Here is a 144179-nt window from a genome sequence, read left to right as displayed (position 1 = left end):
TGCAGATGCCAGCTATGGAGGTGCCGTTGGCCATTGCCCATGAGGACGCCACACTTCTTGTCAAGTGTGCTCAAACCTGAAAGGGGGTGGGCATGGCCTGGGTCTCTCCACTGTCAGCTGCTCAGAATATCTAAAGCTCTGTGTGCGGTCCACATAGGTGCTGGGTCTGCCTCCTCCCGGGGCAGCGCTTGCAGGTCCACTACCTAGTCCTTGAAGGAGGTCATAGGAACCTTTGGCACGTAGCCCAATCGAGGTCTTAGGACGACATAGGCGTCTACCGGACCGAACTCCAGGCAAGTGCCGCTGACAGAGAACGCTTGCAGGTCCCCAACCTTCTTGTTGGAAGCGAGCGTGATCAGGAGGGCCATCATCAAGGAGAGGGCTCTAAGCTCGACTGATTCTAGTGGCTCAAAGGGGGGGACTCTGGAGGCCTGAAAGGACCATGGAGAGATCCCATCAGGGGAAAAGGCATGGTCTGGGAGGGTTCAGCCTCCGGGCACCTCTAAGGAACCTGATTATCAGGTCGTGCTTCCCTAAGGACTTACCATCCACCTTCAAGGTGGAGGGGGACAGCCGCCCCACCACCCTCTCCTGCAGGAAAGAAAGCACTGACCCGACTGCTCATCTCTGCAGTTCTTCAGATCAGGAAGAACACCAATTTGACTTGTTCCTCGTCTTACCTGACCTTGCACAGCACCCGTGCAAGTAGTCTCACTGGGGGAAATGCATACTTGCGCAGCCCCCAGAGCCAGCTGTGTCCTGTCGCAACAGCGCTTCTGCTGCTGTGTTGAGGCTGCTCCCGATATGAGTGGCATGCAGTGACCTGAGTCGCTGCAGACTCCAATGGAGGAGATGTAGTAGCGACATGTGATGAGGGCGCATGGCGCCTTGGTGATTCATGTATGCTATCGTGGTGGTGCTGTCTGAATAGACATGCTTGCACCGAAGTAGTGGAGGTGTCTGTGGTGACCACAACGTATCAGGACACCTGCTTTAGGGGGACTCTAAACAAAACAGAGGTCTGTCCAGGCGTAGGATGTGGTGATGAACACACGGTATGTGCCGCGGCGCCACGCCCATCTCGGGACTCGAGTCTGAAGGCAGTGCTGAAGCAGTCTCATGCCATATGTCTGTGTTGTATTGTACTGATACGCCTGACCGTTGAACGCGAACCGTAGAAAGGGTCAATGTCGAGGCAAGATAGAGACGTGGAAGTACGCGTCCTTCAGGTCTACCTCTGCGATCTAATCCTGATGCCGGACGCATGTTAGAATGTGTTTCCGCGTGAGCATCTTGAACGGGAGTTTGTGCAAGGCCTGGTTGAGAACTCGCAGGTCCAGGATCGGTCGCAAGCCACAAGGGATGTTGTGTGGCTGGAGTGGCATTCCTTTTTATTCCTTTTAATTTGGCACTTTTTTTTAAGGCATGTCAAAATGTCTCATCAACCTTCACTCAAACTTTGGAAAGTGTCTTGAGCATTTAATTGCTGCACGTAGTTTTACTGGATCATTTGCTATGTTAATTAAAATGTCTAAAATACAAAGTTCTGAAAATTTTAATTGTGAGTGAAAAAGCAACTTGAAATATTGATGTACAGTTGATAGCAACTTGATATATTGATATATAATTGCAGTTCTCTATAGAGTTATTATGTGTCTAGGTAGACATTAAAATATATTTGACAATTCAATTATCTAAATTACAACAAATGCAATGACATCTTATGTCAAAAAGCTACAAAAATCAAAGTGATTTAAATTAAAATTGTAAATACAATACCTGTATGTTGTATAAAACAGGGAGAGCTTTTAATTTTCTAGTTATTGCATGTATTGTTTTGCCATGTTGTTGTTTTATCATTTTCACCGTCTTCTCTTCAAGTGTGACTTTAAACATTCTCACTCTGTTTTCACAGCTTTTCTGTTTGTTTCCAGGAACTCAGAACATGTTGTGTTAGCAGATCTGGTGCAGCAGTTTCACACTGTTGTCTTGATGGGTCAGACATTCAGCATCTTCTTTAAAGGAATAGTTCATCCAAAAATGCACATTTTCTGATAATTTACTCACCCTCAAGCAAATTTCTTTCTTCATCAAAACAAAATGTACGATTTTTAGGATTTCATTTAAGGCCTCCTCTTTTAAGCAATGCAAGTGAATGTACTCCATTTTTTGATAGTCCAAAATGCATATTTATGGTGCATCAAAATAATCCACATGACTCCATTCTCAACACAAACAATTGAATATTGTTAGAAACAAAACATTACTTATATACTTTTTAACTACAAATGTTCACTTCTGTACATCTCTGTGACGCACGCTCATAAGAGGGATGATGTAAGCTCGTTGGTAAGGTCATGCGTCATGTGGAGGAGGAGGCAGGAATCACGTCATTGTTTACAAGAGAAGGAGCGCAACCTTCAGAAACCCCAAATAAACTGCACACCGGGAAAATGTTTACGTTTTCATCGATTGCCTATACATGATAATTTGTGATTGAAGCTCTGACTTATCGTGCTGAAACTGTATATCAGTACACCCCTACAATCTCTAAAATATTAGAGGGTGTGCAGTGAACATTTTACCCCATTTAACTCAGATATGTGTGAAAACGTTGTCATTGTCACGCCTCCGTTGGGCTCTGCACCACCCTCAGTGCTCCGCTCCTCATCACCCAATTTCTAATTCACCACCCCTGCACTCAATTCACTCGCTCATCACTGCCTGCGTAAATAACTCACTGTCAGTCTCACACAAAGGACTCGCAGTGTTTATTTACCTGCTTACTCTGCTGTTCCCTTTACAAAAAGCTTCACTACGATGCTGCGCTGCTAAGCGCTATGGGGAACAACTCTAATTGTGACCGAGCTGAAATAGTGTGTGTAACACGTCAATGAACATTGACCAGAATTTATAGTCTCGGCTGATGTAATCATTAGATGCACCTGCGGCAAGGCTATAAATGGATACGTCACAAGGTGTCGTCAGAAACACTTTTTTCAGAGCGATTCTGTTTCTGTGTGTTTCACAAACCCTGTCAAAACTTTCTTTCCTCTGTTAGGAGTTAGAATCAGTTTATTTTAGAAAATATTATATATATATATATATTTCAAAAAAAGAAAAAAAAAGAAAAAAAGAGAGAATGACTGAAAGCCGCAAACGGTGCGTGTTCCCCTCTTCTCGCTGTATAGCTGAAGACGACACACGTCAGTTTTTGCTCTGTTTGTTTGGGGGTAAGAGCACGCTGCTCTCGCGTTGCAGTAGGGCGGGTGCGAGCACCGCGATTTGCTTTAACAGGCAGAGAGCGTCGTGCTCGCCTCGCTTGCTTCCGGGAGTCAGCACTCACGAAAAAAAAAAAAAAAAGATAGTTCGTGGGGCTCTTGCATGGATTTGGCTGAGGAGCAAGAGACGGGTTGATCCCTTTCTCTCGCTCTCTCCCCAAACCCAGCTGGTCCTTCACATAATCTCGAAGCGCGTTCCGACGCTTCTTTGGATCATGAGGTGGATCGAGATTCTCTTCCCGCCTCCGAGCTTTCCGTCTGCGATAAAAAAATCTACGGAGGAATTGCTCGATGTTGTTACTCGTGCGGTTGCCAGATTGGACTGGCCACGCGAAAAAGAGACCCCCAAAAGCTCCAAATTAGGGGATAGATTTTATCTTCCAGTCTAAGAAAGGGAATGCCTCATGGGTCCCTTTCCTTCTTTGATAACCTCCATGAAGAGTTTTTTTCGCTCATGGAGAACCCCTAAAAAAAAAATATATATATATATTTTCTTCCCGTGTTCACATACCCTCGACGTCATTATATTCGACTATCGTGGGTGCTGAGGCATGGGGGTATTCAGTGATGCCGCCGATCGAAGAGACGCTTGCGGGCTATTTCTCGCCGGGCTCGGCATCGTCACTTAAGAAGCCCTCTCTCCCCTCAAAGCCTTGTAGAACAACCTCCACTTTAGTGGGAAGGGCTTATCAAGCAGCAGGTCAGGCTGGTGCTGCTCTGCACACTATGCTGTTTTACAGGCGTACCAGGCTGACCTCCTGGACGACCTGAGTGTGGGTTCTGCGCTTGACGAGCAAGCCTCAGACCTGCCTCGGTCCTGACTGAAGGGAGGCTCAAAAGCGAAGCGTGGCGAGTCGTGCTCCTCCTCCCAGAGATTGGGGACAGTCTCGCTGCCCTTGCCAGCCCCCGAAGCAAGACCTCAGGACTATAATTTCTAGTAAGAGAAAACCCTGATGGTCTTGCGCCTAGATTAGGGGGTAGCTCCCCTCGGGACGGGGCGCGTGCTTCACTTCACCCCTCCCGGTACCCCCTCGAAGCCCCTCCATTCCCGCCACCTCTTGGTGTTTCGGGTTGCAGAGGCTTCCGTCAAAATTGGGTGTTTTCGCTGTTCCTGCATTTTATTCAGGACGCGAAACACTCGACAACCCCTCAACAGGAAGTGTTAAAATATAATACCCATCTCAGCGTGGAAACTTCTGCCGCATATATTCTTTTCTGTGGGTCTTATAAGGGCGTCAGGATTTAATTCTCTCGCCGCTTTTCCGTGTTTCAATGGCGTGTTCTAACTACCGTAAACCGGATTTCTTTTTATGTAAAAACAAAAAGCTCAATCTCCTGGTTAAAGGGGCCATGGTATGTGTTCCCCTTCCAGAGATAGTTAGGTTATTACACTAAATACTTCCCATTTCCCATGGAGGGTGAGGGGTGGCGTCTGGCTTAGATCTTAAAGCTTGAACTACCTGTGGGTGTTCAAGTCCAAGATGATGCCTGTCAAGACGGTCGTGTCTCAAGCCCTACAACTCGTTTGGCTGGTCACCATCGATCTTATGACGCACTTCTATACTTTATTTAGAAGTTCTGCCACAACATGGAAAGTTCCTGAGGTTCGCTTCCGGGGCGAAGTCTTCCAGGGTCAGGTTCTTTCACTCAGCCTAGCCCTTTTTTATTTTCACAATGCATGATGTAGCGCTGGCTCCTTGCAACTCCGGGGCATCTGCATTCTGAATTATGTAGACGACTGGCTGATCCTAGCGCAGTTCCAGGAACTGGCAGTTCAGCACAGGGACATCATCTTAGCTCATCTGTTTCTCTGGGGTTGAGGCTCAACGCCAAGAAAAGCGCCCTCTCTCCCACTCGGAACACTGTCTATCGGGGCATCATATGGAGTTCAATCACAATGCGGGCACAACAGTCTCCCGCTAGGATTGAGTCCATTCAGATCACCCTGAGCAAAGTCAGGCTAGGTCAAGGTTGCACTGTTATCAGTATCAATGATTTCCAGGTCTCAAGGCGAACGCGTCCATGATGATACCTCTGGACCTTCTGCTCATGAGACCATTTTTGTTGTGGCCAAAAGCCAGGGGATTTCTTCCAAGGGCCAAAACCCCTAGGCTAAATAGGGTTACGCGCCTCAGGCTTCGTTCCCTTTCTAAGTGGTTCAGACCCCGATTTTCTGCCTTGGGTCCCACTCTAGGTGCGTCTTGTTGTCGCAGGCTGCTAACGACAGACGCCTCCCTGACGGGCGGGGTAGCGGCCTTAAGTGGTCGTCCAGCTTAAGGGGATAGGAGGGTCATCAGCTCGGTTGTCACAGTCACTGTCTCGGGTTGATGGCTGTATTTCTGGCCCTGAAATACCTTCTCCTGAGGCTGCCATGTCTTGGTGCGGGTGGACAATACAGCGGTAGCCTCTTACATAAATCTTCAAGGAGACCCACGTTCTTGTCTGTATTTCTGACATGTCGGATTCTCCTTAGGGCCCAGGGTAAGCTCCTGTCACTCAGGTCAGTTATATCCCTGGATGCCCGTATATGGGAGCAGATTTACGGTCCAGACAGAAAATACCAACGGGGGAGTTAAGAACTCCACCCTAAGGTAGTAGTTGCCCAGAGTTCGCCATCAAGGGTTTTTGCCTCTTACTGATAGCAGCGCGCTGGCCGAACAGGGCTTGGTTCTCGGAGCTAATCTCTTCCCTCGACGGCTCGCCTTGGGCGATTCAGAACAGGAAGGATCTTCTATCTTAGGCACAGGGCAATATTTCATCCCTGCCCCAAATTGTGGAATCTTTCATGTTTGGCCCCTAAGGGTACCAACTGAGGGACACAGGGCTCTCTCCTGAGGTTATCGAGACCTTTTTAAATGCCGGGCTTTTTCCACTTGGAACAAGTTTGGGTGAGATCTTAGGGCAGAAGAGGACCTCTTCGCCTCTATGAATAGCGCAATGTCTCCTCTACTTCTCCCTGAAATCACCCAGCCCCTTGGGTCTGGACATTAAGACACATACATGACCCAGAATGCATCTGTATGCATTTCTTTCCCCGGTTTCTCTGCTCCCGGGTGTCTTTATGTTCACCAGCAAGGGTCTTGCCTCCTATTAATGGCGCTGCGCTGGCTGAACAGGATATGTTTCTCAGAGTTAATTCCTCTCCTCGACGGCTCGCCTTGGGCGATTCCGAACAGGGAGGACCTTCTCATCCTTGGCCCGAATTGTGAAACCTTTCATGTCTGGCCCCTAAGGGAACCGAATGAGGTTCACAGGGTTTTCTCTTGAGGTTTCCGAGACCATTTGAAGTGCTAGGGTTTCCCTGTTGATAGCGCAATGTCTCCTCTACTTCACCCCGAGTCGCCCAGCAACCCCCCCCCCCTCAGGAGGGGCTGATTGTAGTAACGCATTCATAGCACAAATGCGCCTGCATGCATTTCCTTCTACTAAAGTTCTTATTACAGAACCAGCTAACTGCCAGTTTGCTTCAGTTCTGGATTTTCTGTAGAAAGAACTGTCAGCGGGCACTTGCCTCGCCACTGCCAGGTTCTATGTGGCCACTGCGGTTTGCCACGGCTTGGTGGGCACGGTGCCCTCAAAGAGGCATCCTCATTATTGCCCGGGCCTACGAGGCGCGCGGTCAAGCTTCGCCAGTAGGTTTTAGGGCACACTCTACCAGAGGGCTCTCCTCCTCTAAAACCTTGGCTAGAGGTCTCCCTCTGCAGCAAGTTTGTGATGCGGCAGGTTGTCCTCTCCGCACACATTCATTAGATTTTTATAGTTTGAATGTTCTGCACTCCGGGCTCTTATGCCCTTGAGTCGACATCTCAGCTCATGCCTGAACAATTTTGTGATGTGGCAGGCTGGTCCTTTCCGCTCACATTCATCAGTTTTTATGACAAGTTTGTGTTGCGATCGGGTTCTCTTCGCACACATTCATCAAACTTTATGGGTTAGATGCTTTGCTACTCCGGGCTCTTATGCCCTTGAGTCGACATCTCAGCCCATGCCTAAACAAGTTTGTGATGTGGCAGGCTGGTCCTCTCTGCACACATTCATCAAAATGTAACGGTTTAGATGTTTATGCTACTCCGGGCTCTTATGCCCTTGAGTCGACATCTCAAGCTCATGTCTGAGACCTCTCGCGTTTTTGTGAGTACACTGCACAACCGTAGGTGTCCGGACAGCCCCAAGTGCGGCGGCGTGGGTATTGCGTTCCCCATGGCGCTTAGCAGCGCAGCATCGTAGTGAAGCTTTTTGTAAAGGGAACGTCTCGGGTTACATGTGTAACCCTTGTTCCCTGAAAAAAGCGGAACGAGATGCTGCGCTGCTAAGCGCCATGGGGAACAACTCTAATTGTGACCGAGCTGAAATAGTGTGTTTAACACGTCAATGAACATTGAACGGAATTTATAGCCTCGGCTGATGTAATCATTAGATGCACCTGCGGCCAGGCTATAAATGGATACGTCACCAGGTGTCGTCAGATACTTCTTTTTGAAGAGCAGTCCTGGGACGTCCCAGTGTGGCAAAGCAGCGCAGCATCTCGTTCCGCTTTTTTCAGGGAACAAGGGTTACACATGTAACCCGAGACGTTTCGCCTGTTAACTCTTATTCAGTTTGTGAAGCCTCTCTTCTGTGTGATATCACCTGTACCGTTGATCTCACTGTGTAAACCCTGTAAATCCTGTGAATCTCAGTAAATGCTCTTGCACTTGGTTTCACTATCTACAACTTGTGTGGCTTGCATTTTTGACATTATCTTGTTTTGAAATTGTTTTGGACTGTGTTGGTTTTTGAACGGCACTTGGTCTGTGCAAGTTTCTCTAGTAAACAATGACACACTTCTGTGCCTCCTCCACATGACGCGTGACATTACCAATGTGTCATCCTTCTCAAAAGCAAACGTCACAGAGATGTACGGAAGCTAACATTTGTAGTTAAAAAGTACATAAGTATTGTTTTTATTCAAAAAATAATCAATCGTTTGGGTTCAGAAGAACATTATTTGTTGACTGGAGTTGTGTGGAGTATTTTGATGCACTCTAAATATGCATATTGGACCATCAAAAAATAGAGTACATTCACTTGCATTGTGTAATGGAGGAGGCCTGAAATGAAATCCTAAAAATCTTATATTTTGTTTTGATGAAGAAAGAAACTCAGGTACATCTTGGATAGTCCGAGGGTGAGTAAATTATCAGCTAATTTTTTTTTTTAGGTGAACTATTCCTTTAACAGCCTGATACTGAGAGAGTTTAAGAGTTTTTTTTAAGAGATCTTTAAGTGATCATTGTGATAAAACACACTCAGAACTCGCAGTCTAAAAGAGTTCAGAGCTCTGTGGGTTTCATGTTTAGGTGTGTGTAAATAAAAGTTGAATCATAATTGATCAAGCATTGTGCAGTTCAGTCAGTTGTGTTCAATGTATTGCAGGACTCAATAATAAGGATTTGTTTTGTTTGTTTGTTTCTGCAGTTGTTCAGATTTCTATTTTTCTGCTGATATTTTTTGTACTGATCACAAATGAGCTATGTTTAAAAAAATATGTTTATGCTAGAATTATATATATTTTTTTCATTACATGTTGAGTTTTCTTTACAAAAGGCACAATATATCAATTATTTGGATTGTAATTTGCAACTAGATAGGTACATTTCCTGAAGAAAATGTGAGTGGTGCTTGCCGTGGCAAAACTCGTCAAACAGCATGTTATAACTTGAAAAGAACAAAAATCATGGTGATAAATAAATCAACCCAGAAGTCTCTACGTTTTTGTGATGCAGAGATATTTGATTTGTTACTCGGTTGCTAGGGTAACCCCATCTGGTTGCTAGGCAGTTACCATAGTGATACTAATGAAGTCTCTTTGCCATCCTGATTGAAATAAGTCAACCCGGAAGTCTCTACGTTTTTGTGATGCAGAGATATGTGATTTGTTAGTCGGTTGCTAGGGTAACCCCATCTGGTTGCTAGGCAGTTACCATAGTGATACTAATGAAGTGTCTTTGCCATCCTGATTGAAATAAGTCAACCCGGAAGTCTCTACGTTTTTGTGATGCAGATATGTGATTTGTTAGTCGGTTGCTAGGGTAACCCCATCTGGTTGCTAGTCAGTTACCATAGTGATACTAATGAAGTCTCCGTGCCATCCTGATTGAAATAAGTCAACCCGGAAGTCTCTATGTTTTTGTGATGCAGAGATATGTTATTTGTTACTCGGTTGCTAGGGTAACCCCATCTGGTTGCTAGGCAGTTACCATAGTGATACTAATCAAGTGTCCTTGCCATCCTGATTGAAATAAGTCAACCCGGAAGTCTCTACGTTTTTCTGATGCAGAGATATGTGATTTGTTACTTGGTTGCTAGGGTAACCCCATATGGTTGCTAGGCAGTTACCATAGTGATACTAATGAAGTCTCCTTGCCATCCTGAGTAAAATAAGTCAACCCGGAAATCTCTACTGTTTTCTGGTGGAAAGATATGTGATTTGTTACTCTGTTGCTAGGGTAACCCCATCTGGTTGCTAGGCAGTTACCATAGTGATACTAATCAAGTGTCCTTGCCATCCTGATTGAAATAAGTCAACCCGGAAGTCTGTACTATTTCCTGGGGCAGAGATATGTTATTTGATAGTCGGTTGCTAGGGTAACCCCATATGGTTGCTAGGCAGTTACCATAGTGATACTAATCAAGTCTCCTTGCCATCGTGATTGAAATAAGTCAACCCGGAAGTCTCTACGTTTTTCTGATGCAGAGATATGTGATTTGTTACTCTGTTGCTAGGGTAACCGTATCTGGTTGCTAGGTTGTTACCATAGTGATACTTATGAAGTCTCCTTGCCATCCTGATTGAAATAAATCAAGCCAGAAGTCTGTCTGATTTTCTGGTGCAGAGATATAGTTACTGCTAAACGGTTGCTAGGGTACTCTGTTTAGTTGCTAGGGAGTGGCTTGGCAGCTGCCAATCATGAATCTCCAAAGGCTGCTTGTCAGTATGAATGATATAAACCAACTCCCATGCCTCTGTGACATTCAGAATGGAAGATATCCCTCTATGGATTTTGGTTGCTAAGGTGCTCGACAATGGTTGCTAGAGAGGGGCTAGGAAGTGTTGAAGTGATGCATGATTGGCTGTTTGCTGTCCCGAGTCAAACGAGACCACCCTTGTGTTTCTATGACACTTCTATCCGGAGATATCCCTTTGATCTTTTTCAATAGAAGTCTATGGGACTTGTTGCTAAGGTGCTCTTAATGGTTGCTAGGGCGTGGCTTGATAGCTTCACAATGATCCAGAGAGACTGATTGGTTGTCTGAGTAAAATGAGCCCACCCCTCGTCTCTATGACACTGTGATCCAGAGCTATGTTCAATACAAATCCCTATGCCTTTTCATTTCATGGGCCGTCCTACACCATTATAAGTCAATTGGGGCATTTTTGGGCAGCTCCTGCCCCCAGGGGTGCAACTTTTACCCCATATTGAGGTATGCTCTTACAGAGCCTGCCAGCCTCTTCAAATGTGGCAAATCACACGTTTCTACTGAAATCCTCGCTTGGAGCTGTGACGCCATCAAAGTTTGTCTCAATGTTAAGTCTATGGGATTTTTCGGCCGCTTTTTTGCCCCTGGGGCAAATACCGTACTCCGATCGCTTATAAAAGTCATAGCACATGTGTCCTCAATAGGCCGTTCGATTTGACACCTCATTCGTGGGTCTACGCCAAACGGTGCGGGACGAGTTAGGTGCCGAAGTTTTGTTAAGAGATATAAAAATAAAAACTAGATAGGTACATTTCCTGAAGAAAATGTGAGTGGTGCTTGCCGTGGCAAAACTCGTCAAATAGCCTGCTTGAAAAGAACAGAAATTGTGGTCATAAATAAATCAACCCAGAAGTCTGTATAATTTTCTGGTGCCGAGATATGTGATTTGTTACTCGGTTGCTAGGGTAACCCCATCTGGTTGCTAGGCAGTTACCATAGTGATAGTAATCAAGTGTCCTTGCCATCCTGATTGAAATAAGTCAACCCAGAAGTATCTACGTTTTTCTGATGCAGAGATATGTGATTTGTTACTCGGTTGCTAGGGTAACCCCATGTGGTTGCTAGGCATTTACCATATTGATACTAATGAAGTGTCCTTGCCATCCTGGTTGAAATAAATCAACCTGGAAGTCTGTACTCTTTTCTGGTGCCGAGATATGTGATTTGTTTCTCGGTTGCTAGGGTAACCCCATCTGGTTGCTAGGCAGTTACCATAGTGATAGTAATCAAGTGTCCTTGCCATCCTGATTGAAATAAGTCAACCCGGAAGTCAGTACTATTTTCTGGTGCAGAGATATGTGATTTGTTACTCGGTTGCTAGGGTAACCCCATCTGGTTGCTAGGCAGTTACCATAGTGATAGTAATCAAGTGTCCTTGCCATCCTGATTGAAATAAGTCAACCCAGAAGTATCTACGTTTTTCTGATGCAGAGATATGTGATTTGTTACTCGGTTGCTAGGGTAACCCCATCTGGTTGCTAGGCAGTTACCATAGTGATACTAATCAAGTGTCCTTGCCATCCTGATTGAAATAAGTCAACCCGGAAGTCTCTATGTTTTTGTGATGCAGAGAGATGTGATTTGTTACTTGGTTGCTAGGGTAAGCCCATCTGGTTGCTAGGCAGTTACCATAGTGATACTAATGAAGTCTCCTTTCCATCCTGATTGAAATAAGTCAACCCGGAAGTCTCTATGTTTTTGTGATGCAGAGATATGTGATTTGTTACTCGGTTGCTAGGGTAAGCCCATCTGGTTGCTAGGCAGTAACCATAGTGATACTAATCAAGTGTCCTTGCCATCCTGATTGAAATAAGTCAACCCGGAAGTCTCTATGTTTTTGTGATGCAGAGATATGTGATTTGTTACTCGGTTGCTAGGGTAAGCCCATCTGGTTGCTAGGCAGTTACCATAGTGATACTAATGAAGTCTCCTTTCCATCCTGATTGAAATAAGTCAACCCGGAAGTCTGTAGTGTTTTCTGGTGCAGAGATATGTGAGTTGTTACTCGGTTGCTAGGGTAACCCCATCTGGTTGCTAGGCAGTTACCATAGTGATACTAATGAAGTCTCCTTTCCATCCTGATTGAAATAAGTCAACCCGGAAGTCTCTATGTTTTTGTGATGCAGAGATATGTGATTTGTTACTCGGTTGCTAGGGTAAGCCCATCTGGTTGCTAGGCAGTTACCATAGTGATACTAATCAAGTGTCCTTGCCATCCTGATTGAAATAAGTCAACCCGGAAGTCTCTATGTTTTTGTGATGCAGAGATATGTGATTTGTTACTCGGTTGCTAGGGTAAGCCCATCTGGTTGCTAGGCAGTTACCATAGCGATACTAATCAAGTCTCCTTGCCATCCTGATTGAAATAAATCAACCCAGAAGTCTCTCTGATTTTCTGGTGCAGAGATATAGTTACTGCTAAACGGTTGCTAGGGTACTCTGTTTAGTTGCTAGGGAGTGGCTTGGCAGCTGCCAATCATGAATCTCCAAAGGCTGCTTGTCAGTATGAATGATATAAACCAACTCCCATGCCTCTGTGACATTCAGAATGGAAGATATCCCTCTATGGATTTTGGTTGTTAAGGTGCTCGACAATGGTTGCTAGGGAGGGGCTAGGAAGTGTTGATTTGATGCATGATTGGCTGTTTGCTGTCCCGAGTCAAACGAGACCACCCTTGTGTTTCTATGACACTTCTATCCGGAGATATCCCTTTGATCTGTTTCAATGGAAGTCTATGGGACTTGTTGCTAAGGTGCTCTTAATGGTTGCTAGGGCGTGGCTTGATAGCTTCACAATGATCCTGAGAGACTGATTGGTCGTCTGAGTAAAATGAGCCCACCCCCTCGTCTCTATGACACTGTGATCCAGAGCTATGTTCAATACAAATCCCTATGCCTTTTCATTTCATGGGCCGTCCTACACCATTATAAGTCAATTGGGGCATTTTTGGGCAGCTCCTGCCCCCCAGGGGTGCAACTTTTACCCCATATTGAGGTATGCTCTTACAGAGCCTGCCAGCCTCTTCAAATGTGGCAAATCACACGTTTCTACGAAATCCTCGCTTGGAGCTGTGACGCGTCAAAGTTTGTCTCAATGTTAAGTCTATGGGATTTTTCGGCCGCTTTTTTGCCCCTGGGGCAAATACCGTACCCCCGATCGCTTATAAAAGTCATAGCACACGTGTCCTCAATAGGCCGTTCGATTTGACACCTCATTCGTGGGTCTACGCCAAACGGTGCGGGAGGAGTTAGGTGCCGAAGTTTTGTTAAGAGATATAATAATAATAAAACTAGATAGGTACATTTCCTGAAGAAAATGTGAGTGGTGCTTGCCGTGGCAAAACTCGTCAAACAGCATGTTGTAACTTGAAAAGAACAAAAATTATGGTCATAAATAAATCAACCCAGAAGTCTGTAAATAAATCAACCCAGAAGTCTGTACGATTTTCTGGTGCAGAAATATGTGATTTGTAACTTGGTTGCTAGGGTAACCCCATCTGGTTGCTAGGCAGTTACCATAGTGATACTAATTAAGTCTCCTTGCCATCCTGATTGAAATAAGTCAACCCGGAAGTCTCTAAGTTTTTCTGATGCAGAGATATGCGATTTGTTACTCGGTTGCTAGGGTAACCCCATCTGGTTGCTAGGCAGATACCATAGTGATACTAATGAAGTCTCCTTGCCATCCTGATTGAAATAAATCAACCCGGAAGTCTCTACGTTTTTGTGATGCAGAGATATGTGATTTGTTATTTGGTTGCTAGGGTAACCCGTCCTTGTTGCTAGGCAGTTACCATAGTGATACTAATGAAGTCTCCTTGCCATCCTGAGTGAAATAAGTCAACCCGGAAGTCACTACTCTTTTCTGGTGCAGAGATATGTGATTTGTTACTCGGTTGCTAGGGTAACCCCATCTGGTTGCTAGGCAGTTACCATATTGATACTAATGAAGTGTCCTTGCCATCCTGGTTGAAATAAATCAACCCGGAAGTCTGTACTCTTTTCTGGTGCCGAGATATGTGATTTGTTTCTCGGTTGCTAGGGTAACCCCATCTGGTTGCTAGGCAGTTACCATAGTGATAGTAATCAAGTGTCCTTGCGATCCTGAGTGAAATAAATCAACCCGGAAGTCAGTACTATTTTCTGGTGCAGAGATATGTGATTTGTTACTCGGTTGCTAGGGTAACCCCATCTGGTTGCTAGGCAGTTACCATAGTGATAGTAATCAAGTGTCCTTGCCATCCTGATTGAAATAAGTCAACCCAGAAGTATCTACGTTTTTCTGATGCAGAGATATGTGATTTGTTACTCGGTTGCTAGGGTAACCCCATCTGGTTGCTAGGCAGTTACCATAGTGATACTAATCAAGTCTCCTTGCCATCCTGATTGAAATAAGTCAACCCGGAAGTCTCTACGTTTTTCTGATGCAGATATATGTGATTTGTTACTTGGTTGCTAGGGTAACCCCATCTGGTTGCTAGGCAGTTACCATAGTGATAGTAATCAAGTGTCCTTGCCATCCTTGTTGAAATAAATCAACCCGGAAGTCTGTACTCTTTTCTGGTGCCGAGATATGTGATTTGTTTCTCGGTTGCTAGGGTAACCCCATCTGGTTGCTAGGCAGTTACCATAGTGATAGTAATGAAGTGTCCTTGCGATCCTGAGTGAAATAAATCAACCCGGAAGTCAGTACTATTTTCTGGTGCAGAGATATGTGATTTGTTACTCGGTTGCTAGGGTAACCCCATCTGGTTGCTAGGCAGTTACCATAGTGATACTAATCAAGTGTCCTTGCCATCCTGATTGAAATAAGTCAACCCGGAAGTCTCTATGTTTTTGTGATGCAGAGATATGTGATTTGTTACTCGGTTGCTAGGGTAAGCCCATCTGGTTGCTAGGCAGTTACCATAGTGATACTAATGAAGTCTCCTTTCCATCCTGATTGAAATAAGTCAACCCGGAAGTCTCTACGTTTTTCTGATGCAGAGATATGTGATTTGTTACTCGGTTGCTAGGGTAACCCCATCTGGTTGCTAGGCAGTTACCATAGTGATACTAATCAAGTGTCCTTGCCATCCTGATTGAAATAAGTCAACCCGGAAGTCTCTATGTTTTTGTGATGCAGAGATATGTGATTTGTTACTCGGTTGCTAGGGTAAGCCCATCTGGTTGCTAGGCAGTTACCATAGTGATACTAATGAAGTCTCCTTTCCATCCTGATTGAAATAAGTCAACCCGAAGTCTCTACGTTTTTCTGATGCAGAGATATGTGATTTGTTACTCGGTTGCTAGGGTAACCCCATCTGGTTGCTAGGCAGTTACCATAGTGATACTAATCAAGTCTCCTTGCCATCCTGATTGAAATAAGTCAACCCGGAAGTCTCTACGCTTTTCTGATGCAGATATATGTGATTTGTTACTTGGTTGCTAGGGTAACCCCATCTGGTTGCTAGGCAGTTACCATAGTGATAGTAATCAAGTGTCCTTGCCATCCTGGTTGAAATAAATCAACCCGAAGTCTGTACTCTTTTCTGGTGCCGAGATATGTGATTTGTTTCTCGGTTGCTAGGGTAACCCCATCTGGTTGCTAGGCAGTTACCATAGTGATAGTAATCAAGTGTCCTTGCGATCCTGAGTGAAATAAATCAACCCGGAAGTCAGTACTATTTTCTGGTGCAGAGATATGTGATTTGTTACTCGGTTGCTAGGGTAACCCCATCTGGTTGCTAGGCAGTTACCATAGTGATACTAATCAAGTGTCCTTGCCATCCTGATTGAAATAAGTCAACCCGGAAGTCTCTATGTTTGTGTGATGCAGAGATATGTGATTTGTTACTCGGTTGCTAGGGTAAGCCCATCTGGTTGCTAGGCAGTTACCATAGTGATACTAATGAAGTCTCCTTTCCATCCTGATTGAAATAAGTCAACCCGGAAGTCTCTACGTTTTTCTGATGCAGAGATATGTGATTTGTTACTCGGTTGCTAGGGTAACCCCATCTGGTTGCTAGGCAGTTACCATAGTGATACTAATGAAGTGTCCTTGCCATCCTGATTGAAATAAGTCAACCCGGAAGTCTCTATGTTTTTGTGATGCAGAGATATGTGATTTGTTACTCGGTTGCTAGGGTAAGCCCATCTGGTTGCTAGGCAGTTACCATAGTGATAGTAATGAAGTCTCCTTTTCATCCTGATTGAAATAAGTCAACCCGGAAGTCTCTACGTTTTTCTGATGCAGAGATATGTGATTTGTTACTCGGTTGCTAGGGTAACCCCATGTGGTTGCTAGGCAGTTACCATAGTGATACTAATCAAGTCTCCTTGCCATCCTGATTGAAATAAATCAACCCAGAAGTCTCTCTGATTTTCTGGTGCAGAGATATAGTTACTGCTAAACGGTTGCTAGGGTACTCTGTTTAGTTGCTAGGGAGTGGCTTGCCAGCTGCCAATCATGAATCTCCAAAGGCTGCTTGTCAGTATGAATGATATAAACAAACTCCCATGCCTCTGTGACATTCAGAATGGAAGATATCCCTCTATGGATTTTGGTTGTTAAGGTGCTCGACAATGGTTGCTAGGGAGGGGCTAGGAAGTGTTGATTTGATGCATGATTGGCTGTTTGCTGTCCCGAGTCAAACGAGACCACCCTTGTGTTTCTATGACACTTCTATCCGGAGATATCCCTTTGATCTGTTTCAATAGAAGTCTATGGGACTTGTTGCTAAGGTGCTCTTAATGGTTGCTAGGGCGTGGCTTGATAGCTTCACAATGATCCTGAGAGACTGATTGGTCGTCTGAGTAAAATGAGCCCACCCCTCGTCTCTATGACACTGTGATCCAGAGCTATGTTCAATACAAATCCCTATGCCTTTTCATTTCATGGGCCGTCCTACACCATTATAAGTCAATTGGGGCATTTTTGGGCAGCTCCTGCCCCCAGGGGTGCAACTTTTACCCCATATTGAGGTATGCTCTTACAGAGCCTGCCAGCCTCTTCAAATGTGGCAAATCACACGTTTCTGCGAAATCCTCGCTCGGAGCTGTGACGCCTCAAAGTTTGTCACAATGTTAAGTCTATGGGATTTTTCGGCCGCTTTTTTGCCCCTGGGGCAATTACCGTACCCCGATCCGCTTATAAAAGTCATAGCACACGTGTCCTCAATAGGCCGTTCGATTTGATACCTCATTCGTGGGTCTACGCCAAACGGTGCGGGACGAGTTAGGTGCCGAAGTTTTGTTAAGAGATATAATAAGTAAGAAAAATAAAAATAAAAATAAAAATAATAAGTATGTGAGATTACAATAGTGATGCTTTGCAAGCACCACTAACTAGATAGGTACATTTCCTGAAGAAAATGTGAGTGGTGCTTGCCGTGGCAAAACTCGTCAAATAGCCTGCTTGAAAAGAACAGAAATTGTGGTCATAAATAAATCAACCCAGAAGTCTGTATAATTTTCTGGTGCAGAAATATGTGATTTGTTACTAGGTTGCTAGGGTAAGCCCATGTGGTTGCTATGCAGTTAGCAAGGTAATACAATACATGGCTCCTTTCCATCCTGAGTGAAATAAGTCAACCCGGAAGTCTGTAGTGTTTTCTGGTGCAGAGATATGTGATTTGTTATTCGGTTGCTAGGGTAACCCCATCTGGTTGCTAGGCAGTTACCATAGTGATACTAATCAAGTGTCCTTGCCATCCTGATTGAAATAAGTCAACCCGGAAGTCTCTATGTTTTTGTGATGCAGAGATATGTGATTTGTTACTCGGTTGCTAGGGTAACCCCATCTGGTTGCTAGGCAGTTACCATAGTGATACTAATCAAGTGTCCTTGCCATCCTGATTGAAATAAGTCAACCCGGAAGTCTGTATGTTTTTGTGATGCAGAGATATGTGATTTGTTACTCGGTTGCTAGGGTAAGCCCATCTGGTTGCTAGGCAGTTACCAAGGTAATACAATACATGGCTCCTTTCCATCCTGAGTGAAATAAGTCAACCCGGAAGTCTGTAGTGTTTTCTGGTACAGAGATATGTGATTTGTTACTCGGTTGCTAGGGTAACCCCATCTGGTTGCTAGGCAGTTACCATAGTGATACTAATCAAGTGTCCTTGCCATCCTGATTGAAATAAGTCAACCCGGAAGTCTCTACGTTTTTGTGATGCAGAGATATGTGATTTGTTACTCGGTTGCTAGGGTAACCCCATCTGGTTGCTAGGCAGTTACCATAGTGATAGTAATCAAGTCTCCTTGCCATCCTGATTGAAATAAGTCAACCCGGAAGTCTCTATGTTTTTCTGATGCAGAGATATGTGATTTGTTACTCGGTTGCTAGGGTAACCCCATCTGGTTGCTAGGCAGTTACCATAGTGATACTAGTCAAGTGTCCTTGCCATCCTGATTGAAATAAGTCAACCCGGAAGTCTCTACGTTTTTGTGATGCAGAGATATGTGATTTGTTACTCGGTTGCTAGGGTAACCCCATCTGGTTGCTAGGCAGTTACCATAGTGATAGTAATCAAGTGTCCTTGCCATCCTGATTGAAATAAGTCAACCCGGAAGTCTGTATGTTTTTGTGATGCAGAGATATGTGATTTGTTACTCGGTTGCTAGGGTAAGCCCATCTGGTTGCTAGGCAGTTACCAAGGTAATACAATACATGGCTCCTTTCCATCCTGAGTGAAATAAGTCAACCCGGAAGTCTGTAGTGTTTTCTGGTGCAGAGATATGTGATTTGTTACTCGGTTGCTAGGGTAACCCCATCTGGTTGCTAGGCAGTTACCATAGTGATACTAATCAAGTCTCCTTGCCATCCTGATTGAAATAAGTCAACCCGGAAGTCTCTATGTTTTTCTGATGCAGAGATATGTGATTTGTTACTCGGTTGCTAGGGTAACCCCATGTGGTTGCTAGGCAGTTACCATAGTGATACTAATGAAGTGTCCTTGCCATCCTGATTGAAATAAGTCAACCCGGAAGTGTCTACTTTTTTCTGATGCAGAGATATGTGATTTGTTACTCGGTTGCTAGGGTAACCCCATCTGGTTGCTAGGCAGTTACCATAGTGATACTAATCAAGTCTCCTTGCCATCCTGATTGAAATAAGTCAACCCGGAAGTCTCTACGTTTTTCTGATGCAGATATATGTGATTTGTTACTCGGTTGCTAGGGTAACCCCATCTGGTTGCTAGGCAGTTACCATAGTGATAGTAATCAAGTGTCCTTGCCATCCTGGTTGAAATAAATCAACCCGGAAGTCTGTACTCTTTTCTGGTGCCGAGATATGTGATTTGTTTCTCGGTTGCTAGGGTAACCCCATGTGGTTGCTAGGCAGTTACCATAGTGATAGTAATCAAGTGTCCTTGCGATCCTGAGTGAAATAAATCAACCCGGAAGTCAGTACTATTTTCTGGTGCAGAGATATGTGATTTGTTACTCGGTTGCTAGGGTAACCCCATCTGGTTGCTAGGCAGTTACCATAGTGATAGTAATCAAGTGTCCTTGCCATCCTGATTGAAATAAGTCAACCCAGAAGTATCTACGTTTTTCTGATGCAGAGATATGTGATTTGTTACTTGGTTGCTAGGGTAACCCCATGTGGTTGCTAGGCAGTTACCATATTGATACTAATGAAGTGTCCTTGCCATCCTGGTTGAAATAAGTCAACCCGGAAGTCTCTATGTTTTTGTGATGCAGAGATATGTGATTTGTTACTCGGTTGCTAGGGTAAGCCCATCTGGTTGCTAGGCAGTTACCATAGTGATACTAATCAAGTGTCCTTGCCATCCTGATTGAAATAAGTCAACCCGGAAGTCTCTATGTTTTTGTGATGCAGAGATATGTGATTTGTTACTCGGTTGCTAGGGTAAGCCCATCTGGTTGCTAGGCAGTTACCATAGTGATACTAATGAAGTGTCCTTTCCATCCTGATTGAAATAAGTCAACCCGGAAGTCTGTACGTTTTTCTGATGCAGAGATATGTGATTTGTTACTCGGTTGCTAGGGTAACCCCATGTGGTTGCTAGGCAGTTACCATAGTGATACTAATCAAGTCTCCTTGCCATCCTGATTTAAATAAATCAACCCAGAAGTCTCTCTGATTTTCTGGTGCAGAGATATAGTTACTGCTAAACGGTTGCTAGGGTACTCTGTGTAGTTGCTAGGGAGTGGCTTGGCAGCTGCCAATCATGAATCTCCAAAGGCTGCTTGTCAGTATGAATGATATAAACCAACTCCCATGCCTCTGTGACATTCAGAATGGAAGATATCCCTCTATGGATTTTGGTTGTTAAGGTGCTCGACAATGGTTGCTAGGGAGGGGCTAGGAAGTGTTGATTTGATGCATGATTGGCTGTTTGCTGTCCCGAGTGAAACGAGACCACCCTTGTGTTTCTATGACACTTCTATCCGGAGATATCCCTTTGATCTGTTTCAATAGAAGTCTATGGGACTTGTTGCTAAGGTGCTCTTAATGGTTGCTAGGGCGTGGCTTGATAGCTTCACAATGATCCTGAGAGACTGATTGGTCGTCTGAGTAAAATGAGCCCACCCCCTCGTCTCTATGACACTGTGATCCAGAGCTATGTTCAATACAAATCCCTATGCCTTTTCATTTCATGGGCCGTCCTACACCATTATAAGTCAATTGGGGCATTTTTGGGCAGCTCCTGCCCCCCAGGGTGCAACTTTTACCCCATATTGAGGTATGCTCTTACAGAGCCTGCCAGCCTCTTCAAATGTGGCAAATCACTGCGTTTCTGCGAAATCCTCGCTCGGAGCTGTGACGCCTCAAAGTTTGTCACAATGTTAAGTCTATGGGATTTTTCGGCCGCTTTTTTGCCCCTGGGGCAATTACCGTACCTCGATCAGCTTATAAAAGTCATAGCACACGTGTCCTCAATAGGCCGTTCGATTTGATACCTCATTCGTGGGTCTACGCCAAGCGGTCGTGGGACGAGTTAGGTGCCGAAGTTTTGTTAAGAGATATAATAAGAAGTAAGAAAAATAAAAATAAAAATAAAAATAATAAGTATGTGAGATTACAATAGTGATGCTTTGCAAGCACCACTAACTAGATGGGTACATTTCCTGAAGAAAATGTGAGTGGTGCTTGCCGTGGCAAAACTCGTCAAACAGCATGCTATAACTTGAAAAGAACAAAAATTGTGGTCATAAATAAATCAAACCAGAAGTCTGTACGATTTTCTGGTGCAGAAATATGTGATTTGTTACTCGGTTGCTAGGGTAAGCCCAAGTGGTTGCTATGCAGTTACCAAGGTAATACAACACATGGCTCCTTTCCATCCTGAGTGAAATAAGTCAACCCGGAAGTCTGTAGTGTTTTCTGGTGCAGAGATATGCGATTTCTTACTCGGTTGCTAGGGTAACCCCATCTGGTTGCTAGGCAGTTACCATAGTGATACTAATCAAGTGTCCTTGCCATCCTGATTGAAATAAATCAACCCAGAAGTCTCTCTGATTTTCTGGTGCAGAGATATAGTTACTGCTAAACGGTTGCTAGGGTACTCTGTTTAGTTGCTAGGGAGTGGTTTGGCAGCTGCCAATCATGAATCTCCAAAGGCTGCTTGTCAGTATGAATGATATAAACCAACTCCCATGCCTCTGTGACATTCAGAATGGAAGATATCCCTCTATGGATTTTGGTTGTTAAGGTGCTCGACAATGGTTGCTAGGGAGGGGCTAGGAAGTGTTGATTTGATGCATGATTGGCTGTTTGCTGTCCCGAGTCAAACGAGACCACCCTTGTGTTTCTATGACACTTCTATCCGGAGATATCCCTTTGATGTCTTTCAATGGAAGTCTATGGGACTTGTTGCTAAGGTGCTCTTAATGGTTGCTAGGGCGTGGCTTGATAGATTCAAAATGATCCTGAGATACTGATTGGTCGTCTGAGTAAAATGAGCCCGCCCCATTGTCTCTATGACACTGTGATCCAGAGCTATGTTGAATACAAATCCCAATGCCATTTCATTTCATGGGCCGTCCTACACCATTGTAAGTCAATTGGGGCATTTTTGGGCAGCTCCTGCCCCCCAGGGGTGCAACTTTTACCCCATTTTGAGGTATGCTCTTACAGAGCCTGCCAGCCTCTTCAAATATGGCAAATCACTGCGTTTCTGCGAAATCCTCGCTCGGAGCTGTGACGCGTCAAAGTTTGTCGCAATGTTAAGTCTATGGGATTTTTCGACGCTTTTTTGCCCCTGGGGCAATTACTGTACCCCGATCAGCTTATAAAAGTCATAGCACACGTGTCCTCAATAGGCCGTTCGATTTGACACCTCATTCGTGGGTCTACGCCAAACGGTGCGGGACGAGTTAGGTGCCGAAGTTTTGTACGGAGATAGAATAATAAAAAGTATAAAAATAAAAATAAGTATGTGAGATTACAATAGTGATGCTTTGCAAGCACCACTAATAAAAATAAAAATAAGTATGTGAGATTACAATAGTGATGCTTTGCAAGCACCACTAATAAAAAGTATAATAAGTATGTGAGATTACAATAGTGATGCTTTGCAAGCACCACTAATAATAGTGGGGAATTATTCGGCTTTAATTTAAACCTATAACAACACACACACACGAAAAAATAGAGTCATTGATAGCTGCTTTTGGAACTTTTGGTTATTGTCAAATATTAACACAGATACTTCAATAGTTTGCGCTTGAGGGTTCAAAAGTATGACCGCAGCCTCTGGAGGTGAAATATAAACAATCACTGACACATCGTTTCTAAATATGCTATTATTGACCATATTTGTCCAGATTTGTATCCTCACTTCAATACATATTTTATTATTTGATTAAATGATTTTGTAAAGAATAAATTATATTTATTGAAATGTGCAGTGGAGGAATTTCCACCAAACAAGCAAGTACAACCCCCCCATTATTTATGGAAACATGTAAATGTGTCATGCTGCAACCCCCCCAATGTTCAAGCCAAATCTACGCCCTTGGTTACAGAGTGTGACCAACCGCTTGTATTTAATGAAGGTTGGAAGAATGAATTAATTTCTGTTTCCAATACAGAGTCTATGCAGCTGTCACGAGACAAATGAATGAAAGACTCATACACGAAGACTACGGAGCCCCTAAAGGGTCAAGGTGGTGGAGTAAAAATAAGTATATGCTTTTACGTTCTCTCACAAAACGTTGCGTTCCCCAGAGAAACTTTTTGTTCTCTCGCATATTATTTTGCATTCTCTCGCAAAATGTGCATCATAATGACAGTCTTCTGCTACTGTCTCATAGCGACTGGTAGGGTTCTCCTCCCACCCCTGGAAGAGGGCCTGACCACTCGAGGCGGTTGGTTAGGAGCCCCTTCTCCCGTCCTCCGGCGGATGGCCGCGGCTGCTCCGTTGGGTTGGATGGCAGTGATGTAGACTCTAAAAGACAAACACACAAAGGTGTCGGACAGCTGTCCGTAAATCTCTCTCTCTGTCGCACTGCATCTTCCAGGCAACCTTTATCTCTCTCTGATGCTTGATTAGCCTGATTAGGGGCCGGGAGTGCAGAATCACGACCCGGCCCCGCCCTGCCACACACTCCATCAGTGAATTCACCTGTGAGTCCTGCAGATGTGTGTTTGATGAGGTCACACACTGAATCTCCAACATCAGTCGACTGATGAATCCAAATAGAAATGAGTGGAAAACTATCTTAAGAAGAAGAAAACGAAACACTCATTTGAACTACAATAAACTTTAGACATAAACACGTTTTAAATTTGTATTGAATTGTGTTGAATTAATGGAAATGCTTTATTTTTTTCTTTCAGTGCTGATGTCTAACAGCTACTCTGAACAAACTCCAGGTAATTCACAATTCAGAAATAAATTGTTGATTTCTATTTTTTTTTCTTGACTTATTTTAGTATTATTTATAATATTTGTGCTGTCACAGAAATATATTTTTAAATAATTTAATACAAATTATTTCCTTTATCTGTGCAGTACGAGACTTGGGGACTTTTTCTCTATTTTCCATATGAACATATAACAATATTTGGGCTTGTTGCAATAAGTCTAAATGGTCGTATAAATAATACAAAAATAAATAAATAAATACAACGCATTTGGTATCCGAGGACAAAATTGTTTGACCATTGAAAATGAATGGGAAAGAAAAACAGAAATGTTTTTATCCGTTAAATGCAATCAATAAATCAGCCACAATGCAGTAAAGAACACACAGAAATTACATGGTGAGACTCTAAAACATCCTCAGTGCAAAACACTCCAACTCACACACTTACACACACACACGCACGCACGCACGCACGCACGCACACACACACACACACACACACACACACACACACACACACACAAGACTGAACTAGTGAGACTTTAACACAACACTATTTATTTATATATATTTTTTTTACATTTATAAAATAAAACAAATAATTTTTGGCTAAACACACACACTCAGACATAAAGGGTTAAGACGATAACACACTCACAATGCAGAACACACACACACACAACCAGGGCATCAATAATGGCACTTTACGCAAGACTCCACGCAACTCTACTCGCTTTACTTTTCTGAGATTTCTTTTCTATTGCAGTTTAGTGCCGCCTCAACGTGAGTGGGATTATAGGCTGAACGTCATAGTTGTGCCACCTCTACTGCCGTGACATCATCTTAAACATGACAAAAACTGACCAAAACAATAACACAACTGCTAGCTGTTAGCTACTAGCTCATTGTCAAAGCAGTTGTTGCATGGTGATTTTACACAAGTGTAACAGTTAAATTGCCCTGGTTGTTTTAGAAGCAAGGTGTGGTTTTGCGCACAGCCATTTCTTTTTACAATTCGAAAGTTGCGTGAACAAATGATACTGCTATCCCTGTAGCTAATTTAAAACTAGCAGGTTGATGTGCCATGTCGCAAATCCAGTGATGCTGGTAGTGACGATTCTCTCGATCTGCAGGGTTTTGATGTAACATTTAGTATCGGCTCACTTGAACCTCAACTGAGGTGGTACTAAAAAAAGTACCAGGTTCCAGATACCAGGTACTATCCATAGTGGAAAACTCCCAAAAAAGCGAGCAGAGTAGAGTCGAGCTGTACTGTGCAGTGGAGAAGACCCATAAGTGGAGCTCTACAACCATCTTTTGGTAACTGTTAGCAATACAGGTCATCTGTTGTCATCCAGCTGATGACATAAATCTGAAACATACACAAACGCACACATTCATATTTGCAATTATTTATTTAATACTATATAAACTTGAAATTGCAATTGTTTAGAATTTTTTTACTCTGATTCTTCTGTTGTATATTTATTTCCAGTTAATTTCTGTTCATTAATGTTTATTGATGTTATTTTATTTACATTCTTATGAATTTTTTTAAGTTATTACATTTTTTATGTTTGAAATAATTTATTGGTAGAAAAATGCTTATTCTATGTCTTCTCTTTGTAACATCATGGTCAGGTTTGATTGCAGCATAATGACATAACCTGCAAAAACTGACACTTCAAATACATTTAAATGCTAAACTTTGACAAATACTAGTTTGATAATGTCTATACATATACAGTGGGGCAAAAAAGTATTTAGTCAGCCACTGATTTTGCAAGTTCTCCCACTTAAAAAGATAAGAGAGGCCTGTAATTTTCATCATAGGTACACTTCAACTATGAGAGACAAAATGAGAAAAAAAATCCAGAAAATCACATTGTAGGATTTTGAATGAATTTATTTGCAAATTATGGGGGAAAATAAGTATATGGTCACCTACAAACAAGCAAGATTTCTGGCTGTCACAGACCTGTAACTTCTTCTTTAAGAGGCTCCTCTGTCCTCCACTCATTACCTGTATTAATGGCACCTGTTTGAACTTGTTATCAGTATAAAAGACACCTGTCCACAACCTCAAACAGTCACACTCTAAACTCCACTATGGCCAAAGAGCTGTCAAAGGACACAGAAACAAAACTGTAGACCTGCACCAGGCTGGGAAGATTGAATCTGCAATAGGTAAGCAGCTTGGTGTGAAGAAATCAACTGTCGGAACAATTATTAGGAAATGGAAGACATACAAGATCACTGATAATCTCCCTTGATCTGGGGCTCCATGCAAGATCTCACCACGTGGGGTCAAAATGATCACAAGAACGGTGAGCAAAAATCCCAGAACCACACGGGGGGATCTAGTGAATGACCTGCAGAGAGCTGGGACCAAAGTAACAAAGGCTACCATCAGTAACACACTACGCCGCCAGGGACTCAAATCCTGCAGTGCCAGACGTGTCCCCGTGCGCATGTCCATCCATTCCTGCTCAGGCCAGAGTGCAAATCCAATTTCCTTAAACATTTAGTGAACTCAAATTTCAGAAGTTCCCAATTTGAACAAAATGCATCTCCTTATTGGCTTTATCCCAAAAGCTACATATCAACCCAGTGATTACTTCTTTTACTTCCTCATATAGCAGCAGTGAATTGTTAAGTTTCCAATACGATTCATTAGTAAAACAACTTGTATTAGAGAATTTAATATTAACACTGATAGCTTTATGATCTGTTAGTGGAGTAGAAATAATATCAACTTCCACATCATCTTTGTTAAAGCTCTCAGACAATAACCAGATGTCAATTCTAGATTGACTAGACCCTGTTTTATTACTCCAGGTAAATTACTTTTTATGTGGGAATTTGGTTCTCCAAATATCTATAAGATTGAATTTATCCATGAAGTTTTTAAGATTTTTATTTACGTTAGGTCGACCTGGTGGCCATTTATCTATTGTTCCATTTAATATAATATTAAAATCTCCTCCAACTAATAAAATTTTATTTGGATATTTATTTAACCATCCAACAAATAAACTTTCTATGGATTCGAAAAACTTTTAATATTTTAATTTCCCAAGATTAATATATTATCAACATATTTAATTACTTGGCAAATAAAATGTCCTGCAGGATCCATTAAATCTATTCTTTAAAGTAATTACTCCAGCTGAGTGTTCAGACCCATGAGCAAATAAAACTAAAAATTGTAAAAGTTAGTAAATACAATTAATATTAAGAATATATAAATATAAAATAAATGTGTCCTACACAATCAGTCCAAAAGGACACTGACTAAATTTGTTTCTCATAATCTTAAAACTTTATGGTCAAACGCTTGAGATTATTTCTGTACTCAAAAATAAATTGTGCCTAATTATAGATACAAACCTTTTATTTATTTTACATAATTTATTTATTTATTTTACAGTATTTATTTATTTATTTAACAGTACTAATTAATTAATTTATTTATTTAACAGTATTTATTTATCAGCATTTATTTATTTATTTAACAGTATTTATTTATTTATTTTAAGAAAAGTCTCCAGCAAGTGTGCAGCACATGAACTCAATAGTTTAAAAATTATCCCAGGACGCACCTGAAGTTGATTGAGGAAATGAACTGTGTGCAGATCTGGAATAGATGAAACACTGAAGAAGTTCAAATAGAAGATTTCATTTGTTATCATCATGGCAGAATTTAAACACTTTTGTGTTTCTTCTTAGTTTTGATGATGTTATACTCTAAAATCTAAAATGTGCCGCAACAAATAATAAAGAATCGACAAGTGTGATCAAACTTTTCTATGGAGTTTTAGTCTTACACTGAGGGGCCGTTCACATTGAGCACGTTTATGTGTTCCTCTGCTCTGTTTCATAATTGATTTCAATGTAAACGTGCGCTACATAGATGTCTTTGACGGCGTCAAAGTGCGTGTAATTTTAGTGCAATAATAACTAGGTCTGTCGATTTAACACGTTAATTGAGTGCGATTCATTTTATAAAAAATAACACGTTAAAAAAATTAACACAATTAAATCGCAATGCCCCCGTATAAGGAAGATTCCTGAGAAATGCTTGTAGTACCACCTGTTTACTCCAGGGGGCAGTAAGTGAAACTTCAGCTGTATGAGCAACACACAGTTTATACAGTGAAGAAAACGTCTAGGTTACGTATGTAACCTCCGTTCCCCGATGGAGGGAACGAGACGTTGTGTCGGAGAAACGACACCAGGGGTCTCTCGAGCGCCGAAATATGCCTCTGACTTACGAAAAAAGGCCAATGAGAATTTGGCAGACAGTATTTGCATACCCCGCCCCCGGACATACGGGTATTTAGGCGGGGCGAATACGGGAGTTCATTCAGGATTTTTCTGAGGAGCCGGAAACGGTCCGGCCACAACAGTGGCTCGATTCAGCGTCATGGCGGGGAGGACACAACGTCTTGTTCCCTCCATCGGGGAATGGAGGTTACATACTTAACCTAGACGTTCCCCTTCTGTCGCTCTCTCCACGTTGTGTCGGAGAAGCGACACTAGGGGTCCCACTTTAATCATGCCATGCGCTGAGCCGTGTACGTGAACTGCTGATACAGAAGCGGGCAGGTGTTCTTCCGTGCAAACGTGACCAACTGTATCAGGCAGCACGTACCCTTCCCCAATGCCCTATTAAGACATCAGGATCCTTCTGGTTACCCTAGAGAGGGGAACAAGGTGATGCTTGCCAACCTGGGAACGGGCCAAGCCTGGCTGGGCCTCTTTTCTCTCTATGTTTCTCGCATAGAGCAATCACGGCCGGGGCCCTTACATGCATTTATGGAAGGGGGTCTTACCCAGTTTCCTATTCTTTCAGGGGGAGAAGACCCTGCGGAGACAACACCTACCCTGCAGGGGAGGTAAAGGTGGCGAACACATCACATGGCCGTCATAGGGCCTATATGGGAAGTTTGGCGCGGTGGTAGATCCAGCCTCGAGAGAGGGGGTAGTTGCTACAGCACGGTGACCGAGGCAGCTGGGACTGCCAAAGGGAGACATGGGAGTCCGCTCGTGAGGGGACAGTACCGTGGAAATACACACAGGGGGAGTCCACATAGGAGGCCTAACACCTGTGGAGCACCTATTCCAGTACAGGGTAGATTAAGTACCCGTAGTGGACTGGGTCGGAGAGTTCCTCCGCTGAACTGCGGACCCAGAGGGCTGGGGAGGAATCAACCAGGGATCCGAAAAGTGGGACCCCCTGGGAAACAAGGCGCACTATTTTACCTCGGCTGAGGGAAAGGGCACTAGGCGCAAGCGATTCACCCGGCCAGTTCGTCAGTGTGTTACCGAGTTCTACGGGCTCGGACCTGAGAAAACCCGAGACGAAACCGACTGAACCCGGAGATTGTAAAATCTCGAAGGTATTAGGTGTTGCCCACCCTGCTGCTCTACAGATGTCTGCTAGGGAGGTGCCCCTGGCCAGTGCCCATGAGGACGCGACACTTCTTGGTTGAGTGCGCTTGGACCCGCAAGGGGGGGCATGGCCTGGGTGTGATAAGCCAATGCAATGGCGTCGACAACCCAGTGGGTGAGCCTCTGTTTGGAGACAGCGTTCCCTTTCTGCTGTCCCCCAAAGCAGACAAAGAGCTGCTCAGAACGTACTGGACACAGCAACAAAAGGGCTGGGTCCTCCCGGGGCAGCGCTTGCAGGTTCACCACCTGATCCTGAAGGGTGTGGTAGGAACCTTGGGCATGTAGCCCGGTCACGGTCTTAGGATCATGTACGTGTCTGCCAGACCGAACTCCAGGCAAGTGTCGCTGACAGAGAACGCTTGCAGGTCCCAGACCCTCTTGATGGAGGCGAGCGCGATCAGCAGGGCAGTCTTGAGAGAGAGGGCCCTGAGTCCAACTGATTCTAGCGCCTCGAAGGGAGGTCTTTGGAGGCCCGTAAGGACCATTGAGAGATCCCAGGAGGGAACTAGTCCTGGACGGGAGGGATTTAACCTCCAGGCACCTCTCAGGAACCTGATTGTTCCGTGTTCTCCCCACGGAAAGGGCAACCCAGTGTACAAAAGGATATTACTCAGGTTTTTCTTGGTTCACTTTTGTTTGTTTATTTTTTCTCACCAATAAATAACCAGGTAATAAACCTGAGAAGATAAAAAGAATACAACATTTCTATTTTCATGTGTATTAGTACAAACACAATTCAATAGCCCAATAATAATAATAATAATATGCAACAATAAATAACATTAATCAAAATACTAATTATATATACTAATTATATATGTTATATATAACAATATTAATATGCTATAATAATAATTTCACAATTATCATGTACACATTTCACACTTTACATTATACACCATACTCAAATCCTACCAAACCTCTGCAAGCAAGAAACTACATTTCCCAGAATGCTCCGCGGCAAACCAGGAAGAATAACATTACTCACATTAAATACCGTTCCGCGATTCATACTTCAAACATTTATAAATTCAAATAAAGTAAACAACTGGACACGTCTAGTATAGCGATGTTGTAAGTAAGTCTAATGTTAGCTTTGTCTCACGGTTACCTCGTCAACTAGGAGCAGTGGTGGCTCAGTGGTTGAGGCTCAGGGTTACTGACCAGAAGGTTGGGGGTTCAAGCCCCAGCACCACCAAGATGCCACTGTTGGGCCCTTGAGCAAGGTACTTAACTCCAGGTTGCTCCGGGGGGATTCTCCCTGTAATAAGTGCACTGTAAGTCGCTTTGGATAAAAGCGTCAGCCAAATGCATAAATGTAAATGTAAATGTAACTTATAACTTTGAAGCATAGCGATATATTTATCAGTCAACTAACGTTAGACTGTTTAGATCTACCGGAGCATAGCATTATCTTTAACGTGAAACGGACACAAACACAGTACAACAACATAGCATGGTGACAGCAGACAACATGAAGCGTACATCATAAAGCAGACAAGAAACATTTAAAATTAAGAGAGCTCACCATGTGGCTACACACCGGATTGAAGTCATTATAGATACAATGAATCGCGCTTCCTTTTCACACAGTGAACTCCGGTCACATGTTCCACAGCACACTCATCTCTTAAAGAGGCACTACACCATTAGGCTACTAACCTCAAACCATTCCTTATAACAGTTGTAACTTTAGTTTAATGTACACATTTGAATTAAACATGTAAAATAAATAATAATAAAAAATAACAAAACTCCACAGAAAACACAACACTGATGATTAAGTCGTGCTTACCCAGAGACTTACCATTTACAGTATCGTGGTGAGCCGCGATGGTGGCGACATACACTTTGAGGGTGGAAGGGGACAGCTTCCCATCCAACCTTTCCTGTAGGAACAGAAGCACTGACCTAACTGCGCATCTCTGTGGGTCTTCGGCTCGGGAAGAACACCAATTTGCGAACAGGCATCACTTCAGGCATAAAGGTGCCTGTAGAAGGAGCTCTGGCTTGGTTGATTGTGTCCACAACGGTCGCTGGTAGACTGGCTATTTCTTCCACATCCCGTCCAAGGGCCAGACATGGAGGTTCCAGAGGTCTGGGTGCGGGTACCACGCTTGCAGCAGGTGTCTGGGTGCGGGGACACCTGCTGCAAGTGTGAGGTCTGAAAACCAAGTCCAAGTGGGCCAGTAGGGGGCCACTAAGGTGACTTGCTCCTTTTCCTCCCTAACCTTGCACAGCACCTGTGCAAGAAGGCTCACTGGGGGGAATGCGTACTTGCGCAGCCCAGTGGGCCAGCTGTGTGCCAGCTCATCTGCCCCGAGGGGAGCCTCTGTTCGGGCGTACCAGAGCGGGCAATGGGAGGTTTCTTGGGAGGCAAACAGGTCTACCTGGGCCTTGCCGAATTGTTCCCAAATCAGCTGGACCGGCTGGGGGTGAAGCCTCCACTCTCCACAGGGCAAGCGTTGTCATGACAGCGCGTCCGCTATCACATTGAGGTTGCCGGGGATGTGACTTGAGTCGCTGCTGGCTCCAAAGGAGGAGACGACGGGCGAGTCATGACATGTGGTGGGAGCGTACTCCGCCTTGCGATTTACGTACGCCACCACTGCGGTGCTCTCTGATCTGACCAGGGCATGTTAGTCCCGAACTAACGGGAGGAACTTCCTTAAGACAAAGAAAACAGTAAGCAACTCTAGGCAGCTGTTGTGCCAGCGCAGCGGGGCCCTTTTCCAATGGCCCGCAGCTGCGTGCCAGTTGCACATGGCGCCCCACCCAGATCTGGAGGCATCGGTAGTGACCAGGACGCGTCGGGACACCTGCTGCAAGGGTACTCCTGCCCGTAGAAGGCAGAGGGCTGTCCGCGGCTTGAGTGTCTGGTGGCAGGCGGTGGTGATCATCACACGGTGCGTGCCGCTTCGCCATGTTTGTCTCAGGACTCGAGTCTGAAGCCAGTGTTGAAGTGGTCTCATATGCATCAACCCCAGCGGCGCGACCGCCGTGGAGGATGTCATATGCCCCAGGAGCCTTTGGAAAAGTTTTAAAGGGACCATAGTGCCTGGCTTGAAGGAAGCGAGGCATTTCAGCAGCAACTGATCACGCTCGTTGGTGAGACGTGCTGACATTGAGACTGAGTCTAACTCCATGCCAAGAAAAGAGATGCTCTGAACCGGGGCGAGCTTGCTCTTTTTCCAGTTGACCTGAAGCACCTAGTCTCTGTGAGCGCATAGTAACTCTCGTGAGTGTGCCAGGATGAGCCAGTCGTCGAGGTAGTTGAGTATGCGGATGCCGGCTTCTTGGAGCAGGGCAAGGGCTGCCTCTGCGACTTTCATGAAGACTTGAGGGGACAGAGACAGGCCGAAGGGGAGGACTTTTTACTGATACGCCTGGCCGTTGAACACGAACCGTAAGAAGGGTCTGCGTCGTGGCAAAATTGAGACATGAAAGTACGCGTCCTTCAGGTCCTTCAGGTCTAACGCCAGTCAGAATCTGTTTCTGCGTGAGCATTTTGAACAGGAGTTTTGGCCGAGCCTGGTTGAAAACTCGCAGGTCCAAGATCGGTCGTAAGCCGCCGCCTTTCCTGGGTACAATGAAGTAAGGGCTGTAGAAACACTTCTTCATTTCGGTTGGGGGGACAGGCCCCATCGCGTCTTTGCACAGGGAATTGGCATGTTCGCCATGTACTGCGGAAAGACGGAAGCCCGCGAAGGGGGGCGGGGGCCTGGCAAACTGATTTGCGCAACTGAGTGGAATGGTCTGGTGCAGCCAGCGTCCTTTCGTGCTGGGGAAACCAAGGGAACAAGTATTTTGGACGTTCCTAGTGGGGCGTCGTAGCGGGACAAAACAGGTAGTGTGGCGTCGGGAGGCAACGGTGCGTCCCGAGGCTTTGGTGCTGAGAACAAACTCAAAGCACTTACCTTGCTCCGTGCTCGGCAGGGGGCGGGTTCGTGACTCGTCAGAACCGGCCGGCCAGGGAACAGTCATGGGGCTGAGGGGAGTGGTCCGCGTCCAGCGTGCCGGGACTGTTGAAGCCTGGTGGCAGAGAGCCGTGAGAATGGCATTTGCGGGCCAGGTGACCCAGAGACAAAAGGGACATAGCTCTATTATTGAGAATGTGAGTACCGCAGCCCACGGGGTGCGGCCAATGAAATTAATTCAACAAAAGATTCTCCTCCCGTCCCCCCATCTGGGGACGGAGTGGTCTTACCAGCTTCGGCGCTAACGTCTCGGTCTCTGGGTCGGTCATCTCAGGAGCGACTGGGAGCCTTCCGGGTCCTCGAGGGGGTCCGTGAGACGAGGGGGCGTCTACCTTCTGCGGGGAGCTCAACGCAGGGGCTGAGAGCTAGGCCCACTCTTGTTTGTTGAGGCGGCGCATTTACATTTACATTTATGCATTTGGCAGACGCTTTTATCCAAAGCGACTTACAGAGCCCTTAGTACAGGGACAATCCCCCTGGAGCAACCTGGAGATAAGTGCCTTGCTAAAGGACACAATGGTGGTGGCTGTGGGGCTTGAACCAGGGTTCTTCTGATTTTTCAAGAAATTTTCGAATGAACTCCCGTATTCGCCCCGCCTAAATACCCGTATGTCCGGGGGCGGGGTATGCAAATGCTGTCTGCCAACTTCTCATTGGCCTTTTTTCATAAGTCAGAGGCATATTTTGGCACTCAAGAGAGACCCCTAGTTTCGCTTCTCCGACACAACGTGGAGAGAGCGACAGAAGGGGAACACTTCAGCAGAACAACACAAACATGCGTTACGTTCTTGCGTTCAAAACACTTGATGAGCACAAATCTGAACTAAGAGATCTCAAGATGTGTTCTAAGTATTAAACTATATAGACACAGTGACCTAAAAATATTACGTTTATGACGCAACACACCGGAGACGTCTGACGCAGGTGTAGATTGACGTTCCTTAAACAAGCCCTCATAATAAATCTCCAACTGATTGACAAATTCACTTGTGTAATGGTTTGCTGTGAACTGTGTGACAATGATTGACTTATGATCAATAATATGGTAGTAAACAATACATTGTATTTTTAAGTTGCTTTTTGTCTTATCAATGATGACCTCTTCTGCCACAAGAATTTAATGCATTTAAATTATCTGAATGATATTATCTGAATATCATGGACCCACACACAATCATGGACACACTCTAGATTTACTTCTCAGTAAGGGTCTAAACATTTCATCGATTGTTATTAAGGATGTAGCACTGTCTGATCATTTCTGTATTTTCTTTGATATATTGATCTCTCCTGCCATTGAAGCTAGATCTGTGTCTGTCAAGAAGAGATGCTTAAATGAGAACACTAGTGTATTATTTATGAAGGCTATATCTTTAACACCAAGTATATCTGCCGACTCTGTTGATTCTTTTAACTCAAAAGTTAAAAGTGTAATTGATGATATTGCTCCTGTAAAAGTCAGGAAGAAGAGTGGCAGACAAAAAGCACCTTGGAGAAACTCAACAGCAGTGCAAAATATGAAAAGACAATCCAGAAAAGCAGAGCGCATGTGGCAGAAGACAAAACTTGTAGTCCATTATAACATCTACAAAGACAGCATCCATGCTTTTAATATGGAACTAGGCAAAGCTAGACAGACTTTCTTCTCGAATACTATAAACAGCAACTTAAACAACACACGCACTCTTTTTGCGACTGTAGAGAGACTGACAAACCCCCCAAGCCAGATTCCCAGTGAAATGCTCTCAGACAGCAAGTGCAGTGAGTTTGCTTCTTTCTTCTCTGAAAAAATCAATAATATCAGAAAGGTGATCAGCACATCCTTGAGTTGTGCTGGGGTCAGACAAATCAAACCACAACCTGAGAAAGTAGTTACTATGTCTGATTTCAAAGAAATTAATGGCAAAATTTTGGAAGAAACCATACAGCACCTTAAAACTTCAACCTGCGCCCTTGATGCACTTCCCACATCTTTTTTCAAAAGTGTGTTCAACTGTTTAGAAGCAGATCTCCTAGAAGTGATAAACTTCTCACTTCTCTCTGGGAGTCTTCCAAACTCCCTGAAAACTGCAGTTGTCAAGCCCCTCTTGAAAAAGAGCAATCTGGATAAGACCATATTAAGCAACTATAGACCGATCTCAAATCTTCCTTTCATAGGCAAGATCATTGAAAAAGTTGTCTTCAATCAGCTGAACAAATTCTTGAACTCGAATGGATACTTTGACAATTTTCAATCTGGTTTCCGATCGCATCACAGCACAGAGACAGCGCTCATAAAGATAATAAATGATATTCGCTTAAATACCGATACAGGAAATTATCAGTACTGGTACTACTCGATCACAACATACTTCTTGACAGGCTGGAAAACTGGGTGGGGCTTTCTGGGATGGTCCTAAAATGGTTCAGGTCATACTTAGAAGGGAGAGATTATTATGTGAGTATAGGAGACCATAATGTGCTATATAAATAAACTTGCCTTGCCTTGCCTTGCCTTGAATATTTTATATTTTATATATATATATATATATATATATAATTGTTAAATATTTAAAGATAACTATGTTTAATTATTTTATCATTATATATTGAATTATTTTTATATGAGGGTCTTTCTCAGCAAATATTTGTATATGCGATTAAATGCGATTAATTAATCGGGACACCATGTAATTTATTCGATGAAAAATTTTAATTGATTGACAGCCCTAATAATAATAATAATAATAATAACGTATTCCAGCATGTGAACGGCACCTAACAAGTTTTCAACATTTGTGCTGAAATTTCAAACAAATATTTATAATATTAGGAAACATACGTATATAAAGTTTTATCTGGTCTCGCACCTCAATTTCTCTGTGATCTTCTTGTCCCGTACTCTCCTACTCGAGCACTTACTGTAGGTCAGCTGACCAACATCTGCTGAACGTTCCTCGTTGTCGATCGGGCATTTGCTATTATAGGCCCCAAACTCTGGAACAAGCTTCTACTTCATATCAGGACCGCTCCGACGCTCTGCTTTTTAATTCTGCTTTAAAACACATTTTTATTCATTTGCATTTGAATAAACTTTAATTAGTGATATAGATTTTAGACTTGGGTATTTATTAGTATAAGGGTATATTATGCATATTATGTTGTGACTGAATTATGTATTGTAAAGCACTTTGGGTCAACTCCTGTTGTTATAAATGTGCTCAATAAATAAAGGTTGAGTTAAATAAAGCTCAAATTGAGGTTACAGTGAGTCACTTACAATGGAAGTCAATGGGGTAAATTTTTGGAGGGTTTGAAGGCAGAAATGTGAAGCTTAAAATGTAAAAAAAAAACATATTGAAATAGAGCGGTTTAGATTTAGACACTAATTCAGATTGATTCGAAACGCTGCAGACAGTCGCTCAGAACTGCGTGTGATGACACTTATTTGAAGAGAATCAACAGGCAGTTTCCAAGTTCTTTCAATGAGCTTACTGAAATTCACTTCGTTGGGCATACATGTGTGTGGTTCTGTAACAAATTAACACAGTAAATAAACTTAGTACACATTCTTATTCACAACATAAATACCCAATTGAATAACAATACCTTGTAAGTCTACATAGACTACCAGAACAAAAGGTAATATAATAATAGGTAAATTACACTGTTGGGTGGTTATTCTTCATTTGCCAACAGGGTGGCGCCACCAAACCGTAAATAGCGTCTATCTAAACATCAGTAGACGTGAACGTTGCGCAACTAACTGACCATTACTAAAATCTTCAACACAATACCTTGCATTTCATGTAATCATCATTAAAGAATAATAATAGTGTGCAATAGAGATTCAAACATACAGTGAAGCACAGTCCTCAGACACTCATAACATTCTAGATTTAATATTAATGAAGGTGCAATGTCGCTAGTTTTATGCTATGATGCATCAAAGCAAACAACTGATTAAGAACAGAAAGTCCACTTGCACTTACTTTATATGCACGAACACCACATACCATATCCCTAAAACTCAAAGTACTACCAAAGAACAGTAATTAAACTAACTAGAGTGAAATTAGCGAACTGTTCACTCTACTTGCTCAACGCTCACGTTGGGTTTTCACTTCAGACACGTGAGGCTGCAGTAACAAGCAATCTGATTGATCAGAATTCTCCATCACGTCTGAGAATACCTGGGCCTTTTGAACACACATTAATTATTCTTTTAAAATTCATCCATTATTTAAGATGTAAATTAGTTTCATCATCAGTTTTACAGTCATTTTAGGGATTTTAGGTTTGTTGACATTATATCGTCATGGCAATGAAGTTGTAAAATTGGGTTTAACTTTACACAGATGTGGTAAATAAATGTTTTATCACAGTAAAATCATGTTTACACAGATATTGTTTATGTCGTGTGTCTATACTTCTGAAACTGAGAGTATTTTAATGTTTACAGATTGACCCCCATTTACTTCCATTGTAAGTGTCTCACTGTAATCTTCAGTTTTACTTTTATTAAAGAAAAGGAGGGACGAGTCAAAATGATTTTTGTGGTAATCAATATTATTCCACAAATGCTGTCGATTGATCTGAACTTGTATTAAACCCAGAATATTCCTTTAAGTTATAAATCAACATGTGTGTTTTGTAAAGTGAGAGTTGTGTGTTTGTTTCTGGTTCTTACAGATAAACCTGTTCTGACTGTAAATCCTGAAACATCACCGATATTCAGAGGAGAGACTGTCACCCTCACATGTGACGTACAGGAGACACGAGTGACAGACTGGACATACAGATTTCAGTGTGATGGTTATGTTTATCAAGACTCTTATGAGAAAGAGTTCAAGATTACTGCAAGGTACAGCAGAAACAGCGGATACAGTAAATGCAAGTGTATCGCTAGAAGAACATCTAGAGAAATCAGCACTTCCTGGAGTGATGAAGTGTCATTTCCTGTCATCGGTGAGTGATCATCTGTTATATTATAATCATATGCATCATCAGCAGATCCACAGTTTTCCTGAGCAAATACTGGACGACACAAGATGATTGTAATCTCTGAAATTCTTTTGTGGCTGCATATCACGGCTGTCACGTGACAAAAGAACGAACGACTCGAGAGGTGAATTAATCATTTCTACGGTTTTCATGTAACAAACGAACGGATGTTGCACAATGCACATGCGCGGTCAACACAAAATGAACGAATAGTTCATGAACGCCCCATCACTACACAAGATCACTTTATAAACACTTCTAGGAAGATGATAATAATGATACAGTTTAACGTGGAGCGGTTTCTGCGTCAGGTGTGTTTAGAGTGATTGTGCTGTTTGATGTCTGAAGAGTTGTTTCTCTCCATGACTTACATTTCACTGTTATTGTCTATGTTTTATTATGTAAACATGTTATGAATTCAAAATCAGCCGCGTATTTCACAAAACTGTTTGGTCTTACCACAAGCGAGTCTCTGTTAAACTAACGAGCGAGCGTGCGCATGCGCGTCAATCAAACCGATCGCAATGGAGAAAAGGAGCGCGATCATTTTTATTAAACTGTCCAACATCAAACCACAAGTTCAGTTTCAATGTCATTAACTGCAGCTTTCATGGATATCAGAAGTCTCAGCAGTCAAGCTGTGCCGGTTTTTAAAGTGTTTTTCCTGCGTATGTAATACAGCGAGCATCGGGATGAGTCTGTTTCGCATGTCCTGAAGTAATAATAATACATATAAACTTTTTATGATTCAGGCTTTGTGAGAGTAAATAATCTTTAATTCATTAATGTACATCAAACCAAATCCTTACGCTCTTTATCATTGAACAATCAATCATATTTTAATAAAATCATGAAATAAAATTTAATTTTTATCCGATTAATCGATAAATCGTAGAAATAATTGAATATTAATCGATTATCAAAATAATCAATAGTTGCTGCCCTAGTCAGAACAACTCAAATTAGTGAATGATATGAACATAACAAACCTCGGACCATCGCTTCATGACATCTACATACTCAGATGAAGCACTGTCAAAACAACATCAAACACTCATCTCTACTCCATTAACTATTGGCACTTTAAACTCACATGTTTCTGAAATGTTTATAAATGTAACTTTAAACATCACATTACACACTCAGAATACACACCGATGTGAGTGAAAACACTGGAGATGGAAATTAAAAACAGGCGAATCGTGAAACACTTCTGAGTATCTCAGTGAATTTATCACCCCATATAATTAAATCTTCTCTAAAACTGTCCCATTTGTTTGTGCTGGTTCAGTGTTTGAGATATTAAACATGTTTTTTGGCTGTGATGTCACTCTCCACCTCATGTAGTCCAAGTCGCTCCAAACCGGTGTCGTTCATTTGTGCTGTCAAAAGAAACATCACACCATATTCCTCTCCGTTCACATGTGCCGTTCACATTGAGCACGTTTGTGTGTCCTTCTGCTCTGTTTTATAATTGATTTCAATGTAAATGTGCGCTACATAGATGTCTTTGACGGCTTGTTCGTGTTTTTAGACAACATGTCAAGTTAAAAACAACTTAAACTGTTAAAAGTCTCAAGTTGAGACACATGCGTTTTGCTCTTTTATGATGCTGCGTGTAATTTTAGTGCAATAATAACTAGGGCTGTCGATTGAACACTTTAATTTAGTGCGATTAATTTGATAAAATATAACACGTTAAAATAATTAACACAATTAATCTCAATGCCCCCGTATAAGGAAGATTCCTGAGAAATGCAAGCTTGTAGTACCACCTGTTTACTCCAGGGGCAGTAAGTGAAAATTCAGCTGTATGAGCAACACACAGTTTATACAGTGAAGAAAACAACCATCTCTTAGCTGTCCATCGTGTACGATGATGACGCTTGCTCCGGGGGTGGGAGGGGGGTGGGTTCAGCGACCTTGTCGCTGGTGCCACTTCTCGTGGGCGTGGAGTCAGATCCTTGAGCCGCACACTCGTCCACAGATGGAGCAGGGGAAACCAGATGCCAGGGGGGTACCAGCCGCCCAATGGTGTCTCTTGATGCGCTTCTCGGATCGTCGATTTTGGTTGGTTTGGTGTATTTGAGAGACTGCAGTGGCACAGGTGACCTGCCAGGCAGATCTGTCGAGTGCCAGTGATTCAAGCTGTGTGAGGGGGATGTTCGCTCGCTTTAGGATGTCCCTGCTGTAGTCCTTAAAGCGCCGCTTTTGCCCTCCAGCGGACCGTTTTTCGCCCATTAGTTGACTGTAGAGGACTTGGCACGGCAGGCGGTGTTCAGGCATGCGTATGGTGTGCCCTATCCAGCGCAGTCAGTGTTGCTGAGGATGACTGTATGGGGAATTCGCTCTTCCCAGGACAAACTGAGGATCTTCTGTAAGCAGCGGATATGGAAGGCCTCTAGGTTGATGATGTGCCGGCGGTATGGGGTCCATGACTCTGCCCCATAAAGCAGAGTAGAGACACATACCGCATTGTAAACAGCAACCTTAGTACTGACCTTCAGGTTACGGTTGTCAAAAACCCTGCTGCGTAGGCGTCCAAAAGATGATGAGGCTTTATTTATCCGACTGTGTATTTCTTTGTCAAGGGAGCAGAATGAGGACAAAATGGAGCCAAGATAGGTGAAGTGGTCCACTGTTTTAAGTGGAACACCGTTTATATGAAAACTGGGGGGTGTGGGGGCAGGGGTAGTGAGATGAGACATGACCTCGGTTTTTTTAATGTTGACCTGTAGGCCAAAAGATTGGTACAGACAGGATATTGTGTTAAGGGCGTGCTGCATAGAGTCCGGGCTGTGAGCTAAGACGGCACAGTCATCAGCATACTGAAGCTCGCAGATTTGGCGGGTCTTTGTCTTTGTGCGGGCCTGGAGCCGACGTATGTTGAAGAGGCGTCCGTCAAGTCGGTATTCCACATGGACACCGACTTCATGTCCCATGACACGGTGGAAGAGGCAGGTGATGTCAGAGAGAAGGATGTTAAAGAGCACCGGAGCCAAGACACAGCCTTGCTTCACCCCAGCTTTTACCTCGAAGGACTCTGACTGGAGTTCTCCCATGAGCACTCTGGCTTGCAACCCGTCATGCAGCTGCTGTAGGATGCAGAGTAACTTGGGTGGTACCCCAAGTTTGGAGAGGTGTTTCCAGAGCAGTTCACGGTTGATGTTATCAAAAGCTTTGCTGAGGTCGATGAAGGCAACGTAAAGGTCTTTGTGGTGTTCTCGGCTCTTCTCCATCAGCTGCCTCAAGACAAAAACCATATCTGTCGTGGATCTGGTCTTCCGGAAGCCACACTGCGTTTCCGGAAGCACAGCTTCCGAGATGTGCTCAACCAGTCTGTTGAGCATGATCTTGGCCAGGACTTTTCCTGCGATGGAGAGGAGAGATATCCCGCGGCTGTTGCCACAGGCTGCTCGGTCTCCTTTCTGTTTGTAAATGACCACGATGTTAGCATCCTTCCAGTCCTGTGGGAGGGTCCCATGTTCCCAGATGTTTTGGATCAGGAGGTGCAGGCGACGCGTGAGGATGTATCCTCCGTGTTTGAAAACCTCTGCAGGGATTCCATCGGGTCCAGCGCTTTTGTTGTTCTTCAGCCCTGAAGAGTGTTATTGCAGTCTGCCAATCAGCAGCAACAACACAAACATGCATCATGTTCTTGTGTTCAAAACACTTGATGAGCACAAATCTGAACTAAGAGATCTCAAGATGTTTTCTAAGTATTAAACTATATTTATCTTGACACAGTGACCTAAAAATATTATGTTTATGACGCAACACACCCGAGGCGCTACACAAGCATGTCTGACGCAGGTGTACATTGACGGTCCTTTAACAAGCCCTCATAATAAATCTCCAACTGATTGACAAATTCACTTGTGTAATGGATTGCTCTGAACTGTGTGACAATGATTGACTTATGATCAATAATATGGTAGTAAAGAATACATTGTAGGATGCAGTCATCAGTTTTACAGTCATTTTGGGGATTTTAGGTTTGTTGACATTATATCGTCATGGCAATGAAGTTGTAAAATTGAGTTTAACTTTACACAGATGCGGTAAATAAATGTTTATCACAGTAAAATCATGTTTACACAGATATTGTTTATGTCGTGTGTCTATACTTCTGAAACTGTGAGTATTTTAATGTTTACAGATTGACCCCCATTTACTTCCATTGTAAGTGTCTCACTGTAATCTTCAGTTCCCCTTCTGTCGCTCTCTCCACGTTGTGTCAGAGAAGCGACACTAGGGGTCTCTCTTGAGCGCCGATATTCACCTCACTCACATCTATGAAAAAAGGCCAATGAGAGTTGGCAGCCAGTATTTGCATGTCCGCCCCCGGACATACGTGTATTTAAGCGGCGCAAATACGGGAGTTCATTCAGAAAATTTCTTCGGAGCCGATGGTCGTGCATGCAGTCTGCTGCGAGTTACACACCAAGTTCCTGTTTTAATCCTCTGACGCTCTGCATGCTGTTGGATCTGACGGCGCATAACAGCGGCTTTCTCATTCGTGCACGGCTGTGCATTCTTGCCCCTGGGCGCTTCGACAGCGCAGACAAACTCTAAAGAGTTATTCTAAAAGAGTAATTTTCGCTCTAAAAGAGCAAAAACACAGCGGCGTTGAACGTCCTTTTCAGGACGCGTCTTCCTGTAGTTTTTGGATGCGTTGATTCTCCCCACCTCTGACGGCCATAAAAAATGCCTTGCATTCCTAGGGTTGCGATCACACGCAGGCAGCGTTTTTATGAATGGTCTATATTTTCAGTGCGAGAACATAACCATGACAGCATTGCATTGGTAGGCTTTATCTTGTAGTGAGAAAAAGCCGCTTCAGCCGCCCCCCCGCGCCTCGCCTCCTTCCTACGGGATTGAGGCAGGCGCCGCGGGCGATGAAAACGATCTGGGGACAATGACGGGCTCCGTTTTCACCGGGTGAACCCCCTCGAAACCCTCCGCCTCCCCGACACGCTTGCCTGTTTCTGTCCAAGCTCGGGATGAGCACTCTCTCCAATGGGTTATGTTTTCAGTGTGAGAACATAACCGCGGCAGCGTTGCAATCTCTGCATTCTCTTGTAGTGAGAGAGAGAGCCATTTCAGCCACCCCCCGCGCCTCGCCTCCTTCCTATGGGTGATGAAGAACGATCTAGGGAGAATAACGGGCCGCTTTCGCCGGGTAAATCCCCTCAAAACCTCCCGCCCCCCCGGCACGCTTGCCTGCTTCCCGCAAGGTCAGGATTAGTGTGGCCCGCTTAACGGCCTACCGTCCGGTCCCTCGAGCTCCCTGGCATTGGATGATGACATCACCGCTGCATCGGAGAGCGTAACAGCGGCGTCGGATGCGGATAACTCGCCTGGGCCGCCACCTTTGGGTCCCCGCCCAGTCTGAGCCTGACGCACGAAGGTCCGCTATGCTTCCCCGGGCTTAATTGGTTTCGCGGGCATGTGCGCCGCTCACAGCTGCGCCCCTCCGGGTCCCTTCCCGGACGTCCCGAACGGTCCCAGACCGCTCCCCCCTCCACGCCATGGCCCCCTCCTGCAAGTCCACTGGGCCAGGGCACTCCAAAATCTGCACTCGGGTAGTCCTGTTCTTGACGTGCTGCAGGAACTGCACTCAAACAGGCGATGGCCACTCCGTGGTCCAGAAACGCAACGATGGACAGGCAGTACAGGTGGCAGACAAAGCACGCTTTCTCAAATGCCCCCGTCTCCCAATTCCGTCCATTCGGCGACACCACTTGACGACTTCGCCCAGCAGTCCTCAGTGGTGAAGAAACAGACGAAGGCAATTTTCACACATCTTGCCCTGACGCAAACCTGCCGCCAGGGGCCATGCCCTGTCTGCTCGCCGAGGGCGTCCTCCTGCGGCTTTCAAGGAAGAAAGAAAGTGGTGCTCCGCCTCAACTAACAAGTGAGTGGGCCCAGCTCTCAGCCCCAGCGTCGAGCTCCCCACAGAAGTTGGACGCCCATCGTCTCACGGACCCCCTTGAGGACCCAGAAGGCTCCCAAGCGCTCCTGAGATGACCGACCCAGAGACCGAGACAGTAGCTCCGGAGCTGGTAAGACCACTCCGTTCCCCAGTGGAGGGCCAGAAGGATTTTTTTGTTAAATTCTTTACACATTATAGAGCTAGGCCGGGGAACAGTTGTGGGGATATGTCCTTGTTGTCTCTGGGTCACCTGGCCCGCAAATGCCGTTCTCACGGCACTCTGCTTTCAGGCCTCAACAGTCCCGGCTTCCCGGAAGCGGTGCCCCCGCCCTCATCCCCACAACTGTTCCCCGGCCGGCCGGTTCAGACGAGTTCAGAGGACGCCAGCATCAGACCTCCTCCTCAGTCACGAACCCGCCCCCTGCTGGGTGTGCGGAAGGTAAGTGCTTGAGTTTATTCTCAGCACCAGAGCCTCGGGACACCACGTTGACTCCCGACGCCGCGTTACCTGTTCCGCACCGCTGCGAAGCCCCGCCGGGTACGTCCAAAATACTCGTCCCCTTGGTGCCCCTAGCACGGAGCTTAGAGACATGGCTTTCACTGCCCAGCCCGTCACGCTAGGCTGCACCGGACCATTCGACTCGGTTACGCAATTCAGTTTGCCAGGCCTCCGCCCCCTTCGTGGGCGTTCATTTTTCCGCAGTGCACGACAAACATGCCCAGTCCCTGCGCGAAGAAATCGCCTCCCTTTTAACCAAGGACGCGATAGAGCCTGTCCCTCCAACCGAAATGAAGAAGGGTGTCTACAGCCCTTACTTTGTTGTACCCAGGAAAGGCGGCGGCTTACGACCGATCTTGGACCTGCAAGTTTTTAATCGGACCTTGTCCAAACTCCCGTTCAAAATGCTCACCCAGAAACAAATTCTATCTGGCGTCCGGCATCTAGATTGGTTCGCAGCGGTAGACCTGAATGACGCGTACTTCCACGTCTGGGTTGGGGCGCCGTGTGCAACGGGCGTGCAGCCGCAGGCCGGTGGAACCGAGGCCCGCTGCGCTGGCACATCAACTGCCTAGAGCTGCTGGCTGTTTTTCTTGCCCTGAAGAGGTTTCTCCTGTTAATTCGGGGCAAGCACGTCCTAGACAGGACAGACAGCACCGCGGTGGTAGCCTACATAAACCGCCAAGGCGGAGTACGCTCCCTCAACATGTCACAGCTCGTCCGTCGTCTCCTCCTTTGGAGCCAGCAGCGACTCAAGTCACTGCGCGCCACTCACATCCCCGGCAACCTCAATGCGGTAGCGGACGCGCTGTCAAGACGGAGCTTGCCCGGCGGAGAGTGGAGGCTCCACGCCCAGTCGGTCCAGCTGATTTGGGACAGGTTCGGCAAGGCCCAGGTAGTCCTGTTTGCCTCCCATGAAACCTCCCACTGCCCGCTCTGGTGTGCCCTGACAGAGGCTCCCCTCGGGGCAGATGCTTTGGCGCACAGCTGGCCCGCGGGGCTGCGCAAGTACGCGTTTCCCCCAGTGAGCCTTCTTGCACAGGTAAGAAGGTACCTTGCTATGCAAGGTCAGGGAGGACGAAGAGCAAATCACTCTGGTGGCCCCCTACTGGCCCACCCGGACTTGGTTCTCGGATCTCACACTCCTCACGACAGCCCCTGCCTGGTGAATTCCCCTGAGGAAGGATCTTCTTTCTCAGAGATGGGGGATGCTCTGGCATCCCGCACCCAGACCTCTGGACCCTCCACATCCGGCCCCTGGACGGGATGTGGAAGATCTAGCCGGAAGATCTAGCCTAGATCTAGATCCTACCACCGGCCGTCATAGATACTATCAACCAAGCCAGAGCCCCTTCGGCCAGTCATCTTTACACCCTAAAGTGGCGTCTGTTCGCAGACTGGTGTTCTTCCCGAGCCGAAGACCCACAGAAGTGCGTGGTTAGGTCAGTGCTCGTGTTTCTACAGGAGAGGCTGGAGAGGAGGCTGTCCCCCTCCACCCTCGAAGTGTATGTCGCCGCTATCGTGGCTCACCACGACATGGTAGACGGCAAGTCTCTTGGTAAGCACGACTTAATTGTCAGGTTCCTAAAAGGTGCCCGGAGGCTCCCTCCCGGCCTAACCTGTTCCCCTCCTGGGATCTCTCGGTCGTCCTCGCGGGCCTCCGGAGACCCCCCCTCCGAGCCACTAGATTCAGCTGGACTCAGGGCTCTTTCTCTCAAGACCGCCCTGCTGATCGCGCTCACATCCATCAGAGGGTCGGGGACCTGCAAGCGTTCTCTGTTAGCGACACTTGCCTGGAGTTCGGTCCGGCACTTACGTGATCCTAAGACTGCGACCGGGCTATGTGCCCAAGGTTCCTACCACACCCTTCAGGGATCAGGTAGTGAACCTGCAAGCGCTGTCCCGGGAGGAGGCAGACCCAGCCCTTCCGTTACTGTGTCCAGTATGTGCTTTGCGTATCTGTCTGGACCGCACACAGAGCACTAGACGCTCTGAGCAGCTCTTTGTCTGCTTCGGGGGACAGCGGAAGGGGAACGTTGTCTCCAAGACCCCCTTTCCTCAATGCGTGTAAGGGCCCCGGCCTTAGTTGCTCTATGCGAGAAACATAGAGAGAAAAGAGGCCCAGCCAGGCTGGCCCGTTCCCAGGTTGGCAGCCATCACCTTGTTCCCCCCTCCAGGGTAACGATAAAGATTCTGATGGCTTGAATGGTGCATTGGGGAAGGGTACGTGCAGCCTGATACAGTTGGTCGTCCTGCAAGTAAGAATACCTGATCGCTCCTGTATCAGCATTTCACGTACACGGCTCAGCGCATGACACTTTTTAAGTGGACCCCTAGTGTCGCTTCTCTGACACAACGTGGAGAGAGCGACAGAAGGGGAACGTCTAGGTTATGTATGTAACCTCCGTTCCCTGATGGAGAGAACGAGACGTTGTGTCTCCCCTGCCACGTCGCTGAGCCGAGCCACTGTTGTGGCCGGACCATTTCCGGCTCCACAGAAAAATCCTGAATGAACTCCCGTATTTGCGCCGCTTAAATACCCGTATGTCCGGGGGCGGGACATGCAAATACTGGCTGCCAACTCTCATTGGCATTTTTTCATAGATCAGAGGTGAATATCGGCGCTCAATAGAGACCCCTAGTGTCGCTTCTCTGACATAACGTCTCATCCCTCCATCAGGGAACGGAGGTTACATACGTAACCTAGATGTTTTGCATTTATTAAAGACAAGGAGGGACGAGTCAAAATGATTTTTGTGGTAATCAATATTATTCCACAAATGCTGTCGATTGATCTGAACTTGTATTAAATCCAGAATATTCCTTTAAATTATAAATCATCATGTGTGTTTTGTAAAGTGAGTGTTGTGTGTTTGTTTCTGGTTCTTACAGATAAACCTAAACCTGTTCTGACTGTAAATCCTGAAACATCACCGATATTCAGAGGAGAGACTGTCACTCTCACATGTGACGTACAGGGGACAGAAGTGACAGACTGGACATACAGATTTCAGTGTGATGGTTTTCATGTTCAAGACTCTAATGAGAAAGAGTTCAAGATTACTGCAATGGACAGCAGAAACAGAGGATACAGTAAATGTTGGTGTTTCGCTATCAGAACATCTACACAATTCAGCACTTCCTGGAGTAATGAAGTGTCATTTCCTGTCATCGGTGAGTGATCATCTGTTATATTATAATCATATGCATCATCAGCAGATCCACAGTTTTCCTGAGCAACTACTGGACGACACATGATGATTGTAATTGCCTGTTTTGTGTTTCTGGTCTCGAGACACAATGTAAAAACTACCGAAACGAGCGATTCAGACGGAGAACAACAAACATTTAAGTGTTATTTGGAGTCAAAATGACTTTCAGGTTCAACTTGTGAAGTTGTTTTCTGTCAGAACAACTTAAAGGTGGGGTATGTGATTTGCAAAACGGCCGGCAGATTTTGAAAATACACAACTCATATGGTCCTACCTTCTCTCCTCCAACGCTGGCCCTGACTCCACCCATTCGAAAAACATGGACGCGCAATCATGCACGAGCAAAAACTCAGATGCGCAGTGTTCTAGCAGTGTTCTAGACTCACTAGTCAAACAGTGCATTCACCTGTCAGACAATTTTTCAGAGCAAATTGTTGACACAGCAGGAGGAGGGGGTCACATACCACTCTTGAAAGGTGTAGAGCTGATTTTCTCATAAGTGTAAAAAAAAAAGAACATAGCCAGCCCTGGCGTCTGTACAGCGGTCTTCTATTCAAAACAGGATTCATAGAAATGTGGAACAACCCCACTAGCACTATAAAAGCTCTATTCTCCATACATAAATACAATCGCTTCCTGTTACTGGGTCACGAGCTTTGAGTATGCGCACTGAACGGGACACGCACGCCAGGGTGGTGGGGGAGGGGGCATGGTACGACCGTTTGATTGACACATTTTCTGTCCAATGATTCTAGATGGTCTTGAAAATGATTGGCTGGAGTTTTTCGAGTCCTGCCCGTTCCACAGATGATTAAATTGCTTAATTTTCATTTCAGTGCTTCTAATTTACAGCCAGTAAGTGGGTTAGGAATAGGATTTCAAGTTATTTTGAAATAATGGTCAAAAAAGAAAATCACATACCCCACCTTTAAATTAGTGAATGATATGAACATAACAAACCTCGGACCATCGCTTCATGACATCTACATACTCAGATGAAGCACTGTCAAAAAAACATCAAACGCTCATCTCGACTCTGTTCACTATCGGCACTTTAAACTCACATGTTTCTGAAATGCTTACAAATGTAATACTTTAATCATCACATTACCCGCTGATGCGATAGAAATTACTCCAACCAAAACCCACCATCTTTAGAAGAGCACACTCCTCGCTGCAGACAATTTCACACTTCTCTCTCCATTCTGCTTTGATTTGCTATTTTTAACTTCACACACATATTCCTGTCATGAGCCCTGAAAACACAGATGGGTGAAGTGATACTATAAGAACACTCAAGAGAACCATTGGAACTTGTTTAACGTGATGTGCTGCTCTCTAACACGTCCGATCTCCAAAACCAGCGCTGTTGGGTTAATGGTGAGGAACGGATGCCAACACAAATTGGGTCCAATCAAACCAGCGGTCGGGCAAAAAAAATAAAACAGCATTTTTTTGTGATGAAAACACTGGAGACGGAAATTAAAAACAGGGGAATCGTGAAACACTTCTGCGTTCAGGAAAAAGGAGGATATGTGTGTTGTTGTACTTATTACATTTATTTGAATGAGTCAAAACTTCATAATCTTCAAATTAACTGATTACAGTCTAATTCTTGTATTATTGTAAAATAGATGAATATTTACTTGTGTTTTATACAGAGAGACCAAAACCTGAAGTGCGTGTAAATCCATATCATCATGTGTTCAGAGGAGAGACAGTCACTCTCACATGTGACATACAGACACAAACACACACTGAGTGGAGATACAGCTGGATTAAAGATGATTCAGTCAATCCAGGCAGCACTGAGAGAGTATACAGAATCACATCTGACAAATCTCACAGTGGTAAATACAGCTGTAGAGGAGAGAAAATCAGTGACTCACAGAGATCAGACATCAGTGATTCTGTTACACTGACTGTATCAGGTGATTATATTGACATAAATAAGGTTTATTAATGTGTCATTGGTGACGTATGCCAGCGCCTAGTTTGTATGTGTTAAAATTGACTTGTTCTGTGGGGTCCACCTTTTGATATAATATCAGAATATAAAAGATTTTATGATAAAAGTTTAAATGTCACAGATGTGGGGTGTCATTTATAAAGTAAATATTTGTAAATTACTAAAACTAAAACAACCTGGGCAGCTCAGCGAAGAAAGACGCCAACTACAACTTCTGGAGTCTTGAGTTTGATCCCAGATTGTGCTGAGTGACTCCAGACAGGCTTCATAAACAACCAATTGTCCCGGTGAATAACTCTCTCTCTCTCTCTCTCTCTCTCTCTCTCTGTCTCAGTTGTTTCTCCCTCCGTGTCTCTGATCATCAGTCCCAGCAGAAGTCAACACTTCTCATCTCACTCTCTCTCTCTGAACTGTGAGGATCACAATAACTCCACTGGATGGACAGTGAGAAGAAACACAGACAGTGAGAGAATGAAAGATTGTTCATCTACAGGATCTACATGTGAAATCAGCTCCCTTAAAACATCTGACACTGGAGTGTACTGGTGTCAGTCTCAATCTGGAGAACACAGTCCTCATATTAACATCACAGTACATGGTGAGTCTATATAACAGCAGATATAGTGTCATGATACTTAAAACAGAGCTGAATATGTGACTTTAAATATGTGCTTAAACTTCTTCCTGCTGTTTCTCCATTTCCTCTGTTGTGTAGATGGTGATGTGATTCTGGAGAGTTCTGTTCATCCTGTGATTGAGGGAGATACTCTGACTCTACACTGTTTACATCGATCTACAAACTCCTCAATCCTCACAGCTGATTTCTATAAAGATGGATCACTCCTCCAGAAACAAACGACAGGAGAGATGAGCATCCCTACTGTCTCAAAGTCACATGAGGGTTTCTACTCCTGTAAACACGGAGAGAGAGGACAGTCACCCGAGAGCTGGATCTCAGTCACAGGTGAGAGTTTATTCTCTCTTTTCTATTCATTCATGTGCACTTGTTCAGATATACTCAATCATCATGTGCTTGTGTGTCTGTTTTTCAGTGTCAGCAGATCAGATTCGTGTCTTACACACTCTCAGTTCTCTTCTGGCAGTTTGTCCATATCTGATGGCGACAGTCGTGCTGGTGTTCAAATGCTACAGAGCGAGAGGTAAAAGAGATCAATATAATCAACAGATGAAATGTTCACAAAGACAATAACAGCAGAGGAAACAATATGAAAGTGGAGTTCAATGACATGTTTCTAATATTGTTTTTGTATTTGATAGTTTCATCTGTTGAAGATCAAAGTCAGTTTGCAGTAACAGAGGAAGAAACTTCAATCTGAATCTCTTTAAAAATATTCAGAAGACTTTTCTTACATTCCTGTTCATTATTTCACCATGTTTCATTTGTTGTAGAATTGATTTCTCATTCATATGATTTTAAAACATTGTATTTTGTGTTTCTGCTTTTCTATGATTTCTATTTGAATCTTTTACTTGAATATTTCCTGTTTCATGTTCAAATAATGAATAAGAGCAGAAACACTTTAGTTTTATTCTGATCTAGTTTTATTGTGTGGATTTGTGTGTGATCTGATGTTTCGTACTTTAAATAAGTGTGTCTTTGTGTTTGAAATATTCTGGACTTTATGCTTTCTTACAGATTTAAATACTATCTTAAACTCTTGATTATTAATGTCATAAATATATTTTGCACTGGAGAAAATGATTATTTCTTCAAAACAACTGAAGACATTTAAATCTGAACAATATTTGACATCATGATTGTTTCAGCTCCTCACTCTTTATGTAAAACATGTGAATAATAAAGTGTCATTTTCATCTCTCGGTTTTTGTTTGTATAAAAATCAAATATGGATGGAAGAGTTTTGATGAAATGAAAGAAACATGATTTCTCCTGTTTGAAAGTCATCTCAGGTTTATTTGTACAGCACATATCACAACACATTTGGATTCAATGCAGCTTTACTGAAAATTGTGTCTTAAAAGTCCTCAGTTAAAATAACCAACAGCGATTGTGTCCAGAAATAAACTCTATATGTTTAAATAGAGAGAAAAACCTTGAGGAAACACATTATATAATACAATAGTTACACTTATGGAAAGTTATTAAATATGATTTTCCCAAGTTCAGAATAACTTGTCTTGAGATTCAGATAAAAATAAGATTCTGGACCGCTTATATTTAAAGTCCCAGATGAAGAAAAGATTTGTATAAAAGTGTCAATGAAATAGTTTTGTATGTAATTAGTGTCATTGAGAATGAGAGTGTCAGTTCAATAACAGTTGAGTTTGTAAAGCAGGTGGATTCACTGAACATTGAGATGATAAAATACTGTATATGATCATTGAGTGCAGAAACAGTGAACTGATCCGGATCCACTGACACTCATTTCTTCTCCACATTATAAATGCAAAAGTCATTCACAGAGAATCAACAGTTTGGATACAAGCTCATTTAAAGATCATGTGAGTGGGTCTTAAAAGAGTGTTTTGAAAGTGAAAGTAAAACACTGATTGTGGAACAGATTTTCTGCACAATTGAACAGGTGCATCTCATCACATTGGCACAGAGAAGAGCAGCTGTTGATACACTTGCAAATCAATGTTTAATTCAAACAAATTGTTACATTTGCATTCAGATGAATATGTTTGGTTAGTGTGTTATTTAAAGTTCATCTATTAAATTCTTTATATTTTCATTGACTTTAATTTGACTCCACTATAAAGCACTTGATCGCTGATGTTTGCTGGCTAACGGTAACTTTGAGCAGAGGGAATAGTATTATTAAATGATTCAGGACTATTTAGAAGAACTTTGCATATTTTATAGACAATATCTGAAAGTATTCAGGTGCAAATTCATCTATTATATATACCTTTATTTAACCAGAAGAAAACTCGTTGAGATTAAAAATCTCTTTTCCAAGAGTGTCCTGGCCAAGACAGGCATTATTAATTATTAATGTTGTTTAATGGCAGTCAGATCATGTGATTATCTGCTGAATCACAACAATTCACAATTTGTCCACATGAGGGACGATTCATCTCCAGCTGATCCAATGATTCATTTGACTCGAAAAGTGATTATGCTCATTCATTTATTGTTAATTGTTTATGTATTACTGGAACCTCACTTTATCTGTACTGTTTATCATTAATATAGAGTTTTTAAGTAACTTTTCACCTAAAACTAATTTACAGCAGGATGCTTGACCTCTTGACCTTATGCTGGATAGACTAATAGATGAGGTGTGATTTAGGAGTGAAACATGTGAGCCAGCATTAAAACATGTGGATGAATGCTTGAACTTCATGTATCCTGTGTAAGAGATTATGAAAATAATATGATTTCAAAGAACATACTGAAGTGTGTACTGAATGTAATGTTTCTGGATGTGTTATTGACACTTTATTGAGTTGAAGTGTAATTTACAGTAATAATGGATTAAATGTATATTATGTAACAAGTTCAACTTTTGAGTGTTTTTATTTTATACCAAATTAAAAGCTCCCGACCCTTTTGATGGAGGCGAGCGCGATCAGGAGGGCCGTCTTCAAGGAGACTGATTCTAGCGGCACGAAGGGGGGTCTCTGCAGGCCCGAGAGGACCACTGAGAGATCCCAGGAGGGGAACAGGCTCGGCCGGGAGGGATTTAACCTCCGGGCACCTCTTAGGAACCTGATATTTAAGTCGTGATTAGTGGGCCAGAATGAGACAGTCTTCGAGGTATTTGAGAATGCAGATGCCGGCTTCCCGCAGCGGGGCAAGGGCTGCCTCTGAGACCTTTGTGAAGACGCGAGGGGACAGGGACATGCCAAAGGGGAGAATACTGATGTACTGATACGACTGGCCGTCGAACGCGAACCGTAGAAAGGGTCAATGTCGAGGCAGAATTGAGACGTGGAAGTACGCGTCATTCAGGTCTACTGCGGTGAACCAATCTAGATGCCGGACGCCAGTTAAGATGTGTTTTTGCGTGAGCTTTTTGAACGGGAGTTTGTGCAAAGCCCGGTTGAAAACTCGCAAGTCCAAGATCAGTCGTAAGTGTCCGCCTTTCTTGGGTACAATGAAGAAAGGACTGTAGAAACCCTTACTTTGAATTCAATGCAGCTTTACTGAAAGTGACGGTCTTTTAAATGTATTTTTTCAGTTCCGACTTCGCTTGAAACTCACAAAACATTAATAAGATTCATTTGACTGCAGTTTTTATTCCTCTATGCTAATTTATAAAGGAGTCGACGCGTCCTCTGATTGCGTGTCTTCATGGATCAAACCACTAAATTATTTCATTGGTCAGCTCTTAGATTGACGGGCGGAACAAGCCAATCAAAAGCTTTGAAATGAAAGCCCCGCCCATCACCTCATGGTTCAAACTGACCAACAGATTCACTTTCCTTTCCTCTCTTCAAAAAGCATTTGAAAACTCAAATCAAATCTGCAAAAATACGACGAATAGCGGGTCTCTGAATATTATCAAGCTAAACTTTACGATGACGCTTAAATCTCATTTTCCTCTTCCAGACAAGATGATGAAAGTTTAATATTCACTCGAATTTGACGCGACCAACAACCGGAGAAGATGTTTACATTCACCTACAGGACCTAGTAGAAACACACCACTGAAGGAGGAGCCAAAGTCACGTCACGTGTTTATTTCTTGTTCACAGTTTAAAATCTTGGAGTTTATTTCACTCAAATGAAACAGGTTTTTTTTCTATTGATAAAATATTTAAATCTCAATGTTCAAAATGTGTCAAATGTTCAACAGAGCAGAAGAATTGTTGACAATTAAATTTATCCAACACAATAAAAGTTAATTGCAGACCTGCAAACCTGTCCACATTCTGACCTCAAAGTATGCAGGTACGATTTGTCACTCTAAACTAAAACCTGGTGACGCATCTGCGCACGCGCAGTACTCAAATCAAGCAACAGCAAAAGAAGAGTTCGACCAATCATAGCGCTGGGTTCATTCCCCAAATAGCAAATGCGCCTTTCATTAATAAGAGACTGCAAATCGACAGCAACACAAAATCCAGCTACACACCAAGTTACAACGTCGCCTAGTTGTGGCGTAAATAGGCACTAAGTCACAATTTACACACTACTAAATATTTGCGCCATTAATCTTAGGTAGGACCCTATAAACTAAATATTTACGGAGGCATCGGGGAGTAAGTGATGAAATAAAAAAGCAGACTCATTTAATAACATCAATGAACTCATGTTTTGACATTAGCCATCAAGGAGCTTCTGTAATAATTTAGCTATCTAGGAAGATATTTCTACATTACTAGATATTTTATAACTGAATAAGCAAGCCCGTAGGCAGGGGGGGTTCGGGTGGTTTGAACGAACCCCCCCTCCTCACTGCCAAAGGTCCAGAATTTATTTTTTTATGTGATTATTGTCATCATTGTTTTAATCAATGCTTGTGACAAATATTCTGGATTGCTGTTTCAAATTAATATGATTGTAGCTGGTAGGGCTGGGACAACGCGTCGGACGCAAAAAATACGTCGACGCAAAATATGCGCGTCGATTCGTCAGACCCAAAACAAAGATGGCGGCGCGGAGAGTAGTAGCAACACGAGTGGCTCCTCAGACCATAGACATACATAGACGCCCTATTGGCCGCTTTGGAACGTTGCTGCGATACGTCAACGCGTCCGCCATTTTGCGGAGGGCAAGACTGCGCTGTAATCAAATGCAAGTAAACTGGTGAGTTGCGGTTTTTCTGGATAAAAACAAAAATAACGTTTACATTTATCAACCGATTTCAGTGGTTCGTACATGGTGTAACGAGTACTTGTCATAAAAGTCGGTTTTAAGAAAATATTTAGATTTTTAGGAAATTTACTTTATAATATAAAATATAAGATAAAACATAAATCTATGAATCTATAAATCATGTCAACTCATGTCTCAACTTTCACAGCTCGCAAGCAAGCTATTTAAGTCTGACTAACTCCGGTGGCCAACTAACGTTACTGTTACTAATTGTATAACGACCAAATACAACCAAAAACAAATGTTCAGTCTTACTTGTGAAAAGTAATTCCCCGAGACCTGTTTTCAATAGTGCGGCGATTTGTACAGCCCCAAGCAGCACATGAAGCAGGCATTTTTCCTCAACTCCCGTTAATAGAGAAATGATAATATTGCCCTCCGCAATATGGCGGCCCGTTGACGTACGCTCCAGCGGCACATAGGGCGTCTATGTATGTCTATGCCTCAGACTATCAGAAGTGCAAGGCGGCACGCACTCGTTCCTCTAAAGTATGAGAATTCTTTTAATTCTAATGATATGCAAAATGGAGATGGCCTTCCATTCTAGCACCACGGCAATGCACCAGCGCGCGCGTGTGAATGAAGATGCATGTGAATGAAGATGCTTTTTTTCAGTATGTTCAACATAAATGTTGAATTCTGAATGTTTATTTTCATTATTTATTTTTTGTTGGAAAAGCACTTTCTGTATTAGCTTAAAGCCCCCAAATTTACAATAGGTATTCTTTCAATAGCTCTAAGAAAGGGTGGCTGGGTGACCTTTTTATTTTTTTATTGAATGCTAGACCTCAGAATGCATTATTTTGCTCTTGTACACTTTTACTTGAATTTTGAGTTTAAGAAAAAGGTGAGTGGCAGAGTGTATTACTATATGTTGTTGTTATTTTTATGTGAATGAAGAATTAAAAGATGCACTTTTTTCAGTAAGCTAGGACTATGTGTTTTCAACATAAATGTTCAATTCTGTTGGTTCAGGAAGGACGCCATGACAGGCTGCTGGCTCCCACTGTCGCTGTTAATTTTGATTTATTTTTTGTTGGAAAAGCATTCTCTGTATTAGCTTAAAGCCCTCAAGTTTACATTGGTTACTGTATTCTTTCAATTGCTCTAAACAAGTATTTTGGGTGACCTTTTTTATTTTTTTATTGAATGCTAGACATCAAGTTGTTGTTATTTTTATGTGAATGAAGATTTATATTACATTTAATAATATCACAACCTACAAATGATTAGCAGTGAGGTTAGGCAGTTAAGAAGATGCACTTTTTTTCAGTAAGCTAGGACTATGTGTTTTCAAGGCGTCAAGGTTTTATTGAATGCTACCTCTGACTAAGAATGCATTTGCACTTGTATAGTCTTTTATTTTGGATATTTAAGAGCAATAAACATATATTGCAATGTTAAGGAATTATTATTTTTTTTCATTCAGATATGTAAATCAACATGTATAAATTGCTATTAGTCAATTAATGGGGAGATAATCGAATCGGACTGGAAAAATGAATCGTTAGATTAATCGATGCATCGAAAAAATAATCGCTAGATTAATCGAAATAATCGTTTATCCCATCCCTAGTAGCTGGACGTGTGTGTGTGTGTGTGTGTGTGTGTGTGTGTGTGTGTGTGTGTGTGTGTGTGTGTGTGTGTGTGTGTGTGTGTGTGTGTGTGTGTGTGTGTGTGTGTGTGTGTGTGCACCTCGCATGCAGTTCAGAGAGAGTTCTTGCAATACACTTTTCAAAGCAACGGTGAAGAAGCATCGCCTCTGAATGATGGGGGGGGGGGGGTACTTTTGTGATTGGCCAATACCAGCAGACTGGAGCCAATGGAAATGCTTCTCCTTCGGTGCGCATCTTATGTAAATTATCTGGAATGATTTAATTGATTTACGATGCCTAGTATGTGAGAGTGTTATGTCTTGTGAGTTAGTCTGAGTGTTTTGAGAGGCATTGACAGAGAGTCAAGAAATGATGATGAGAAGAATTATTATTATTAATATTTCAGTAAAGTTCATTAAATTCTGTTGTTAGTGTGGTCTTTAAACTTATGAACTGTGTATGGACTGACAAAGGTGTTACATGAGGAAGCATTTGACAACAATGCAGTAAATATTTTAGGTGCATCAAAAAGCGTGCTCGTTAACCAGCAGACAAGCTAATCCAGCACAAATTAGTGCATAAAAGGTCACCAAAATGAAGTATTTGAACCTCATAATTAAATACAAAAGGAGGAGAAAAACTGCAAAAAGGTCCACTTTTTGAAAAAAGAACCCCCCCTTTCAATAGGCTGGCTACGGACCTGATAAGCGACATTTTTCTCCATTCTGATGGTTGATGTGAACGTTAACTGAAGCTCCTGACCTGTATCTGCATGATTTATGCATTACACTGCTGTCACATGATTGGATATTGCATGAATAAGTGGGTATACAGGTGTTCTTAATGAAGTGATCATGAGTGTAAAATAGTTGATTTATATGAGTTTATTGTTTTATGATTATTGATCAGCGGTGGAGGACTTTTGAGTTCATACATGTGGAAGAATATTTCAAATAATGGTCTGGATTCAATGAAGCTCGAACAGAACGGTGTTTTTATCTGATTTACTCATTGTGAAATTGAGGGGGGTTTAGATTTGGGCAGTAATTGGGATGGATGGATCTGAAGCGCTGCAGACAGTCGGTCAGAACTGTGTGTGATATTTATTTGAAGAGAATCACCAGTTTCCAAGTTCAGTGAGTTTACTGAAGATCACTTTGTTGGGCAAACATGTGCGGATCTGAAAGACATTAACACATTAAATAAAGTAACACATTCTTATTTCACAACATAAATACACAATTGAATATACAACAAACCTTTTATGTGTACATTGACTCCCAGAACAAAAGGTATAAAGCAGTTAAATGACACTGTTGGGTGATTTATTCTTCATAAGCACACAAGGTGGAGCCACTAAATCATGAATATCTGAACACCAGCAGATGTGAACATTATAACTGACCATTGCTAAATGACACAATCTTCAACACAACACCTCGGATTGCATTAATCACTAATAAATAATAGTGTGCAATACAGATGACCGTCATTTCACTTTCTGTAAAGATCCAAACTCTTCAAACGAGAACATGTGTGACTCTTAAAAGAGTGTTTGTGTTAATGGAGGACACAGATGTTATTGGACTTGGAGCTGGTGTATTTGGTGCTTTGTGCCTCAGACACGGCGTGTTTGTGCAGTTCAGCGGGCAGCAGCAGACGCACGGCGGTCTGGATCTCTCTCGATGTGATGGTGGAGCTTGTTGTAGTGAGCGAGACGAGACGCTTCACCGCCGATGCGCTCCAAGATGTCGTTGAAGAAAGAGTTCATGATTCCCATCGCCTTGGAGGAGATCACGGTGTCAGGATCAACCTGCTTCAGGACTTTATACATGTAGATAGCGAAACTCTCCTTCCTGGACCTCTAAATGCTCCAGTATATTTTCACACTGGAGACAAACAATAAACAATCATCACGGAAATTCACGATTGATTTCATTGGACACATTCAGCATTCTTGAACATCAGAACAGCCAATCAGCGGCTTCTAAATGTTAATCCCGCCCATCGCCTCGTGATTGACAACTACCATCACCAACATGATTCAGTTCCTTTATTCCTCTTAACTTCCTCTTATAACTTTGTGTTTTATTCCGATTTAGATTAAATTTATGATCAATATTTGTCAAATGTACAACAGATCAGAAGACTCGTTGACAATGAAATGATCCGTCAGTGGGATTGAAGTGATTCTTAAAAGAGTCTCCGGTGTTGATGTGGGTGACGTCACTGTGGATTTAAGCACGTTCTCCGCGAATCCGGCGTGCCAACTGAATGTCTTTGGGCATGATGGTGACACTCTTGGCATGGATGGCACACAAGTTGGTGTCCCCGAACAGACCGACCAAATAATCCTCGCTGGACTCCTGCAGGATCATGACAGCGGAACTCCGGAAGCGCAGATCCGTCTTGAAATCCTGAGCGATTTCTCTCACCGGACGCTGGAAAGGCAGTTTGTGAATCAGCAGCTCAGTGGACTTCTGATAACGGCGGATCTCTCAGAGTCACGGTACCGGGTCTGTAACGATGAGGTTTCTTGACTCCACCGGTGGCTGGAGCGCTCTTACGGGCGGCTTTAGTAAGGAGCTGCTTCCTCGGGGCTTTTCCACCGGTGGATTTACGAGCGGTCTGTTTCATTCTTGCCAAGACTTAAACAATCTCTTCTCTGTTCTTCACAGGAAATGCAGATGATCGTTACAGCGCTGCTTTATAAAGGTTAGTTTGAGCATGCGCTCAGTGTTGGGAGGGTGAAGAGGCTTGTGATTGGCTGATATGGACGTCTACGCATCACAGTTGACCAATGACTGAACGGATCGTCTTTTCAAACAAGCGGCGGCAGTTTCCCGCTCAAGATCTTTAGTTCAGTTCATCTCTGTGCGCATGACACAAATGCTTCATTTTACACTCGTGACGTTTCATTTTTATTTGAATAATGAGTAGCCTCATCAATGGTAATAACGAATACCTTTATAATAATATACATTTATGTTTTTAATTACAATATTCACAAAATATACTTAAATTAATTATATTTTTCATTGTTACACAATTTTGAAAATAGAAATTAAATTAAGCAATCTGATCTCACTTTTAACCCATCATCAACAACCCAAAGAAACAAACTGTTAATTCACAATGTTAGTATATCATTCCTCTGGATTATTTGTACAGCGTCTATCATGCATTTGTATTTTATTTAGTCTAAACTGTTTGTTGAATGTTATTAAATACACTATTGATGTGCAGATTAAATCATCTATATTCTACATTTGCACATATACAACTATCATTACTTCCTCATTCATGATATCTGTATTTTAAAATGGATACTATATTCCTCCACCCACATTTTGATTTTATAACAAAATTTTCCTTTTATACAAATCTTGCTATCGTTTTCACAGGACTATAGAGACGTCACTCTCTTACAGTTCAAGTGTGACTCTTAAAAGACTCTTTGGATTTATATGAATCAGACTTTAGTTTGTCTTCTTGGGCAGCAGCACAGCCTGGATGTTGGGCAGCACACCACCCTGGGTGATGGTCACTCCACCCAAGAGTTTGTTCAACTCCTCGTCGTTCCGCACTGCGAGCTGCAGGTGACGGGAATGATACGAGTCTTCTTGTTGTCCCGACCGGCTTTTCTGGCCATCTCCAGAATCTCAGCTGTGAGATACTCGAGCACAGCGGACAGATAAACAGAAGCACCGGCACCAACGCGCGCCGCGTAGTCTCCTTTGCGGAGCAGCCTGTGCACACGAACGATGGGGAACTGCAGTCCTGACCTTTATGAACGAGATTTAGACTGTCATGGTTGTGTAAGCCCGCAGGTTTGCTCTGTTTGTTTTGTCATTTTCTCTCCCTCGTGTTTCTCAGGCGCACTCGACTGGCATGAACGGCGTTTCCATGGAAACATTCATTGATCTCAGGACAGCGCTGATCATGACACTAATTAGCTTATTGAGCAACACCTGTTCCAGCCTGAATTCACTCCCTACTTATGCCCTCATGTTTCTCTGTTTCTTCACCAGATGATTATATCAAGTTGAGTACTAACCTCGCTCTCTTCGTTTAGCTGAGTCCTGTCTTGTCCTGGCCTGTCCTGTCCTGTCCTGTCCTGTCTTGTCACTGTGTTGGTTGCCCGCGTAGTTCGTGTTGTGGTTTGCCTTCCAGTCTTTGCTGAGTTTCAGCCTGGCAATCCACAGAGGAATTCCAGATTATGCCGCGTGCCAGGGATCTACACTTCTGCTATTACTTGCATTGTCTGCTGGACATCACTCACATTACCTCACTTCTATGGAGGATTCTTCCAAACTTCTCCTCACTTCCACGACACACACACTCCGCTGGTGAACTCACTAATCATTACTCACTGCACGGCAGCGCATGATTGACTTTCTGCATATTATTGTGAATAAATATTTTTGTTTGTCACTTTTAGTCTTTTCTCACTCTTTGATTTTCTCACTTATTTTTGAAAAGCATGTAATAAGGTAAAGTCAATCACTCAACCTTCAGAAAGTTGTTTGAGTATTTCATTGACGCAGATATTTTCACTATTTTTATTAAAATGTCTAAAAACAAAGTGATTTAAATTTTAAATGCAATATCTGCATGTGGTGTAAAACATGGAGAGCTTTTAATTTTCTAGTAATTGTATGTGTAACCTGTTCTGGTCGCTCCTAACAGGACTCAAACTCTAACAAGGAGGCTAAAGGCTAGAATCAGTCGTCAGCTGGCCACATATTTTTGCCATGTTGTTGTATTATCGTTATCATCATCTTCTCTTCACATGTGACTTGTGCCCATCTGTTTTCACAGTTTTTCTGTTTGTATTTGTTTCCAGGAACTGGAACATGTTGTGTTAGCAGATCTGATGCAGCAGTTTCACTTCTTTAATATCCTGATACTGAGAGAGTTTAAGAGACTGTTGTGCTTCAGACCTCCTTTAGAGGAGAAATGAACATGTTTTAAATCTTATTGTGAATCACAGACAGTCTGAATTTAATTCACTTCAGAGTCACCAGTGACGTGCGGTCTGGGTAGGCAAACTAGGCACTGCCTACCCTGCCAAAATTCAAAAATAAAATGCTTATTAAATAATAAACTTGTATTTGTATTTTTACTTTTTATTCTTGTGATTTTTATATATGCAATATGTGTGTTATTCCAATTGTTTAGACGTTATGATGACAAATGTAGCAGTTACGCATAATCAACTAAAAACAAATGGTAGAATAAGCAGTGCTTTTACGGTCCATTCATTGCAGATGACAAGCGGAAAACCCATGTTGCGCATGCGCACTTCGATCCTGTATTCTTTAACATGTACGTCAAAAAGCACAAATCTGCTGTGCCTTTTTTTGTAAATATGTTATGCCCGTAATCATCTCCGTTACGTATCAGACATGGACCAATTAAAATCAAGATATTCCTGGACATTTGCGTAGCTAACGTCATTACACCACAGCTAGCGTAGCCATGCCTAATCCCCGCCAAATTCAAAATCAAAATGACAGCACCGGCCGTAATCACGGAATTAAGAAATTTTTCCAAGCTCGATTTTAATTCCAAATATGAGTTAATTGCAAGAGGGAGGTCTACGCCAGCCTTAGATGGACAGCAAAAGGGCCCAAAAATTATCCGATCATTTCAAACTGATTGGTATGTAAGAAAAGATTGGCTGTGGCTGTGCGCTTGTGTGTGTGTGCGTGAGCGAGAGAGAGAGAGAGAGAGAGAGAGAGAATACACGATATACATCCTGATCATTGTTGCCAACTTAGTGACTTTGTCGCTATTTTTAGCGACTTTTCAGACCCCTTTAGCGACATTTTTTCAAAAAAGCGACTAGCGACAAATCTAGCGACTTTTTGGACAAACCTTAGCAACTTTCCAAATTCCAAATATCGCCAGTACTGCAAGCGTGAGGTCTTACTTCCCGCTGCGCCTGCTCTGTTCAGTGAGCGGCTGAGAGGAGCAGCACATTCCGTTAACTGCACGCCAGCGGACATAGACATGAATGAGCTGCGCATGTGCACGCTGTGTTAGCAGGAACCAATCAGTGATCACATAGCAGCTGCCTTTTTGTTGTAACGTTAGTTAAGTTCCGTTCCGTTGTCTAACAGAAAATATGTAATTGAGAACCGTTTTACTGGACATTCGGCTATATACTTATATAAAAACAGTATGAGCACGGTTAAGGGGAGATAACCGTTATTATAAACTGAAGTAGGCTACAGTACCGACAAATTAGGCAGAATGCAAATACGACGCGATGACGTCATTAATATGCTAATGACGCATGACGTCATCTGGCGACATTTAGCTACTTTTCGAGCAGGCTTTAGCTACTTTCCATTGAAAATAGTTGGCAACACTGATTCCTGATTTGTACATTTCTTGATATGCCGCGCTTGTGCGTACCGTTCACTGTTTACGCGCTTGTGTGTGTGTGTGTGTGTGTGTGTGCGTGAGAGAGAGAGAGAGAGAGAGAGAACACTATATACATCCTGATTTGTACATTTCTTGAAATGCCGCGCTTGTGCGTAACGTTCACTGTTATTACGTATTATTAGCTTAAACAATAAATCAGGTAATCGCTTTCACAACTCAGTGCCTAGCCTCTTTAAGACATCACCGCACGTCACTGAGAGTCACTTGTGTGTCTGATTCAGTCGACATGATTTGCATGTGTGTGTTTAGATGTTCATGTTCATGTTCAAATCTTTACTCAAATTAAAGAGGAACATCTTCAACAGCTTGAATGCACTAAAAGAGAAGTAAAATATCTCATTGTGTATATCTCATAAATATCTCATAATGCATGCATTGGTCTGTAGACTCTTGGCATCTGCACTTTTATTTCTGTCTCTGAAGTGTGAAATGACGTTTGAACACAGGAAGTGTTTGGTTTAGACAGACAGCACAGGTTCAACAGTTCATTAAAGTGACAGTATGGAGTCGAGTGTGCTGCCTCTTATACTCTGTGAGTATTTTATTATATTCTATATTATCTTCTGTTATTTGTGTGTGTGTGTGTGTGAAACACATGATGGTGATGTGGGTGCACAGGTCTATACTGTAGATTTACTGTCTCAGTGTTCATGTATTCTTTATTCTGTTCATATATAAATAATGTTTTGTGTTATAGTGATGATGAGAGTGAAGACTGCAGTTATTACTGTGTGTTACAGATCAAATGCATCTGTCTGTGTTCATGTGAAAGATGATGGACTTGTGTACATGTTGTAACTTTGATGTGTTTCATCTCTTCATATTTTATATACTTGTATCTTATTTTATTGTAATAATCTTTGGATTGTCTGTTGAATCAGACATATTTCTGTTTCCGTGAGTTGGTGTTGTATGTGCTGTATCTTTAAATAGACTCTCTCCATCTTGAGCTCTCAGATCGCTCTCAACTTCTCTATTAATCTACGGTCTGTCTGCTGTTCTTATTGAACATGTTTGAGTAATGTGCAGGAGGCCCTAATGTTGTAATATTGTCTTCATTATCTGAATGAGAGTCTATAAGCAGAAAGTTGGTCAAAAGTTCTGTTATATAAACTTTGTTAATACTTCAATCTATTTTCCTGTAATGTATCAACAAAGGGGACAGGAAGACCAGGGCCGTATGTTGCATTGGTGATGCAGGCGGTTGACAGGCGGGGCCACAAGAGGATTTTTATTATTGTTTCTCAGAAGTGCGCCCTCTCGTGATGAATGTGTGCCCCTCTACCCATGTGTTGAGCAAAATGAGCCACTAACACCCTTTCATTACTGATGAATGGTGACATACAGGGGTGTAGACCACTCACATTTAATGTCATTTTAACTGTGTTGTCTTTATTTTACACTCGTTCATAAATTGAAGATTTATTTGTGTTATCTGTACAGATCATATGTGGCTGTCCTGCGTCAAATTAATGAATCCCTCTCTGAGACTCATTCTTTCGAGTCATATACAAGTTTTGTTCAAAATGAACGAATCGTTCAAGAACGTCCCATCTGTCTCTTGCTCGCCCTGTATGTCTGTGTGTAAAAAGATCGCCAGATTGCTAGAAATATAGATATGCATCTAGAAATTCTGTTATTTAAGTACACTTTTAAAAACTGTGAATTATTGAATAGAACAGCTATTTCAACAGACACGTGCATTGCCAACTGAAAATGTTGAATATATCAAGAAAATCAAATAGGCTATACTACATATCAGGGAAATTGAAACTAACATGACTGATAAATTTACACCATGATGGACATTTTACAACTGGGTCCATCAGATAATTGTAGTGCAACATCTGTATTGAATTGTGTTGTGTTGAATTAATGGAAATGCTTCTTTTTATACTTTCAGTGCTGATGTCTAACAGCTACTCAGCACAAAGACCAGGTAACTCATAATTCATATATAAATTGTTGATTTTTGTTCATGATTTGAAGTGTAGTGAACAAGATATATAATTTATAATATTTGTGTTGGCACATCTTAACACACTGCATGATGGTCTGAGACCAGGTTGTGTATGTGTTTAGTTTCTCATGCAGAAAAATCCTTTGCCATAATTTATTTAATTCATCTATGTATCATTCAACCTCCTATGGTAATCAGTCATTTTTTATATAAATATCTATATTTTGTTTAAATTGAATAAAAATGTTTTCCTATCTGTCTCTCACTCAAAGTTGTGTCGATGTTGTGATACTAGGGGTCACTCTTGAGAGCCAGAGACACCTCTGATATTTGATAAATGGCCAATTATAATTTTTGAGTGGTATTTACATGCCACTCCCCAGAACATACGGGTAAAGGAGGGGACATGCATACCGCTTATATTTTCTCTTCGGAGCCGATCAGTCGATGATTCAGCGAGCTGTATTTCCCATGGCTTCCATTCTCACTTCTGCTGGATCCTTACCGTATATTCTATAGAGTATTTTCCCTTCTAAAAGAGTATATTCTAAAAGAGCGGCACACATAGGAATGTCCTTTTAAAGACACAGCTTTCTGAAGATGCCCTACAGATTGTGTGTTATTCCTGGATGCGGTCGATATCTCTCGCCTTCAGACGGCCACGATCGTTGTCTTTCGTTCCTGGGCGCTGCCCATGTTTAGACATCTTTCATGGATGCGTCATGTCCTCACTGCGAGGACATGACCATGGCAACTCTATGGTCGCGGCTCGCTTTCGTTAGAAAGCACATCACCCCAGCGGCTCCCTGCCTTGGTTCTCCTACCTACATTAATGAGGCCCACGCGGCGAGCACTTGGGGCAATTCGGGGACCACAATGGGACCACCTCCACCAGGTAAATCCCAACGGGCCTCCCGTTCCCCGGCACGCTCGTTTGCTCCGATTAGGCGCTCGGTTGAGTGCGCCGCTCGACCCAGGGTGAGTTCGACCTCTTGTTTGTTGCCCGCAAAGGTGATGAGCTCTCGAGCGCAGTGTCGGAGAGCGGGCTCATCCAGTCTGACGTGTAAAACTCTGCTGGGATTCCCCCCTCAGTCGTGGTCGCCCAGTCAAAGGCGGACTCGGAAATGATGGACATGCTTTCCCTGGCCACCGCGAGTGTCAGGCTAGAGTGGAACTCTCCGCTCTCCCCTGAACTCTCGCGACTGGATGATTGGTATCTGGGCTCACTGTGCCACTCACTAGCCCCGCCCCAGTGCCATTCTTCCCTGAGGTGCATGAGGAGCTGACAAGATCGTGGGAGGCACCTTTCACTGCCTGGTCCTGATCTTTCAGCTCCCCCACTCTTTCTACCCTCAATGGCGGAGCGGCCAGGTGTTACTAGGCGATGCTCTCAGTGGACAAGGCACTAGCGATGCACCTATGCCCGCAGAGAACCGCCACTTGGTGCGGGAGCCCAAAGCTCCCGTCCAGGGCCTGTAGGCTTACGTTGTCCCTGACAGCTAGGGCCTACGGTGCTTACCAAGCTCAGCACATGCCACCCCCTGTAGGGCTATGAGCCCATTCCTCCAGGAGTGTGGCAGCCTCCTAGGCTGTGACCAGTGGGGCTTCTCTAACAGATATTTGCAGAGCAGCGGGCTGGGCTACACCCAACACATTTGCTAAATTCTACAATATCCGGGTTGAGCCGGTTTCATCCCGTGTCTTAGCAGGAATGAACAGGTAAGCCAGGTATATCGCTTGCACATAGCACCTTTCACCTCCCTTGAGCTGAAGATGTGCGTTGTCAATTCCCAGTAGCATTCACAAATGTGTTCCCTGGTTGACTTTCTCCTAGCCCTGTGTCAGCCGGCTCAGCGGGCTGTTCGACACTCATACTAGCGTCAGGGGAGGTTTTGTGCCGGCTCGGTGCGCTGGCTATGCGGCACACAGTAGTCTATCCATCTTGCACCGCCGATCCACGTAACACAGTTCAGCTAGATTTGCCGTTTTTGTAGGGGACCCCTAGTGTCACTACATCGACACAACATCGTGTGAGTGACCGATAGGGAATGTCCTGGTTACTTCCGTAACCTCTGTTCCCTGATGGAGGGAACGAGATGTTGTTTCCCTCCTGCTACAACTCTGAACTACCCGCTGAAATGCACAAAACCTGAATGAGTGGTATGCACGTCCCCTCCTTTATTCCCATATGTCCAGGGGAGTGGCATGCAAATACCACTCGCCAATTCCCATTGGCCTTTTATCAAAGATCAGAGGTGTCTCGGGCTCTCAAGAGCAACCCCTAGTGTCACTACATACACACAACGTCTCATTCCCTCCATCAGGGAATGGAGGTTACGGAAGTAACCAGGATGTTTATTTTATCAGTACGAGACTTGGTGACTTTTCCTCCATTTGCCATTTGAACATATAAAAATATAATTGGGCTAGATTCAAGTAGTCATAAAAAAAAAGGTTTCCTTTGGTATTCCTTGTCAAAATTGACCGACCGTTGAAAATGAATGGGAAAGAGTGAAAAACACAGTCAATAATTCAGCAACAATGCATAAAAAAAAACAGACAGAAATTACAGGGTGAGACTCTAAAACATCCTCAATGCAAAATAAAAAAACCTACTCACACACTCACACACACACACACACACACACACACACACACACACACACACACACACACGTTGGTGCAGCTATCCTTATGAGGACTCTCCATAGACATAATGATTTTTATTCTGTACAAACTATAGATTCTATCCCCTAAACCTAACACAACCCCTAAACCTAACCCTCACAAAAAACTTTCTGCATTTTTACATTTTCAATAAAACATTGTTTAGTGTGATTTTTAAGCGATTTGAATTATGGGGACAATAGAAATGTCCCCATAAACCACATTTATAGCATAATACCCTTGTAATTACTAATTTGTAACCTAAAAAAATGTTCTCATAAACCACATAAACAAGCCCACTCATGCTGGTGCAGCTATCACTATGAGGACTCTCCATAGACATAATGATTGTTATACTGTACAAACTATAGAGTCTATCCCCTAACCCTCCCCTAAACCTAACCCTCACAAACAACTCGCTGCATTTTTACATTTTCAATAAAACATTGATTAGTGTTTTTTAAGACATTTAAATTATGGGGACACTAGAAATGTCCTCATAAACCACATTTATGGCAAAATACCCTTATAATTACCTGCCCACACACACATAAACGCACACTCACACACACATTAACACACACATATTTGCAAAAAGAAAAAAAATACTTTAGAAAGCTTGAATTTCAATTGTTTTGGAAATGTTTCTTAGTTTTTGCAGTTAATTTGTTTCTCTATGTTGATGTTGTGACATGTTGTTCTGTGTACACACATGAATACGCTGATGTCAGCGCTCTCCGGATTAGTTTCGCACTCTCACTCACAGATACACGTGAAGGAATGAGTTAGAGTTGGGAATGTTTTTGTGTCCGTCTGCTCAGTTTTGGTTTTCCTATGTAAAAATGTGCTAGATGAAAATCCTTGACTGCTGCTAGTAGTAAGTATAATGCACGGTGTGACAATAAATATTTATGGCTGTGATTTATGGTTTAATTGCTGTACATTTGACCTTTCCCCCCTCCGGCCCCCTCCCCTCCCCTCCCTAAAGATTTTTAATCTTTAATGGAAAACTGAGATGACAAAAAAAAAGTAGTATTACGTTTAAAATGTGTTTAAATTATGTCTTTAATGGGGTTTAATGCTTGGTGAAAAAACTGTTTTGTTTTTTAAACTTTTGACAAAGAGAAGAAAATGTGTATTTAAACATTACGTTGTCTAACACATCACTAGCATTGTCACTTTAAAGATGCTGAACAAAAACATAAAATTTATTTAAAACTTGTATTTCAACAAAGATAATTTTAAATAGCATTGTAAAATGCAGCACAAAATCTACCGTTTAAAATCCTTTCATGAACTCATTGATTAACTTAATCATTAACCTAGCAAACATGATACATTTTCTAAAAACATAATATATCGTTTCAACTATATAAGAGCATATGGTTTCTTACACGAATCCGTTTAAAGTCCTTTCACGAGCTCATCCAAAATGACAATGGCGTAAGATCAGTTGACAAGCCCCTCCGCGATGGGTGGGGTGTAATTTACATCAGCATTTTCGCTTAGGAAGTATGTGTGTGTGTGTGTGTTTTAAAGTATTATTTAAAGGTTTAAATGTATTTAAAGAAAACTTTGAAAATTTGTTTTAAACAAAATGTATCAAGTTGGCAAATACAACGAAGGCACTCTAAAATTATAAAAACTTTAACAACATTCACTAGAAAATACAATATTTTGGTAAACAGGTTTATTTTATATATAATTCTGACGAAATATCTTTAATACAAAAGTTTGTTACATTTTTTATTTTTTATTTTTAACCATGAGATTCTAAAACAGTGGATATTGAATGATATTAGTTAACAAATAGGTTTATTTTACGCAAACAGACGATACTGGTTGAGCAGTCTCATTCAGACGTTCACTTTAAAATAACGAATAAACCATCAACAAGTGTTATTTACTTTACCAGAGACTAAAACGTATTTTAAACCAAATGTATCAAGTTGGCAAACACAATATTGTCATTGAAATAGTATGCATTATAAATTGTAACTTTAACAACATTCACTAGAAAATTATTTGAGTGCATCCGATTGATAAGGCGTTTTTTGATCCAGCCTTTAAGGCGCTGATCAGTGGGGGTCTCGCTTTCATGCGGTGGGGTAATTAATTTTATTACTCAGACATAAAGGCGACGTTCGACAGATGTTTGTGGCAGGGTATGTGTGATGATAACTCGTTTTATTACTCAGCCATGAAGACGATGAAATGACTGGGGGTTAATTACATTTGTATTTTGACCAGACCTTAGGTTTGTTAATTGGAGCTGTGTTTCATGGGGTATTGTAGATTTCGAAGTGTCAATTTAAAGCTTTGATCTCTGAATTATTTCACAACGGGGGTTTTGGTATAGCCTATCCACAGTCCTTTCAAATTATTCATGCATTAAACTATCAAACATACCAATGTTGCATTATTCAGTTCTAAAAGAGTTTAACTAAACATATTAATATTGTAAATTAATGCGTCCTTTCTTCACACGCAACCGCCTACTAAAAACAAGCTAATACATTCAATAATATTATAATAAAAACACCCGCTGAGTTAAATCACTTTAAAGGATTACTCCAGGATTTAGCATTAAGCTTTGTATCAGTAGAAAACCAGTAGTATTTTAGAATTACCCTGCTTCCCCCCCTCATATCCCCATGATATGAGAGAAAATTAAATTTTTAGTCTGGAAAAAAGCCTCCGATGACGCAAAAATCGTCATTTTGCGTCATCGGAGGATTTTTTAGACTGTGTCTCTAAACTACACTCATTAATAGTAGCTAGTTCCGCATGTTTTCACCACGCCCATATGAGGCGGGATCTTACTCATAGAATGTAAAGATAGTGTCAGCCATCTTTAGCTAAGCTAACAGGCTCTTGCTCTGTAAAACTTGGAGGAAGAAAGTTTTGAAGTAATGACAGATGTGGATTTCGAAGATCTTTTGTGTGAATCGGATGCTCGCGGCTACCTATACGAGCCGTAATACAGCGACGAACAGTTGCGGGTGATGGAGGAAAGAGGAACACTGAAACAGCAGGGGAACCTTGGATGGGATTAACGGACAACAGGGTAACCATGAAACGGGTGATGGAAACAGCTGCTGCAGCCGGAGACAAGACCTGCTTGGCGGTCAGGATTAAGAGCCCGGCCAGACTCGAGCTGGGGCGAACTGGTGGTGTGAGTCCTATTGCTGTCGCGAATTTCAGCGATGCCATTTTCTTCTGCATGAGATCGCTGAATCCGCTGATGAAACTGCACCGCTAGCATGTGTAACTGAGCACCCAAGTTTTGTATCACACATGGACAGGGGGTGAAACTTATTTCAGGATCCCAAAGATAGATTGGAAACGCCAGCCAAAGCCTGCAGGGACAAATGGACGGCTTAGTGTAAAGTGAGTATTTGTTTTGTATTTCTTTTTGTTACTAAGACGTAATGTACAGAGTTTGGACACCCGGCATAATCACAATGTTGTTCCCGCATCAGCTGAGCTATTGTTATATTTTCATGTCTGCGCACACACTGTAACCGGTGAGCGTGGTTTGGGAGTGGCTTTGTAAGTGCTGCAAAGCAAGTGCATTCTGGGAGTTGTTGTCTTTCAGCCACATGAGTAAAAAATACATTTTTTGCCTTTTCTCAGTCTAGAATGCTTCAAATTCAAAAATAATTTCACATTTCTACTACATAAATGACCACTATTAAATACACATTCATCTTCCCACAGCTGGAGTATCCCTTTAACTCACAAATCACAAATATATGGAAAGCAAAATGAGATCAATTGTTGTCTAAGGGAAGTGTATTTTTCTGTTGAGAATTATATAAAAGAGACATGAACAAAATGTGTTTTATACTTTTATACGTCATTTTGAGTTTGTCGCGGTGCATCATGAACCCCAGATTTAAAGAGAAGATGGCGTCAGATAGCTGTGGTGTGATTGTGAACTCATGACATGTAATTTGATGGTCAGGGTGAGGGGATCCCAGCGTGGGAGATGCGTGAGGAAGCTGAGTTAGGGTCGCCGTTATTTTAGCGTCACCGGAATCTCCGAAAAGAACACATCACGACTAATGTTATAATGTTGCGTCCTATGGGGGTGCGGTGAATTGGGGTAAAACTGTGAATGAATTGAGTGGATCTTGAGTTCGCTGTTGTGTTTTTATAACGTGTGCTGTGCATCGCAGTATTTGTATTGCAGCCTGGACTTATTAATCTGATGTTTAATAAAGTAAACTGTCTTTGTGAAATAGTCTGAGTGGTTGTGTGATTTATCTTCTGGCATTGACAAGTAATGAAATAACATAACTGTTACACTTGCAAAAGATTTGACAAATGCAATGTACGTTTAACAACACGTCTTAAAAACATGAGAGACAAAAGCGTTTTATAAAAGCAATGGAGACATTGAATTGAATCTGAAGTGTTATAGAGAGAGAATGCCAAACGAAGTGCAAGTTCTCGATATGTGACTGATGAAAATGATAGAAGTAAACTCAAAAAGTACACTGATTAGAAATATGTAACCAACAAACAACATCGTATCTACGAAAAAGAACAGAGCGGACAGAATTATGCCAATATCAAATCTACCAATGTCGTTTTATTCAGTTCTAAAAGAGTTTTAACAAAATATACATCCAAGAATTAGTTTACTCAATGAATCACTGTATACACTTGTACTGCATATCAGGGGTTAATAAATATCCATAGCTGTGTTTCATCACACGCAACCGCCTACTAAAAATAAACTAATACATTCAATAATATTATAATTGAGAAAAAAAAAACAACTTCAAACGATGTAACTATCTCTTTTTCTTTTCGTTGTAAAAAGCAATCTGAACGGTGTGTTGTTTCACTTTCAAACCATATGCTCTTTTATTGCTGTAACGGTTAAACAGATTATTAGGTAAGACGTATTTCCTTCAAAATGTTTACGAGGTTTATACACGTGTATTATTCGTTAGTCAATCTAAAATGTTTTTTATTTTAAGACATATTAAAAAACGAATTGCATTAGATGTGCTTTTCAGATTTGAGTATGCCTCTCCAGTACAAAGTCAAACCATTTAAAACAGAACGAGGATTGTATTTTATGTGCGAATGTCACAGATGAGACATGTTTGTGTGCGAGACGGCAGCGGGTGTTTAACAAGTGCATTACTCTTTTAAAATGATATTTTTTCCAAGCTAATGTTTGGCATTAGTTTAGCAAACACTTTTATTTCACTAAAACACAATAATATATTTTTTTAGCTATAGCTCTAACAACAAATATCTTACATGTTTACCTTTAACAATGTTTCCAAATCAGTGGATATTGGTTGTGAAGCAAAGTCATTCAGATTTTCACTTTTAAAGATAAGGAATAAATGGTGTTACGAAAGATTACGTTTAACATTAGTTTAACAAACACGGTTATGTTACTAAAATGCAGTAACACATTTAAATGCTAATTTAGATGCATCTTTAGCACAAAGATTCTTAAATTTATTAAAGACATGAAAAGTATCTTTCTAAAACGATGTGTAAAGGGTGATGCAAATTAAATCCACATTCACTAGGCAATACAGTATTTTAGCAAACAGGTTTATTTGACTAAAACGCAATAATGCTTTTAAAGAATTCTGATGATATCTTTAATACAAAGGTTTGTTACATTTTTAATTTAAACATGAGATTCTAAAACAAAGACTACGGTTATGCAGCAAAACACACATTCAGTTTAAATATGAACAAATATTTTAACAAAAATAAAGTTACTAAAACACGATAAAGCATTTCACGTAATTTTAGATGTATCTTTAACACATGTTGTCTTGCATTTTTACTTTTTGACAAAGAGAAGAAAATGTGTTTTTAAACATTAGGTTGCGTCACAGAACACAACTCTAGCAATGACGCTTTAAAGATGCTGAACAAAAACTTTACCATAAAATGTATTTAACATATTTATTTCAACAATGATCATTTTAAATGAAATACCATACATTCATTGTAAAATGTAACAAAGATTATTACATTTTTCCACCCAAAGTCTTTCAATCGATACTGACCTCTTACAGGAAGTCAGAGGTCTGGGGTGGGAGGTTTTTCAGAATATGCACACACCACCTGATCAGACCTGATGGTGTCTTGTGTAATTCTGTTCAGAAAAACAATATGGTGGCATGAGTTTCCTGGTGTTTTATGGTTTGCTTTCATTGAAAAGCATGGTGACAACCAAAAGTGTGAAAGAAGGGGGATAAAAGGGGTTTATTTAGTTATACAAGTTTTTCTTTTTACCCATCAAGTGCTCCATGTAACATTGTGAAACATGGTAGAGATGTGGTTAAAGAAGTATTGCTCTTTGTAATACAGGCAACGATTAAATATAATTACTTAAAAGAACAGAAATATTTTAGAAATCATTTGTTAAATCAATAGTTCAAATTCAGAGGTTTTTATAGTATGCTGTACACAGTTATCATAAAACCCATGTCAATTCAAGTGGGAACATTTCAATGAAATGGGGTGCTAGCATACTGGACAACAAGACTTGTGATATACACACACACACAAGATATTTTAACACTTAATTCACACCCTGAAACTACATTCATGGTACTGTTACGTCAGTGGGGTGTCAAACACAAATACAAAGGATGAGTTTAGTTTGACACTCATATTTTTGGTATTAATTTACTCATTCCTGGATCAAACCCCACACTCAGAAACATGTACATGTAAACAAAAATGTGTACTGTTGTGATGCCAGCTGATCATCGCTTTACTGATTTTATTTCAAGAAAACCACACAGTCTACCAATAAATGATGAAGTAACATGTTCACAGGAATGCATTTACTCACAAAAGTTCCTCTACTGCCACAATTGGATTTTTGTTTGTTGTAGTTATCCTCATTTGTAAATAATTATTTGTTTAAATGTTGCGATAGTTTCTAGTTTACAAAGATGTCAGTTTTAACACACACACACACACACACACACACACACACACACACACACACACACACACTTTAAAGTTAAGTATCATTATAATATCAAATTCACAATGACCAGTCCTTCTATACATTACACTAATGTACATAAGTACATTATCTTTGTAGTACGTTGACTGAACCACAATAAATGTTTCTCCAAACCTGGAATAAAATAATTTGCCAGAGTGCCGTTTAAACATCTCATGTTTGACGTAATCAACTAAAGTTGTTTTCCCTGAAGACCCGTAAGAAGAGTCGTTTTTACAGGCTATTTGTTAAAAGAGTCCTGTTGTGTAATGGTTGTATCAGATTATCACACCATACAAACACTCACTAACTACACACATGCACAAACACTCTGTACACAGATTTTAAACTTTTAGCAAAGATATTAGCAACAATTTTTACCTAATATTATTGAAACAAATCAGGCACATGCGATTGAAGGAAGAGATATAACAGACACAGTTTGCAGCATAAGGGACGTGGTGAGCTACATGATGGCTGAGGGTAAAAGGGGATAAGTCTGGATCTAGAAAAAGCCTTTGACAGAGTGGAGCATGAGTTTTTATGTCAGATTTTCGGAAAATTTGGGAAGAATTTTATAAAGTGGATACAAATTTTATGTTGGCTCTTTAAAAACATCTTTCCTAAAATACACATAAATATCCTTAAAAGAACAACGATTAAAAAGACCATCTTCTCCTTTTTCCTTTAAAAATACTTTCATGCTTACTTCATCCCCCTCCTTTCCTTTCTCAAAACACTGCCTCTTTATTTATTCGTATTGTTTTTCTAATACCTTCACGTTAACTACCTCTTCAACCCCCTTCACCTCATCTAAAATTGCATAAAAAGGTAAGAATCCATCTTTTACTTCATATAAAACATCTTTTATTCTTTTAAAACCTACGTTAATCCACTGTTTAAAATACAATACTATCTCCTTATATCAAATATTCTCATTTAAGAACAATGGTTGATTTAAAATCTGCACCGTCCCTTTCGGCTTTATGCATATACATGTTTTTTAAATTCACCCCATGATTCCAGTACTTCTGCATACAATTCTGGTATTTCAGTGATCATGTGTCGTTTCAGTTTCATACTAAAATATCAGACCCCATCCCCATATTTCCACATTTATTTAAAAACACTTTCATCATCTTCGTCCATTCTGCCTGATTTCATCATCTAAAAACTTTCTCACTGTCTTAACCCTAAAACTTTTTTTCTTTAATTCTGGGTCCTGTAACCCTAGCCCTCCTTCTTCCACCACCCCTATTATCGTTTCGTATGCTATTTTGGATGGTTTTGAATCCCAGAGAAAGTTTAAAATTACAGCTTTTATTCTTTTCCCCACCCATACTGACATCGGTGTGACCCCCAGCACATACCACATCTTCGCTATAAGAGCATTCAAGACCAAGACCTTGCCCTTTAGGGTTAACTCTCTCTGGTTCCAGAAATTTAAAACTCTTTCTATGTTCCCAACCACTTCTTCCCACATTAGATCCCTCATCATTCTTTCATTTTTCCCAATTCTTACACCCAATGGGCCCTATCTTGCACCCGGCGCAAATGACTTTGTACACTGACGCATGTAACATTCCTATTTTGCACCCGCGCAAAGCGGGCTTTTCCCTCCACAGACGACGCCGGTAAACTAGGAAATTAACTTGCGCTCCTGGGCTGGTCGGCAGAAAAGGAGGCGTGTTTCAGCGCAAACATTCCCTAGTGCTATTTTGCAGTTCCAGAAAACACTTCCGCCACTGACCAGAAAAAACCTAGTCTAAAGTCAGAGGCGCGTTGTTCATAATACTATTTTAAGCACGCATGCTTGGCCATAATGTAGCGGGTGCACAACGCACATACACTTTGATTCTCTCATCAACACAGATGCAGCAGTTTTTATTTTTGCAAATCATACATTATAACAAGGAAAAATATTAACACATGAGGGAAATCATTGTGGTGTCCATGAAGATGTAAAAAAATGCGTCATGAAGATGTAAAAAAACCGCAAGGGAACTATTCAATCAACATACAAGTCATTTGCGATGCTAATAGTAAAATCACCCATGTCTTTGAGAATTATCCAGGCTCGAGCCACGACTCATTTATACTAGCAAACTCTGCCATTCCTGCCATCTTCGAGGGGAATCCCCCGTTGGATGGGTGGCTATTAGGGGACAACAGGTATCCGTTAAAGACATGGCTGATGACACCATTTTTGATGCCAGCAACAATGAGTGAAATACGGTTTAATCGAAACACACACAAACACGCTGTGTCAGTGTAATTGAACGAACGTTCGGCATACTGAAAATGCGCTTCAGGTGTTTGGATAGGTCAGGAGGCACTTTACAGTACAGTCCTCAAAACGTTGCAGCATTCTTTGTGGCATGTTGTGTTTTACACAACATTTCCATAAATCAAGGTTGTGTTGTTGACATAGATGAGGAAACATTAGAGGACTTAAGGAGACGTGATGGTGAACTGCATGTGCCGATGCCACTTAACCCAAATGCCCGCAGCAGCAGCACGGGACAGGAGAGCTTATTTGGCAGAAGAGCTGCTGCGTCATCTATAGTGAGGTAAAGCAAATTAATCTCGGTCTAATGTTCGACTACATTTCAAAAATATAACCATGCATATATTCGTGATTCAGAGAGAACGAGTCCAAAACATCCGAAAATATTTATTTGTGACATTTCTTTATTTACATTTGTCAAAATGAAAAATCAATATCAAACAGCAATTGATAAAAAAAAAATACAAACAGAAAATTAGGTTGAAAAGATTTAAACAGAATAAATGTAATTATTTCCCCCTCCTCTGATAGTAATGCGGCACGCGCCTGGTAAATCCCTCATAATAATAACAATCCGCCATGCAACATGCGCACCTGCTCTTAAAGGGTATGTTGGATGGCGCTCTGATTAGTTTATTTCACGTTACGCCTAAACCACACCTATGAATAATGAAGCTATTTCAGACCAACCCCTTTTAAACTTGCGTCGAGCTAAGAGTCATTTATCCCGCCAGTAAAATAGCAACAGCGCCCAAGACCCGCCCACAAAGTTACTTGCACTTTGCGCTTGATACTTGCGTTTCAGATCGTTAAAATAGGGCCCAGAATCTTTAAGCCCTCTTCTTCTTTGAAAGGAAACAATTTTTCAATATTCTCACCTTCCCCTATTTTCATGTACACCGTTTTCTGTATATTTATTCTCACCCCGGATCCTTTACAGTATCTTTGTAATAATTCCATAGCTTTTCTAACACTTTTAACATCGTTCACAATTAAAGTTGTGTCATCTGCGTATTGATAATTTTTTTGTATCTCTTCATTCTCTCCTAAAACAATCCCTTTGACCTCCTTTTCAGCCCTTATTGCCAACCCCAAAGACTCTGCCACTAAACTGTATAACTGTGCCGATAACGGACATCCTTGTCTAATTGATCTGGAGAAATTAAAAACCCCCCTTGCACTTTACTTGACTTTTACCCCTTTATATAAAATTTGTATCCACTTTATAAAATTCTTCCCAAATTTTCCTAAAATCTCAAATAAAAACTCATGCTCCACTCTGTCAAAGGCTTTTTCTAGATCCAGACTTATCCCCTTTTACCCTCAGCCATCATGTAGCTCACCACGTCCCTTATGCTGCAAACTGTGTCTGTTATATCTCTTCCTTCAATCGCATGTGCCTGATTTGTTTCAATAATATTAGGTACAAATTGTTGCTAAAATCTTTGCTAAAAGTTTAAAATCTGTGTACAGAGTACAGTGTTTGTGCATGTGTGTAGTTAGTGAGTGTTTGTATGGTGTGATAATCTTAAACATATCTTTGCACCAGAAAATAGTACAGACTTCTGGGTTGACTTATTTCACTCAGGATGGCAAGGAGACTTCATTACTATCACTATGGTAACTGCCCAGCAACCAGATGGGGTTACCCTAGCAACCGAGTAACAAATCTCATATCTCTGCACCAGAAAATAGTACAGACTTCTGGGTTGATTTATTTCAATCAGGATGACAAGGACACTTGATTAGTATCACTATGGTAACTGCCTAGCAACCAGATGGGGTTACCCTAGCAACTGAGTAACAAATCACATATCTTTGCGCCAGAAAATAGTACAGACTTCTGGGTTGGTTTATTTCAGGGGTTCTCAACCTTTTGCAAGCTGGGCCCCCCCAAAGCTGGTTCATTGCAGTTGGGGCCCCAGTGTCCCCCGCCCCGCCCCATGCTTTATTGTTGTTATTATTATTATTATTATTATTATTATTGGCAGTAGCACCAGACTTCTAATGTGAGCTTGCAGGCATTATTATTATTATTATTATTAGGGAGTAGTAGTAGGCCTATCATCATTACTAGGCTATTGCTATATAATTATATGAGGTTACATGCTTTATTGTTGTTATTATTATTATTATTATTATGAGTAGTAGTAGGCCTATCATCATTACTAGGCTATTGCTATATAATTATATGAGGTTACATGCTTTATTGTTGTTGTTATTATTATTATCATCATCAGTAGGCTATTGCCATAATTGGGAATTGGCACCAGACCTCTGATATTAATTTATGCTTTATTATTGTTATTATTACTAGGCCTAATAGTAGGCATCATCTGCATTTTTACAGAAGCTTGCTGGTAGGTGATGTTAATGTGAGACCTGAGCCTGCTTTGCCTTGCAAAGATCCTCAATTCTTGGCTCAATGTTTGATAAACATAGCCTCAAATCATCCTCGATTTGTGCACGATTGCAGTATTTCGCTTTGAGTGCAGTCATTTTTGAGAATCCTGCCTCACACAAATATGTCGACATGAAAGGAAGGAGAATCTTCAAGGCGGCGTCACAGAGTTCAGGGTATTCCTGCATCAATGCTGCCCAGCATGACGAAAGAGGGCAGGAGCTAAAGAGTTCCTTCAGTCTACTGTCACTCTTCAGCTCAATAAGCTGTTCCTGCATATCAATTGATAGCTCGTTTGCTGTGCACACAAGCGGATCTCGAACCCACGCAAAAGAGCGATAATCCTCTTTAAAGTACGTCGCAAATTGTTTTCTCATTGCTGACAGGTGCTCAGACGCTGATTGAAATAGGGAGGAGAAATGCGTGTGACGTGCCTGCATCAGTGATAAAGTCTGCAAGGCTGGGGAACATGTCGCAGTTCCCTCGACTGATGCGGCCGTGCCAGAGGTCTAGTTTTTGTGTGAAGGCGTGCACTTTGTCGGCAAGGAGCAAAATATGAGTTTCGTGCCTTGCAAAGACAGGTTGAAATCAAACAAATGGCGCCGTTTTCTAAAGTCTATGAGCGCAGCACACACAAATAAACTAAATTGACATACTGCAGTTAAATTTCAAAATGTGGTGTTTTTATATTTATAACATTTGAATACAGTTCAGCAACATACATCACACGACCTGACGACCAAGAGAGCTGACAATTGACCATCACTTAATTTACCATCACCTCACGATTGAAAATGTGACACTGATTTCATATGACAGTTGTAACGGTGGTCACCCAACAATGAAAAAAAAAAAATTTGAACACACACAAAAAAAAAAAAATGTTCTTAGGTGAGAATCGAACCCGGGTCTCCAGAGTGGCAATACTGAATCCTAACCGCTAGACCGCAGTTAAGACTACCCTCAGCTGTCGGCAACAGTGCCCAAGACCCAAGGCCTCGAAAAAAACAAGTTAATGATATTAAGTCACTTACATTTTAGACGAAATAATGACTGTTTTGGTCTATTTTAGCAGCGAAAATAGATCCGATGAATCCAAACAAAGTTCACAGCATAGCCATAGCGCATCTCACAGCAATACTCAATCGTGTTTTGAATGATTCAGTGTTGTGCACGAATCGGTTGAGTCAAAGATTCAATGACCCATTCACAAACATCTGTCTCATTCTTGATGAATCGGCCGTTTGAACGAATCGTTTGAATGAACGACTCAATGACTCGCTTAATGAAACCACTTATGCTTATCACCTGCATTTGTGCTCACTATCGACAAACCAATCAAATTTGTTCAAAACTTTTTTTTTTAAATCAGTCCAAACACATTTTAATTTTTATTCAGGAGTTATGTATATACAAAACTATAACTTTTTATGACAGTAGTTTAGTGATAAAAAAAATGTGCCCCAAAATTTTTTTTTTTTCCTTCCATGGTAGCCTACTCGCGCCCCCCCCGGGAGAGTGTCCGGGGGGGCGCGCCCCACCGGTTGAGAACCACTGGTTTATTTCAATCAGGATGGCAAAGAGACTTGATTAGAATCACTATGGTAACTGCCTAGCAACCAGATGGGGTTACCCTAGCAACCGAGTAACAAATCACATATCTTTGCACCAGAAAATAGTACAGACTTCTGGGTTGACTTATTTCACTCAGGATGGCAAGGAGACTTCATTACTATCACTATGGTAACTGCCCAGCAACCAGATGGGGTTACCCTAGCAACCGAGTAACAAATCTCATATCTCTGCACCAGAAAATAGTACAGACTTCTGGGTTGATTTATTTCAATCAGGATGGCAAGGAGACTTGATTAGTATCACTATGGTAACTGTCTAGCAACCAGATGGGGTTACCCTAGCGACCGAGTAACAAATCACATATCTCTGCACCAGAAAATAGTACAGACTTCTGGGTTGATTTATTTCAATCAGGATGGCAAGGAGACTTGATTGGTATCACTATGATAACTGCCTAGCAACCAGATGGGGTTACCATAGCAACCAAGTAACAAATCACATATCTCTACACCAGAAAATAGTACAGACTTCTGGGTTGACTTATTTCACTCAGGATGGCAAGGAGACTTCATTACTATCACTATGGTAACTGCCCAGCAACCAGATGGGGTTACCCTAGCAACCGAGTAACAAATCACATATTTCTGCACCAGAAAATCGTACAGACTTCTGGGTTGATTTATTTCACACAGCATGGCAAGGAGACTTCATTAGTATCACTATGGTAACTGCCTAGCAACCAGATAGGGTTACCCTAGCAACCGAGCAACAAATCACATATCTCTGCACCAGAAAACACTACAGACTTCCGGGTTGACTTATTTCACTCAGGATGGAAAGGAGCCATGTATTGTATTACCTTGGTAACTGCATAGCAACCACATGAGCTTACCCTAGCAACCGAGTAACAAATCACATATTTCTGCACCAGAAAATCGTACAGACTTCTGGGTTGATTTATTTATGACCATAATTTTTGTTCATTTCAAGCATGCTATTTGGCGAGTTGAATCAAGCTGAATGGTCAGTTAAGAGCTAATGATTAATCGTTGCAATAATCGCAGAATAGTCGAATAATCATTAGATTAATCGATTATCAAACTAATCGTTAGTTGCAGCCCGAGTTACAATACTGTTATAAATGTTACAGTATTATAAATATCTCCAGGTGAAAGTAACAGAAATATATTACTACAGTATACAACAAATCCATCAAACAATAATATTAATATCATATTATAATGACAAACTGGACAACATTAAATAATCGTTGGGTTATAATAACTAATAACAACTGAATTACTAAATGAAGTTCCTAAAGGTAATTTCGGGAGGAGCGAGTCCATCTAATCTTTCAATTAACAGCCGGAGTATATAAGCAGCTCTTTACATGTCTTCAGTCTCAGCTGTTTCCAGCATCCCTCCACCTCCCGTTCATTCAAATAAATATTAATAAATAAAAGTGTTTTGTAAAAATATATGCAGGTAAATATTGCTTTTATATCACTGTATTGTAGAAAAACTGGAAAACATGCATTAATTATCTTTAACAAGGTTTTATTTCATAAATCTTTTGAATGTACTTTGCTACAACTCATAGGATGAATTTAAAATTAAGATTTAAAATCAGTTTTTTTTTTTTTTTAAGCAAAATGTAATTTTCAAAATGGGTCCCGGGTTATTCAGTTGCTTGGGACCTCAGAAATTGACCCTGACAACCGGGTTCAGCGATGACCCGGGGCCAGTGTGAGAGAGGTTCGGGGCAGTTGCTAGAACAAAGTCTTCTAATCGAGCACTCAGAGACATGCAAGCTCGACTATATATATATATATGAGAGAGAGAGAGAGAGAGTAGGAGAGAGAGAGAGAGAGAGAGAGAGAGAGAGAGAGAGAGAGAGAGAGAGAGAGAGAGAGAGAGAATTAATTCCTCATTAGTTATAAAGTGCTGAATGAAACGTAATGAACTTTGTCAACTTTGTGTGATTTAAACATTCATTCAACATGATAATGTGTCTGATATGAAAAGAAGTCAAATCACTTTGAATATTATTATTATTTTCAGAGCTGTTCAGCTGCAGGTGAAGATAACTATTTCAAACAGACTTTATATCATCCTCATAACACACCTGTCACATGTCTCATTTCTACACTGAACAGGTATTTTTGTGTATCAGTCAGTGTTGCTCTTGTTTGGGTCGTTTATATCCACATTCTTCATTCTCAGATTTGGGTTAATATCTATTCCTGTATATTACACGTCACAACTGAATGTTGACAGCATGATTAAACGGGTGACCGAAACCCCTCTTCACTTAACACACGAGTGAATGGACAACTGAGGTTAATATGATGTATTTATGAGTTTATATCTGTAAAGCACTTATATGGGATTACATAAGGCATAAATCATATCTTGATTATAAATATGAAACACATTTGGAGACATTATCTTAAAAACACAACTCTTATAAATACAACAAATGAAAGGAATAAATGATGCAGCAGCAGATACAGACTACGATCAATACAAACATTTATAAATGAATGGAGGACCCCATTTCATATACAGTAACATCTATTCACCTGATAGTTACTGTATGTGTAGATGAACTCATCCTCCACTGCTGCATTGAGTCAAATATATATGATCATCTTATTCAGTCTTTCACATGTTTCTCACATCTTACAAGAACTTTTATTCACTATTTCTGCTTATACTACAGGGCTGTTGAATGCTTGATTCTGATTGGTTGAGAACGTTCTAAGGTGTGCAATTATTTTCAGGGAAACGCACGGCTAAAGTAGTTCCAGGCAGGTCTTGACCGCATTACAGTTCCATATCACTTCGCGTAGTCAACTGTAATAACGGAAAATAGGATACAATTCATAACAAGAAGTGACAGCGACAAATCCACTTCAACTTCAAGAGGAAAAAAATGACAGACTATTTAGATTTTCCGAAGTAAATTTTAATATTTATGGTGAACATAAACATTTTAACAACTGGGCAATCGCAGTATTGGATAGCTCAGATGAAAAAACAAATAAACGGAAGAGGACATCAAAGGCAGCCGGCAACAACAAAAGACATAAAACAATCAGCGAAGAACAGCTAGACCGACTCGAGGGCGAAAAACATGAAGAAAACACCAAAAAAACAACAGCTTGGGCTGTCAATGTGTTTAACGACTGGCTTAAGCCAAAAAATTCATGTTCGAATTAACGAATGAATTATAACGTATGAATTAATAAATAAATTAAATAATATGACGCACATGATTTTCTGTCTCATTATTGCAACCTCTGTCTCTCTAATAACTACACTAATAACTGCATTAGTCTGCTGTCAGTGGCTCAAACCTCCGTTACTAACTCTAAAATGACGTTTTGGAATTAGCAACGGAGGCATGGGATTAGATGCGTAAGAAATTAGTCCTACATACAAGAGCGTTTTAATGACAAAAACTTGACAAACGTCTAGAATCACATCATCTGAACAATGTTTCGAGGTGTGGTAACTGTAGTATAAGCGAATAATTGACTCGGACGTTGAATTATTAGAAAATAATGCACACCGAGTGTAACGCCACTCAGCTTCAGGCCGTGATCGCGATTACCACCCCGGGTGTGCATTATTTTTCTAATAATTCAACGGCCCGGAGTCAATTATTCCTTACATATTTTGAAAGTTTCTTAATAATAATAATAAAATAAAACTGTATCTTAGTTTTATTAATAAAGTTTGATAAAGATTAAAAATAGTATAAAAGATTATTTATTTATTTATTGAGCAGAAAGAGATTATTACTATTATTATAGAGTGTGAATTAAACTGTAGATGCAACATGTGTGTTTGTAAATTGAGAGTTGTGTGTTTGTAAAGTGAGAGTTGTGTGTTTGTTTCTGGTTCTTACAGATAAACCTGTTCTGACTGTAAATCCTGAAACATCACCGATATTCAGAGGAGAGACTGTCACTCTCACATGTGACGTACAGGGGACACGAGTGACAGACTGGCTATACGGATTTCAGTGTGATGGTGTTCATCAATACTCTAATGAGAAAGAGTTCAAGATTACTCTAATGAACAGCGGATACAGTAAATGCATGTGTATCGCTAGCAGAACATCTAATCAACTAATCTGGAGTTCCTGGAGTGATGAAGTGTCATTTCGTGTCATCGGTGAGTGATCATCTGTTATATTATAATCATATGCATCATCAGCAGATCCACAGTTTTCCTGAGCAACTACTGGACGACACATGATGATTGTCAAAGAGTTTGAATTGTTAAATGAAGTAAAAGTCTTTCATGCTTTTTTTTCTGTGTATCATGCGATCTTCCAAACACAGAAAAGTGAATGAACTTGATGTTTTTAAGACACAGTCGGGGGCGTTCACCATTTGCATTGATCGTGTCAGCACATTAGCATATGAATGGCGCGCTCTGCTGGTGGGAGTGATCACATTAGCTGTAATGATCTAAGCCAGTAAAAACTGTACATCACTTTGTTTCATACAAATTATATTGCAGGTGTAGCTCCCCCCAGTAATTTCACGAACACAAGGATTCTCTGATAACAGGCGATTTATTGACTGGTTCACCATCAGGATAACCATCCAACTCAAAATGCCATGAGAATTCATTGGCTGCTTAATACCAAAGGAGAACTTAATCTTGCATCTTATGATATCTTCTGTATCTTCAGATGAGTAAATTAACTTAAATACTCTTAGAAATGTGGAATACAGCTTCAACTGGCCATGCGGTGTAGACAACTTTCTTCCCTAGTCAGTCTGTGCTTTTTTCATAATAAAAGTCTCCACTCAAACAGCTCTATACAAAGCAGTTTCAAATTAAGAGTCTTTAACAAAATAATTAAATAAACATGAAATATTAACTGACTTCTCTGTCAGTTACACTCCCACCAAAGCACCTTCTTGTGATTTTGTAACTTAGTGACTTAACCTTTAATCAAACATATTACTGACTAACCCAAGGAATGGTAGACACAAGGTACGCTTTAATCTGCTTCAATCAGGATAACTATTTTCTGGATGGGCCTTTCGAGGTAAGATGGTTTAGTAACACGTTTGCCCTTTTTATCCAGTGTCGAATCACTGATCAATAATTTCACTGTTCTCACACAGCCATCTGTACCACTGTGCACTTCTGTTATCTTTGCTAGCTTCCACTGACTGCGTGGAGCGGCGTCATCTTTCAGAATGACAACGTCATTAACCTTTGCATTTCTACGACGTTTGTGCCATTTCTGCCTGTGTTGCAGGTTTAGAAGATATTCCTTTCTCCATCGTGACCAGAACACATTCGCTAAATACTGCACCTTACGCCATCTCTTACGAAGGTAAAGGTCTTCCTTGGCAAACTCTCCAGGTGGTGGTAAAATTATTGAAGTCTTCATAGTCAAGATATGGTTAGGTGTAAGAGGCTGCGGACCAGATGGATCATTCAGATACTCTGTGGTTAAGGGTCTGCTATTCACAATAGCCATGACTTCATAGAGAAATGTTCTTAGTGAGGCACTATCAAGTCTTTGAGCTGATTGATCCAGAATGGATGTCAAAACACTTCTTATAGTCTGAATTTGCCTCTCCCAAATGCCACCCATGTGACTGGCAGATGGGGTGTTCATGATGAATTCACAGCCAAACTCCTTTAGGCGTTCTTGGTTAATTTCCTTTAGTGCTTCAGCAAATTCTCGTTTTGCACCAATGAAATTAGTGCCCTGGTCAGATCTAAGTTGACGCACAGGTCCACGTATGGCAATGAAAGCACGCAAAGCATTAATGAATGCATCAGTGGATAAATCATCCAGCATTTCTACATGGACCGCCCTGGAACACATACATGTAAGTAGAAGCCCATAACGCTTCAACTCCTTTCTTCCTTCTTTGACGTAGAAAGGACCGAAACAGTCCATCCCACTGTATGTGAAAGGAGGGGTTGTCTCCATACGTTCCAGAGGAAGATTCGCCATCCTTTGCTCTTCGGTGCATCTTCTCAGTTTCCTGCACCTAGTGCATTTGTAGATATATGAAGACACTGCTTTGCTACATCCCAAAATCCAGAAACCGTTTGATCGCAGTTGATTTATAGTCATTCCTCGCCCTTGGTGATACACTTGCTCATGATAATGTCTGATGAGTAATGTTGATATATGACTATGTCGTGGGAGAATTGCTGGGTGTTTCACATTTGGGTGTAATGCAGCATGTACTAAGCGACCACCCACCCTGAGGATACCATGCTCATCTAAGAAGGGATTCAGGCGATGCAGTTTGTTTGTGCTGTTGTTGGACTCAATCTCCTTCTGTTGCCGGAGTCTCTGGATCTCATCACAAAAGGCTGATTGTTGAACCATTTTGATAATGGTAAGCTCTGCATCCTGTCTTTCTTCAATACTGGTGGCTTCATTAACCCTTAAACTTAGACCTTTGACTTCTTTGGAACATCTCTGAAGTCTTCCAATAGCTTTTACCACTCTTGTCCAATCCGAAAACTTGTGAAGTCGATCAAGCAATGATCTTTCTTCTTTTGTTTGAGTTTTATGAACTTGAGCTTTTCGTAGCTCTGGGTCATTGTCTATGATCTCTCCCAGCTTAACATCTCTGGGCAGTTCATCTTTCCACAGAAACTTTGGTCCTGTGAACCAGTTGGAGGATATGAGCTCTTCTGCTGTAAGGCCTCTGGACGCATAATCGGCAGGGTTCTCTTCAGACTTCACATATCTCCATTGTTTATTATCTGTACTTTGTTTGATGCGTTGAACGCGGTTTGCTACAAAGACATGAAATCTTTTGACGTCATTATTAATGTATCCAAGGACAACCTTTGAGTCAGTCCAGAAGTACTCTACTAAGTTGTCTATCTCCAGCTCCTTTCTGAGAAAGTCACTTGATTGTACAGCAACTACTGCCGCTGATAACTCCAGCCTTGGTATGGTTGTAACCTTAGTAGGAGCAACTCTGGCTTTGCCCATAACCAAGGAGCAATGAACATCTCCTGATATGCCAATAGCTCTGAGATATGTGCATTCTCCATATCCCGATGCACTAGCATCGGAGAAATGATGAAGCTCATAACGCTGAACTTCCTTAAAGGTCGATGGGAGATAACATCTTTGAATCTTCACATCAGCCAGGTTTCGCAGATCTGTAAGCCAAGCTTCCCACTTTATCAACAACTCATCTTTAAGTGGTTCATCCCAGCCCACCTTATCTTGACACATCTGCTGCAGTATTTGCTTACCAACAAGAATGAAGGGTGCTGCAAAACCAAGTGGGTCATATACAGAAGCCACCGTGGACAAAATTCCTCTTCTAGTGAGTGGTTGTTCCTTAACGAATACTCTGAACTGGAAGCTGTCAGATCTGATGCACCATTTCACACCAAGTGCCCTATCCATGTGAAGCTCACTCAAAGCCAAGTCATGTTCCACAACACTTTTAGCACATTCTTCCTGAGGAATTGATGCTTTTACTTCTTCACTGCTTGACACAAATTTATGCAAACAAAGCTTTCCTGTGCTACAAAGTTCTCTTGCTTCCTTTATCAGTTTGATAGCTTCATCTACAGTTGAGACACTTGTCAACCCATCATCGACATAGAAATTCCTTTCTATGAATCGAATGGAGGTTTCACTGAAGAAACCACGACCTTGAGCAGCAATATGCTTGAGGCCGTAATTGGCACACCCGGGTGATGAGGCTGCACCAAAAAGGTGTACTTTCATCCTATAGACCTGTGGCTTGGATTCTAGATCTCCTTTCTCCCACCAGAGGAAACGTAAGTAGTCTTGATCTTCTTCCTTTACATGAAATTGGTGAAACATGCGCTCTACGTCACACATGATTGCCACCGGACCCTTGCGGAAGCGACAGAGAACACCTACAAGGGTGTTTGTTAACTCTAGACCAGTTAGCAAATGGTCATTGAGGGATGAACCTTGGAACTTTGCTGAGCAATCAAAGACTACACGGATCTTTCCAGGTTTTTGAGAATGATAAACCCCATGATGGGGAATGTACCAAGCAGGGTTCTTGTCTGTTTCTTCAGCTGGGACCTTCTCAGCATCTCCTCGAGCAATTGTCTCATTCATAAAGTCTACATAGTCTCTATAATATTTCTCTTCTCTTTTAAGCCTTTTTTCTAAGCTTTTGAGGCGATGAATAGCACATCCTTTATTATTGGGCAAGTTTGGTCTGTCTTCTTTGAAAGGCAAAGGCATTTCATAATGACCATCTTCTTTGTGTCTGATGCCTGTTTCCATTTTTGACAGAAAACGTAGATCTTCTTGAGAAATACAACTATCCTCTGCTGCTTTCTCATTGAAGTCAGACTCAAGAGCTTTGATGACATTTGGCGGAGTGATTACTTCCTTGATCTGTGTTCTACATATGTACTGAACTTCACTTGTAAGATTAAGAGAAGACTGTAGAATTGGCAGCACTTGTTTCACTATAATGCGATGACTCACTCCAATGGCATCCCCGTAATCTACATAGGAATTGCCACAGCCAACAATGCTCCAGCCCAGATCCGTTCTTTGAGCAAATGGCTGATTTTCTTTACCAGACACAATTTCTCTAGGAAGAAGAGCTTGAGGGCAGTTGTAGCCAATCAGGAGGCCAATATCACAAACTTGTTTAGGAGCAATCTTCTCAGCTACATGCATTAGATGAGGCCACACTCTTGCAGTTTTGGGTGTAGGAATGTGAGTTCTGTTTGCAGGAATGAACTCTCTAGAATAGGTTACTGGCAAAGATATCTTCTTATCTGAATAAAATCCTCTCACCTTTAAACCAATTATCTTCTGGCATGGAACAACTGTACTCTTGGATACCATCGTTGAGAGCTTCAGCTGCACAGATTCCTTCTTTGTGTCAAGAGCTTGAGCTATCTCTTCCAGGATGAAGGTAGTATCATTCTGGGTGTCAAGAAGTGCATATACCAGAACTTCATGATTTGGTTCACTGGTAGCTGATACCCATACTGGAACAATTGTAGAAGTGTGAGTATTATTTACATCCTGTATTACTCGGTTAGATGTCGCTTCACTTGCGGTCTCTTTATTCTGTACCAACTCTGGGTTTCTTTCCTTTAACTTCTCTTTTGACTGACCTGACTGTGGAGTCCTCTTTGCTTCCTTGATACGATCCTCATGTAAACATGATGGGTGCTTCTTCTGACACTTCTCACAGACACTCCTGTCTTCACAGTTCCTTGAGTGATGACCAGGCTTCAAACAACCAAAGCATAACTTATTCATTTGGACAAACTTGACTCGCTCTGCAACATTCTTCTCCATAAACTTATGGCATTTGTGAATACCATGTCCTGGTCTCTCACAGAAGGTACATTTTGCAGCATCTGCTTTTTCTCTGGACTGTACTGTTAACACCTTTGCTCTAGTGTCTTGATTTCTTGATACCTTTACCTTTCCAATCTCATTAGACTTCAGTGCATGAAGTGATGTCACTGGGTTACAAGCTATCTTAGCTTCTCGTGTTAGAAACTTTACAAATCGACTGAAGGTAGGAAATGTCTTCGTTTCTTCTTCAATTTCTATGACCTGACGATTCCACGTTGAGGCCAACCAATCAGGAAGCTTGGAAAGGATTTTCTGGTTCTCATTACAATCATTGAGGACTTCAAGACCCTTAATCTGAGACATTGCTGCTTCACAGCCTCTGAGGAAGTCAGTAAATTCTCTCAGCTCAACACTGTCCTTGGAACCAATCTTTGGCCATGAATTAAGCTTGTCTCGAAAGGCTTTAGCAATGACGAAAGGGTTTCCATACCTTTCTTCTAGTATGCCCCATGCTGCTTGATATGCCGACTCTGTGCCTAACAGGAAGTAACTTTCAATGGCCTTCTTAGCCGGTCCTTCTACATACTTGCGTAAGTAGTAAAGCTTCTCATTCACTGGTATGTTTTTTCTGTCGATCAGAGTTTGGAATGAGATTTTCCAATCGCTAAATCTGAGAGAGTCTCCATAGAATGTTGCAGGTTCAGGTATTGGAAGACGACTTGAACTGATAGATTCTGCTAACATCTTAACAAGGTCTGCAGTGCTGGCTTCTTGATATGATTTTGTTACACTTTTCTGTGGAGGTATGCTCTGTAACACGGAGCTGCTTAACTTTGGTACATGCTTCTTTTTTACAGATGTGCAGTCACGAAGTAGCTCTCTTGTTTCTTCCTTTGAGTCTTCGTTCTGCTCGTAGACTTGCATTCGTGCTTTTGCAGCATTCAACCTTTTTAGTGTCTCCAAGCGCTTAAGCTCTCTGCGCTTGTCTTCTAATGCTATCCGTCTAGCAGCATTTTCAGCTTCAATCTTAACACGTAGCCTAGCTTCTTCTTCTTCTCTTTCTAGTCGTCGCTTCAATTCTTCAGCTTCTTGTTCTGCTATTCTCCTTTTATCTTCAGCCTCAAGTCTTTGTAGTTCTTCCAGTTCATGCTCTTGTTGCTGTAATATTTCTAATGTTGCTTCAGTTGCAGCAATTTCTGCAGCAGCCTCTTGTTTCTTAAGCGGAGGAAAAACTTGAACCTCTGGAGCTCAAACTTGCATTGTTCATAGACTGAGAAGACCTGGAATGTCCATAACTTGATTTGGAGGCTATGGATGAGAACACCGAACCTGTATCAATACAGCATGCTTCTGGTCTAAGAGGATCTTGACCCTCAACTCCCTCACCTAGAGCGACTCCATGCAGACTCAACTATCATTTTTGTGACTGCACCACAAGTGTCTACTCTGCGTGAGTATCACTGTCTGGACTCACATTTTGTCGCAACTCTTCGTAAGCAACATTTACATCCTTTGAAGAACCACTGATTGCATCTATGAGGCTGTTCAACATGTCATTGGAGAGACACCCCATTAGTCTTTGTCTAGCATCTCTAGCCAGGGTCTTCCATTTCTCATAAGAGCGTTGAAAGCAATTTTTAAGTTTAGTCAGCCTTTCATCATGTAAATCTTTACCTTTCTCAGTAAATTTGCGTGCTCTTTGACTTCTTCGTGGCTCTTGCTCTGTTGTGTCATCAACAGCTACTAATGCTTGTGTGTCTACACATTCTTGGGATTCTAGCTGCTGCTGTGATTGCACAGTATCTGTTATATTTTCTTTGCCACACTTAGCAGACTGACCACCTTCTGCCATTTTCTGTATATCTTAGTTACACTGACTACTCTAATTGAATAATTGTACATGTAACGTGAACTGTACTGAACTTAGGTAAACAGATGTTTCTCTCTAAGATTATTAACTCTGGTTAAAGTAGTATTTTAACAGTTCAATCACCTGTATATTAAACCTGTAACTGAAATTCAGTAACACTTAGATCAGGTTATTTTTAGGCGTTGCACTTTGCCATTCTTCACAATTATTCTCTTACTTGCAGCTTGAAACCTGCTCAAGAAAAACTTAAACTTGAAAAGGTAAGTACATAACACCAGCACTTCTTTAAACACTGAACTGAACACTTAAAGAGTCCTTTTTTAGCAAATAGCCAGAATAAGTCCACTTCAAGCACCTTAATTTGACTTGGTTGTGCTCATCTTCTTGTCGGCCTTAACTTGACAATGCCTTTAAACTCTGTGCATGTGCGTGTGCATGTCACTAGCTTCTTGGTTACCAGTGTATACAATGCTTGTAGAATCCAGAATGATGGAACTTGGAGTTAACTTGACTCTCACTTGACTGCTGTTTGGAAACGTTCCTTCCTCTACCCGTGAAGAGCAGATGAATTCTCACTGTAGCTCCCCCCAGTAATTTCACGAACACAAGGATTCTCTGATAACAGGCGATTTATTGACTGGTTCACCATCAGGATAACCATCCAACTCAAGATGCCATGAGAATTCATTGGCTGCTTAATACCAAAGGAGAACTTAATCTTGCATCTTATGATATCTTCTGTATCTTCAGATGAGTAAATTAACTTAAATACTCTTAGAAATGTGGAATACAGCTTCAACTGGCCATGCGGTGTAGACAACTTTCTTCCCTAGTCAGTCTGTGCTTTTTTCATAATAAAAGTCTCCACTCAAACAGCTCTATACAAAGCAGTTTCAAATTAAGAGTCTTTAACAAAATAATTAAATAAACATGAAATATTAACTGACTTCTCTGTCAGTTACAGCAGGAGAATATTTGTTTTAAATTTGAATTGTTTTATTTAAAAGTAGACATGTTAAGCTTTCTTTAGACATATGTTTCATGTTTGTGTGATAAGGATTCGCGTGTTTCTGAAATATGCTCGTGAACACAGAGACTGCTGAAAGATCACCCTTTTTATTTTCTTTATTTTATAAAAGCACAAGATTTAGTTGTTATTGTGAGTGTACACAAATAAAATAAGACCCTTTATAGTCTCTAATGCTGTAATGACGAATATATCCAGCAGGACGTGCCGGCGCCCCCAGAGGGTTAACTCCAGTCTCTTACATGGATTAGAAAAATGTATTATAATATATTTTTGACCTTGGTCCCATTTCTCAACTACTACATACTCCTTTGATTTCCCCATTCCCACCAATCTATACGGCATTCCTCATCTTATAAAAGTAACACATCCCCCTCCATTACCCTCTACTCTATCCCTTCTTACTGCTGAATATCCCTTCAACACTACATCAAATCTGGGTTTAAGCCATGATTCATATCACATGTGGTTTATCCTTCATTTGATTTACATACCCTTTGAACTCCAATCCATTTGCAAAAAGACTCCTGCCATTCCACTGTAATATTAGTATCATCATAATTAATGAGCAGAACATATTTCCTGACTTGGCTGTAATTCTGTTGTTAGGCAATCCCTAACTATCTCCCATGTCATTAATTCACATCTAAACATCTCTCAGCTGCCCTCACAATAATTTGTATCCTCTCAGTTCTTTTTCCATCTGAGCTGTGCAATTAATAACAGCTCAAAGTTTTACTTACTCTTAACTCATCTTCCTGATCCTTCCTTCTTCTCTCACTCTTATTGGTCCTCTTGTTGCCTTTATGATCTTCCCTCTATCATAACCATCTTCTGACTTCTCCTTGCTCCTTAATTCTACTACTTTCACTGTCTCAACATATGACAATCTACTTTTCTCCGTCTCTTTCTGTACCTGCACTGCTTTCTTCCTAACTTCACAGCCCCCATATGCAACATGATGTGCTCCACCACAATTGCAGCACCTAACCTCAGCACCTGTTTCACACCGACTATAATCATGCTCACCTCCACAACGAGCACGTCTCTTTTATGCCTTACAGACTTTAGCGATGTGTCCATATCTCTGGCAATTATAACATCTTACCGGTGCTTTTACATAATCTCTTACTGAATAACTAATATAAACTATTTTAACTTGATCTGGTAATATCCCATCTTCAAACTTTAGCATTACAGAAAAACTATCAGTAGTATGTATTATTCACGTTGTGTCAAAAAATGATTGATGACGTCACCTTTGACCTTTGCTTCCGGTCCCGCCCCCTCCCCACCCAACCTCCGGCAGATGTTCATGATGTGATATGAAATGTTTGGTCAGCGGTTGTGTACAGGAAGTAGTATGAAGGGTCTGTTCTGATACCCCCATCTGTGTATTTAAAAAGAGTAGACAAAATATTAATCTTTAATGATGTACAATGTTTCATGGAAAACTGAGATAATAAAATAATGTATGGTATAAGAATTGTTTAATCAATCACTATTTTTTCAAAAACAAAAAGTAATGGGTGTGGGTCATTTTATTTTGTATTATAATTGTAAGACATAAAAAGTGTTTATTAGGTTTAAAATGTGTTTAAATTATGTGTCTTTAATGGGGTGCAATGCTTGATGACAAACTTAAGTCTTTATTTTTACCAGAGGCTAAAATGTGTTTCTAAACAGTGACTGAAGCAAACTCAAAGACAGACATTCACTTTAAAATGATGAAAAATGGTTTATCAAAATTATTCTTTGGCAAACAGGATTATTTTTACTAATCACAATATTTCATTTTAGTTGTACCGCTAACAAAATGTCTTCAATTTTAAAGGAAATAGTATGCGATATAAAATATACCTTTAACACATCTGTTCTGTTCAGTCCTTTCACGATCTCATCCAAAACGACAATGGCATAAAATCAGTTGACAAGCCCCCTCCGCCGGGGTGGACCGAAGTGTGTGTGTGTGTGTGTGTGTGTGTGTGTTAAATAATCATTTAAAACAGTAACATGTGTTAAAGCGTTTTGGGTTTGTGTCACGACGCGTAATGTGATGAGAATCGTGTTTTTTAAAGTAATTATTTAAACAAGATGGCGTCTGATCACTGTTAGATACGGGAGACAGGTTATTTAGCACTCCATCTGGTGGTGAGCTCGTGAGATCTTTTCACGCCATGAATTAAACAGAAGCTGTCACCTGTTCATAGCTTAAAACCATTACAGGCATTTATATATATATATATATTCCTGGCTTTAAAAATGTCACCTTCTCTTATGAAATGTTTTTAAACTGTTAAGGCATTTATTCAAGCGTAGATCAAACATACAAATGTTGTTTTATTCAGTTATAAAATAGTGTTTTAATTAAACACACATCCAATAATCGTTAACTCAATTGATGTTTTGTACTGCATATCGGGGTAATAAATATCTGTTCGTCTACTAAAATAAAAACAATCAATAATAGTCTAATTAAAAACAACTATGAGTTAAATCACAAAACAGAAAGCCTTGCATTCCTTAAATATGCACGCGGACCGCCTCGATCTCTGAATCCCACCACTCGTAGATAGCTAACGGATGGCAACCTGCGCCATATTTAGACCTCTGATGTCATCTTCAGAGTTGTTTCCGAGTGATGTGTGTTATATGAGTATGTGTGTGTTATACGAGTATGTGTGTGTTATATGAGTATGTGTGTGTTATACGAGTATGTGTGTGTTATATGAGTATGTGTGTGTTATACGAGTATGTGTGAGTTATATGAGTATGTGTGTGTTATACGAGTATGTGTGTGTTATATGAGTATGTGTGTGTTATACGAGTATGTGTGTGTTATATGAGTATGTGTGTGTTATACGAGTATGTGTGTGTTATACGAGTATGTGTGTGTTATATGAGTATTTGTGTGTTATATGAGTATTTGTGTGTTATATGAGTGTCATCAGTGAAGCACTTCCGGTGTTATCTAGAAAAACCTTTTTCATGATCATACCGTGGATTATTTTCATGAAATTAATCATTAAATACAATTATAGAGGGTAACGGGTGCATATTATGGTGTCAAACCAAATCACTTTTATTATTTTATTACAATATTTACACAACACAATAATAATATACAATGTACAATAAACAATACACACAATATAGAATGCGCAATACAAATAAAAATACAAAATAAGTGTGTGTGTGTGTGTGTGTATGAGTGTGTGTGTGTGTGTGTGTGTGTGCATGAGTGTGTGTGTGCATGTGTGTGTGTGTGTGTGTGTGTGTGTGTGTGTGTGTGTGTGTGTGTTCATAACTGTAGATGCAACATGTGTGTTTTGTAAAGTGAGAGTTGTGTGTTTGTTTCTGGTTCTTACAGATAAACCTGTTCTGACTGTAAATCCTGAAACATCACCGATATTCAGAGGAGAGACTGTCACTCTCACATGTGACATACAGGAGACAGAAGTGACACACTGGACATACAGATGGAAGTGTGATGGTCGTGATGTTCAAAACTCTAATAAGAAAGAGTTCAAGTTTACTGCAATGAACAGCAGAAGATGTTGGTGTTCCACTATCAGAACATCTACACAATTCAACACTGACTGGAGTGATGAAGTGTCATTTACTGTCATCGGTGAGTGATCATCTGTTATATTATAATCATATGCATCATCATCAGATCCACAGTTTTCCTGAGCAACTACTGGACGACACATGATGATTGTAATTGTCTGTTTTGTGTTTCTGGTCTCGAGACACAATGTAAAAACTACCGAAACGAGCGATTCAGACGGAGAACAACAAACATTTAAGTGTTATTTGGAGTCAAAATGACTTTCAGGCTCAACTTGTGAAGTTGTTTTCTGTCAGAACAACTCAAATTAGTGAATGATATGAACATAACAAACCTCGGACCATCATGACATCTACATACTCAGATGAAGCACTGTCAAACACATCAAACGCTCATCTCGACTCTGTTCACTATCGGCACTTTAAACTCACATGTTTCTGAAAATATTTATAAATGTAATAATTTAAACATCACTTTAACAATTAACCTTAAAGAAGCTTTCATGATTGCGGTAATGATCTATTTAAGAATGTGAGCCACCAATAACAAAGAAGAACAAGAAGAAGAAGAAGAAGAAGACATTAAGAGGGACCGAGTTCATGACGTGAGCGGGCAGGAGGAGGGGCGCTGAGATTACGGTGGCAGTGTGTGACGAGACACACCTGATATGAATGAAGTCTCGTGGAGCATCTCCTCAGGAAACGTCTCGCTTACGTACGTAACCTCGGTTCCCTGAGACGAAGGGAACGAGACATTGTGTTTTCTAACACATATGGGAGTGTCTTCATACACAACCTATTTGAAACCTCTCTACAATAACACTGATATTCTAATATTGGATATGGTGTTTGAGCCCCGCCTGTTTTGGCGTGAAACCGACCACTCGCCAAAGTGTGAGTAAATGATGAGAGAATTGTCATTTTTGGGTGGACTGTCCCTTTAAGAGAGTTGTGGACTTCGAGCTGATGCTCCTGTCTTTAAATGTGAGTTTCAAGAATTACACAAGCTGTAAAATGTTAAATGAGGGAAATATTTTGAAGAAAAACACCACAATGTTTTATTTAGGCCCTAATAATATGTTTAAAATTAGCAATCTTCCACTGTGACAACTTACCCCTCATATGTTTCACCATTGGGGCATGTTGTCACAGTGACTTTTATTCCTCAGTTAATTAAATGTTTTAAATATATTTAGATTCTGACCTTGTGGATAAAGAAAATATGTGTATATAATTCTATAAAATATATAGTATAATATATAAAACATGCCCCAGCCCCAGGAGAGGTCAAAGGGTTCAGATGACCCCAGAGGGGCCCCATTTTTTCATGTTTTGCGAGACAGCAGGGGGCGATATGCAGAGAAGAATGTGAATCTGTTTCTCATTAAGACAGAATCTGCGACATTTACACATCATCATATAAACTTGCTAGATAAAATAAATCTTTAAATTTGCTTCTTCCTCGTGTTGCATTTGACTGTCACTCAGTTTTAAAGGTGACATGCAGGTGTTGCGAGCGCATCACGAGCACATCAGAAGTCCAGCACGAGTGAAACATATACAGACATGTCCGGACGAGCCTGAACCTTTATTCCGCTGTCTGGGATTACTTGTGAAAGACCCACGAAGCTCCATCAATGTTGATGAGACCCAGTCTGTAAAGTTTGCTGCAAAAGTTATCAACGGGAAACACTTCAAACATTAAGCACCATCCCACGGACTTCACGGAGATGAATGTATATGGAAATACAGTACACGGGATAATAAATTATAGCCCGTTTCATAAAAACACAAGATTCAATGTAGTTTTACATGATTTGGACATAATGGCAATAAATAAACTGCACATGAATAATATATTTTCAGCAGGTTTTGTAGAATTGAACTAAATCACAAATGCAACAAATGACTGAATGCATGAAAATGTATATTTGAAGTGTTAAACTGAGCAATAATCATTACAATACTTATATCTTGTGCTGTTACTGGTGAGGAACGGTTGCCAACACAAATTGGGTCAAATCAATCTGTGTTCAGGAAAATGGTGGATATGTGTGTTGTTGAACTTATTACATTTATTTCAATGATTCAAATCTTCATAATCTTCAGATGAACTGATTACAGTCTAATTCTTGTATTATTGTAAAATAGATGAATATTTACTTGTGTTTTATACAGAGAGGCCAAAACCTGAAGTGCGTGTAAATCCAGATCATCATGTGTTCAGAGGAGAGACAGTCACTCTCACATGTGACATACAGACACAAACACACACTGAGTGGAGATACAGCTGGATTAAAGATGATTCAGTCAATCCAGTCAACTCTGAATCCAGTGATGCTGCAGGAACTAAAACAATCAGATCAGTGAAAGTCTCTGATGGAGGACAGTACAGATGCAGAGCACAAAGAGGAAACTACGACACACAGTTCAGTAACACAGTTCAAGTAACAGTTGAAGGTGCTGATTTACTTTATCTGATTTGAGATATTTATTAGTGAGTTTAAAAAACAAAAAAATAAAGAAAGAAACATTTGTGGAGTTTATTAATTTGTATGTAAAGTTTATTCAGTTTGTTCTGAGTGTTTATCAGGAGTTAAAGGTCAGTAATTACTGTAGTAAAGACGAGCAGAAGATGAACTCTGTTTATTAATGACCCAAATGTTCTTCACCACAGACTCAAAGCTCAATCCTGAACTCACATCAGATACTGCAGGAGCTGCACTGACAGGAAACACGGTGACTCTGATCTGTCACATGACTCAGACCGCTGGATGGGACTTTTACTGGTACAAACACACACAGAACTCTGAGAAAAACAAGACAGAAACAAACTCCTACAGAGTCCATATTGATTCAGTGTCTGATGGAGGTCAGTACTGGTGTAGAGCTGGAAGAGGAGAACCAGTTTACTACACAAACTACAGTGATGCATTGTGGGTCAGTGTCACAGGTGAGAGTTTATTCTCTCTTTTCTATTCATTCATGTGCACTTGTTCAGATATACTCAATCATCATGTGCTTGTGTGTCTGTTTTTCAGTGTCAGCAGATCAGATTCGTGTCTTACACACTCTCAGTTCTCTTCTGGCAGTTTGTCCATATCTGATGGCTGACAGTCGTGCTGGTGTTCAAATGCTACAGAGCGAGAGGTAAAAGAGATCAATATAATCAACAGATGAAATGTTCACAAAGACAATAACAGCAGAGGAAACAATATGAAAGTGGAGTTCAATGACATGTTTCTAATATTGTTTTTGTATTTGATAGTTTCATCTGTTGAAGATCAAAGTCAGTTTGCAGTAACAGAGGAAGAAACTTCAATCTGAATCTCTTTAAAAACGTTCAGAAGACTTTTCTTACATTCCTGTTCATTATTTCACCATGTTTCATTTGTTGTAGAATTGATTTATCATTCATATGATTTTAAAACATTGTATTTTGTGTTTCTGCTTTTCTATGATTTCTATTTGAATCTTTTACTTGAATATTTCCTGTTTCATGTTCAAATAATGAATAAGAGCAGAAACACTTTAGTTTTATTCTGATCTAGTTTTATTGTGTGGATTTGTGTGTGATCTGATGTTTCAGTACTTTAAATAAGTGTGTCTTTGTGTTTGAAATATTCTGGACTTTATGCTTTCTTACAGATTTAAATACGATCTTAAACTCTTGATTATTAATGTCATAAATATATTTTGCACTGGAGAAAATGATTATTTCTTCAAAACAACTGAAGACATTTAAATCTGAACAATATTTGACATCATGATTGTTTCTGCTCCTCACTCTTTATGTAAAACATGTGAATAATAAAGTGTCATTTTCATCTCTCTGTTTTTGTTTGTATAAAAATCAAATATGGATGGAAGAGTTTTGATGAAATGAAAGAAACATGATTTCTCCTGTTTGAAAGTCATCTCAGGTTTATTTGTACAGCACATATCACAACACATTTGGATTCAATGCAGCTTTACTGAAAATTGCGCCTTAAAAGTCCTCAGTTAAAATAACCAACAGCGATTGTGTCCAGAAATAAACTCTATGGGCCCTATCTTGCACCCGGCGCAAATGACTTTGTACACTGACGCATGTATCATTCCTATTTTGCACCCGCGCAAAGCGGGCTTTTCCCTCCACAGACGCACGTCGGTAAACTAGGAAATGAACTTGCGCTCCCTGGGCGGGTCGGCGCAAAAAGGAGGCGTGTTTCGGCGCAAACATTCCCTAGTGCTATTTTGCAGTTCCAGAAAACACTTCCGCCACTGACCAGAAAAAACCTAGTCTAAAGTCAGTGGCGCGTTGCACGTTGTTCATAATGCTATTTTAAGCGCGCATGCTTGGCCATAATGTAGCGGGTGCACAACGCACATACACTTTGATTCTCTCATCAACACAGATGCAGCACTTTTTATTTTTGCAAATCATACATTATAACAAGGAAAAATATTAACACATGAGGGAAATCATTGTGGTGTCCATGAAGATGTAAAAAAATGTAGGCCTAAATCTAGCTTACACATTTACCCAAATTTTTCAGGCTAATTGTAGTAATGACGGATCAGACCTGTTTGCCCAATAGTGGCAAGACACATATGTATATAAGGACATCTAACAAATTAGTTTGTCCATCAAGAACCAGAAAAAAAAAAAAATCTGAAGACTGCGAAATCACCTTTACCATAATGTAAGTACATTAAAAACCTTACTCTTTAACTTACCAGTTAAGTTGAGCTTTCTCATATTTTTTTCTATTGCACAGTGAGATGGAGAATGTCTTGGGACAGAGAATTAGACGCCGGAGGGAGAGGGTCTACCGGCCCAGACAGACATATCTCTCCCTCAGTGAGGAGGAATGTATGCGTAAGTTACGCCTGACCCGCCAGGCTGTGACAGACATCTGCCATCTCCTGGCAGATGAGCTGGGGACTGATGCACCCTGTCCCTATGCCTGCCCCGTTGCAGTGAGAGTTACAGCGGCATTGCATTTCTATGCATCTGGGTCGTTCCAGCACCCCCTTAGCTCCATTGGAGGCATTTCACAATCTGCCATAAGTTCGGCTATACATGCAGTTACATCAGGTCTAGTCTGACATGCTGGGGAATACATCCATCTCGGTCTAATGTTCGACTACATTAAAAAATATAACCATGCATATATTCGTGATTCAGAGAGAACGAGTCCAAAACATCCGAAAATATTTATTTGTGACATTTCTTTATTTACATTTGTCAAAATGAAAAATCAATATCAAACAGTAATTGATAAAAAAAAAATACAAACGGAAAATTAGGTTGAAAAGATTTAAACAGAATAAATGTAATTATTTCCCCCTCCTCTGATAGTAATGCGGCACGCGCCTGGTAAATCCCTCATAATAATAACAATCCGCCATGCAACATGCGCACCTGCTCTTAAAGGGTATGTTGGATGACGCTCTGATTGGTTTATTTCACGTTACGCCCAAACCACACCTATGAATAATGAAGCTGTTTCAGACCAACCCCTTTTAAACTTGCGTCGGGCGCAAGAGTCATTTATCCCGCCGGTTAAATAGCAACAGCGCCCAAGACCCGCCCACAAAGTTACTTGCGCTTCGCGCTTGATACTTGCGTTTCAGATCGTTAAAATAGGGCCCTATATGTTTAAATAGAGAGAAAAACCTTGAGGAAACACATTATATAATACAATAGTTACACTTATGGAAAGTTATTAAATATGATTTTCCCAAGTTCAGAATAACTTGTCTTGAGATTCAGATCAAAATAAGATTCTGGACCGCTTATATTTAAAGTCCCAGATGAAGAAAAGATTTGTAGATTTGTTTTTGAAACACTCTGTACACATTAACTTAAAGCAGAAACTCACGTGTGTGTGTGTGTGTGTGTGTGTGTGTGTGTGTGTGTTTATAACTCTGGATGCAACATGTGTGTTTTGTAAAGTGAGAGTTGTGTGTTTGTAAAGTGAGAGTTGTGTGTTTGTTTCTGGTTCTTACAGATAGAAAATCTGTTCTGACTGTAAATCCTGAAACATCACCAATATTCAGAGGAGAGACTGTCACCCTCACATGTGACATACAGGAGACAGAAGTGTCACACTGGACATACAGATGGTTTTGTGATGGTGTTGATGTTCAAGACTTTAATGAGAAAGAGTTCAAGATTACTGCAATGAACAGCAATACATGCAAGTGTTTGACTATCAGCACATCTACACAAATCTGGACTCACTGGAGTAATGAAGTGTCATTTCCTGTCATCGGTGAGTGATCATCTGTTATATTATAATCATATGCATCATCAGCAGATCCACAGTTTTCCTGAGCAACTACTGGACGACACATGATGATTGTAATTGCAGGCATCCCAACCTGCAAAAAGTCATTTCAGGGAGGTATCCCGGACCCCCCCACAGTTTAATATAACAGAAAACTGAATGAATAAAATAACTATTTACATAAGGCCTATGCAATTATTTGTTAATTATGTAGATTACTCTTAATATAAACTGCTTATACTATTTATGTAAACTGCTTTTATTTATATTCCATTGCAACTTTAAACAGGTCTAAGGAGTTTATTGTTTTCATGTAGCCTAGGTAACTAGCCGGCCTGAATAATATGCACATGAAATGAAACTTGTTTAACTCACCTCAACATGTCTTTTACAATCATTTAACCCGCCATGGGCAATGCTGAAGTAGGTAGGTAGGTAGGTAGGTATACTTTATTGTCCCACTGGGAAATTTGTCTTGGGCTCACGAATACAACCACTGCAACACCAGACATATAAAACAAACACACAAAAAAAAAAAAAAAAAACACAATCAAGTAATTTGCCTCATACTGTTAAGTCACTGTTACAAACTGTACAGCGTGCAAGACTGTCATTATGTTTCACTCTTATTAGACAGGGGTACACTTTCGTGTAGTCTGGCGTAAAATGTGTCTTATATTTTCGCTTTTTGGGGCACTCTCCCTCTGCCATGGCGCTCCTGTGTCTAGATACACTGAACTGATTATGGTTCGGGAGAAGAGATAAAAGCCCGCCCACACTGACAATTGATTGGTTGGTTTACCGAAACAGGCCAATCAGGATGCTCTCTGTCTTACATGCATTTCTTGATACACACACACGCAAGGTCTCTCGCTCGCTCCCTCTCTGCCGTGCGCGCTAAACGGTTTGGAGCAAAATCTAACCGCTCTTGCTCGCTCGCTCTTGATTCCGGGAGATTTTAACTAATTTGCGGGCATCCGGGAGCCGCTATCAATACGCAGGAGACTCCCGGAACTTCCAGGAGACTTGGGATGTCTGTAATTGCCTGTTTTGTGTTTCTGGTCTCGAGACACAATGTAAAAACTACCGAAACGAGCGATTCAGATGGAGAACAACAAACATTTAAGTGTTATTTGGAGTAAAAATGACTTTCAGGCTCAACTTGTGAAGTTGTTTTCTGTCAGAACAACTCAAATTAGTGAATGATATGAACATAACAAACCTCGGACCATCGCTTCATGACATCTACATACTCAGATGAAGCACTGTCAAAAAAACATCAAACTTTCATCTCGACTCTGTTCACTATCGGCACTTTAAAGTCACATGTTTGTGAAATATTTATAAATGTAATACTTTAAACATCACATTACCCAATACACCGATGTGAGAGAAAACACTGGAGATGAAAATTAAAAACAGGTGAATCATGAAACACTTCTGAGTATCTGAAGTATGAATTTGGCACCCCATATAATTAAATAATCTCTAAAACTGTCCCATTCGTTTGTGCTGGTTCAGTGTTTGAGATATTAAACATGTTTTTTTTGGCTGTGATGTCATGACGGACATGTGCGTAAACGATCTCTCTCTCCCGCACGATCCTCAGCAGTCGATCTTTATCCCTCTCAGAAGGCTTGATTAGCCTAATACGGGACCGGGTGTGTAGGATCACGACCCGGCCCCGCCCTCCGCCCCGCCGCAACACCATATTCCTCTCTTTGTATTTAACAAGATATCTTTTGGGAGCCGTGAAATCATGTTACACCCCATGTCAATCACTCTCACCCGTCTCCATCGTTTGTGCTCGCTTCTGGTTTGTATGTGTTTGGTATCGTTGAAGCATTCATTTTTAGCTAACAATTCATCTTTCACCACATAAACCTCCAAATGCCAAAAAATTTTAATCTGTTTGTGCTGCAAATTATGAACAAATAACGTACATCATGTTTTTATAGGTTAATAATTCTGATTCGCCTTCTGTCACTCACTCGATGTTGAGCCGATGTAGTGACACTAGGGGTTACTCTTGAGAGCCCCAAACACCTCCCATTCTTTGAGAAAAGACCAATGAGAATTGGTTAGTGGAATTTGCATGCTACTCCCAGGATATAGGGTTATAAAACAGCTGGAATGCCCATTCCATTAGTGATGGGCATTACGGCTCTTTTGGTTTCCAAACAGCAACTTTTTTCAGCATCTGAAAACATTTGCATTTAAACTATAACGTTTTATTGTATATAAACAAAGTGCATATAAATCTAACCATTCAAAACTAATACAATCTGAACAACATAATAATAGAATATTGCACCATATCCAAGAAAAAAAAAAACAATCTGCAAAAATGCAGCATCCCACAAATTGAAATAAATGCAAAAAACTAAGGACATTTTTAATGTATATAAACAAAGTGCATATAAATGTAACAAGTCAAAATGAATACAATCTGAACAACATAATAACTTGTCTCCACCCTCCCTCATGTGTCTTTGGTTCATTGGTTGACACTGCGTGTCTGATTGACAGGAACAGCATATGAGGCTTTTAGTCTGAGCAGACAGTTAGAATGAATGTGTGTGCGTTTGAGCATTTAGGCCTATATTATTTTATTTATTTTTTCCATTTTTTAAATGGATTCTGCTCTTTTGATATGCGAGCCGGCTCCCAATGTTCACCTACAAAGGCCGGCTCTTAGAGCCAACACGTTCGCGAATGACCCACCACTACACTCCATTCAGCCAAGCGGTTGTACTATCAGCGAGCTGAATACTTTCTCTCCTATATTCCTGCTAAAAGTATATTTTCTCTATTAGAGTACACACATTGACGTATTTATAAAGATGCCTTTCCGAATTTGTGTGATTCCTGCATGCCGTCGTTATCTCTCTGATTCCGACAGCCACGGGTGCTGCCTCACGTGTCTGGGCAGCAATCACACTGAGGCAGCGTTTGTGGATGGTTCATGTTCTCATTGCGTGCATGACATCTCTTTTGGTGCATGCAAGCAGGATGAGTCTTCGATTGTTGCATCGGAGAGCGCACCGGTGATGTCGGACGCAGATGACTCGACTAGGCTGCAACCTTAGGGTCTGCACGCCCAGTCTGAGGCTGACGCAGTGCTGACCAACATGCTTGCCCAGGCCGCTGCGATCATCAGGTTGGACTGCAACCCTCCACTGAGCACTCCTGGCTTGATGATGGGGTTCCTGGGTTCGGGCTCCGCTAACAGCCACATGAACAGCCTGATGAATCAGGTTGAGATGAGGGATGCCGACAAAGCCGCTTTCTCAACGTGCCCATCTCACAGATCTGACTATTCTGTGCCACCTTTGAGGGCTTTGCCCAGAAATTCTCGGCATTGAAGAAGCAGATGGAGGCCATCCAGCACATCTTGCCCTGGCACGGCTCAAGATCCCACACCCCGTCTGCTTTCCGAGGGTGTCCCCCTGTGGCGGCAAAAGCCCATGCGGCTCCGCCTCAACTGAGCCATTTCTTAGCTCCACCGTAGAGCCACCCCACAGTAAGGGAAGGACCCAGAAGGCTTCTAAGCACCCCTGAGACAGACGACCCAAGAAGCGAGACATCCGCTCCAGAGCTGGTATCCAGACCACTGCATCCCCCGCTGGAGGGCCAGGAGGTAAATCCTTTGATTCTTTTTCTATTATGTTCCCCGCACCCCGAACAGACTGCGGTACCCACATTGTTTCCTCACTCCTTGGGTCATATAATAAGTGTTCACGACCGCTGTTGTCACGGCGACCAGACACCAAGTAGCATAGCCAGGGCCCTGCGAACGTGGCCACCCACCATCGTGCGCCCGTCTGCGCCATACCTACGGCCAGCCAGTTGTGACGAATCTCGAGGCCGACCCAAGAAGTCCTCTTCCTCAGTCGCTAACCCTCTCTATACCGGGTACGCAGAGCAATGTAAGTGCTTCGACGTTTCCCTCAGCACAGCTGTCACTGTCAATGTGTTCGGAACGGACAAATACATGCTTGCTCTGGATCAACGGCAATTGCTTCTGCAGGGCGAGTAGTACAGCTAGCAACACTAGGTATTTGATGTGCCAAACCAGTCCCAGTCCTGACCAGGATCCAGCGGCTGCGTGCCCGTTGCACACGGTACCCCAGCCCAGTTTAGAGGTGCCAGTGGTTACCACGACACATATGGACACTTGCTGTAGGGGAACTCCTACATGTAGAAACGCAAGGTCTGTCCAAGGACTAAATAAGTGGTGGCAGAGCGGCGTGATAAATACGTGATGTGTGAAGCAGTGCCATGCCCGTGTGAAGCAGCACCCCTAGGAACCCCTAGTGTCACTACATTGACAATATGTCGAGTGAGTGACATAAGGGGAACGTCATGGTTAATGTCGTAACTGCCGTTCCCTGATGGAGGGAACAAGACATTGAGTCAATCTTGCCACAATACTGTACTAGCCGCTGAAATGCACATAACCTGAATGAAGTGGGCATTCCAGCTCCTTTTATACCCGTATGTCCGGGGGAGTGGCATGCAAATTCCACTCTTCAAATCTCATTGGCCTTTTCTCAAAGAATGGGAGGTGTTCAGGGCACTCAAGAGCGATCACTAGTGTCACTATATCGACTCAATGTCCATCAGGGAACGGAGGTAATTTAGCTAGAATCCGGCACAACTTGTGTTAACTTGTATTTGTAATTGCATAGGCCAATATGTTTTTCTGAAATTTAGCACAAATGTTTGAAAACATGTTAGGTGCCGTTAACATGCTGAAGTACGTTGTTGTTGCAAGAAAATTACACAAAAGAGCAAAAACATATGTGTCTTGACTTGAGACATTTAACAGTTTATGTTCTTTTTAACTTAACATGTCATCTAAAAACACGAACAATCGGTGAAAGATTCATATCTAGCACACGTTTACATTGAAATTAATTATAAAAAAGAATGGACGGACACATAAACATGCTTTATGTGAACGGCCCCTCAGTGTAAGAATAGATCTCTGTAGAAAATCTTTATCACACTTGCCTATTCTTTATTACATTTACATTTACATTTACATTTATGCATTTGGCATTTGGTTTAATATTTCATTAACCAAATCAACACAAACGAATGGAATAGTTTTGGAGATTATTTAATTATATGGGGTGCCAAATTCACTGAGGTATAAAGCTTTCAGGAAAAAAGTGGATATGTGTGTTTTTGTACATATTACATATATTTTCAAATCTTCAGAATCTTCAGATGAACTGATTACAGTCTAATTATTGTATTATTGTAAAATAGATTTTCTTGTGTTTTATACAGAGAGACCAAAACCTGAAGTGAGTGTAAATCCAGATCATCATGTGTTCAGAGGAGAGACAGTCACTCTCACATGTGACATACAGACACAAACACACACTGAGTGGAGATACAGCTGGATTAAAGATGATTCAGTCAATCCAGGCAGCACTGAGAGAGTGTACAGAATCACATCTGACAAATCTCACAGTGGTAAATACAGCTGTAGAGGAGAGAAAATCAGAGACTCACAGAGATCAGACATCAGTGATGCTGTTACACTGACTGTATCAGGTGTGTGCGCATCTCTGTAGACTTTTACAAAGTTTATTCAGTGAGTACTGAGTGTTTATCAGGAGCTCTGAGTAAATATTTCCTTCTCTGTACAGATTTGCCCACAGCTAAACTCACTGTACATCCAGAAACATCTGTTTTCACTGGAGAGACAGTGATCATGAAGTGTGACATTGAGTCTGATTACAGTAACTGGAGATATGAGTGGTATAAAGACAGAACTGTCGTGTCTGAGTCTGAGCGTTACACTGTAAACACAAACACTCTCACTATCAGAGGAGCTACTGAGTCTGATCAACATCAGTTCTGCTGTCGAGGAAAGAGAGATGGAAGACCAGCAACATCACAGAACACAAGTGTTATTCTTTCTGTTAAAGGTCAGTAATTACTGTAGTAAAGACGAGCAGAAGATGAACTCTGTTTATTAATGACACAAATGTTCTTCACCACAGACTCAAAGCTCAATCCTGAACTCACATCAGATACTGCAGGAGCTGCACTGACAGGAAACACGGTGACTCTGATCTGTCACATGACTCAGACCGCTGGATGGGACTTTTACTGGTACAAACACACACAGAACTCTGAGAAAAACAAGACAGAAACAAACTCCTACAGAGTCCATATTGATTCAGTGTCTGATGGAGGTCAGTACTGGTGTAGAGCTGGAAGAGGAGAACCAGTTTACTACACAAACTACAGTGATGCATTGTGGGTCAGTGTCACAGGTGAGAGTTTATTCTCTCTTTCTATTCATTCATGTGCACTTGTTCAGATATACTCAATCATCATGTGCTTGTGTGTCTGTTTTTCAGTGTCAGCAGATCAGATTCGTGTCTTACACACTCTCAGTTCTCTTCTGGCAGTTTGTCCATATCTGATGGCGTACAGTCGTGCTGGTGTTCAAATGCTACAGAGCGAGAGGTAAAAGAGATCAATATAATCAACAGATGAAATGTCCACAAAGACAATAACAGCAGAGGAAACAATATGAAAGTGGAGTTCAATGACATGTTTCTAATATTGTTTTTGTATTTGATAGTTTCATCTGTTGAAGATCAAAGTCAGTTTGCAGTAACAGAGGAAGAAACTTCAATCTGAATCTCTTTAAAAACGTTCAGAAGACTTTTCTTACATTCCTGTTCATTATTTCACCATGTTTCATTTGTTGTAGAATTGATTTCTCATTCATATGATTTTAAAACATTGTATTTTGTGTTTCTGCTTTTCTATGATTTCTATTTGAATCTTTTACTTGAATATTTCCTGTTTCATGTTCAAATAATGAATAAGAGCAGAAACACTTTAGTTTTATTCTGATCTAGTTTTATTGTGTGGATTTGTGTGTGATCTGATGTTTCAGTACTTTAAATAAGTGTGTCTTTGTGTTTGAAATATTCTGGACTTTATGCTTTCTTACAGATTTAAATACGATCTTAAACTCTTGATTATTAATGTCATAAATATATTTTGCACTGGAGAAAATGATTATTTCTTCAAAACAACTGAAGACATTTAAATCTGAACAATATTTGACATCATGATTGTTTCAGCTCCTCACTCTTTATGTAAAACATGTGAATAATAAAGTGTCATTTTCATCTCTCTGTTTTTGTTTGTATAAAAATCAAATATGGATGGAAGAGTTTTGATGAAATGAAAGAAACATGATTTCTCCTGTTTGAAAGTCATCTCAGGTTTATTTGTACAGCACATATCACAACACATTTGGATTCAATGCAGCTTTACTGAAAATTGTGCCTTAAAAGTCCTCAGTTAAAATAACCAACAGCGATTGTGTCCAGAAATAAACTCTATATGTTTAAATAGAGAGAAAAACCTTGAGGAAACACATTATATAATACAATAGTTACACTTATGGAAAGTTATTAAATATGATTTTCCCAAGTTCAGAATAACTTGTCTTGAGATTCAGATCAAAATAAGATTCTGGAGCGCTTATATTTAAAGTCCCAGATGAAGAACAGATTTGTAGAAAGTGTCAATGAAATAGTTTTGTATGTAATTAGTGTCATTGAGAATGAGAGTGTCAGTTCAATAACAGTTGAGTTTGTAAAGCAGGTGGATTCACTGAACATTGAGATGATAAAATACTGTATATGATCATTGAGTGCAGAAACAGTGAACTGATCCGGATCCACTGACACTCATTTCTTCTCCACATTATTATTATTATTATGTGGTTTTAATGACGGTCTTTTTTCAGTGCCGACTTCGCTTGAAACTCACAAAACATTCATGAGATTCATCTGACTGCAGTTTTTTATGGAGGCAGATCAATCTCATTAATAATTCATGCACAAAAAACGATTCACACATGCGTAGACAATTTCACATGCATGAAACCTAATTCACGTACACAAAAAAAAAAATTCACGTGCGTGAAAAAAAAATATATTCACAAAAAGCCATTCACATGCGCAAAATAAAAGTATGCATACGTAAAATATATTTTACAAACGCAAAACATACTTCATAGATATACAACTAGTCGCAAAAAGTTTCGAATGTTTAAAATGTACGAGTGTATCCATGAATCTGAATGTGCAAATCGTCATTCACGTGTGAATCACCTCGGATTTGTGTGTGTGTTTTTGAGACTTTCCTGGCAGAGATCTCTTCCCACGTGGGTCTGTCGTACTCTTTAGCCAATCAGATGCGAGTTTTACCAATCATATCATAAGCCACTGATTCTGCGCACCTTTTGCGCAATATGGATTAATTAGAACGTAAATGAAGCCTTTACATCAGTAATCCAGCATGGCGAACGAAGAACGGGAAGTAATTTTTTTTGTGTTGCTATTATTATTGTTGTTGTTGTTTTTATTATTAGAGTCACACATACATATTCAGATTTCTTTCTCAGTATTAGTTAATTGCCTATTTTATTTATTCAATAAAAGTATCAATACTGTCCTCATTATGTTTTCAGTCACAATACATTATTGTCCAAAAACATTTTACTTCACTTACCCGCGCTTCCCGTTCTTCGTTCGCCATGCTGGATTACTGATGTAAAGGCTTCATTTCCTACCGCTGGAGTTTTAAATATTAATTAAACTATTCGTTCCTTACTACAAAAAGACATTGTCACTATGTCAAACTGTTTATTGGAATAGACTGGTGGGAGGTTTATTATGGAAGGCCATTTGTGCTTTACCAAACAAATATTTATTAGTAAATAAAGTTAAGGAAATAACTTTCAAAATCTTACACCGATACTACCCAGTTAATATTTTTCTTGTTAAATTTAAAAAGGATATTTATTTGAACTGTTCTTTGTGCAATACATTGCTTGAGACTTTGTTTCATCTATTTTGGCATTGTGCTCATGTAAGGACATTTTTGAAATATTTGACCAGATATATAATTGATAACATTGAACCCACTTTTCTTTATGTTTAGATAATGTTATATTTGGTTTTACTAATATCCCCTCAAATAAAAGGAAAGAATACTATATTATAAATTACATTTTTATTTTTGCTAAATTTCATATACATAAATGTAAGTACAGTAAATCCCAACCTTTGGTTTTGGTTCATATATATATATATAAAGACTAATTTTCATTCACACAATAAGAAAGCAATTATAACTGTTTCTATATGTTAGTCCTTCAATATATTTATGTGGCGAGGCAGTGGTTGGACAAAAAGTACACTAAATGTACAAAATGAAGCAAGATAAAGAGCAGACTACGCCACCCCGTTTCTATGAACGGGGAAATTTCATAAGACACACAGGTTCGCTACCACAGAGGACAAGAGACGTGGATATGAATACAAAACTGTTTTTATTTTCACAACAATAATCAAATTTAAAATGTATAAAAACATGTAAGAGTTCTCACTGCTTCAGTGGGCGCCAGACCAAAAAATAGAAAATAAAAAAAAGAAAACTTTCAGGCTGAGGCTTACCAGTAGGGTGGCTAGCTGCACAGTGAGTATCCTAAAACCACACCAACACTCACACACACACACACTCACACATGCCAAGTGAGAGAAAGGCAAGTGCCAACGGCAAAACACTCTGTGAAGGAAACACCACAAAAAGGACAAGGACAGCTAGCTTCCCTACACCGGGGGCCACCAGTTCCTGAAACAAACAAAAAAACAATTTATTTCACAAATTCACAGACACTCAGTTATAGGAAAACAGATTCCAACGCTGAAGAAGGTCAACAAGGCGAATTACTGGCCACCAGTTCGACAAACGGGTGTAACCCAGAAAGGTTTACACTAAATTGCCAGTAAGGCCTGAACAAACAATGAAGCAGCCAACTGCTATAAAGAAAAATAACCCACAAACATCATAAGTCAAACAATACAAAATAGAAATGATAATTAGTTATGCTTCAAACAAATTAAATCACAAAACAAAAAGTAATTAGAAAATTCAACTAGGAAAAGCACCGACCAAAGAAAGCAACAAATTAACAAACAAACAGTTGGTAGCGATATCGCAAAAGGTGGGGCTAAGGTGCAACATTGGAAAGTCTCACGCTTAGTGACGGCCCTGAGACTAGCCACCCTTCACCACCAGTATTAGCGTAAAGCTGTTTACAAAAACAAAACAAATAGTCACACTGTAGTATAGAAAGCAGCAGAACAGACAGTGCAGTCTAAAAAGGTTGTCTAGGAAGCATTTGCCCCGCAGTCCACAGAGACGAACCGCTCCAGAGCAGATTAACGCACTAAAAATAAACAAAATGAATGAAACAATACTCAACCTGATCATGCTCAAGTGGTTAAAGATACATACCCGGTAGTAGAGCGTTAGAGCCACAGATTATTCGGTTACTCACAGCCCATGTTCATAAGCAAAGCGGCAATGTACCAGTGTTCCATCGGAACGTACACATGAACTGTAATACGATAAAAGCATAGGTTACCGAGTGTCACACCAAAAAAAAAAACATTAGTCCGTTGAAATAGACATACCGGAGAAAAGACAGCCTGCACTCCAAAAGCAAAGTCGCACCAATCCTGGTCAGAACCTGGCTACAACAAATACACCACCACTTTAATAGTGTATGTGTGTGTTAGCAGCAACATTAGCCAAACAGCTAGTACATACCTCCCACAGAGCTGTGCGCGCACACGCAAAAGCGAATCTGACGATGACGCATACCCGGGTGGCCCGAACTCCGCCTTAAATAGGTCAGGGACAGCAGCCCATTGGCTGTCACACCCATCAGTCATTTAATAATCACACATAATAATAGGGTGGGTTCTAACCCGCCTTGCCACATTTACATGATGTTTAGCCTTCCCCCCTGGCTTTATTTTTTTTCTCTTTATATATGTATTATTGTAGTTTTGACTGTACATTGCCTTTGTTTGTTTGAATCTTAATAATAATTAAAAAAAAAAGCCTTCATTTCCGTTCTAATTAATCCATATTGCGCAAAAGGTGCGCAGAATCAGTGGCTTATGATATGATTGGTTAAGCTCGCATCTGATTGGCTAAAGACTAGACTGACCCACGTGGGAAGTTTTTGAGACTTTCTCTGCCAGGAAAGTCTCAAAAACACACACACACAAATCCGAGGTGATTCACACGTGAATGACGATTTGCACATTCAGATTCATGGATACACTCGTACATTTTAAACATTCGAAACTTTTTGCGACTAGTTGTATATCTATGAAGTATGTTTTGCGTTTGTAAAATATATTTTACGTATGCATACTTTTATTTTGCGCATATGAATGGCTTTTTGTGAATATATTTTTTTTTTCACGCACGTGAATTTTTTTTTTTGTGTACGTGAAATGGTTTCATGCATGTGAAATTGTCTACGCATGTGTGAATTGTTTTTTGTGCGTGAATTATTAATGAGATTGATTTGCCTCCATAGTTTTTATTCCTCTATGCTAATTTAGGAGTCCACGCGTCCTCTGATTGCGTGTCTTCATGGATCAATCAAAAGCTTTGTGATGAAAGTCCCGCCCATCGACTCGTGTTTCAAACTGACAATCAGATTCACTTTCCTTTCTTCTTCCGCTCATTTGTTTTGTTTAAATATTATGAAAGAAATAAGTAGTTCCCAACAAATATTGTGCACAAATATTAACTTTTTTTCGTAAATACTTTCCACTGTGTGGATGATGACTAGAATTACTCTGTTATGTTCGTATGAATGCAGTGAAATTCATCTAAGTGATGTTCATTGCCGATCAGAGGTTTACTTTCGGTTTCGGTTTCTACGTGTTTACATATTAACGCCATATTGTAGTGAGCGTTATTACAAGCTGATATTCCTGTTATGTATGTTGTGAACTCAAATGAGGGGTATGTGCGTTGTTGAGACCTGTGGGTGTTCATTAAAACAAGCTCAAATCTTGTTTATTTGATATTACAGTAACTGCTTAAAGGTGTCATATGTAACATTTTTCATGTAATTATTGTATTTTATTTTTTTGCCAATGTATGATCGGCTTGTAACGCATCTTAAAAAACGAGCCCCTCCCGGACTTCCTAGTCGCCTATTAAAGCCTGTAGACTGATTTTCATGAGATGGAGCGGGTCACTTTTGCCGGGAAAATCCAAAGGATGTGACGTTTATGCGCTCCCGAGAGCCTCAGACAGAAACTTCTCTTCAGCTATTCAACAGCGACAACAAACTGCAACACCAGGAAACATTATCTTAGAGATGAAATCCAGCAAACGTCCCGCACAACACCGACTCATACACAAACTCAGAGTAAACAACAAACAAACAAATAAACCTGGTTATACAGAAAATATAAACAATCTATTATTATAAAACAATAGTACATCGATTTATCAAAATGACAGATGTGACGGAATCACATCAATATTGAACTGTGTCAACATATTTATAATGTACAGTGTTGGAGAGGCGGGGCTTAGAGCGCCTGTCAATCAACGGCATACAGCGGGGCAAGGCAGATGAAAAACAAGATAACATGTTGTGGGTGCTAAAGTGTGCGTCCATGAGTGACTGTGAGTAATTATTTCCCTGATATATGTTCTGATTAATCTAGGCCTATAGATACTTTCATGACTGTTAATGTGATGTTTATCCGCTGATATTGAGTGTATTGAGATCTGGTGTTTCACATGTTTGTTCAATGATATCTGACTCCTGAGGCAATAATATTGCAGATTATGTCATTATACATGTCACTGTGTTGATGATGACTAGAATTACTCTGTTAAGTTCGTATGAATGAAGTGAAATTCATCTAAGTGATGTTCATTGCCGATCAGCGGTTTACTTTCGGTTTCGGTTTCTGCGTGTTTTATTGTATTGAGCGTTATTACAAGCTGATATTCCTGTTATGTATGTTGCTATTGATGATTACATAATCTCCTAGAGGTATAACAGTACAGAGATTATGGGCCCTATTTTAACGATCTGAAACGCAAGTATCAAGCGTGAAGCGCAAGTAACTTTGTGGGCGGGTCTTGGGCGCTGTTGCTATTTAACCGGCGGGATAAATGACTCTTGCGCCCGACGCAAGTTTAAAAGGGGTTGGTCTGAAATAGCTTCATTATTCATAGGTGTGGTTTGGGCGTAACGTGAAATAAACCAATCAGAGCGTCATCCAACATACCCTTTAAGAGCAGGTGCGCATGTTGCATGGCGGATTGAAAAATAATTACATTTATTCTGTTTAAATCTTTTCAACCTAATTTTCCGTTTGTATTTTTTTTTTATCAATTACTGTTTGATATTGATTTTTCATTTTGACAAATGTAAATAAAGAAATGTCACAAATAAATACTTTCGGATGTTTTGGACTCGTTCTCTCTGAATCACGAATATATGCATGCACTCTAAAAACTAATTCAGAGGACCTTTAGTCATTACTTAAATATATATATTGTTGTGAAATAAAAAATCAAGTTCTGAGATACTGTTACAGTTTTTACTTGTAATTGTTATCTTATTGAGCTTGGATGACACACAAATTGTGCCTATTGATTAAATATACAATCATGAGTTGTCAGAGTTTAACATTTTCAGTTAATAAAAAATTATTTAAATTTAAGTTCTGTTAATGTAAAATACAATTTGATGACGTGTAAACGGCCCACAGTTTCCCGCATGTGCGCGCATGTTCAAGGCCAGACGAGTGACTACAGCTGAAACGCATTGAAGCGCGTGGTGAATGGTAAGTTATTTTATGCTTAATTAATACACATATTTGCAATCGCTCAGGATTCTGTTTGTGATGATAGCCTACTGTAACCGAATACCGAAATCTGGAAGTCCTTAAAGGCCCTTGCACACTGAGTCCGAAATTCGCGGCTGAAATTTTTGCACGTTAAAAAATAAATACCGACAGAGAAGGAAATGAATACTTGAATAAAGTCGTTATTTTTGTTTGTTTTTTTGCGCTCAATAAGTATTCTCATCACTTAATAAATTTAAGGTTGAGTCACTGTAGTCACTTGGACTATTTTAACGATGTCTTTAATGACTTTTCTGGGCTGGCAAGTTTCAATCTCTTTAGAAGCCTACACTCTTAAAATTGATGTGTTAAAAATGAACACAAAATATGTGTAAAAGGATTTGTAACACATTTTGTGTTACTACAGACACATGATGTGTAAATATTGTGCTCAACTGTTTACACAATTACTGTGTTAAACACATTTAGTAGTAGGCCTACATGTTTATATAAAAGGCATATATTCTGTTGCAAATACTCAACAGGCGATGTCAACTTTAATGATTGGATTTATTTATCATGTTGAAAATGTGAATAAAGCATTTTAACTCGCTGGGGGGAAACAACTGTTGGGACTACGGGGATGTTTTTGCTGCGCATGCGCGGTGGCGTTCTTTTCCAACCGACGCCTAGCCAGCCGTCAGAATTCAGAAATGCGTCTGTCTGCCTCAGGTGAGTAAATATAATTAAACGTGTAAAATAATAAATATTTCTCCACCTAGCATGAGAAAGAGTTGTGTTAATTGTCCAGGAAACATAATTTGTTTGTTTTAACCGTTTTCATGTTCCGTAGCCGAATATGTTTTGTGTGTTAACTAGCGTCAAGGCAAGCGAGCTCTCACGCTTTGCAAAGCTGTTTATTTATTGGGTATGACTGCTAATAATTGTTTTTAAAAATTCGTAACGTTAAAGGTTAATATACATGGCACCTTAAGTTTGAACTCATTTTACTAGTCTCTAACAGTCATTTTACCAAAAACGTCCTTTTAACCACTGCATAGTTGTGGCGATGAGTGTTGTGTGGTTTAAAAAGCGCGCCACTTTGTGCTAAGTTACCTTGCTTTGTCACTGACTAGGCTATTTACATGTATTGATAACGCGATACACTTAACGTTTACATTTTCTCATTATTAAATTATGACTCTTGTATGATTACAGCATTATAATATGGTGTTATTATATCTTTTATCTAGGTAATGGAAGACGAGGGTCAAATCACGTTTACTCTAACAATTACACAGAGTTCTCGCGACTGTCTTCATAGACGGGAAGGAAACATGGAGAAAACTATTCACAGTTGGAAGTGTTGGAGAACTGATTAACTCAGCCAAAACGGAGCTCTCTCAACAAGTATCTATTGATCGAATACTGAGATTTGACACAGATTTTCAAGAATTTATTGACATCGATGTTAATTCAGAAGTGAAGGAGCTTGACTAATTCCAAATATATTATACTGCTAGTATCACACAGGATCCATTAGATGGAAGAGTTGAGTCATTACTGGTGAGTCATGTTTTCACTCTTCCTATTTATAATTTTCAAAGTAAACATTTCAATTGTAATTTTTTTCCCTTAGTTTCATTCAACAGAAGTAAGCCGGACTGTCACCACAACTGTCACCACAACTGGTCTGCTGACACTGCTCGAGGAAAAGGCCCCTACAATCTTGAGAGAACATGAAGACACAAAGACATTGTCAATTTCTTTGAGAAAGTTACTTGTTAAAGTGGCTGTGAGTGACCTTGTAGAAAAGCATGGATTGTAAGTATATAACTGTTTAACAGATTTGCACTCATAAGTTATTAATAACATCAAATAACATTAGCTGTGTTTACATGGACCCTTATAATCGAATTGACTGCTCAATCGGACTAAAAAACCTTCATGTAAACACCTTAATCGATCTGATTGAGCTCGATCCGATTGGAATTTCGATTGGATTGAAAGGGGTAGTTTATTCCTTTTGTAATCTGAGTGTAAACACTTGATCGGATTAAAAAACGAAACTGAAAGGACTGCACATGTGTAATGACGTTGAAATAGTGTAATGACGTTGAAATAGCGTAATGATTCATTTAGATGACACTTTATTCAACAGGAAGAACAGCGCGTTCCGTGCGTCATACGTCATTACACTATTTCAATGTCATTGCACATGCACAGTCCTTTCAGTTTCGGTTTTCAATCCGATAAAGTGTTTACATGTTCTCTCGATCAGATTACAAAAGGAATAAACTACCCCTTTCAATCCAATCGAAATTCCAATCGGATCGAGCTCAATCAGATCGATTAAGGTGTTTACATGAAGGTTTTTTAGTCCGATTGAGCAGTCAATTCGATTATAAGGGTCCATGTAAATGCAGCTGTCCTGCAGAATTTAACTTGTTAACAACCCTGATAAAACCTGGCTTTAGCCTTCTAGTAATCATGAAGAGATTGATTAGCTAGTTCAGGTGTGTTTGATTAGGATTGAGCTAAACTCTGCCGGACAGTGGCCTCACTGGAAGGGTCGAGTTTGCCCATCACTGGTCTAGAGTATCAATGTATTATTCAAAGTGGGAACTTTTTTGTGTGCATGTCAATGTTTGTGTTAATACGAGTTTCTGCATGTATATGCTTGTATTGCCCCTTTTTTTAGCTATCCATCTGGTACAGAAAAGCTGGCACTGGCAAAGGAGATTGTGTCACTGTTCCCCTCATTAAGGATTAATGTCCCATTTGGCGAAAATGAAGGACATGTAAGGATGTTTTACATTATTAATTTATGAGTATGAAATTACTTGGCAGTGCGTATACAAACTGCAAAAGCATACTTTTTATTTGTCCATTTCTCATGTTAGGAGCATTTTTTTGATGGGCCATCACACAGTGGATTTATAGAAATGAGACTACGGAACATCAGACGGAAACTTCAACAGAGCCAGCGGATCTACAATTTGAAACAACGTCTTCCTACAGACCAACCTTCTCTGCCGATTACTGATGAAACAGTGCCCACTGAGTGGTTGACCTTGATAAAGAGGATGCGACCCTCTCCAGAGAACTCATCGTCAATAAAGACTGCAATTGACCAAACCTTCAGTTACCGTAGAAGATGGATAATGACGAAATCGCCAACTGTTGGTCAAATCTTCAAGGAATATCCCAGATTTCTGGACATGCCAGCCTTGGTAATACATGTTAAACTAAGCTGCAGAGAACTTTACACAAAGGTTGTGTTTCATAATTTGTTAATATTAATAATTTTTTTGTTTTATGCACTGCAGGTGGACATTGAATTTTCCAAGATGACAGATGGGAAAGAAGACATGTTTATCAAGAAATGGGAGGGGACGATTATCCCAAAACTCAAGGAAATAGCATCCTTTGAGAAAAAAATGTACATCAGACACTTATTGGAGAAAGCTGACAATCAGCAGGATGGTACGATTTTCTTCTTTTATTTCTGTGGCATTTGCATAAATTTCTAAATTGGGTTTCTGTGAAAATGACATGTACATTTTATCATTCAATTCACGATTTAAAGGTAATCATTTCAAATATAATTTTGTTTTTAATCTTTTGCATGTGACCTGCATCTTTACTCCATGAAGATGAGCTGTGTTACACTATGTTAAGGATCCTCGTTCATCTTCTTCCACCCACGGCATCTGGGAGAAGCGTCGCCGGCAGTAAATGCTGTGTCAATTCTGCTATCTCATACTTGTTGGAACTGGTGCCGGTATGCATTGTGTTAGATTTTTATAAAGTTGCAATGTCACATGCAACAACATTATGAATGTTTTATATGATTAATGTTTTGAAATGCTTATTTTTTTATCAACAGTATTTTTTACAGTATGAATTCCATGTTAAAACCAGAAAAAATGCAAAATAAACAGTATGTGAACCGTATTCAATGCTTCAGTGTGATTTCATGATAACTACATATTGTATTCTGATCTAGCTTTTTCAATAATGTTTTATAATAAAATAAATCTATAACACACAGTTGTGTTAGATGTATACAAAAAAGACACATTAATGTGTTAACTAAAGTAACACATTTGTCTGTGTTTTCACAACACATATTCTGTGTTGTATTTTAATTATTAAGTTGATTCAACATAATGTTTTAAGTAAGGTGAAGAAGATTTTAGGCCACAATAAAACACATTTTTAAGCAACATGAACTTAATAATTTTCAACATGAATGCAAGTAATTAAGTTGATTCAACATAATGTTTTAAGTTCATGTTACTTAAAAATGTGTTTTATTGTGGCCTAAAAGGTAATTCACCATACTCAAAACATTGCTTTGAATTAATGTAATTCTGCCAGCAGTCTTAACTTAGAAATTCTAGTGGAAACGGTTAACATATTTTTTTTTGTTGACCCAATGTTTTATTTTTTAGAGTGTGGTTATATTTTTTAATGTAGTCGAACATTAGACCGAGATGGATGTATTCCCCAGCATGTCGGACTAGACCTGATGTAACTGCATGTATAGCCAAACTTATGGCAGATTGTGAAATGCCTCCAATGGAGCTAAGGGGGTGCTGGAACGACCCAGATGCATAGAAATGCAATGCCGCTGTAACTCTCACTGCAACGGGGCAGGCATCAGTGCATCAGTCCCCAGCTCATCTGCCAGGAGATGGCAGATGTCTGTCACAGCCTGGCGGGTCAGGCGTAACTTACGCATACATTCCTCCTCACTTAGGGAGAGATATGTCTGTCTGGGCCGGTAGACCCTCTCCCTCCGGCGTCTAATTCTCTGTCCCAAGACATTCTCCATCTCACTGTGCAATAGAAAAAAATATGAGAAAGCTCAACTTAAAGGTAAAGGTGATTTCGCAGTCTTCAGATTTTTTTTTTCCTGGTTCTTGATGGACAAACTAATTTGTTAGATGTCCTTATATACATATGTGTCTTGCCACTATTGGGCAAACAGGTCTGATCCGTCATTACTACAATTAGCCTGAAAAATGTGGGTAAATGTGTAAGCTAGATTTAGGCCTACATTTTTTTACATCTTCATGGACACCACAATGATTTCCCTCATGTGTTAATATTTTTCCTTGTTATAATGTATGATTTGCAAAAATAAAAAGTGCTGCATCTGTGTTGATGAGAGAATCAAAGTGTATGCGCGTTGTGCACCCGCTACATTATGGCCAAGCATGCGCGCTTAAAATAGCATTATGAACAACGCGCAACGCGCCACTGACTTTAGACTAGGTTTTTTCTGGTCAGTGGCGGAAGTGTTTTCTGGAACTGCAAAATAGCACTAGGGAATGTTTGCGCCGAAACACGCCTCCTTTTTGCGCCGACCCGCCCAGGGAGCGCAAGTTCATTTCCTAGTTTACCGACGTGCGTCTGTGGAGGGAAAAGCCCGCTTTGCGCCGGTGCAAAATAGGAATGATACATGCGTCAGTGTACAAAGTCATTTGCGCCGGGTGCAAGATAGGGCCCTTTATGTTAATCTTTCTTTCGGTTTGTGCTGTCATGGAGATGTTGTACTGGACCATGAAAAGTCTTTGCTGTGATCTCAAATGAGGGGTATGTGTAATTTTGGGGAATGTGTTGCCTAGCCATTATCAGTTAAAATGATCCTTGTTATTGAAATAACACAAAAGGGGAGGAGATATCATATACTGTAGCTTAATTGAACTGCGGGAATACTGTGTCATATATGGTAACACGTGAGTTTATGGGGAGTTACATACAGTCAGGTCCATAAATATTGGGACATCGACACAATTCAAATCTTTAGCCTTTGCATTTAAAACCACAAATTCTCCTAAATGCACTTGAACAAAGTTTCTCTTGCACAATGAGATTCATCTGACTGCAGTTTTTATTCCTCTATGCTAATTTATAAAGGAGTCGACGCGTCCTCTGATTGCGTGTCTTCATGGATCAAACACACTAAATGATTTCATTGGTCAACTCTTAGATTGACGGACGTAAGAGAGCCAATCAAAAGCTTTGTCATGAAATGAAAGTCCCGCCCATCACCTCATGTTTCAAAATGACAAACAGATTCACTTTCCTTTGTTCTCCAGCAAAACTACCGTTTAAACATCGACTATTTAGTGTGAGAAGATGTAACTCTTAAAAAAGTTATCTAATTAACTTTTTATTTAATTTCTCCAGAATAAAGTCGTTTATCCTCTGAATCCGTTCAGAGTTCGTCACTGTCGTTTCAGCGCGTACACAACGTCCATGACAGTGACGTCTTTCTCTTGACGTGTCAGTGTAGGTGACGTCATCACGCATAACGTTCCTCGTTGATCAGACCGGAGTTCCGCTTGACACCGACACGGCGAGCGAGACGACGAATAGCGGGTTTGGTGATTCTCCAACTGTTATCAAGCGAAACTTCTCCTTTTCCTCTTCCAGACATGATGACGAGAGTTTAATATTCACTCGAAAGTGACGCGACCAACAACCGGAGAAGATATGTATTATGTATTTAGGCACAGGAAGATTGAGTTTCACTGTTTGCTTTTAAAGCACTTTTAAATGACACGGAGGCTGTAGATGTTATGATTGATTACTCGGATGATCCTTGTTGTTTATCACTTGTGGTAAATATTTATGAAATGTTTATATTTTATGGCCTTGTAACTCACTATTTATTCCCATCGTAAATGTGTTATATGTTTTACGTTTATGTTATATGGTCAGGACGACTTAGGTAATATTGGTTTTATATTCGCACATTCGCGTTAAAGAACTTTTTCAATTAAATAGTCTATACTGCTCTCCTTGTGTGTTTCCATATGTGTGAACACAATTCAGCAGCAAGCCAAACTCCCTTCAAATAAAGACTGGAGTCAGGGTGTAGTTTTTCAAAACTCCTGATGTTTACTCCAATATGCTTCAAAGGAGAGCAGTATAGTGAAATGACAATGCTTTCGAAGGCATAAACATTAAAGAAAAACTGGAGCAGCAGTCACATGAAGCTTAATGCTTGAGAGAGCTGAGCAAACTGAAACTAAAATGGCTGCTCCCTTGCTTAGTCAGGTAATTTTCAAAATTAGAGTCCCAAGTAAAAAACCTAAAACGCTTAATCCAATTAACATGACACTCCCCGCCTGACATCTATAAAGATGTCATCTATAACCATCAGTTTAAAGGAGTTTTCTTATTTTCTAAGCAGGAGAATGACTTCAGATATAGGCCTCAAGAAAGTTTTGCTGGACCCTTCTTTAGTCACTTTCAGTTCAACTTTTCGAACCTTTCCATCTTGACCAGGGAAAACACTTGTGACGAGTGCCATAGGCCATTCATTTCGGGCTACTTGATTGTCCTTAAGTAGTACTATGTCACCCCCCTGGATGTTTGGGTATGGATCCATGCCTTTTCCAGTAGTTGCCGCCCACAGTATGAAGGACCCACTGTAAACCACACTAACTTCAAGACGCCAGTGTTGGTACACAAAACCGAAATCTCTCATAGTGTTCTCAAGACAGAAAGCCTTCTAAAGATGATCCAGCCATCGAAAGCATTGTCATTTCACTATACTGTGTGTTTCCATATGTGTGAACACAATTCAGCAGCAAGCCAAACTCCCTTCAAATAAAGACTGGAGTCCGGGTGTAGTTTTTCAAAACTCCTGATGTTTACTCCAATATGCTTCAAAGGAGAGCAGTATAGTGAAATGACAATGCTTTCGAAGGCATAAACATTAAAGAAAAACTGGAGCAGCAGTCACATGAAGCTTAATGCTTGAGAGAGCTGAGCAAACTGAAACTAAAATGGCTGCTCCCTTGCTTAGTCAGGTAATTTTCAAAATTAGAGTCCCAAGTAAAAAACCTAAAACGCTTAATCCAATTAACATGACATAGTCAATAAAGCTAATTTTTTTTCAGATTCGAAGCAGCTACATGATATTGACAACAAAGGTTGTGAACTACAATTTTTTTTACAATCGATCAAAATGGGCAAGTATATTTTTAAGCATGTACTTTAGAGATGAATATTCATTGTGTGTGGTAACCAAGATAGGGACCGTCTAAAAAGTTAATATTGTTTTTCATCGTGTGCAAACAGTTTAGCCAACTGCAGATGTTGCCTACTGGCAAATATCTCTCACATTATGTGTTCTGATGCTATAGAATGTCCTTTAGCAACAAAACCTGCATTATAATGATGGTGTTTAAAAAGGTGTTTATGAAATAATAATGAATGAATCTGTACATGAACTGTAATTTGGTAACAATCCAGACTGTAGAAAGGAAAATCATGTTTAATCTCCTGAACATAGTTAATTGCTTCATTTTATAACCGTTTATATTTATTTATTTATTTGAGAAAAAAAAATGAAAAAGAACTGTGTGAGTGTGGTGGTTTTAATAATGACATATGATTTATTTCAAAAGGTTTTGAAAAGCATCGAGACAACTGCTACAAAGCAAGTTGGATCATCTTGTCTGGACTCTACAGAACATATTACAGCCCATGTCTTGCTGTTCCCCTTCTGTCGCTCTCTCCACGTTGTGTCAGAGAAGTGACACTAGGGGTCTCTCTTGAGCGCCGATATTCACCTCTGAACTATGAAAAAAGGCCAATGAGAGTTGGCAACCAGTATTTGCATGTCTCGCCCCCGGACATAAGGGTATTTAAGCGGCGCAAATACGGGAGTTCATTCAGAAAATTTCTTCGGAGCCGATGGTCGTGTTTGCAGACTGCTGCGTTTACACACCGAGTTCCTGCTATCCTCTGCTGCATGCTGTTGGATTCTACGGCGCACAACAGCGGCTTTCTCCTGTTTGCACGGCTGTGCACTTCCTGCCCCTGAGCGCTTCGACAGTTGCAGATAAGAAAGATCTCTCACAAGTTCTTTCATTCATAAAAGAGTGATTTTATTTAAAAGAGTAATTTCCTCTAAAAGAGCAAAAACACAGCGGCGTTGAACATCCTTTTAAGGACGCATCTTTTTCAAGATGCCTTTCCGCCCCTGTGTTGTTCCTGGATGCGGTAGAGTACTCTCCGCTTCCGACGGCCATAGGCGTTGTCTCGTGTGTCTGGGCAGCGATCACACTGAGGCTGCGTTTGTGGATGGTTCATGTTCTCATTGCGAGAACATGACCATGACAACGTTGCGGTCGCGGCTTGCTTACAACCGTAAGCAAGCCACTCCAGCCGCCCCCCCGCGTCGCTCCTTCTTCCCATGGGATTCAGGACGATGCGGCTGGCGATGGAGGCGATTCGGGGATGGCAGCGGGTGCAGCTCCGCCGGGTACGCCCCCTCGGACCACCCGCGCCTGGCACGCTCGTTGACTCCCGTCCCTGCTCGAGGTGGCGGCGACTCGCCTCACAGCCAGTCTGCCTACCCTCTTGCGATGGAAGCAGATGAGTTCGCCACGACATCGGAGGGCGTGGTCTCTGATGCTGAGGGCTCCTCTGGGCTGCCGCCTTCGGGCTTGCATGCCCAGGAGGAGGCCGACGCACAGATGTCCGATATGCTTTCCCGGGCAGCCAACAGCGTGGGCTTGGATTGGAACCCTCCATCCTCCCCACAGCCATCACGGCTGGATGATTGGTTCTTGGGTGTTGGGCACCGCTCACAGCCTCGCCCCCCCCCGGTTCCTTTCTTCCCGGAGGTGCATGATGAGCTGACGTCTTCGTGGAGAGCACCCCTCTCCACTCGTCGCACTGCCACCTGCTCATCCGCCCTCGCCACCCTCGACGGCGGAGCGCGCCATGGGTACACGGAGATCCCCCAGGTGGATAGGGCTGTTGCGCTCCACTTATGTCCCGGAAGCACTACCACCTGGCGGGACCGCCCTGTACTCCCTTTCCGGTCCTGTAGAGCAACATCCTCGCTCACCGCGAAGGCCTACAGCACTAACGGACGCGCCGCTTCCACCCTGCATGCCATGGCTCTCCTGCAGGTCCACCAAGCCAAGGCACTTCGCAACATGCACGGGGGTGGCCCTGATCCCGACACGCTGCAGGAACTGCGCTCAGCGACCGACCTCGCCCTAAGAGCGTCGAAGGTCACAGCGCAGGCACTCGGGCAGGCGATGGCCACTCTGGTGGTCCAGGAACGTCAGCAATGGCTGGACTTGGTTGAGATGCGTGAAGCTGACAAGACTCGCTTCCTCAACGCCCCTGTCTCCCAGTTCGGCCTCTTCGGCGACACTGTTGAGGACTTTGCCCAGCAGTTCTCCCTGGTGAAGAAGCAGACGGAGGCCATTTCTCACATCATGCCGCGCTGCAAGCTTGCCGCCACAGCCCAGGCCCCACCTGCTCGCCGAGGGCGTCCTTTCTCAAACCTTCTGCTCCGCCCCAACCTTGGCCCAGCTCTCAGCACCGGCGTCGAGCAAACCGCAGGAAGCGTATGCCCCCTGCCTCACGGACCCCTTCGAGGACCCGGAAGGCTCCCAAGTGCCCCTGAGACAGCAGACCCAGAGGACAAGAAGTTAGCTCCGGAGGTGGTAAGACCACTTCGTCCCCCGGTGGAGGGCCGGGAGGAGAATCTTTTGTTTTTTCATTTGCCGCACCCCCTGGCGGGGGCTGCGGTACCCAAATTCTCAATAAAAGAGCTATTTCCTTTACCTCTGGGTCACATGGCCCGCAAAGTGCCGTTCTCACGCTTTCAGGCCTCAACAGTCCTGGCGCCCAGGATGCGGTGCTTCCGCCCTCAGCCCCACGACTGTTCCCCGGCTGGCCGGAGTCCAGAGGACGCCAGCATCAGACCTCCTCCTCAGTCACAAACCCGCCCCCCGCCGGGTAGGTAAGTGCTTCGAGTTTATTCTCAGAACCAGAGCCTCGGGACGCCACAGCGCCTCCCGACGCCGCGTTACCTGTTCTGCACCGCTGCGAAGCCCCGCCGGGTACGTCCAAAATACTCGTCCCCTTGGTGCCTCTAGCACAGAGCTTAGAGGCATGGCTTTCACTGCCCAGCTCGTCACGGTGGCTGCACCGGACCATTCGACTCGGTTACGCAATTCAGTTTGCCAGGTCTCCGCCCCCTTTGTGGGCGTTCGTTCCTCCGCAGTGCACGGCTAACATGCCCACTCCCTGCGTGAGGAAATCGCCTCCCTTCTAATCAAGGTCGCGATAGAGCCTGTCCCTCCGACTGAAACGAAGAAGGGTTTCTACAGCCCTTACTTCGTTGTACCCAAGAAAGGCGGCGGCGTACGACCGATCTAGGACCTGCGAGTTTTCAATCGGACCTTGTCCAATCTCCCGTTCAAAATGCTTACCCAGAAACAAATTCTATCTGGCGTCCGGCATCTAGATTGGTTCGCAGCGTTAGACCTGAAGGACGCGTACTTCCACGTCTCAATTCGCCCTCGAAATCGACCCTTCCTACGGTTCGCGTTCGACGGCCAGGCGTATCAGTACAAGGTCCTCCCCTTCGGCCTGTCTCTGTCCCCTCGCGTCTTCATGAAGGTCGCAGAGGCGGCTCTTGCCCCGCTATGAGGAGCGGGCATACGCATACTCAATTACCTCGACGATTGGCTCATTCTGGCCTCCTCGCAGGAAATACTATGCGCACACATAGACCAGGTGCTCGAGCACCTCGGCCGTTTAGGGTTTCAGGTCAACTGGGAAAAGAGCAAGCTCACCCCGGTCCAGAGCATCTCTTTTCTCTGTTTGGAGTTAGCTGTCTCAATGACAGCACGTCTCTCCAACGAGCGTGCTCAGTCAGTGCTGGAATGCCTCGCTTCTTTCGAACCAGGCACCATGGTCCCTTTGAAATGTTTCCAACGGCTCCTGGGGCATATGGCATCCTCCACGGCGGTGCACCACTGGGGTTGATGCATATGAGACCACTTCAGCATTGGCTCCAGACTCGAGTCCCAAGACGAGCATGGCGCCACGGCACGCACGGCGTGGAAGTTACCTCTGCCTGCCGCCAAACCTTCAAACCCTGCACAGACCTCTGCTTTCTACGGGCAGGAGTACCCTTGCAGCAGGTGTCCCGTCGCGTTCTGGTTACAACCGACACCTCCAAATTGGGTTGGGGCGCCGTGTGCAACAGGCGCGCAGCCGCAGGCCAGTGGAACCGAGGCCCACTGCGCTGGCACATCAACTGCCTAGAGCTGCTGGCCGTTTCTCTTGCCCTGAAGAAATTTCTTCCGTTTATTCGTGGCAAGCATGTCCTAGTCAGGACAGACAGCACCACGGTGGTGGCCTACATAAACCGCTAAGGTGGAGTACGCTCCCTCCACATGTCACAGCTCGCCCGTCATCTCCTCCTTTGGAGTCAGCAGCGACTGGAGTCACTGCGCGCCACTCACATCCCCGGCAACCTCAATGTGATGGCGGACGCGCTGTCAAGACAAAACTTGCCCGGCGCAGAGTGGAGGCTCCACCCCCAATCGGTCCAGCTGATTTGGGACAGGTTCGGCAAGGCCCAGGTAGACCTGTTTGCCTCACAGGAAACCTCCCACTGTCCGCTCTGGTATGCCCTCACAGAGGCTCCCCTTGGGACAGATGCTCTGGCGCACAGTTGGCCCGCGGGGCTGCGCAAGTACGCTTTTCCCCCAGTGAGCCTTCTTGCACTGGTGATATGCAAGATCAGGGAGGACAAGGAGCAAGTCACTCTGGTGGCCCCCTACTGGCCCAACCGGACATGGTTTTCGGATCTCACGCTCCTCATGACAGCCCCTCCCTGGCGAATTCCCCTGAGGAAGGACCTTCTTTCTCAGGGACGGGGCACACTCTGGCATCCGCATCCAGACCTCTGGAATCTCCACGTCTGGCCCCTGGACGGGACGCGGAGGATCTAGCCGGCCTACCTTCGGCCGTCATAGACACTATTAGCCAAGCCAGAGCCCCTTCGACCAGGCATCTTTACGCCCTGAAGTGGCGTCTGTTCGCGGACTGGTGTTCTTCCCGAGCCGAAGACCCGCAGAAGTGCGCAGTTAGGTCAGTGCTAGTGTTTCTTCAGGAGAGGCTGGAGAGGAGGCTGTCCCCCTCCATCCTCAAGGTGTATGTTGACGCTATCGCGGCCCACCACGACACGGTAGACGGCAAGTCTCTTGGTAAGCACGACTTAAACGTCAGGTTCCTAAAAGGTGCCCGGAGGATGACTCCCTCCCGGCCTAACCTGTTTCCCTCCTGTTCTCGCAATCTCTCGGTCGACCTTATGGGATTCCGGAGACCCCCATTTGAGCTGCTTGACTCAGTTGGACTCAGGGCCCTCTCTCTCAAGACCGCCCTGCTGATCGCGCTCGCTTCCATCAAGAGGGTCGGGGACCTGCATGTGTTCTCTGTTAGTGACGCTTGCCTGGAGTTCGGTCCGGCGGACACTTTCGTGATCCTAAGACCGCGACCAGGCTATGTGCCCAAGGTTCCTACCACACCCTTCAGGGATCAGGTGGTGAACCTGCAAGCGCTGCCCCGGGAGGAGGCAGACCCAGCCCTTTCACTGCTATGTCCAGTACGTGCCTTACGTATTTACCTGGACCGCACACAGAGCACCAGACGCTCTGAGCAGCTCTTCGTCTGCTTTGGGGGACAGCAGAAAGGGAATGCTGTCTCCAAGCAGAGACTCGCCCACTGGGTTGTCGACGCCATTTCCCTGGCTTATCACACCCAGGCCATGCCCCCCCTTTGCAGGTCTGAGCCAACTCCACCAGGAGTGTTGCGTCCACGTGGGCACTGGCTAGGGGCACTGCCCTAGCAGACATTTGTAGAGCAGCGGGCTGGGCAACACCTAACACTTTTGCGAGATTCTACAATCTCCGAGTTGAGTCAGTATCGTCCCGTGTTCTCTCAGGTACCGAGCCCGGGACTGCAGATGTAAAATAGCCTACGGCTAACTCTGGTACAATGCATCAAATGGCAACATTTATGTTTGAAATTGTACATGGTCCCTAATAAATAAATAAAAAAAAAATAAAAAAACTCGGTGGCACGTCCACAATCTGATCGGGTGAATCGCTTGCACCCAGCGCCCATCCCCCTAACCAGGGGAAACAGTGCACTTTCATTCCCAGGAGATCCCAGGTTTGGGACACTGGTTGACTCCTCCCTAGCCCTCGTGGGTCGCAGTTCTGCGGAGGAACTCGCCGACCCAAACCACTGCGGGTACCGCAAGCTACCCTGTACTGGTATAGGTGCCCCACAAGTAAGGCCTCCTGTTCGGACTCCCCCTGTGTGTGAAACCATGGTTCTGTCCCCTCACGAGATGACTCCGTGTTTCCCTTAGGCAGTTACAGCTTCCTCGGTTGCCGTGCTGTATGCTTCCCCCCTCTGCGAGGCTGGATCTACCACCGCACTACTTTTCCGCATAAGACATAAGTATAGGCCATGCGATGTATTTGCCACTCAAAATTTGCCTCCCCTCCCGGGTAGGTGTGGCCTCCGCAGGGTCTTCTCCACCCTAATAAGGGCTAAGACCCCCTTCCCTCAATGCATGTAAGGGCCCCGGCCGTAGTTGCTCTATGCGAGAAACATAGAGAGAAAAGAGGCCCAGCCAGGCTGGCCCGTTCCCATGTTAGCGGCCATCACCTTGTTCCCCCCTCCAGGGTAACGATAAGGAATCCTGATGGCTTAAATGGGGCATTGGGGAAGGGTACATGCAGCCTGATACAGTTGGTCGTTCTGCACGTAGGAATACCTGTTCGCTCCTGTATCAGCAGATCACGTACACGGCTCAGCGCATGGCTCTTTTTAAGTGGACCCCTAGTGTCGCTTCTCTGACACAACGTGGAGAGAGCGACAGAAGGGGAACGTCTAGGTTACGTATGTAACCTCCGTTCCCCGATGGAGGGAACGAGACGTTGTGTCTCCCCTGCCACGTCGCTGAGCCGAGCCCCTGTTGTGGCCGGACCATTTCCGGCTCCTCAGAAAAATCATGAATGAACTCCCATATTTGCGCCGCTTAAATACCCATATGTCCGGGGGCGGGACATGCAAATACTGGTTTCCAACTCTCATTGGCCTTTTTTCATAGTTCAGAGGTGAATATCGGCGCTCAAGAGAGACCCCTAGTGTCGCTTCTCTGACACAACAAGGGAACGGAAGCTCCATCAGGGAACGGAGGTTACATACGTAACCTAGACGTTTTATTCACCTCTGTTTTTCTGTTTTTATCTGTGATAAAGACTGTGTAACAGTGTTCTCCAGGTGTTGAATAAAAAGAATGGCTAAACTCTAGTTTATGTTTTCCTGTTGTATGACATCTGTGTTTAACATGGAACTTTAACAATAACACAAATCATGTACATTGATTGATGTTTACAGCCCTGCAGAAATATTACTGTCCGCGGTACTGAATCCATCAGATTATTGACAAGTACTGAGAAAACATGACAGCAAACATGATGTTTATTTTGGGTGTGGATTTTGGAATAAACTGCTGCTTCAATGTAAATGTAATAAGTGACTTATCAAGGTATTCATCAATATTTTTCTTTCTAAATATCACATGAGTTGAATGACTTCTCTAGGCTTGTGAGATTTTACTTTGTTATAGAAGTTACCAGTGTAATTACTGAAATGTTCTTTTCATGTATTCTTTAATGTCTGTATCTGATATCTGAATGCAGTAACAGTGCTTGCTAATTTAGCCCGGCTTCCAGAAATGAATCTGGAATCAGCAATGTTGAGATATTTTGTTGATATTAAGTCACTGAAGGAAAATTATATTGTCTGTTTTATAAAGGTAATTATGGGGCGGAGATAATTTTCCAGGACAAGTGGGGTGAGGCATACACACATTGTCTGGTACCCTAAAAGTGTCAGTCAGAAAGTTGTTTATTTTATGTTCATCTTAATACAATACACAATACAGAACTGCACAACATCTCCCTTCTGCAAGATGTTTAGCTAAGAGAACATTAATTTGTCACTTTATTCTGAGACATTCAAGCATTTGTGGTCTGTCTATGGACACTTACAGACTTCTAAATCAGTCAGCTACATTTAGGGTTGCCACCCGTCCCTTAAAATACGGAATCGTCCCGTATTTGAGAATAAAATAGCGCGTCCCGTTTTGAATCAAAACGGGACGGGGTTTGTCCCGTATTTTCGGAGTTGTTTTCAATGCAGCATCTCATGCAAATCATCCCACCGGCATTCTGTGAAGACTCGTCCTATTCTGCCCCTGATTGGGTAATACTCGCTGCCATCGTTGGATTGATTGGTTTGTTTCAGGTTCACGGCCAATCAGAGTCAGAGGAGGGCGGGTCTCTTGGCAGAGAGTCGATTTGAAAGAATGGCGGAGGCTGCTCCAGATACCCCATCGCGTCCAGCGCTGAAACGAAAGCGGATGCAAAAGTACCGACGAGGGTGGGAGGAATCAAATACTTGGCTGGAAAGTGTCAGCGGAAATGAGTATCAAGACAATTGGACAATTTGTCGGCGAGTGTTCTCTGTTGCGCACGGTGGCTTGTCAGATGCCTCGGGAGAACATTCCCGCAAAGAGGTCACAGAAATCAAAGCACCGTCTCATAGTTCTTCATACCTCAATCATCTCCTGAGGCAGATAGTGTAATGAGTTTTTTAATCACCTCAATAATTTTCTGATTGATTACATTAGATTTCATAGGCTGCCTATTTGTTAAGAAATAATGTTAAAAATGTTAATGAATCATGTTATGGTATGATTTGTTGGTAACACTGTACAATAAGGTTCATTTATTAAACATTAGTTAATGTATTAATAACTAACATGAACTAACAATGAGTAAGTAATACATTTGTTACAGTATTTATTAATCTTTGTTAATGTTAGTTAATAGAAATAAAGCTGTTCATTGTTTGTTCATGTTAGTTCACAGTGCATTAACTAATATTAACAAGATTTTAATAAAGTATTATTAAATGTGGAAATTAACATGAACAAAGATGAACAATTGCTGTATAAGTGCAGTTCATTATTAATTAATGTAGTTAACTAATGAACCTTATTGTAAAGTGTTACCGATTTGTTTATTACGGTTAAGGCATACAGTCAGACACATAAGCATTATTTTAATAACAGATAAGAGAGATATATTTAATAATAAAAATATAGTGCCTATGTGAAGCAAATAAACAACGTAACTAATTTAAACGATTGCATTCTTCAATAGGCTACTGTAGAATTAACAATAGACTATATAAAATAGATTAACTTACCAATAATAATAAAAAAAATGGTGTTTTACACGAATTTAGAAATGTTTGTAGATCGGTTATTTATTATGTGGTTTCACTGTTTCAATGAGCAGATATCTTTTTATAATGCCCATGTATCAATCTTAATATTTTTATGAAAACATGTTTTAAGTTGCGATTTACCACCACTGGCACGTCATCGGACCTGTGGTCATCGTGGCCCCGAGGGGTGACCCCCCCCCCGGCGTCCCTTATTTTTCTGTATTGAAGGTGGCAACCCTAGCTACATTTGAGGCATACAAATTAATAAAAGAAAAGCAGCAAGCATTCATTTCAAATGATAATAATGGTAAACACATCAACCTAATAGTAATGTTTCTTACAATATGATTGATTAGATTTGGTTAAATTATATTTAATATACAAATGATTAAATGATAAAGCATAAGCAAAATTGATAAAACATAAGCAAGAATATATATATATATATATACGTATGTATTTTTTCTGCTTCATCAAATACATACATATTTTTTACAATTTAAACACACTTTTAGCATGAGCTCCTCTAACTGAATAGCTTACAAACACAAACCACAAATCCATGGTTCTTCTTCTGGTGGCAGATTCATTTCGAGGCACTGGACATGAAACCACCTCTGGCATAATTCACATTGAACCTGGAAGAAAAATAGGACATTGTTCGATTTATTCAGAAACTGTTGTAATTATGAAATGTATTTGTGAAAACTCATTTTCTCTTCAATTTCTTTTCACTTTCAACAAATAGGCAATAATGACATAAAGAATACCCAGGTGCACAGCTCCTCTGTTTGGTCCTTAGTGTCTTTTTGTCCACATACAGAGCAATACTCATCTCTCGACACTGCAATTATGATAATGTAGATAATTATACTCCATCACTCTGTCTCTGGAAATAAACTGTTCTTTCAAAATAGTTTGCCAATACCTGATGCCTGCAAAATTGTTTTGGCAAAATGTTTCCTGATGTGGCACATCTCCTCTTTGCTGGGTATTATGTTGATGCTCTCAGGAATTTTCAGAAAGTGTTCCACCACCTGCTTGGCCATCTAGAAGGAGAGCGGAGAACATTACTAGTCTCATATGGGAAAATGTGAGAACAGTGTTTATGTAAAGTAGTTTTCCCTCCATACCTGCATCACAAAGACACCACAGCTGAAAGCATCCTCCTGGAACGAATGGTGTATTGTCCCAGGCTTCCACATAGTGTCCACCCAGTCTTTTCTTCCATGCTGGTTTCCTCTCTTCCTGAAATATTCCCTGTTGTAGGAAAAATACAGTGTGTGGGGTTGTGGTGGTCTTCAGCAACATCCATATGCTAATATTCCAATATTAGTGTTGTAGATCAAAAAAGGTTACAGATTTTTTAAACAAAATTGTCTGCTTATACAGATTCTATCTTTCAGTGCTAATTGCTTTGTGTATTTAAATGTTAAATTGGAAAACACTGAACTGTTCTTATTCTTGCATTTTTCTTTTCTTATTCTTGCTTTGTTATTAGGGCCACCAAAATGAAGACGTCAAGCTTTTGGGGAAAACCTTGTTCATTTAAATGTATAACCTGTTTGCATACTGTTTTTGCTGTTTGTGCTTTGTGCTATAGTAAATTAACTAAATTAACACATTTTTGAGTCTGTATCATTCATATGTCGTTGAAAAAGTCCCTAAAATAGTTTTGATAGATAAGTGGGTATATCGCCGTTAATCAGAATATTTGTTGTCCATTTCCGAGATTTAAGTCCAGGGTCCGAGAATGTTTTAGGCTATATCACAAAGTTCAGAACCTGCAAAGAATATCAAACGCACACACACACACACACACACACACACAGAACACTGACAAACAACAGTTCTCTTCAAGGCTGAAGAAGGCCTGAGCTCATTATCAGAAGAGCAGTCCACCTTAACAGGCTGATAAAACATTTCACTCCAGGAAAGCAGGAACGATAATATGCCCCTTTACTCCACTCCCTAAAGAAATACACATGAGATGTTCACTTAATGAAAATAAGGTGAAATTATGTATAAATTGACCCTCAAACTTATACAAGTCAACTAAGACAGATATATAGATGCAGATATGTGGATATTGTTGTGAAATATGCAATTATTCTATTCTAATCATGGCTTTTGGTATATGAAGTATTTCTGGGTCATAGTAAACCACAATTGTAACTAATAAAAAGTGGTTTTATAATGAAAGGTATCATAAGTAGTTGTTAAACAATTTATTAAGAAAGTGTTTACTGTAAAACACTTGTATTAATAATCATTGTAACCATATATTGAGAAAATAGTTTATTAAGAAAAACACCTCAACTTGTTTTATAAATATTTTTATTATGAAAATGGTTTATAAAGAAAAACATACCACACTGAATGTTGTAAGCATTTATTAAGCAGATGATGGTGGCAGAGTAGAGAGGAGTTGAAAATGTATTAGAAAGAGCTTTGCAAAAGAAAGGAGAAAAATGCCATCATTACCGTCTATGTGTTGCGGACGAGATACAGAAGATACAGCGATGATGGAAAGGTCCAGAAAAAGAGGACAAAGAGACGAATAGTTTTATATGCAAAAGTCCTAAGGGGTCTTCCAGAAATAATGACAGTTCACGATTTTATTTTTGACCCATTGTCTGTAAAAGACTGAATGTATGCAGAGGGAGTTTCCAGGAGGGGATTTCTGAACATGTCAAAAAGTTGATGGACTTTAAAAAGGACTGTAAAGGAATGTCCAGCCAGACGCAGATTCACCAAGGACGTCTCCGGTGTTAGATACCTTGCCATTGCACCTCGTGAAGTTAAAAGCTTGTAAATTATTTGGTTTTGATTTACTTACAATATAGAATATATATGCAATACATGAGTACAGAGTCTCTCTCGCCGCTCTCTGAATCCCAAGACAATTATCATCAAAAGGCCCCTTGCATGTGAACACAACCCAAGGGCACACACTGGAATGCACCTAAAAGAAAATGAATACAGAAATGATTAGGATACATACTTGATTGTTGAATTTTTAATAAGAATAAAGTAATCATTCAAAAGGATATATATATAAAAAGGATATATATATAATTAAATTGAAGAGACAGGGATTCTGACCCCAACCCTTCAGTACGTACAGTAAGGGAGGTATTGTCAAAATGTCACCTGTAGTAAGTCAGTCTGGTCAGTAGGAACATACTACAACCTTTGGAACATGAAAAAATCCCTTTGGTGAATTACTGTAACTTTTACATAAAACATTTGTGCGTACTGTATGTACAATAGCCTACACAAAAGTACACTAAAGCAGCCTAGGTGAATACGCAGCAAATATCAAACCTGAAACAATTTTTACCCTGGTTGGGTTTTTTTTTTTAAACTTGACTATGTTCATGGTGCTGTCCACGTATGTGCTCCTGAAGGTCCTACATGATCAAGTCTGCAACTTGGGTAAAGTTGCTTTTTATATTCGCTTTGCATATTTGCGGAGTTCCGCGTTCAATATCTCGTGAGCTGAATATTATTACTATACAAATAACATTGTTTTAATATTTTAATCTCCTCAAAACGAGCTTTCCTTCGGGTTTGCACTTTGCAGATGGCGCATAGAGATCAATGTATTTTATCCAGTGCGAAGGAAAGATCGTTTTGAGGAAATGTATGTTGTAGCTTCTGGTGTTTTATCTGTAGTTATATGTGATAGGTGTTGTGTAGCAACAACGTTTAGTTCACGAGTTACTGAACGCGGAAGTCCGCGAATGTGCGAATATAAGCCAACTTTACCTAAGTAATAGTTTATGGTTTATTGAACAAGCATGGAAACTATAGTTTAAACCCTTTACAAGAAAGATCTGTAAAGTTATTTGGATGTTTACAAAATTATCTTTAAGATACAGTATCCTGAAAAAGGGATGTTTATTTATATATATGGGTTTTCTAGTTAGGTTTTGCTTAAATATTATTTAAGATTGTAAAATATTTTGGTGTGAATTAATATTTTAAGTAAAGGAAGATGATTAGGTATTTGAAATAAATCCAACACATAATTTTCTGGGTAGTTCTCCTTTCTCTTATATAGTGTTACAGTAATGTTAATATATATATCTATAAATTATTTTCTATCTTCTTCTAATTTAAATCTATTTTTAGCAATGCGTTGCTTTTTGCACCTCAGTGGCATCAATAAAAACTAATTTGACAGGCTTTAGACCTTTGTGAAAATATTTTCTTTATTTAATATTTATTTGTTGTTACATGTATTTTGATTTTAAAATTACTTTGAACAATTTAATTGCACCTTGTCTTTCAGGGCACATCATGGATTGTTACCCCCCTCACTCTTTATGTAAAACATGGGTGAATAATATAGTGCCATTTTCATCTCTCTGTTTTTGTTTATTTGTATAAAAATAAAATATGGATGGAAGAGTTTTGATGAACCCTCCTGACTGCACTCACTTCCATCAAGAGGGTTTGGGACCTGCAAGCGTTCTCTATCAGCGACACTTGCCTGGAGTTTGGTCCGGCAGATGCTCATGTCATCATAAGATGTGCCCAAGGTTCCTATGACCCCCTTCAGGGACCAGGTAGTGAACCTGCAAGCGCTGCCCTGGGAGGAGGCAGACCCAGCCTTGTCATTGCTGTGTCCGGTACGTGTTTTGCGCATCTATTTGGACCACACATGGAGCTTTAGGCGTTCCGATTAGCTCTTTGTTTGCTTTTTGACGGACAGCAGAAAGGGAATGCTGTCTCCAAACAGAGGCTTGCCCACTGGGTCATCGACGCCATTGCATTGGTCTATCAGACCAATGTGGGTTCGAGCACACTCTATGAGGAGTGTGGCATCCTCGTGGGCTCTGGCACAAGGCATCTCTCTAGCAGACATCTGCAGAGCACAGGCTGGCCCAATACCTTTTGCAAGATTCTATAATCTCTGGGTTGAGTCGGTGTCATCCTGTGTTTTGTCAGGTCCGATAATACGGAACAGCTGTATGTACAAATTGCGCATAGCGCCTTTCTCCTTCTCTGAGGCAAACACCTTACTCCCAGGTGAGCCCACAAACTTGCGCTCCCTGGATGTCCTTCATCCCTAGCCCTCTGGCTTGTGAATTCCCCGGTCACTGTGATTGTAGAGCTCCTCCCTCACCACGCCAATTCCATGTGTGTTTTGTAAGCCCATGTGACGTATTTGCCACATGTTGACCTCCACAGCCTGGGCAGGATGTGGTCTTTTCCCCTTGAAAGAATAGGATTGGAAAAGAACGTAACTAAAAGATGGCCCCAGCCGCATCTAACACTCTATGGAGAGAAAACATAGAGAGAGAAAGGGCCGCGGCTGGCACGGCCTGCTCCCATGCTTGTCATGTCGCTTGTTCCCCCCAGGGATGCCGGGAACCTAAAATGTATATGATGTCTTATGGGGCATTGGGGAAGGTTAAGTGCAGCCTTATGCTGTCCGCTCCTTTGACAGCACCTGCATCAGCAGTTCACGTAACACAGTTCAGTGTCGTGGCATTATTGGATAGGGACTCCTAGTGTAACTACATCGACAAAACATTGAGTGAGTGACAGAAGGGGAACATCTAGTTTACTGTTGTAACCCCCGTTCCCTGATGGGGGGAACGAGATGTTGTGTCCCTCTTGCCTCAACACTGTACAAACCGCTGTAACGGCCGAACCTTCTCGGCTCCTCAGTGCAAAACCTGAATGAACAGCCGTATTGCGCCAAAATTCAAATTCTGTATGACATGCAAATTCTGTTTGCCAATTTTAGATTGGACTTTTATCAATTTCAGAGGCAACCGAGGCTCACAAGAGAGACCCCTAGTGTCACTATATTGACACAATGTCTTGTTCCCTCCATCAGGGAACAGGGGTTTACAACAGTAATCTAGATGTTTATTTGTATAGCACATATCACAATATATTTTAATTCAATGCAGCTTTACTGAAAATTGTGCCTTAAAAGTCCACAGTTAAAATAACCAACAGTGATTGTGGCAAGAAATAAACTCTATATGTTTAAATAGAGAGAAAGACCTTGAAGAAACACATTTTATAATACAATACAATACAATAGTTACACTTATGGAAAGTTATTAAATACGATTTTCCCAAGTTCAGAATAACTTGACTAACTGACTGACATCAGATGCAAAACAACACATTTATTCTTCACGAACTGAAGCACTTTCTGAAGAATTCAAGTTACTCATATTATATTACTGTAAGTGCTTTACTGAAAACCTGAAACAACTACCATTTAAACATCGACTCTTTAGTATGAGAAGATGCGTGACTCTTAAAAGAGTTGTTGGGTTTGTCTGATTTCTGATTAATTGCGATCTGAGCAATTTTCCGTTCTTCATCATTTCCACAAGTGTGTTGCACAAAGGATTTGATGTGTGAATCCATGTCTTGTAAAGGATTACTTTTTCTTTGTCTTGTTACATTACAAGAGAAATCAAACTCAAAAACGTCTTTACACTTATTCACGTACCAAAAACATTCATACTTAAACTTTTTTCCATGGTCAAAAGACTGTCTAGCACCAACCCTTGTTCCTTATTCTTCTTCAAAATTGTTAGGCATACATAACACATATAAAACTAGTCAAAGTCACATGATACAGTGCAAATAACACAAAATATACATTTATCAAAAAACATAATCTCTCTTAAATTAAGGAAAAATATGACCAATTTATTAATGTTGTTTATGTCTCCTGCCCCTAATTGTCTATGCCAGAAGCGTAGCAATTATCTAGTCATAACAATAGTTCCTTTTCTTTTAAACAGTTCTTTTAGAAAATTCTAATTTTCTATGAAATTTCTAACTATGTGGATTTGTCTTTCCCACATTCCTCCTTGATGCGGAGCTGCTGGAGTATTGAAGATCCAATTGATTCCTTTTTGTTCAAGAATTTCAGCAATTTTGGACTGATTTAATTCTATAATAGCTTCTATAAGCTCTCTTTCAGCACCAATGAAGTTTATACCATTGTCCGATCTAATTGTAGACACCTGCCCACTTCTGCAGATGAAACGTCATATAGCATTTATGCATGATGAGGTATCGAGACTGTTGGCTACCTCAATATGAACTGCTCTTATAGTCAGATGTAACGGTCATCTTTGGATCAGTCTCACTAGGTTGTGTATGTGGAGTGGCTATTTTTAACAAAAGTACAGTAATATATGTTTTACAATACTTTGTCTACTTCACAGTAAAATGTAAAATAAAATAAATTAAATCCTCAGCTTCTAAGGCATTTCTGCTGTAGAAAACAGAAGCTATATGAAACAATACAGTGTCTTCAACACTGAAATATTATTTTTTTTTTATTTATTTATTTATGTAGGGACCATGCACAATTTTTAACATAAAATGTCCATTTCATGTATTGTACCGGATTTAGCCAAAGGCTATTTTTCATCCGTAGTCCCCCAAACGAGACAAAGCTAACAAAACATTACACAAACAATACCTATATTCACATACAATACATACATACACACATACTGTCAAGGCCATAGAAAAACATTAATAAATCTATCAATTTAACTACAACAATCTCAATGGTTACATAATTGGTTCAGTATTAAAAAGGATTTTAACTTCAATTTAAAAAGACCATGAGCTTTACACCCTTTTATGTCCTCTGGTAGGGCATTCCATTGATTAGTGGCTTTCACTGCGAAAGATAATAATCCAAATGCGGAACGACGAAAGGGAACCAGACAGTTACTCATAAGTGATAGTCTGGTAGATCTCACAGAGGTTTCACAGCGAAGATTAATAAAGTCACATAATACAGAAGGAGCCAGACCATTAAGGATTTTATGAACCATACACAAACTTGAATAAAGTCTAAAGTTGTCAAAGGTTAGAAAATTATGTTTCTCTATGATCCTACAAAAATGAAAATGGTTAGGTTTTTTATCTAAAATTTTTAACGTCTGTTTATATAGAGATTTTAAGGGTTTAATAACAGTTTCACCCGCTTGACCCCAACATGTCAAACAGTAAGACATGTGAGAGAAGATTGTAGCATGCATAAAAGCCATAAAAGACACTGTCTAATTTGTCTAAAATTCGCCATATTATATTTAATATTCCTCACCATTTTCTTTACATGTTTTTTAAAACTGAGATTTGAGTCCAATATTATACCAAGGTAATTGAGCTCATTTACTATTTCTAACTTTTCACCGTTAATAAAAAATATCAACATCAGGAGATTTAACATTTGTTTTAGAGAAAAAATTCCCTTTGTTTTACTGATGTTTAAGCTAAGACATGACTGTTCCAGCCACTGTGTGATCCTTTCTGTAGCAGCTTTTAACTTCTCAGCCGCTAATTCTGCTGTTTTCGCATGTGTAAAAATAACAGTATCATCAGCATACATTTGTACTTGTATCCCTTCACACTGTTAGTGAAGATCATTAATATACAAACTAAATAGTAAAGGACCTAGTACTGATCCTTGGGGTACACCCATTGTACAATGCAGATCACAGGACTTGACCCCTTTAAATTTTACACATTGTTCTCTGTTAAATAAGTATGAGGATACCCATGCCAAAGATTCAGGTGAAAAGTGGAAAGTAGACAGTTTCGAAAGGAGAACTGTATGATTAACAGTATCAAAGGCCTTACGTAGATCTAAAAATATAGCCCCAACAAATCCTCCTTTGTCAACTTTAGATTTTATTTGCTCTATTAAATGTAAAGTAGCTGTTTCGGTTGAATGATTTATTCTGAAACCAAACTGCATACAATGTAGGCCAACCTCAATGGTGTTAAGATGGGATGTCAGCTGTTCAAAAACAATCTTCTCTGCAATCTTAGAGAGTACTGGCAGTATGCTTATGGGTCTGTAGTTACTAACTGTATAATGGTCTCCAGATTTAAAAATAGGAGTAACAATAGCTTTTTTCCACGCAGTGGGAAAAACACTACTTTCAAATGACAGATTAATTAAATGAGTAACGACCGGGGTTAAACTATCTTTGTGAGTTTTAACAAACATAGTATCCAAATAATGAGCATCTTTACATTTTGAATTTTTCAATGAGCTAATAACTTTATTAACTTGCGTTTCATTTACCTTGATTAGATTAAAACTTTTACATACATCCTCAACTGGACTGATATTTATTTCCCTTTTGGAAAATGTATCCCCTAATTCTTTAACGGAGTCAATAAAATAATTATTAAAAATAGAAGCAATGGCAGAATCATCTTCAATTAACTTTCCCTCAACTTTAAGATTGATATCTCCTATAAAATTTGGTTCCTTTCGTAAAAGAGTATTTATGT

At 41.3% G+C, this 144179-nt stretch overlaps 1 protein-coding gene and 2 pseudogenes across 1 annotated transcript; 2 read left to right on the top strand and 1 right to left on the bottom strand.

Annotated features, from left to right (window-relative positions):
• Window positions 1-48038: 48038 nt before the first annotated feature.
• LOC127645855 (basement membrane-specific heparan sulfate proteoglycan core protein-like) lies at window positions 48039-110646 on the top strand (annotated as a pseudogene).
• On the bottom strand, window positions 59100-60219 carry LOC127643495 (histone H3.2-like; annotated as a pseudogene).
• An 8571-nt stretch (window positions 110647-119217) lies between the features above and the next one.
• LOC127643412 (uncharacterized) lies at window positions 119218-121664 on the top strand. The gene is made up of 6 exons (XM_052126132.1): window positions 119218-119279; window positions 119353-119537; window positions 120415-120514; window positions 120617-120946; window positions 121043-121199; window positions 121370-121664. The coding sequence occupies exons 4-6, from the start codon at window positions 120659-120661 to the stop codon at window positions 121552-121554; spliced, it is 630 nt and encodes a 209-aa protein (XP_051982092.1). The 5' UTR covers window positions 119218-119279; window positions 119353-119537; window positions 120415-120514; window positions 120617-120658; the 3' UTR covers window positions 121555-121664.
• The last annotated feature ends 22515 nt before the right edge of the window (window positions 121665-144179 follow it).

Source organism: Xyrauchen texanus, chromosome 1 (assembly GCF_025860055.1).
Source record: "Xyrauchen texanus isolate HMW12.3.18 chromosome 1, RBS_HiC_50CHRs, whole genome shotgun sequence".
In the NCBI taxonomy this organism is placed as follows: Eukaryota; Metazoa; Chordata; class Actinopteri; order Cypriniformes; family Catostomidae; genus Xyrauchen; species Xyrauchen texanus.
The sequence above is the reverse complement of the archived record's forward strand: the minus strand, read 5'-3'. Positions and strand labels throughout refer to the sequence as shown.

Coding starts and splice junctions, on each gene's coding strand:
- LOC127643412 (XM_052126132.1), top strand. CDS start 120,659: ATGAGACTACGGAACATCAGACGGAAACTTCAACAGAGCCAGCGGATC. Junction 120,947..121,042: donor TTCTGGACATGCCAGCCTTG/GTAATACATGTT, acceptor TATGCACTGCAG/GTGGACATTGAATTTTCCAA. Junction 121,200..121,369: donor AGCTGACAATCAGCAGGATG/GTACGATTTTCT, acceptor TACTCCATGAAG/ATGAGCTGTGTTACACTATG.